This window comes from Oncorhynchus masou, unplaced genomic scaffold (assembly GCF_036934945.1).
Source record: "Oncorhynchus masou masou isolate Uvic2021 unplaced genomic scaffold, UVic_Omas_1.1 unplaced_scaffold_991, whole genome shotgun sequence".
Classification (NCBI taxonomy): Eukaryota; Metazoa; Chordata; class Actinopteri; order Salmoniformes; family Salmonidae; genus Oncorhynchus; species Oncorhynchus masou.
The window spans coordinates 1-131,440 of record NW_027016429.1 but is presented as its reverse complement, the minus strand read 5'-3'; the positions used below and the strand labels follow the sequence as shown (position 1 = coordinate 131,440).

Here is a 131,440-nt window from a genome sequence, read left to right as displayed (position 1 = left end):
TTAGATTACTGACCCTAAGCCTGTCTGCTGTTCTGTACCTTACGGACCGTGCCTTAGATTACTGACCCTAAGCCTGTCTGCTGTTCTGATCCTTACAGACCATGCCTTAGATTACTGACCCTAAGCCTGTCTGCTGTTCTGTACCTTACAGACCGTGCCTTAGATTACTGACCCTAAGCCTGTCTGCTGTTCTGTTCCTTACAGACCGTGCCTTAGATTACTGACCCTAAGCCTGTCTGCTGTTCTGATCCTTACAGACCGTGCCTTAGATTACTGACCTAAGCCTGTCTGCTGTTCTGTACCTTACAGACCGTGCCTTAGATTACTGACCCTAAGCCTGTCTGCTGTTCTGTTCCTTACAGACCGTGCCTTAGATTACTGACCCTAAGCCTGTCTGCTGTTCTGTTCCTTACAGACCGTGCCTTAGATTACTGACCCTAAGCCTGTCTGCTGTTCTGTACCTTACAGACCGTGCCTTAGATTACTGACCCTAAGCCTGTCTGCTGTTCTGTTCCTTACAGACCGTGCCTTAGATTACTGACCCTAAGCCTGTCTGCTGTTCTGTTCCTTACAGACCGTGCCTTAGATTACTGACCCTAAGCCTGTCTGCTGTTCTGTACCTTACAGACCGTGCCTTAGATTACTGACCCTAAGCCTGTCTGCTGTTCTGTTCCTTACAGACCGTGCCTTAGATTACTGACCCTAAGCCTGTCTGCTGTTCTGTTCCTTACAGACCGTGCCTTAGATTACTGACCCTAAGCCTGTCTGCTGTTCTGTACCTTACAGACCGTGCCTTAGATTACTGACCCTAAGCCTGTCTGCTGTTCTGTTCCTTACAGACCGTGCCTTAGATTACTGACCCTAAGCCTGTCTGCTGTTCTGTTCAGACTTACAGACCGTGCCTTAGATTACTGACCCTAAGCCTGTCTGCTGTTCTGTACCCATGCCTTACAGACCGTGCCTTAGATTACTGACCCTAAGCCTGTCTGCTGTTCTGTACCTTACGGACCGTGCCTTAGATTACTGACCCTAAGCCTGCCTGCTGTTCTGTTCCTTACAGACCGTGCCTTAGATTACTGACCCTAAGCCTGTCTGCTGTTCTGTTCCTTACAGACCATGCCTTAGATTACTGACCCTAAGCCTGTCTGCTGTTCTGTTCCTTACAGACCGTGCCTTAGATTACTGACCCTAAGCCTGTCTGCTGTTCTGTACCTTACGGACCGTGCCTTAGATTACTGACCCCTGCCTGACCTGACCCTAAGCCTGTCTGCTGTTCTGTACCTTACAGACCGTGCCTTAGATTACTGACCCCTGCCTGACCTGACCCTAAGCCTGTCTGCTGTTCTGATCCTTACAGACCGTGCCTTAGATTACTGACCCTAAGCCTGTCTGCTGTTCTGTATCCTTACAGACCGTGCCTTAGATTACTGACCCTGAGCCTGTCTGCTGTTCTGTTCCTTACAGACCGTGCCTTAGATTACTGACCCCTGCCTGACCTGACCCTAAGCCTGTCTGCTGTTCTGTACCTTACAGACCGTGCCTTAGATTACTGACCCTGAGCCTGTCTGCTGTTCTGTTCCTTACAGACCGTGCCTTAGATTACTGACCCTGAGCCTGTCTGCTGTTCTGTTCCTTACAGACCGTGCCTTAGATTACTGACCCTAAGCCTGTCTGCTGTTCTGTTCCTTACAGACCGTGCCTTAGATTACTGACCCCTGTCTGACCCTAAGCCTGTCTGCTGTTCTGATCCTTACAGACCGTGCCTTAGATTACTGACCCTAAGCCTGTCTGCTGTTCTGTTCCTTACAGACCGTGCCTTAGATTACTGACCCTAAGCCTGTCTGCTGTTCTGTACCTTACAGACCATGCCTTAGATTACTGACCCTAAGCCTGTCTGCTGTTCTGTTCCTTACAGACCATGCCTTAGATTACTGACCCCTGCCTGACTGCTGTTCTGATCCTTACAGACCTGTCTGATTACTGACCCTAAGCCTGACCGTGCCTTAGATTACAGACCCCTGCCTGATTACTGACCCTAAGCCTGTCTGCTGTTCTGATCCTTACAGACCGTGCCTTAGATTACCTGACCCTAAGCCTGTCTGCTGTTCTGTACCTTACAGACCGTGCCTTAGATTACTGACCCTAAGCCTGTCTGCTGTTCTGTTCCTTACAGACCGTGCCTTAGATTACTGACCCTAAGCCTGTCTGCTGTTCTGATCCTTACAGACCGTGCCTTAGATTACTGACCCTAAGCCTGTCTGCTGTTCTGTTCCTTACAGACCGTGCCTTAGATTACCCCTGACCCCCTAAGCCTGTCTGCTGTTCTGTACCTTACGGACCGTGCCTTAGATTACTGACCCTAAGCCTGTCTGCTGTTCTGATCCTTACAGACCGTGCCTTAGATTACTGACCCTAAGCCTGTCTGCTGTTCTGTACCTTACGGACCGTGCCTTAGATTACTGACCCTAAGCCTGTCTGCTGTTCTGTTCCTTACAGACCGTGCCTTAGATTACTGACCCCCTGTCTGCTGTTCTGACCCTTAAGACCTGTTAGATTACTGACCCTGTTCTGTTCCTTAGCCTGTCTGCTGTTCTGTTCTGCTGTTCTTACAGACCGTGCCTTAGATTACTGACCCTGAGCCTGTCTGCTGTTCTGATCCTTACAGACCGTGCCTTAGATTACTGACCCTAAGCCTGTCTGCTGTTCTGTACCTTACAGACCATGCCTTAGATTACTGACCCTGAGCCTGTCTGCTGTTCTGTTCCTTACAGACCGTGCCTTAGATTACTGACCCTAAGCCTGTCTGCTGTTCTGATCCTTACAGACCATGCCTTAGATTACTGACCCTAAGCCTGTCTGCTGTTCTGTTCCTTACAGACCGTGCCTTAGATTACTGACCCTAAGCCTGTCTGCTGTTCTGTACCTTACGGACTCTACATAACATCTGGATTCACTGTTCTCAGACATGTCCAGTACACATGATATACACCGAGTGTACAAAACATTAGGAACACCTGCTCTTTCCGTGACTTAGACTGACCAGGTGAAATATATGATCTCTAATTGATGTCACTTGTGTCAGTTCCTTGCAAAAGTCTTCATCCCCTTGGCATTTTTCCTATTTTGTTGCATTACAACCTGTAATTTAAATTGATTTTTATTTGGATTTCATGTAATAGACTTACACAAAATAGTCCAAATTGGTGAAAAAAATTACTTGTTTCATAAAATTCGAAGAAAAAAAATGAAAAGTGGTGCTATGCCTATGTATTCACCCCTTCGCCCCTGAAGAAGATCTGGTGCAACCAATTACCTTCAGAAGTCACATCATTAATTAAATCAAGTCCACCTGTGTGCAATCTAAGTGTCACATGATCTGTCACATGCTCTCAGTATATATACACCTGTTCTGAAAAGCCCCAGAGTCTGCAACACCACTAAGCAAGTGGCACTATGAAGTCCAAGGAGCTCTCCAAACAGGTCAGGGACAAAGTTGTGGAGAAGTACAGATCAGGGTTGGGTTATAAAAATATTAGAAACTTTGAACATCCCACGGAGCACCATTAAATCCATTATTAAAAAATGTAAAGAATATGGCACCACAACAAACCTTCCAAGAGAGGGCCGCCCACCAAAACTCACAGACCAGACAAGGAGGGCATTAACCAGAGAGGCAACAAAGAGACCAAAGACAACCCTGAAGGAGCTGCAAAGCTCCACAGTGGAGATTGGAGAGTCTGTCCATAGGACCACTTTAAGCCGTACACTCCACAGAGCTGGGCTTTAAGGAAGGAAAAATGGCCATTAAAACAGAAGTAAAAGGCATGTGGGAGACTCCCCAAACATACGGAAGAAGGTACTCTGGTCAGACGAGACTCAAATTGAGCGTTTTGGCCATCAAGGAAAACGCTATGTCTGGCGCAAACCCAACACCTCTCATCCCTCAGAGAATCCCATCCAACCCACCCAAAAAATATATTTTCATTCCAGGTTGTAAGGCAGCAAAATTGTAAAAATGCCAAGGGGGTGAATACTTTCACTAACCAATGTTAGTGCTGGCTGAGTTAGTGCTGGCTGAGTTAGTGCTGGCTGAGTTAGTACTGTCTGAGTTAGTGCTGTCTGAGTTAATGCTGTCTGAGGTAATGCTGTCCGAGTTAATGCTGTCTGAGTTAATGCTGTCCGAGTTAGTGCTGTCTGAGTTAATGCTGTCTGAGTTAGTGCTGTCTGAGTTAGTGCTGTCTGAGTTAGTGCTGTCCGAGTTAATGCTGTCTGAGTTAGTGCTGTCTGAGTTAGTGCTGGCTGAGTTAGTGCTGGCTGAGTTAGTGCTGCTGTCTGAGTTAGTGCTGGCTGAGTTAGTGCTGTCTGAGTTACTGCTGTCTGAGTTAGTGCTGGCTGAGTTAGTGCTGGCTGAGTTAATGCTGGCTGAGTTAGTGCTGGCTGAGTTAGTGCTGTCTGAGTTAATGCTGTCTGAGTTAATGCTGTCTGAGTTAGTGCTGTCTGAGTTAGTGCTGGCTGAGTTAGTGCTGTCTGAGTTAGTGCTGTCTGAGTTAATGCTGGCTGAGTTAGTGCTGTCTGAGTTAGTGCTGTCCGTTAGTGCTGTCCGAGTGCTGTCCGAGTTAGTGCTGTCCGAGTTAGTGCTGTCCGAGTTAGTGCTGTCCGAGTTAGTGCTGTCTGAGTTAGTGCTGTCCGAGTTAGTGCTGTCCGAGTTAATGCTGTCCGAGTTAGTGCTGTCCGAGTTAGTGCTGTCCGAGTTAGTGCTGTCCGAGTTAGTGCTGTCCGAGTTAGTGCTGTCCGAGTTAGTGCTGTCCGAGTTAGTGCTGTCCGAGTTAGTGCTGTCCGAGTTAGTGCTGTCCGAGTTAGTGCTGTCCGAGTTAGTGCTGTCCGAGTTAGTGCTGTCCGAGTTAATGCTGTCTGAGTTAGTGCTGTCTGAGTTAGTGCTGTCTGAGTTAGTGCTGTCTGAGTTAATGCTGTCTGAGTTAATGCTGTCTGAGTTAGTGCTGTCTGAGTTAGTGCTGTCCGAGTTAATGCTGTCTGAGTTAGTGCTGTCTGAGTTAGTGCTGTCCGAGTTAGTGCTGTCTGAGTTAGTGCTGTCTGAGTTAATGCTGGCTGAGTTAGTGCTGGCTGAGTTAGTGCTGTCTGAGTTAGTGCTGGCTGAGTTAGTGCTGGCTGACTTCTGTCTGTGCTGTATAACCTATTTGAGCCAATGCAAACAGAACACTATTCATATTCACGACCATGCAGACGTTGAGTTGTGCAGAAATTCATCTGAGTTTGTGCAATGCCCCAAGTTTTTAACATTGGATGTTTGCTTTCTTCCCTACATTTCTCTATTTGCTCATGCTTTAAGAATGTACGAGTGACAGTTATGTGTCTGAGTTAGCCTATGTGTTTGTGTTTGCTCTGTGTGCAGTCAGACATTTAGTGTGAAGCTATGTGCTGTCCCACCTACGGTCCCTTGATTTAATGACATTTAGTGTGAAAGCTATGTGTGTCCCACATTTCACAATCCCTTGATTTAATGACATTTAGTGTGAAGCTATGTGTGTCCCACCACAATCCCTTGATTTAATGACATTTAGTGTGAAGCTATGTGTGTCCCACCACAATCCCTTGATTTAATGACATTTAGTGTGAAGCTATGTGTGTCCCACCACGGTCCCTTGATTTAATGACATTTAGTGTGAAGCTATGTGTGTCCCACCACAATCCATTGATTTAATTACATTTAGTGTGAAGCTATGTGTGTCCCACCACAATCCATTGATTTAATGACATTTAGTGTGAAGCTATGTGTGTCCCACCACGGTCCCTTGATTTAGTGACATTTAGTGTGAAGCTATGTGTGTCCCACCACGGTCCCTTGATTTAATGACATTTAGTGTGAAGCTATGTGTGTCCCACCACAATCCCTTGATTTAATGACATTTAGTGTGAAGCTATGTGTGTCCCACCACGGTCCCTTGATTTAATGACATTTAGTGTGAAGCTATGTGTGTCCCACCACGGTCCCTTGATTTAATGACATTTAGTGTGAAGCTATGTGTGTACCACCGCGGTCCCTTGATTTAATGACATTTAGTGTGAAGCTATGTGTGTCCCACCACGGTCCCTTGATTTAGTGACATTTAGTGTGAAGCTATGTGTGTCCCACCACGGTCCCTTGATTTAATGACATTTAGTGTGAAGCTATGTGTGTCCCACCACAATCCCTTGATTTCATTACATTTAGAGTGAAGCTATGTGTGTCCCACCACAATCCCTTGATTTAATGACATTTAGTATGAAGCTATGTGTGTCCCACCACGGTCCCTTGATTTAATGACATTTAGTGTGAAGCTATGTGTGTCCCACCACAATCCCTTGATTTAATTACATTTAGTATGAAGCTATGTGTGTCCCACCACGGTCCCTTGATTTAATGACATTTAGTGTGAAGCTATGTGTGTCCCAACACGGTCCCTTGATTTAATGACATTTAGTGTGAAGCTATGTGTGTCCCACCACAATCCCTCCATTTAATAACAATTCCTCCACTGCTCCTTCTTTCCCAGCCATCTCTGTCACCATGGCAACCAACCGAAAGGAGTAAGCTGACGCATTTGTCTTGTGGGGCCTGACCCTGTTCTTGTTTTCACATACAGCTGCCTGCCCTTCTCCCCAACAACACCCTCCTTCCCTCACCCCAACATTCCCTCTACCCCTCCCTCTCTCCTCCCAAAGACTCCTCTCTCTTCCCTCTGCTTTCCCTCTCTCCTTCCAAATATTGCATTAACACGTTACTGCCTTTGAATGGGGCTCTCCCTAAACCAAACCGGGCTAACCTATAGTCTATGTGTGGGCTGGGCACCTCCCTCTCTCCTCTACCCTCTTCTCTCCTGTCTTCTCTGCTTTTCTCATCTCCTCTCATCTCCTCAAAAACTCCCCCCTACACTGCAATTAACACAGCACACCTCTGAATGGGGCTCTTCCCTAAAAGTGTGTAGTCTCCCCATAAACAAATGGTTTGCTCTGTCACCCTGATCAGGCTTTAGTCTGGGCTCCCTCACTCTGATCAGGCTTTAGTCACGAGCTGACAAGGTAAAAATCTGTCACTGCCCCCTGAACAAGGCAGTTAACCCACTGTTCCTATGTCATTGCAAATAAGAACTTGTTCCTAACTGACTTGCCTAGTTAAACAAAGGTTCAATCAAATGTTGTCATCCTCTGATCAGGCTTTAGTCTGAGATCTCTCACCCTGATCAGGCTTTAGTCTGAGATCTCACACCCTGATCAGGCTTTAGTCTGGGATCTCTCACTCTGATCAGGCTTTAGTCTGGGATCTCTCACTCTGATCAGGCTTAAGTCTGAGATCTCCAGCTGATCAGGCTTTAGTCTGAGATCTCTCACCCTGATCAGGCTTTAGTCTGAGATCTCACACCCTGATCAATGCTTTAGTCTGGGATCCCACTGATCAGGCTTTAGTCTGGGATCTCTCACTCTATCAGAACTTTAGTCTGGGATCTTAACCCTGATCAGGCTTTAGTCTGAGACAATCAGGCTTTAGTCTGAGAAAGATCAGGCTTTGTCTGGGATCTCTCACTCTGATCCGGCTTTAGTCTGGGATCTCTCACTCTGATCAGGCTTTAGTCTGAGATCTCTCACCCTGATCAGGCTTTAGTCTGAGATCTCTCTCCCTGATCAGGCTTTATTCTGAGATCTCTCACTCCCTGATCAGGCTTTAGTCTGAGATCTCTCACTCTGATCAGGCTTTAGTCTGAGATCTCACACTCTGATCAGGCTTTATTCTGAGATCTCTCTCTCCCTGATCAGGCTTTAGTCTGGGATCTCTCACTCTGATCAGGCTTTAGTCTGAGATCTCTCTCTCTCTGATCAGGCTTAAGTCTGAGATCTCTCACTCTGATCAGGCTTTAGTCCCAAAACAAGAAAGTTGGGACTCTAGAAAGAGGCCCGAGTTATCGAGTTGAAATTCTGAGTTGGATGACCGTTCAAAACTATTTTTCAGAGTCGGAGCTCTTTTGTTTCCTATGTTCCCAGTTGTCTTGAAAGCACTGATGTCAGAAGTCTGAGATTTCCGAGTTCCAAGTTCCCGGTTCCGAGTTCCCGGTTCCGAGTTCCCGGTTCCGAGTTCCCGGTTCCGAGTTCCCAGTTCCCAGTTCCCAGTTCCCAGTTCCCAGTTCCGAGTTCCCAGTTCCGAGTTCCCAGTTCCGAGTTCCCAGTTCCGAGTTCCCAGTTCCAAGTTCCCAGTTCCCGGTTCCGAGTTCCCAGTTCCGTTCCAAGTTCCCAGTTCCGTTCCAAGTTCCCAGTTCCCAGTTCCGAGTTCCGAGTTCCGAGTTCCAGTTCCCAGTTCCAAGTTCCCAGTTCCCGGTTCCGAGTTCCCGGTTCCGAGTTCCCAGTTCCCAGTTCCAAGTTCCCAGTTCCCAGTTCCAAGTTCCCAGTTCCAAGTTCCCAGTTGTTTTGAATGCGGCAAAATCCCAATCATTACTGATTGTCATAACTAGCCACCATGCATGAATCTGCAGGTAGCTAAAGCTAACCAACTAGGTTCATCTATCAATGCAAACGGATTCTCTTACCCGTATACATGGATGAACGCTTCTCCTCTCTGTCACGGTTGCCGTGGTTGCAATTTGTGTTTCTCTTTTCGACTCCCTCTGCAATCAAACAGCCAGAATTTTCTCTATTTCCTTAGCTATCATATTGTGCTACCACCGGGCATTCCATTGATTCCATTGATTGGGCATTCCACTGGGCATTCCACTGGGCATTCCACTGTTGATCGGCATTTATACCCCATCACTGTCATCAGAATACCAACTGGAGCATTCCCTATATAGTCCACTACTATAGGCCCTATTCCCTATATAGTCCACTACTATAGGCCCTATTCCCTATATAGTCCACTACTATAGGCCCTATTCCCTATATAGTCCACTACTATAGGCCCTATTCCCTATATAGTCCACTACTATAGGCCCTATTCCCTATATAGTGCACTACTAGACCAGGGCCCTATTCCCTATATAGTCCACTACTATAGACCAGGGCCCTATTCCCTATATAGTGCACTACTATATAGGGCCCTATTCCCTATATAGTGCCTACTATTCCCTATATAGTGTCCCAGAGCCCTATTCCCTATATAGTGCACTATTCCCTATATAGTGCACTACTTTAGACCAGAGCCCTATACCTAATACAGTGCCTACTATTCCCTATATAGTGCACTACTTTAGACCAGAGCCCTATTAATACAGTGCCTATATAGTCCACTATTCTATAGTGCACTACTTTAGACCAGAGCCCTATTCCCTATATAGTGCACTACTTTAGACCAGAGCCCTATTCCCTATATTTAGACGAGCCCTATTCCCTATATAGTGCACTTATAGACAGAGCTATTCCCTATATAGTGCACTACTTTAGACCAGAGCCCTATTCCCTATGTAGTGCACTACTATAGATCAGAGCCCTATTCCCTATATAGTGCACTACTTTAGACCAGAGCCCTATTCCCTATATAGTGCACTACTTTAGACCAGAGCCCTATTCCCTATATAGTGCACTACTATAGACCAGAGCCCTATTCCCTATATAGTGCACTACTTTAGACCAGAGCCCTATTCCCTATACAGTGCACTACTATAGACCAGAGCCCTATTCCCTATATAGTGCCCTACTACCAGAGCCCTATTCCCTTATAGTGCACTACTATAGATCAGAGCCCTATTCCCTATATAGTGCACTACTTTAGACCAGAGCCCTATTCCCTATATAGTGCACTACTATAGACCAGAGCCCTATTCCCTATATAGTGCACTACTTTAGACCAGAGCCCTATTCCCTATATAGTGCACTACTTTAGACCAGAGCCCTATTCCCTATATAGTGCACTACTTTAGACCAGAGCCCTATTCCCTATATAGTGCACTACTTTAGACCAGAGCCCTATTCCCTATATAGTGCACTACTTTAGACCAGAGCCCTATTCCCTATATAGTGCACTACTTTAGACCAGAGCCCTATTCCCTATATAGTGCACTACTTTAGACCAGAGCCCTATTCCCTATATAGTACACTACTTTAGACGAGAGCCCTATTCCCTATATAGTGCACTACTTTAGACCAGAGCCCTATTCCCTATATAGTGCACTACTTTAGACCAGAGCCCTATCAGGTGACATACTGGGAGGCAGCCACTGTGGAGAGATACACTTCATATAATTGCAGTCTGAAAAGATCTAGGTCACAGTGAAATATATCTTCCTCTGTGTTTCATTGCAAGTGACACTTGGTTCTCTGGAGAGCTGAAGAATGTATCTGAATGATCAGGAATCATTGGAGTGAATGACTCAGCTGTCGTCCTTGGTTAGATTCACAGGGAGCCAGACAATGTGACAGACTGGGATAGGATGGGATGGGGCTGGGTTTGGGGGCCTGAGGAGAGGTGTATGTGTTTCAAGTCTCACGTTTTATTAATGCAGGATATGCATGGTTTTAAATCGTCCAATGACATGCTCAGGTGCCTTCTGGACAATGCAACAGCAGCAAGAGATAAGAAAATGTAAGAATACCAACAAAGTAAATGACAGTAGAATGGAAGAAACATGTTAGTATCAGTATAATACCGGAAGGCAGCATTTCTAGAACAGTATTTACATGTGTTTTGGTGATGGGGGGGATGGGGGGCGTGTATAAACAGAGCTGTATATAATAAGAGTCTGGAAGCAGCAGTTGTGATGTGTGTGTGTGTGTGTGTGTGTGTGTGTGTGTGTGTGTGTGTGTGTGTGTGTGTGTGTGTGTGTGTGTGTGTGTGTGTGTGTGTGCGTGCGTGCGTGCGTGGTGGTGTGGTGTGTCGAATCAGAGCAGGTGGTCAGTCCATTTCAAGTGTTCCGCAGTCTGATGGCTTGTAGATAGAAACGGTCTCTGAGCCGGTTGGGATCAGACCTCATGCTCTGATACCATCTGCCCGATGGTAAGGGAGTGAACAGCTCTTGGCTGGGGTGTGTGGGGTCCTTGATGATGCTGCATGCCTTCCTCAGGGAACCATTTCGAGCAGATGTCCTGGATGGGTGAGATCACGGTCCCGGTGATGTACTGGGCAGTCCACACCACCCGGTGTAACCGGGTGTAACAGGAAGCTCTCGATGGTGCAGGGGTGGTATTTGGAGATCAACCTGGGCGGCATGACGATTTCCTTTCCCTCCAATACGATGTAAAGAAACAAGTGGTAGTGTTGTTGGTCCATGTAAAGTCCTCGGTGATGTGGACGGTGTGAACTTAAAACTACTGTAGTCCTGCTGATATGGATGTTCCCTCCTCTGCTTCCTGAAGTCGACTCCTTTGTCTATTGTGTGTGTGTGTGTGTGTGTGTGTGTGTGTGTGTGGTGTGCGTGCGTGTGTGTGCGTGTGATGTGACAGAGTGGGATGGGTTTGGTCTGTCTGTCTGTCTGTCTGTCTGTCTGACTGCTGACCTGAGCATGCATCCCTGACTCACTGTTGTTTATATAACAGTAAACCATTCAGGTCTGGTTAGCATCGGGGGTGGCAGTATGTTTGTTACTATGGTGATGACGGTGTTGGCTGTCTATGGTGATGAAGGTTATGGCTGTCTATAGTGATGACGGTCATGGCTGTCTATAGTGATGACGGTGGTGGCTGTCTATAGTGATGAAGGTTATGGCTGTCTATAGTGATGACGGTGGTGGCTGTCTATAGTGATGACGGTGGTGGCTGTCTATAGTGATGACGGTGGTGGCTGTCTATAGTGATGACGGTGGTGGCTGTCTATAGTGATGACGGTGGTGGCTGTCTATAGTGATGACGGTGGTGGCTGTCTATAGTGATGACAGTGGTGGCTGTCTATAGTGATGACGGTGTGGCTGTCTATAGTGATGACGGTGGTGGCTGTCTATAGTGATGACGGTGTTATGGCTGTCTATAGTGATGACGGTGGTGGCTGTCTATAGTGATGACGGTGTTGGCTGTCTATAGTGATGACGGTGGTGGCTGTCTATGGTGATGACGGTGTTGGCTGTCTATAGTGATGACGGTCATGGTGATGATGGTGTTGGCTGTCTATAGTGATGACGGTGTGGCTGTCTATGGTGATGACGGTGGTGGCTGTCTATAGTGATGACGGTGTTGGCTGTCTATAGTGATGACGGTGTTGGCTGTCTATGGTGTTGGCTGTCTAACGGTGTTGGCTGTCTATAGTGATGACGGTGTTGGCTGTCTATGGTGATGACGGTGTTGGCTGTCTATAGTGATGACGGTGTTGGCTGTCTATGGTGATGACGGTGTTGGCTGTCTATAGTGATGACGGTGTTGGCTGTTAATGACGGTGTTGGCTGTCTATAGTGATGACGGTGTTGGCTGTTTATGGTGATGATGGTGTTGGCTGTCTATAATGATGATGGTGTTGGCTGTCTATAGTGATGACGGTGTTGACTGTCTATGGTGATGACGGTGGTGGCTGTCTATAGTGATGACGGTGGTGGCTGTCTATAGTGATGACGGTGTTGGCTGTCTATAGTGATGACGGTGTTGGCTGTCTATGGTGATGACGTGTTATCTAAGGGATGACGGTGTTGGCTGTCTAAGGTGATGACGGTGTTGGCTGTCTATAGTGATGACGGAGTTGGCTGTCTATGGTGATGACGGTGTTGGCTGTCTATGGTGATAACAGGGTGTTGACTGTCTATGGTGATGATGGTGATGGGTTGTCTATGGTGATGGTGGTGCTGGCTGTTTATGGTGATGATGGTGTTGGCTGTCTATGGTGATGATGGTGTTGGCTGTCTATGGTGATGACGGTGTTGGCTGTCTATGGTGATGATGGTGTTGGCTGTCTATAGTAATGATGGTGTTGGCTGTTTATGGTGATGACGGTGTTGGCTGTCTATAGTGATGACGGTGTTGGCTGTCTATGGTGATGATGGTGTTGGCTGTCTATAGTGATGATGTTGACTGTTTATGGTGATGATGGTGTTGGCTGTCTATAGTGATGACGGAGTTGGCTGTCTATAGTGATGATGGTGTTGGCTGTCTATGGTGATGATGGTGTTGGCTGTCTATAGTGATGACGGTGTTGCTGTCTATAGTGATGACGGTGTTGGCTGTCTATGGTGATGACGGTGTCTATAGTAATGACGGTGTTGGCTGTCTATGGTGATGACGGTGTTGGCTGTCTATGGTGATGACGTTGTTGGCTGTCTATGGTGATAACATGGTGTTGACTGTCTATGGTGATGATGGTGTTGGCTGTCTATGGTGATGATGGTGTTGGCTGTTTATGGTGATGACGGTCATGGCTGTCTATGGTGATGATGGTGTTGGCTGTCTATAGTGATGACGGTGTTGGCTGTCTATAGTGATGACGGTGTTGGCTGTCTATGGTAATGACGGTGTTGCTGTCTATAGTGATGATGTTGGCTGTCTATAGTGATGACTGTCATGGCTGTCTATGGTGATGACGTTGTTGGCTGTCTATGGTGATAACATGGTGTTGGCTGTCCATGGTGATGACGGTGTTGGCTGTTTATGGTGATGATGGTGTTGGGTTGTCTATGGTGATGATGGTGTTGGGTTGTCTATGGTGATGATGGTGTCTATGTCTATGGTGATGATGGTGTTGGCTGTCTATAGTGATGACGGTGGTGGCTGTCTATAGTGATGACGGTGGTGGCTGTCTATAGTGATGACGGTGGTGGCTGTCTATAGTGATGACGGTGGTGGCTGTCTATAGTGATGACGGTCATGGCTGTCTATAGTGATGTGGCTGTCTATAGTGATGACGGTGGTGGCTGTCTATAGTGATGACGGTGTTGGCTGTCTATAGTGATGACGGTCATGGCTGTCTATAGTGATGACGGTGGTGGCTGTCTATAGTGATGACGGTCATGGCTGTCTATAGTGATGACGGTGGTGGCTGTCTATAGTGATGACGGTGGTGGCTGTCTATAGTGATGACGGTGTTGGCTGTCTATAGTGATGACGGTCATGGCTGTCTATAGTGATGATGGTGTTGGCTGTCTAAGATGATGACGGTGTTGGCTGTCTAAGGTGATGACGGTGTTGGCTGTCTATGGTGATGACGTTGTTGGCTGTCTATAGTGATGACGGTGTTGGCTGTCTATGGTGATGACGGTGTTGGCTGTCTATAGTGATGACGGTGTTGGCTGTCTATGGTGATGACGGTGTTGGCTGTCTATAGTGATGACGGTGTTGGCTGTCTATGGTAATGACGGTGTTGCCTGTCTATAGTGATGACGGTGTTGGCTGTTTATGGTGATGATGGTGTTGGCTGTCTATAATGATGATGGTGTTGGCTGTCTATAGTGATGACGGTGTTGACTGTCTATGGTGATACGGTGGTGGCTGTCTATAGTGATGACGGTGGTGGCTGTCTATAGTGATGACGGTGTTGGCTGTCTATAGTGATGACGGTGTTGGCTGTCTATGGTGATGACGGTGTTGGCTGTCTAAGGGGATGACGGTGTTGGCTGTCTATAGTGATGACGGAGTTGGCTGTCTATGGTGATGACGGTGTTGGCTGTCTATGGTGATAACAGGGTGTTGACTGTCTATGGTGATGATGGTGTTGGCTGTCTATAGTGATGACGGTGTTGGCTGTCTATAGTGATGACGGTCATGGCTGTCTATGGTGATGATGGTGTTGGCTGTCGATGGTGATGGTGGTGTTGGCTGTTTATGGTGATGATGGTGATGGGTTGTCTATGGTGATGGTGGTGCTGGCTGTTTATGGTGATGATGGTGTTGGCTGTCTATGGTGATGACGGTGTTGGCTGTCTATGGTGATGACGGTGTTGGCTGTCTATGGTGATGATGGTGTTGGCTGTCTATAGTAATGATGGTGTTGGCTGTTTATGGTGATGACGGTGTTGACTGTTTATGGTGATGACGGTGTTGACTGTTTATGGTGATGATGGTGTTGGCTGTCTATAGTGATGACGGAGTTGGCTGTCTATAGTGATGATGGTGTTGGCTGTCTATGGTGATGATGGTGTTGGCTGTCTATAGTGATGACGGTGTTGCTGTCTATAGTGATGACGGTGTTGGCTGTCTATGGTGATGACGGTGTTGGCTGTCTATAGTAATGACGGTGTTGGCTGTCTATGGTGATGACGGTGTTGGCTGTCTATGGTGATGACGTTGTTGGCTGTCTATGGTGATAACATGGTGTTGACTGTCTATGGTGATGATGGTGTTGGCTGTCTATGGTGATGATGGTGTTGGCTGTTTATGGTGATGACGGTCATGGCTGTCTATGGTGATGAGGGTGTTGGCTGTCTATAGTGATGACGGTGTTGGCTGTCTATAGTGATGACGGTGTTGGCTGTCTATGGTAATGACGGTGTTGCCTGTCTATAGTGATGACGGTGTTGGCTGTCTATAGTGATGACTGTCATGGCTGTCTATGGTGATGACGTTGTTGGCTGTCTATGGTGATAACATGGTGTTGGCTGTCCATGGTGATGACGGTGTTGGCTGTCTATGGTGATGGTGGTGTTGGCTGTTTATGGTGATGATGGTGTTGGGTTGTCTATGGTGATGATGGTGTTGGGTTGTCTATGGTGATGATGGTGTCGGGTTGTCTATGGTGATGATGGTGTTGGCTGTCTATAGTGATGACGGTGGTGGCTGTCTATAGTGATGACGGTGGTGGCTGTCTATAGTGATGACGGTGGTGGCTGTCTATAGTGATGACGGTGGTGGCTGTCTATAGTGATGACGGTCATGGCTGTCTATAGTGATGACGGTGGTGGCTGTCTATAGTGATGACGGTGGTGGCTGTCTATAGTGATGACGGTGTTGGCTGTCTATAGTGATGACGGTCATGGCTGTCTATAGTGATGATGGTGTTGGCTGTCTATGGTGATGACGGTGTTGCTGTCTATAGTGATGATGGTGTTGGCTGTCTATAGTGATGACGGTGTTGCTGTCTATAGTGATGATGGTGTTGGCTGTCTATAGTGATGACGGTCATGGCTGTCTATGGTGATGACGGTCATGGCTGTCTATAGTGATGACGGTGTCGGCTGTCTATAGTGATGACGGTGTTGGCTGTCTATGGTGATGACGGTGTTGGCTGTCTATAGTGATGACGGTGTTGGCTGTCTATAGTGATGACGGTGTTGGCTGTCTATAGTGATGACGGTGTTGGCTGTCTATAGTGATGACGGTCATGGCTGTCTATGGTGATGACGGTGTTGGCTGTCTATAGTGATGACGGTGTTGGCTGTCTATGGTGATGACGGTGTTGGCTGTCTAAGGTGATGACGGTGTTGGCTGTCTAAGGTGATGACGGTGTTGGCTGTCTAAGGTGATGACGGTGTTGGCTGTCTAAGGTGATGACGGTGTTGGCTGTCTATGGTGATGACGGTGTTGGCTGTCTAAGGTGATGACGGTGTTGGCTGTCTAAGGTGATGACGGTGTTGGCTGTCTAAGGTGATGACGGTGTTGGCTGTCTAAGGTGATAACGGTGTTGGCTGTCTATAGTGATGACGGAGTTGGCTGTCTATGGTGATGACGGTGTTGGCTGTCTATGGTGATAACAGGGTGTTGACTGTCGATGGTGATGATGGTGTTGGCTGTCTATAGTGATGACGGTGTTGGCTGTCTATGGTGATGACAGTGTTGGCTGTCTATAGTTATGACGGTCATGGCTGTCTATGGTGATGATGGTGTTGGCTGTCTATGGTGATGGTGGTGTTGGCTGTTTATGGTGATGATGGTGATGGGTTGTCTATGGTGATGGTGGTGCTGGCTGTTTATGGTGATGATGGTGTTGGCTGTCTATAGTAATGATGGTGTTGGCTGTTTATGGTGATGACGGTGTTGGCTGTCTATGGTGATGATGGTGTTGGCTGTCTATAGTGATGACGGAGTTGGTTGTCTATAGTGATGACGGTGTTGGCTGTCTATGGTGATGATGGTGTTGGCTGTCTATAGTGATGACGGTGTTGCTGTCTATAGTGATGACGGTGTTGGCTGTCTATGGTTATGACGGTGTTGGCTGTCTATGGTGATGACGTTGTTGGCTGTCTATGGTGATAACATGGTGTTGACTGTCTATGGTGATGATGGTGTTGGCTGTCTATGGTGATGACGGTGTTGGCTGTCTATGGTGATGACGGTCATGGCTGTCTATGGTGATGATGGTGTTGGCTGTCTATAGTGATGATGGTGTTGGCTGTTTATGGTGATGACGGTCATGGCTGTCTATGGTGATGATGGTGTTGGCTGTCTATGGTGATGATGGTGTTTGCTGTCTATAGTGATGACGGTGTTGGCTGTCTATAGTGATGATGGTGTTGGCTGTCTATGGTAATGACGGTGTTGCCTGTCTATAGTGATGACGGTGTTGGCTGTCTATAGTGATGACGGTCATGGCTGTCTATGGTGATGACGGTGTTGGCTGTATATAGTGATGACGGTGTTGGCTGTCTATGGTGATGATGGTGTTGGCTGTCTATAGTGATGACGGTGTTGGCTGTCTATAGTGATGACGGTGTTGGCTGTCTATAGTGATGACTCATGGCTGTCTATGGTGATGACGGTGTTGGCTGTCTATGGTGATGACGGTGTTGGCTGTCTATGGTGATATGTTGATGTTTATGGTGATGATGGTGTTGGGTTGTCTATGGTGATGATGGTGTTGGGTTGTCTATGGTGATGACGGTGTTGGGTTGTCTATGGTGATGATGGTGTTGGCTGTCTATAGTGATGACGGTGTTGGCTGTCTATAGTGATGACGGTGTTGGCTGTCTATAGTGATGCCGGTGTTGGCTGTCTATGGTGATGACGGTGTTGGCTGTCTATGGTGATGATGGTGTTGGCTGTTTATGGTGATGATGGTGTTGGCTGTTTATGGTGATGACGGTGTTGGCTGTCTATGGTGATGATGGTGTTGGCTGTCTATGGTGATGATGGTGTTGGCTGTCTATGGTGATGATGGTGTTGGCTGTTTATGGTGATGATGGTGTTGGCTGTTTATGGTGATGACGGTGTTGGCTGTCTATGGTGATGACGGTGTTGGCTGTCTATGGTGATGATGGTGTTGGCTGTCTATAGTGATGATGGTGTTGGCTGTTTATGGTGATGATGGTGTTGGCTGTTTATGGTGATGACGGTGTTGGCTGTCTATAGTAATGATGGTCTTGCGTTATACCAATTAACACGTTGATGTACAGTATAGTGTAAATGAGAATACCATGAGTCCTGTCGTTCATGGAATGGTACAACACAGTCATTTAATTGTATGACACGCGTTCTATTCAGATGACTGAAACACTGTCTGCAGCCTTCTGTCCTTCTGGTGATGGTGAGTCACATAGTGAGTAATCCACAAAAGCTGTTTTTTTTATCAATCTATGAACCCGTATGAATAATGAAGGCCTAGTTTTCTCACATCTAAACCTATTGATTTCTCACTTCTAAACCTATTGATTTCTCATATCTCACGTCTAAACCTATTGATTTCTCATATCTCATGTCTAAACCTATTGATTTCTCAAATCTCACGTCTAATCTTATTGATTTCTCATATCTCACGTCTAAACCTATTGATTTCTCATATCTCATGTCTAAACCTATTGATTTCTCACGTCTAAACCTATTGATTTCTCAAATCTCACGTCTAATCTAATTGATTTCTCTTATCTCACGTCTAAACCTATTGATTTCTCAAATCTCACGTCTAATCTAATTGATTTCTCTTATCTCATGTCTAAACCTATTGATTTCTCATATCTCATGTCTAAACCTATTGATTTCTCAAATCTCACGTCTAATCTAATTGATTTCTCTTATCTCACGTCTAAACCTATTGATTTCTCATATCTCACATCTAATCTTATTGATTTCTCATATCTCACGTCTAAACCTATTGATTTCTCAAATCTCACGTCTAATCTTATAGATTTCTCATATCTCACATCTAAACCTATTGATTTCTCACGTCTAAACCTATTGATTTCTCAAATCTCACGTCTAATCTAATTGATTTCTCAAATCTCACGTCTAATCTTATTGATTTCTCATATCTCACGTCTAAACCTATTGATATCTCATATCTCACGTCTAATCTTATTGATTTCTCATATCTCACGTCTAAACCTATTGATTTCTCAAATCTCACGTCTAATCTTATAGATTTCTCATATCTCACATCTAAACCTATTGATTTCTCAATCTAAACCTATTGATTTCTCAAATCTCACGTCTAATCTAATTGATTTCTCAAATCTCACGTCTAATCTTATTGATTTCTCATATCTCACGTCTAAACCTATTGATTTCTCATATCTCACGTCTAATCTTATTGATTTCTCATATCTAAAACCTTTTGATTTCTCATCTAATCTTATTGATTTCTCATATCTCACGTCTAAACCTATTGATTTCTCAAATCTCAAGTCTAATCTAATTGATTTCTATTATCTCACTTCTAATCTAATTGATTTCTCTTATCTCACGTCTAATCTTATTGATTTCTCATATCACACGTCTAAACCTATTGATTTCTCATATCTAAACCTATTGATTTCTCATATCTAAACATATTGATTTCTCATATCTAAACCAATTGATTTCTCATATCTAAACCTATTGATTTCTCATATCTAAACCTATTGATTTCTCACATCTATCTGGTAGAATGTAGATATTTCACCCACTGTGGGACGGTTTCCCAGACACAGAATAAGACTGGTTCTGGATTAAAAGACTATTTCATCTGAGACCTGTTTTAAATCTAGGTCTAATATGTGTCCAGGAAACCAGCCCTTCATTATCACATTAAATACCTTGTATTTAGACTCATTTATGCGCTTCCTTCCTATGCTACTGATAAATTAAGATCACATGGGGCTCTACTGCCTCTGCTGTTCATTTAGTATAAGTACAGTTATGTCTGATATTTTAGGTTTATTTGAACATATATAGAAACAAACATCAAATGTGATGTCATACAATACATAAAACACAGATATTTAGATATAATCTGCCTAAATATGTGGACAGGACATGAGGAAATTGACCCTTAGTGATTCCCTCTTAGGGCCACCCTAGGACCTCTGGGGGCATTATACCTGCTGAGGTTTTACTGGGTTTTGAGGTGCCTGAGATATATAAGAGCGGACCAGATCGGAATATGTGTCCCAAATGGCCCCTATTCCATATATAGTGCACACGTTTTTACCGGAGACCATATAGGGAATAGGTTCCCATTTGGGACACTTTTCCCAGACCAGACAGACACTCTAGCCAAGCCATTGACCACTACCTCAAACTGGTCTGTTCATCAGTGAAGCAACTCCACTGCAGCGAACCCCACAGTTATGGCTACAGGTTAAACTGCCTCACCTAAAGCCCATTTGGTGGGAAGCTGCTATAGACCACCAAGTGCTAACAGTCCGCATCTGGATAATATGTATGAAATGTTTGATCATGTATGTGATATTAACAGAGAGATTCTGCGTAAAATACAGAGGTAGCCATTACTCCAATCGGTCCTACTGAAAAACGAATTGTCCCGATGTATATATTATCGAATAGATATTTGAAAAACACCTTGAGGATTGATTATAAACAACGTTTGCCATGTTTCTGTCGATATTATGGAGCTAATTTGGAATATTTTTAGCCGTTTTCGTGACTGCAATTTCCGGGCGATTTCTCAGCCAAACGTGAAGAATAAACGGAGCTATTTCTCCAACAAAAATAATATTTTTGGAAAAAAGGAACATTTGCTATCTAACTGGGAGTCTCGTGAGTGAAAACATCCGAAGCTCATCAAAGGTAAAAGATTTAATTTGATTGCTTTTCTGATTTCTGTGACCAAGTTACCTGCTGCAAGCTTGACAAAATGCTATGCTAGGCTATCGATAAACTTACACAAATGCTTGTCTAGCTTTGGCTGTAAAGCATATTTTGAAAATCTGAGATGACAGGGTGATTAACAAAACGCTAAGCTGTGTCTCAATATATTTCATTTGTGATTTTCATGAATAGGAATATTTTCTAGGGATATTTATGTCCATTGCGCTATGCTAATTAGTGTCAGGCGATGATTACGCTTCCGCATGTGGGATGGGGAGTCACGAGAGATGTTACAGGTTGTCGGTCAACCTACCTGTCACGCCTTGGTCTTAGTATTTTGTGTTTTAGTTTATTAGTTAGTCAGACCAGGGTGTGACATGGGTTTATTATGTATTGTATTTTCGTATCGGGGTTTGTAGTATTTGGGATTGTAGTTGAGTAGGGGTGTGTGTTAAATAGGTTTGGCTGCCTGAGGCGGTTCTCAATCAGAGTCAGGTGATTCTCGTTGTCTCTGATTGGGAACCGTATTTAGGTAGCCTGGTTTTCGCTTTGTATTTCGTGGGTGATTGTTCCTGTCTCTGTGTTAGTTTCACCAGAGCTGTCAGTCTGTAATAGGTTTCACGTTCCGTTTGTTGTTTTGTAGTTACCCTAGTTATTCGTTTGTTTTGTTTCACTAATAAACATGAGTAACCTACACGCTGCATTTCGGTCCGACTTTCTTGCGACAAACGAAGAACGCCGTTACAGAATCACCAACCAAACACGGACCGAGCAGCGTGTCAACAGGCAGGAGCAGCCCAAAGAGGAGCCGCGTATTAAGGATTTCTGGACATGGGAGGAAATCCTTGACGGAAGAGGACCCTGGGCTAAACCAGGGGAGTGTAGCCGCCCAAAGGTGCAGCAGGCGATGAGGAAACAGGAGCTACACGAGAGGCAACAGAAGCAGCTTCAGTGGGAGAGGCTACACCATTTGGAGAATTGGACATGGGAGGAGTAATTGGACGGAAAAGGACCCTGGGCTCAGCCTGGTGAATATCGCCGCCCCAAGGAGGAATTAGAAGTGGCTAAAGCGGAGAGGCGCCGGTATGAGGAGGCAGCACGGCAACGTGGATGGAAGCCCGAAAAGCAGCCCCAAAAATCTTTTGGGGGGGGCTATCAGGGGAGTATGGCTGCGTCAGGTAGAAGACCTGCGCAATCTCCCTGTGCTTACCGGGGTCTAGAGAGACCGGGCAGGCACCGTGTTATGCAGTGGTGCACACGGTGTCCCCAGTGCGGGTGCATAGCCCGGTGCGGTATATTTCAGCTCCGCGTATCGGCGGGAGCTAGATTGAGCGTCGAGCCAAATGCCATGAAGCCGGCTCTACGCATCCGGTCCCCAGTGCGCCTGCGCGGTCCGGTCTATCCAGTACCACCTCCACACCCCAGCCCTCCAGTAGCAGCTCCCGCACTAGGCTTCCTGTGTGTGTCCTCGGCCAAATACCACCAGTGCCAGCACCACGCATCAGGCCTTCAGTGCGCCTCGCCTGTTCAGCGCAGCCAGCCATTTCTCCCTCTCCTGCGCTGTCGGAATCTCCCGCCTGTTCAGCGGTTCTAGAGCCTTCCTCCTCTACAGCGCTGCCGGAGCCTCCTGCCTGTTCGGAGCAGCCTGAGCTGCTAGTCTGCATGGAGCAGCCAGAGCTGCCAGCCTGCATAGAGCAGCTAGAGCTGCCAGTCTGCATGGGGCAGCCAGAGCTGTCAGTCTGCTTAGAGCAGTTAGAGCTGTCAGTCTGCATGGAGCAGCTAGAGCTGCCAGTCTACATGGAGCAGCCAGTGTTGCCAGTCTGCATGGAGTTGCCAGTCTGCATGGAGTTGCCAGTCTGCATGGAGCTGCCAGTCTGCAAGGAGCTGCCAGTCTGCATGGAGCAGCTAGAGCTGCCAGTCTGCAAGGAGCTGCCAGTCTGCATGGAGCAGCCAGAGCTGCCAGTCTGCATGGAGCAGCTAGAACTGCCAGTCTGCAAGGAGCTGCCAGTCTGCAAGGAGCTGCCAGTCTGCAAGGAGCTGCCAGTCTGCAAGGAGCCGCCAGAGCCGTCAATCTGCATGGAGCAGCCAGAGCCGCCAGTCAGCATGGAGCAGCCAGAGCTGCCAGTCAGCATGGAGCAGCCAGAGCCGCCAGTCAGCATGGAGCAGCCAGAGCCGTCAGTCAGCATGAAGCAGCCAAATCTGCCAGTCAGCCAGACTCTTCCAGATCTGCCAGACAGCCAGACTCTTCCAGATCCGCCAGACAGCCAGACTCTTCCAGATCTGCCAGTCGGCCAGACTCTTCCAGATCTGCCAGACAACCAGACTCTTCCAGATCTGCCAGTCAACCAGACTCTTCCAGATCTGCCAGTCAACCAGACTCTTCCAGATCTGCCAGTCAGCCAGACTCTTCAAGATCTGCCAGTCAGCCAGACTCTTCCAGATCTGCCAGTCAACCAGACTCTTCCAGATCTGCCAGTCAACCAGACTCTTCCAGATCTGCCAGTCAACCAGACTCTTCCAGATCCGCCAGTCAGCCAGGATCCGCCAGTCGGCCAGGATCTGCTAGTCAGCCAGGATCCGCCAGTCAGCCAGGATCCGCCAGTCAGCCAGGATCTGCCGGATTCAACTGCCTGGCTGGGCTTCATCTCTGTACTGGGCTTCTTCTCAGTACTGGGCTTCTTCTCAGTACTGGGCTTCTTCTCAGTCCCGAGCTGCCCCTCAGTCCCGAGCTGCCCCTCAGTCCCGAGCTGCCTCAGTCCCAAGCTGCCCCTCAGTCACGAGCTGCTCCTCTGTTATGTAGAGTTCTGGGTGAGGACTATTAGGCCATTGTCGGCGGTGAGGGTGGATTATCCCAGGACGCGAAAGGGAGGAACAATGACATTTATGAAGTGGGGTCCACATCCGGAGCCGGAACCGCCACCATGGACAGACGCCCACCCGGACCCTCCCTATGGTTTTGAGGTGCGTTCGGGAGTCCGCACCTTAGGGGGAGGTTCTGTCACGCCTTGGTCTTAGTATTTTGTGTTTTAGTTTATTAGTTTGTCAGACCAGGGTGTGACATGGGTTTATTATGTATTGTATTTTCGTATCGGGGTTTGTAGTATTTGGGATTGTAGTTGAGTAGGGGTGTGTGTTAAATAGGTTTGGCTGACTGAGGCGGTTCTCAATCAGAGTCAGGTGATTCTCGTTGTCTCTGATTGGGAACCGTATTTAAATAACCTGGTTTTCGCTTTGTATTTCGTGGGTGATTGTTCCTGTCTCTGTGTTAGTTTCACCAGTCAGGCTGTAATAGGTTTCACGTTCCGTTTGTTGTTTTGTATTTATTAGTTATTCATGTATAGTTCGTTTGTTTTGTTTCACTAATAAACATGAGTAACCTACACGCTGCATTTCGGTCCGACTTTCTTGCGACAAACTGAAGAACGCCGTTACACTACCAGGGTATGTTGAAGAACAAATATTTACTGGTCTGTTATGTGTAATGACATGGTAAAAAGTGAGTGTGGAAGAGGTGAAGAATCATTGTTGTCTATCAACAATGACAAGCCACCTGGGTCTGACAACTTGAATAGAAAGTTACTGAGGAGAGCAAAGATGGAGGCTCAGTGGCTTCAACACAATGGTGGGGGAGAGCCCAGATGGAGGCTCGCAGGCTTCAACATAATGGTGGGGGAGAGCCAAGATGGAGGCTCGGTGGCTTCAACACAATGGTGGGGGAGAGCCAAGATGGAGGCTCGGTGGCTTCAACAATGGTTGGGGAGTGCCAAGATGGAGGCTCGTTGTCTTCAATACAGTGGTGGGGAGAGCCAAGATGGAGGCTCGGTGTCTTCAACACAATGGTGGGGGAGAACCAAGATGGAGGCTCAGTGTCTTCAATACAGTGGTGGGGAGAGCCAAGATGGATGCTCGGTGGCTTCAACACAATGGTGGGGAGAGCCAAGATGGATGCTCGGTGTCTTCAACACAATGGTGGGGGAGAGTCAAGATGGATGCTCGGTGGCTTCAACAATGGTGGGGGAGTGCCAAGATGGATGCTCGGTGGCTTCAACACAATGGTGGGTGAGAGCCAAGATGGAGGCTCGGTGGCTTCAACACAATAGTGGGGGAGAGCCAAGATGGATGCTCGGTGGCTTCAACACATTGGGGGGAGAGCCAAGATGGAGGCTCGGTGGCTTCAACACAATGGTGGGGGAGCCAAGATGGAGGCTCGGTGGCTTCAACACAATGGTGGGTGAGAGCCAAGATGGAGGCTCGGTGGCTTCAACACAATAGTGGGGGAGAGCCAAGATGGATGCTCGGTGGCTTCAACACATTGGGGGGAGAGCCAAGATGGAGGCTCGGTGGCTTCAACACAATGGTGGGGGAGAGCCAAGATGGAGGCTCGGTGGCTTCAACACAATAGTGGGGGAGAGCCAAGATGGAGGCTCGGTGGCTTCAACACAATAGTGGGGGAGAGCCAAGATGGAGGCTCGGTGGCTTCAACACAATAGTGGGGGAGAGCCAAGATGGAGGCTCGGTGGCTTCAACACATTGGGGGGGGAGCCAAGATGGAGTCTCGGTGGCTTCAACACAATAGTGGGGGAGAGCCAAGATGGAGGCTCGGTGGCTTCAACACAATGGTGGGGGAGCCAAGATGGAGGCTCGGTGGCTTCAACACAATGGTGGGGGAGAGCCAAGATGGAGGCTCGGTGGCTTCACAGTCATCTAGTGGATATATAAATTGGTGGCAAAAAAAAAATCTACATTCTTGTGTATTTTCTAAATTAACACCTAATTTATATGAATGTTTCCAAAATGGCAGGTAGACTACACCTCAATAGCTGCAGAATTTATTCTCAACTACAACTAAATGATCCAACTTTACATCCCCTAAGGGAACATTTCGACAATCACCGTATGGTTAGTGAGAAAGTCCCTATTGGAACTGTACGGTCCCTTACTAGACGTCCGAAAACATTTTAGAAATTCGGGGACGGCGTCGGGCCGAGCGGTAGGGCCAGACCTACCGGGAAGTCATCAAATGAACTTTGTCGGACATTCGGTTTTCGTTTAATAAAATAAACAAATTTTAGCCCATTTTTGCGCTATGCCGGAATATCCCACAAGAGGGCATAAGCAATCATATTGCTATTGGACAAAACATCCCGAATCACGACGTGCCATATCTCGAAAACTGAAAATATTTCGAAGCCGAAACTTGGTGAGCGTAGGTTTGGCATTATGGGAAGATGGCCCCGAACAAGATGGCGTCTAGGCCTCAACGGTTTTTGAGTTATGGCCATATTTCTGGGATTAAAGGTCCAAAATGAAAATAGAGAAAAGATTTTTTTCACTTCACGTCAAAGTCAAGGAGGCCTCCGGTGTCAATAAAAAAAAATCGTCCATTTATCTATCGTCATTTACGAGAAATCGTACGGTGACCAGATCGTGATGTTCAGATATAGGTGTTTTTTTTTTTTTTTCAACGGTTACAGATCCAGTTGCAGGGTGTTCATACGAGTATTTTTAAAATGTGCTGCGGAGCTCTGCGACATTTCTGTGATTTTCTATGATTATCTGAAATAACACACACTCACTAAACCCTCCGTAAATAACTCAGTTCTTAACGTAAATACTTAAAACTCAGGATTCTGTAAAGGCATACCCCAATGAGGATATGACTTTATTTATAGCTTCCTGTGCCAACCGGAAGTGCCATAATTGGTGTCTCAGGGGCTGTTTGGAAGGGTTAAAAAAATCAGATCTGTCCAAAACTTCATATGTGTGATTAGACAACACCCATGAACTGTAAATCAGTCATTTTTCCCAACAGATGTCAAAGAAAAGCTCTCACACACACACACAGCAAGGATGGAGTGACAAAGCGTGGTGTTTAAAGACACAGAGAGCAGGCAATGGCATAAACATAATCCCAAGGCCGTGCCGAGTCCAACGAGGTGCCCCGCTTGACCGTAGCTCGCTCGGTCTGAGCGCAGCGACCATGAGAAAAATAGGCCCACAATGAAGCCTGCACCACAATGTTATTTGATTTTGGGTGACAGCGGCGGAACCGTTAGGTTTAGAAGGACAATTCAAACACAGGACTGTTCCTAAGGTCCTCCCGATCTGTGCAAGCCTAACCTTGACTGTGTGGCATTAACCTTTCACAGTTAAAAGAAGGTGTTTACAAAAAAACAGTGTGCATTGACTTCTCTCCCCATAGGAATACATTGCCTGCTCCCCTAAATACAACCTGGGGTCTTTATGGGTTATGAATGCTGTATGAACCTGTCTTCTATGACATTCCATCAGACCACTATGAGGTCTACCTGTGTCGATTCTAAGCTTCCTGGAGCAACCGGAAGTGGTTAAATTGACCCAAAAGGTATTTGGATGTACATCACCTCGAAAGGTGCCGAGGCCTCTGCATTATTCAACCCTGTGTAGATCAGTCAATTCTCAACTTAAAGACTTAAAACTCAGGATTCCCTAGGTTTCTATGTCAGTCAAGACATGTGTGTATTTATAGCTTCCTGTGCCAACCGGAAGCGCCATAATTGGTGACTCAGGGGCTGTTTGGAAGGGTTAAAAAAAAATCAGATCTGTCCAAAACTTCATATGTGTGATTAGACAACCCCATGAACTGTAAATCAGTCATTTTTCCCATAAAAATTCAAAGGAAAAATAAATCACACAGATACACAACATGGATTGAGGGACGTATCATTGGGGTGCGTAGAGACTGACAGTGCCTCCAATAGTTAGCTTTGAATGATATCAAATTGACTGATGGATGGTGACTTGCAGGTGACTCTTGTCCATTAGCAATATGTTTAAGCGGTGAGGTACCATCACCAAAAGCGACATTCTGAAATCAACCCTAACGAACGATGGAGAGGTACCAGTATCACTGCCCAGACATCCCTATGTCATCGGGCCAGTCAATTTGGCATTCCTGCATGATTTTTATGGCATGACAAATTGGTGATGGTGACTGCCCAGTTAACCATATGGCAAATGCACAGTGACTTTGAAAGAGTGAGAAAAATCACCAAATGGACATTCTGGAATCAACCCTAACGAGTGATGGAGAGGTACCAGAATCACTGCCAAGCCATCCCGAGTTCATCGGGCCAGTCAATTTGGCATTCCTGCACAAATTTTCAGTGACTTTGCAAAAGTAAGGAACATTTGCAATATGTTTTAACAGTGAGGTACCATCACCAAAAGCGACATTCTGAAATCAACCCAAACGAGCCATGGAGAGGTACCAGTATCACTGCCCAGCCATCCCGAGGTCATCGGGCCAGTCAATTTGGCATTCCTGCGTGATTTTTATAGCATGACAAATTGGTAATGGTGACTGCCCAGTTAACCATATGGCAAATGCACAGTGACTTTGAAAGAGTGAGAAAAATCACCAAATGGACATTCTGGAATCAACCCTAACGAGTGATGGAGAGGTACCAGAATCACTGCCCAGCCATCCCGACTTCATCGGGCCAGTCAATTTGGCATTCCTGCACAAATTTTCAGTGACTTTGCAAAAGTAAGGAACATTTGCAATATGTTTAAGCGGTGAGGTACCATCACCAAAAGCGACATTCTGAAATCAACCCAAACGAGCGATGGAGAGGTACCAAAATCACTGCCCAGCCATCCCTATGTCATCGGGCCAGTCAATTTGGCATTCCTGCATGATTTTTATGGCATGACAAATTGGTGATGGTGACTGCCCAGTTAACCATATGGCAAATGCACAGTGACTTTGCAAAAGTGAGAAAACATGACCAAATGGACATTCTGAAATCAACACAAACAATGGCATCACCATAGTGTCCAGACTATGCCGAGTCCAACGAGGTGCCCCGCTTGACCGTAGCTCGCTCGGTCTGAGCGCGGCGACCATGAGAAAAATAGGCCCAATATGAAGCCTTCACCAGTACGTCATTTGATTTTGGGTGACAGCGGCGGAACCGTTAGGTTTAGAAAGACAATTCAACCACAGGAATGTTCCTAAGGTCCTCCTGATCTGTCCAAGCCTATCCTTGACCGTGTGACATTAACCCTTCACAGTCAAAAGAAGGTGTTTACATAAAAACAGTGTTCATTGACTTCTCTCCCCATAGGAATATATTGGCTGCTCCACTAAATACAACCTGGAGTCTATATGGGTTATGAATGTTGTATGAACCTGTCTTTGGTACCAGTCCATCAGACCACTATAAGGTCTACCTGTGTCGATTCTAAGCTTCCTGGACCAACCGGAAGTGGTTCAAATCGCCCTAAAAGTGTATACCCATAACCTGCCTGCAGTTTGATAGACATAGTGCATTCAACCCTGTGTAAATCAGTCAGTTTTAATGGTAAAGACTTAAAACTCAGGATTCTCTAATGGAATACCCCAATGAGGATGTATGTTGAGTTACAGCTTCCTGTGCCAACCGGAAGTGCCATAATTGGTGTCTCATGGGCTGTTTGGAGGGGTTAAAAATATCAGATCTTTCCAAAACTTCATATATATGATTAGGCAACCCCCATGAACTGTAAATCAGTCATTTTTCCCATAAAAATTCAAAGGAAAACTAAATCACACAGATACACAACATGGATGGAGGGACGTATCATTGGGGTGCGTAGAGACTGACAGTGCCTCCAATAGTTAGCTTTGAATGATATCAAATTGACTGATGGACGGTGACTTGCAGGTGACTCTTGTCCATTAGCAATATGTTTAAGCGGTGAGGTACCATCACCAAAAGCGACATTCTGAAATCAACCCTAACGAACGATGGAGAGGTACCAGTATCACTGCCCAGCCATCCCGAGGTCATCGGGCCAGTCAATTTGGCATTCCTGCATGATTTTTATAGCATGACAAATTGGTAATGGTGACTGCCCAGTTAACCATATGGCAAATGCACAGTGACTTTGAAAGAGTGAGAAAAATCACCAAATGGACATTCTGGAATCAACCCTAACGAGCGATGGAGAGGTACCATAATCACTGCCCAGACATCCCGAGGTCATCGGGCCAGTCAATTTGGCATTCCTGCACAAATTTTCAGTGACTTTGCAAAAGTAAGGAACATTTGCAATATGTTTTAACAGTGAGGTACCATCACCAAAAGCGACATTCTGAAATCAACCCAAACGAGCGATGGAGAGGTACCAGTATCACTGCACAGCCATCCCTATGGCATCGGGCCAGTCAATTTGGCATTCCTGCATGATTTTTATAGCATGACAAATTGGTAATGGTGACTGCCCAGTTAACCATATGGCAAATGCACAGTGACTTTGCAAAAGTGAGACAACATTTGCAATATGTTTTAACAGTGAGGTACCATCACCAAAAGCGACATTCTGAAATCAGCCCAAACGAGCGATGGAGAGGTACCAGTATCACTGCCCAGCCATCCCGAGGTCATCGGGCCAGTCAATTTGGCATTCCTGCAAGAATTTTTAGTGACTTTGCAAAAGTAAGGAACATTTGCAATATGTTTAGCGGTGAGGTACCATCACCAAAAGCGACATTCTGAAATCAACCCAAACGAGCGATGGAGAGGTACCAAAATCACTGCCCAGCCATCCCTATGTCATCGGGCCAGTCAATTTGGCATTCCTGCATGATTTTTATGGCATGACAAATTGGTGATGGTGACTGCCCAGTTAACCATATGGCAAATGCACAGTGACTTTTCAAAAGTGAGAAAACATGACCAAATGGACATTCTGAAATCAACACAAACAATGGCATCACCATAGTGTCCAGACTATGCCGAGTCCAACGAGGTGCCCCGCTTGACCGTAGCTCGCTCGGTCTGAGCGCGGCGACCATGAGAAAAATAGGCCCAATATGAAGCCTTCACCAGTACGTCATTTGATTTTGGGTGACAGCGGCGGAACCGTTAGGTTTAGAAAGACAATTCAACCACAGGAATGTTCCTAAGGTCCTCCTGATCTGTCCAAGCCTATCCTTGACCGTGTGACATTAACCCTTCACAGTCAAAAGAAGGTGTTTACATAAAAACAGTGTTCATTGACTTCTCTCCCCATAGGAATATATTGGCTGCTCCACTAAATACAACCTGGAGTCTATATGGGTTATGAATGTTGTATGAACCTGTCTTTGGTACCAGTCCATCAGACCACTATAAGGTCTACCTGTGTCGATTCTAAGCTTCCTGGACCAACCGGAAGTGGTTCAAATCGCCCTAAAAGTGTATACCCATAACCTGCCTGCAGTTTGATAGACATAGTGCATTCAACCCTGTGTAAATCAGTCAGTTTTAATGGTAAAGACTTAAAACTCAGGATTCTCTAATGGAATACCCCAATGAGGATGTATGTTGAGTTACAGCTTCCTGTGCCAACCGGAAGTGCCATAATTGGTCTCTCATGGGCTGTTTGGAGGGTTAAAAAAATCAGATCTTTCCAAAACTTCATATATATGATTAGGCAACCCCCATGAACTGTAAATCAGTCATTTTTCCCATAAAAATTCAAAGGAAAACTAAATCACACAGATACACAACATGGATGGAGGGACGTATCATTGGGGTGCGTAGAGACTGACAGTGCCTCCAATAGTTAGCTTTGAATGATATCAAATTGACTGATGGACGGTGACTTGCAGGTGACTCTTGTCCATTAGCAATATGTTTAAGCGGTGAGGTACCATCACCAAAAGCGACATTCTGAAATCAAGCCAAACGAGCGATGGAGAGGTTCCAGAATCACTGCCCAGCCATCCCGAGTTCATCGGGCCAGTCAATTTGGCATTCCTGCATGATTTTTATGGCATGACAAATTGGTGATGGTGAATGCCCAGTTAACCATATGGCAAATGCACAGTGACTTTGCAAAAGTGAGAAAACATAAACAAATGGACATGATGAAATCAACACCACGAGTGATTGAAAGGAACAACAATCACTGCCCGGCCATCCCGAGTTCATCAGGCCAGTCAATTTTGCATTTCTGAAGGATTTTTGAGCATGTCAAATTTCTTATGACATTTGGCCCCCACAAAACATATGCCTTATGCACAAGCAAAAAAAAAAAAAAAAACATTATGATAATAAAATATGACTAAAGTATGTTGATACAGTTCTTATACTTGTGTAACTGACACAAAATTCGAAATTTTTTTCGAAAAACGGTCCAGAAAGCACTTTTTTAGGGGTGTGTGAAGTTTTTTATGAAATTTAATAATTTTTGACTTTTGACTTCTGACTTCCTATGAAATCATATTGCAGATGGACAAAACACATGCAATAATGCGCAAGTAAAAATAAAAAAAAAAATTATGATAATAAAATATGACTAAAGTATGTTGATACAGTTCTTAAACGTGTGTAACTGACACAAAATTCGAAAAATTTCGAAAAACGGTCCAGAAAGCACTTTTTTAGGGGTGTGTGAAGTTTTTATGAAAGTTAATAATTTTTTACTTTTGACTTCTGACTTCCTATGAAATCATATTGCAGATGGAGAAAACACATGCAATATGCGCAAGTAAAAAAATTAAAAAAATTATGATAATAAAATTGGACAAAAGTATTTTCATACAGTTCTTATACATGTGTAATTGTCAAAAAAGCGAAAGATTTTCGAAAACGGTCCAGAAAGCACTTTTTTAAGGGGTGATACGTTTTTTCAAAAAAAAATTCATTTTTTCAAAATTTGGCTTTTGGATGTTGACTTGGAGTCCAATATCAATATGAAAAACCATGGTGGAGTGCAATCGCCACCTGTTGGATTTTTGAAGTGTTACAACTGGCAATACCCATATGGCAATAGAAGTAAACTTTGCATGAATCAACGCCGCTTTGGGTGGTATTGGCCAATGTGTACATGGTTTGTCCTATGCCAATAATTTGCCATTCATTTTTGTCCACTACGGGGTGAATTCCCTTACATGAAAAATGCCACATTATCATTGACATGAAATCATTCAAAATACCTCAAAATAATACATGGTATTAAAAACAAGATGAAATGAGCTGAAACGAGACATTTACAGTTGAGCAGCTGTGCTGCGTTCACGTGCTAGTCGGAACTTGGAAACTCAGAAATGTTTGACTTGCTAACTGCCTGAACTATAACCAGTTAGCAAGTTGTAAATGTCAGAGTTTCCTAGTTCCGACTTGTACATGAACTTGGCATTGGGTGCTGGCCCATGTCAGGAATGATTGAGCTGGATCCTGGGTAAAGTCTTAAACTATAGATGTTGTAATTGTCCGGTTTATTTTCATTGTTCTGTTTTGTTTACATATTGGTCATTTATTTATATAAATATATATTTTTTATATATTTATTTAACCAGGTGGCAAGTTGAGAACAAGATCTCATTTACAACTGCGACCTGGCCAAGATAAAGCACAGCAGTTTGACACTCAAATCAAATCAAATGTATTTATAAAGCCCTTCTTACATCAGCTGATATCTCAAAGTGCTGAACAGAAACCCAGCCTAAAACCCCAAACAGCAAGCAATGCAGGTGTAGAAGCACGGTGGCTAGGAAAAACTCCCTAGAAAGGCCAAAACCTAAGAAGAAACCTAGAGAGGAACCAGGCTATGTGGGGTGGCCAGTCCTCTTCTGGCTGTGCCGGGTGGAGATTATAACAGAACATGGACAAGATGTTAAGTACATTTGATTTGATTTTGATTTGATTAGAGTGTCTAGTTTGAGAAACAGACGCCTCAAAATATTTAACTGGCTGTACCCGTTAAACTCCAGTCTACAGTGTCAACAGTGAAGAGGCTCCGGGATGCTGGCCTCCTAGGCAGAACCTCAGACCTCCTTATTATTTGAGGTTGTGCACCATCTGTTGATCACAAAGAGACACCCCCCCCTTGAGATGGCCCTGCCGATGCATGAAAAAACCCAGATATAAATATTATCCTTGTCCATGACTCCTAGAAACACACAGCGCATTCAGAAAGTATTCAGACCCGTTGACTTGTTCCACATTTTGTTTCGTTACAACCTAATTCTTTAATGGATTAAATCATTTTTTTCCCTCATCAATCTACACACAAAACCCCATAATGAAAAAGCAATAACAGGTTTGTAGATTTGCAAATGACACATTTTTACATCTGAAATATCACATTTACATCAGCATTCAGACCCTTTACCCCGTACTTTGTTGAAGCACCTTTGGCACCGATTACAGCCTCAAGTCTTCTTGGGAATGACGCTGAAAGCTTGGCACACCTGTAATTTGGGGAGTTTCTACCATTCTTCTCTGCAGATCCTCTCAAGCTCTGTCAGGTTGGATGGGGAGCATTGCTGCACAGATATTTTCAGGTCTCTCCAGAGATTTTAGATCGGGTTCAAGTCTGGGCTCTGGCTGGGCCACTCAAGGACATTCAGAGACTTGTCCTGAAGCCAATTCTGCGTTGTCTTGGCTGTGTGCTTGGGGTCGTTGTCCTGTTGGAAGGTGAACCTTTACCCCAGGCTGTGGTCCTGAACGCTCCGGAGCAGGTTTTAATCAAGGATCTCTTTGTACATTGCTCAATTCATATTTCTCTCGATCCTGACTAGTCTCCAAGTAGCTGCCTCTGAAAAACATCCCCCACAGCATAATGCTGCCACCACCATGCTTCACCGTAGGGATGGTGCCAGGATTCCTCCAGACATGACGATTGGCATTCATGCCAAAAAGTTAAATATTTTCATCAGTCCAGAGAATGTTGTTTCTTATGGTCTGAGAGTCCTTTAGGTGGCTTTGGAAGTGGCTTCTGCTGGCCACTCTATCATAAAGGCCTAATTGGTGGAGTGCTGCAGAGATGGTTGCCCTTCTGGAAGGTTCTCCCATCTCCACAGAATACCTCTCTGGAGCTCTGTCAGAGTGACCATCTGGTTCTTGGTCACCTCCCTGACCAAGGCCCTTCTCCCCAAATTGCTCAGTTTGTCCGGGCAGCCAGCTCTTGAAAGAGTCTTGGTGGTTCCAAACCTCTTCCATTTAAGAATGATGGAAGCCACTGTTTTCTTGGGGACCTTCAATGATGCAGAAACGTTTCGGTACCCTTCCCTAGATCTGTGCCTCGACACAATCCTGTCTCGGAGCTCTGTGGACAATTCTTTCGATCTCATGGCTTGGTTTTTACTCTGACATGAACTGTCAACTGTGGGACCTTATGTAGACAGATGTGTGCCTTTCCAAATCATGTCCAAACAATTTAATTTTCCACAGGTCGACTCCAATCAAGATGTAGAAACATCTCAAGGATTATCAATGGAAACAGGATGCACCTGAGCTCAATTTCAAGTCTCACAGCAAAGCATCTGAATACTTTGGTAAATAAGGTATTTCTGTATTTATTTCATACATTTGTAAATATTCTAAAAACCTGTTTTGCTTTGTCATTATTGTGTATTGTGTGTAGATTGATGAGGGGGAAAAAAATTGCGTAACAAAATGTGGAAAAGGGTCTGAATACTTTCCAAATAAACTGTAGGATATTACAGTTCTTCTAATCCCGCTGATAGGATAGAATTGAACGGAGCTCGTCCAGTTTATTCTCCAGCGATTGTACGTTCGCCCATAGAACGGAGGGTTAGAGCAGATTTATTTACGACACAGATTCATGATGCATCTCTTACACCTCTCTTCCTTTTCGGAGTCTTGAGGATTAGTGCTTCATCCGGGGTGAGCAGTATGTCCTGCTCCGCTGACTCGTTGAAGAAGAAATCCACCTGGAGTGATCGCTGTTCTGATGTTCAGAAGCTCTTTTTCGATCATAGGAAATGACAGTGTGAACATTTAAATCAGGTACAGAAAAAAACAGAGAAAATAACAGACTTGGTCAGAATCCCGTAAAACGGCAGGTATTCATTGCAAAGCCAATCCCAGCGGTTCTACTGTTAAATCCTTCACGGACCAAAAGAAAGCTCACATAGTTGACAGATCATTTAGTTGGTATAGTAGTCACAATAGTTTATTTTGGTCATACAATCTATAATAAATTCCCAAATAGAGAACCATACTCGATAACAGTGCTCATTATATTCAGGTTTATATTTGATAGTAATTTTATAGATATTGTATAATAATATATCTTTAATATATAATCATGTCCATATTTGGTTGTCACATGACCTGGCAATCTGCTAAGATAAAGAGAAGACATAGATAGCAGTAGGCATTCCATGGCCCCACCCAGAGCCCCAGTAACCCCAGAGGCCCCGCCCAGAGACCCCAGTAACCCCAGAGGCCCCGCCCAGAGGCCCCGCCCGGAGGCCACGCCCGGAGGCCACAGCAACCCCAGAGGCCCCGCCCAGAGGCCCCAGTAGCTCCAGAGGCCCCAGTAGCTCCAGAGGCCCCAGAGGCCCCAGTAATCCCAGAGGCCCCGAGGCCCCAGTAATCCCAGAGGCCCCAGTAGCTCCAGAGGCCCCACCCAGAGGCCCCAGTAACCCCAGAGGCCCCGCCCAGAGGCCCCAGTAATCCCAGAGGCCCCAGTAGCTCCAGAGGCCCCACCCAGAGGCCCCAGTAATCCCAGAGGCCCCAGTAATCCCAGAGGCCCCAGTAGCTCCAGAGGCCCCACCCAGAGGCCCCAGTAACCCCAGAGGCCCCGCCCAGAGGCCCCAGTAACCCCAGAGGCCCCAGTAGCTCCAGAGGCCCCACCCAGAGGCCCCAGTAATCCCAGAGGCCCCAGTAACCCCAGAGTCCCCGCCCAGAGGCCCCAGTAACCCCAGAGGCCCCGCCCAGAGGCCCCAGTAGCTCCAGAGGCCCCATGAAACAGAAGTGTTCAACATAGCTCACTGACACACATTTCTACAGTGCTGAAAGTATTTTTCCCTCATTAATCTACACACAAAACCCAGTAATGATAAAGTGAAAACAAGTTTACAAAGTGAAAAATGGAGTGCGGCGCACAATTGGCCCAGCGTCGTCTGGGTTTGGCCGGGGTAGGCCGTCATTGTAAATAAGAATTTGTTCTTAACTGACTTGCCTAGTAAAATAAAGGTTAAATAAAATATACAAATTAATTAAATGTAATGAAAGAGGTGGCCGTCATTGTAAATAAGTGGGATTATAATACATACTAGACAAGTCAGAACACATTCTTATTTACAATGAAGGCTTACAGGGGAACACTGGGTTAACTGCCTTGTTCAGGGGAACACTGGGTTAACTGCCTTGTTCAGGGGAAAACTGGGTTAACTGCCTTGTTCAGGGGAACACTGGGTTAACTGTATTGTTCAGGGAACACTGGGTTAACTGTATTGTTCAGGGAACACTGGGTTAACTGCCTTGTACAGGTGAACACTGGGTTAACTGCCTTGTTCAGGTGAACACTGGGTTAACTGCCTTGTTCAGGGGAACACTGGGTTAACTGCCTTGTTCAGGGGAACACTGGGTTAACTGCCTTGTTCAGGGGAACACTGGGTTAACTGCCTTGTTCAGGGGAACACTGGGTTAACTGCCTTGTTCAGGAGAACACTGGGTTAACTGCCTTGTTCAGGTGAACACTGGGTTAACTGCCTTGTTCAGGGGAACACTGGGTTAACTGCCTTGTTCAGGAGAACACTGGGTTAACTGCCTTGTTCAGGTGAACACTGGGTTAACTGCCTTGTTCAGGGGAACACTGGGTTAACTGTATTGTTCAGGGGAACACTGGGTTAACTGCCTTGTTCAGGGGCAGAACAACACATTTTTACCTTTTCAGCTCGGAGATTTGATCCAGCAACCTTCCAGTTACTGGCCCAACACTGGTCTAACCACTAGGCTACCTGCCACCACAAATTGACTGAGAACAGATTCTCATTTACAGGAGAGAACATCCCTGACCCTCTCCACACTCGGAAAGGGTTAGTCATGGATTAGTTGATTGATCCTCCCTCCCTCCATAAATCACACACACCTCTCCTCCTCTCTCCTCCCTCCTGTAGGCTGCAGATGGTGCTAGCTGAAGGCAGGTGATGAGAAAGAGACATGGTGCTAGCTGAAGACAGGTGATGAGACAGAGACATGATGCTAGCTGAAGGCAGGTGTAATGAGACAGAGACATGATGCTAGCTGAAGGCAGGTGATGAGACAGAGACATGATGCTAGCTGAAGGCAGGTGTAATGAGACAGAGACATGATGCTAGCTGAAGGCAGGTGTGATGAGACAGAGACATGGTGATGCTGGCTGCAGACAGGTGTTACGGATCCCTTTTTGGCCCGACAGTCTAGGGGGATGGTAATGAGACCCGTAACATAACTCATGCAAATTATAATAGTGACAAAGCAAAAATGTGAACGAAATAACCAGGACAACTGAAATCTACCGTCAAACTCAAGGTTTATTTGAAAACACACGATAATGGGGGGAGCAGGAAAAGGGGCTGAGCTGGACCCAAGGAAAGAAACAATAAGTATTCAAAATAAAACTAAGCTAGACTAGCCTACTTTAACAACAGCTAACTAACTAACCAAAAATACAGTGGATGGTCCGCCCAGTTCTAACTAGTGTATTTAACAAAGTTCACCTACGGGTAGTGTATGCCCATGGGCGACTTGTCTTGGTTTCCCCTTTTCCCACCAGCAAACAAACACAAACACCATAACCAAAACAATACTCACAGGTGATGACAAAGTGCTATGGAGGTGCTCAAACAAAAGAGAGGTTAATACACAACGAGCGAGTGAACCACAGAGACCTACAGACATGGCATTTACAGAGAGATTGAGCTTAAGAGCAACCAACTGACAGGCTTTTTAAACCAAGGGAAAGGAACTGTGATAGGGTAGGAAAACAGGAGGAGGTGTGTCTTCAGATTGATGATTGATTGGGGAGTGATGATTTTCACCTGAGAGGGGAGAAGGAGAGCAAACACACACACACAGGATACACACACAGGATACTGGTATCCGTAACACAGGTGTTGAGACAGAAGTGATGCTGCTAGCTGAAGGCAGGTGTAATGAGACAGAGACATGATGCTGCTAGCTGAAGGCAGGTGTAATGAGACAGAGACATGATGCTGCTAGCTGAAGACAGGTGTAATGAGACAGAGACATGATGCTGCTGGCTGAAGACAGGTAATGAGACAGAGACATGATGCTGCTGGCTGAAGACAGGTAACGAGACAGAGACATGATGCTACTGGCTGAAGGCAGGTGATAAGGAATAAGTGATGCTGCTAGCTGAAGTTAGGTGTGATGAGACAGAGACATGATGCTGCTGGCTGCAGACAGGTGATGAGACAGAAGTGATGCTGGCTGAGGTCCGGTGCTATGTGTTTCTGTGGAGACGTGATGCTGCTGACACACAGCCATGCTGCTGACACACAGCCATGCTGCTGACACACAGCCATGCTGCTGGTGGAGTGACTCACAGGGTGGAGGACAGAGGGAGGACCGCAAGTCATTTCAGAGTTGAAGAAGCTCCTCGGAAGAGAGGAGCGAAAGAGCCGAGCCGAGGCTGCCGGCTACATCCAAGCTGCCATGATAGTCACACCTCTGTGAAGGATAGCATCATCACAGTGAGTAGCTATATCATTTCCACCGTCTACATCCAAGTTGCCATGATAGTCACACCTCTGTGCAGGATAGCATCATCACAGTGAGTCGCTATATCATTTCTATATACCTCCCTCCTCCCTCCCTCGCTCCATCCTCATCCTCCTCAGACGGACGGACATCACCCCAGGGTTGCTGTGGCAACGGAAGGTCTGGATGTGTAGGACACTTTACAGGGAAACGCTGCTGCTGAATGTGTCATCATTTTCTCTCATCTCTTTCTTCTCCATCACTCTCCCTCCTCTCCCTCTCTTCTCTCTCTCTCTCCATCGCTCTCTATCTCTCTCTCTCTCTCTCCACTCCCTCTCTTCTCTCTCTTGACTCTCCCTCTCATCTCTCTCTTCTCCATCGTCCTCTTATCTCTCTCTTCTCCATCGCTCTCTCTCTATCTCCACCCCCTCTCTTCTCTCTCTCGACTCTCCCTCTCATCTCTCTCTTCTCCATCGCTCTCTATCTCTCTCTCTCCTCTCCCTCTCTTCTCTCTTCTCTCCCTCTCTTCTCTCTCCTCTCCCTCTCTTCTCTCTTCTCTCCCTCTCTTCTCTCTCTCTCCTCTCCCTATCTTCTCTCTCTCTCCATCCCTTCTGTCTTTTCCTTTCTCTGTGTGTGTGGACGGTTCATCAGGGGAATGAATCATAAGGTTGGGTCAGTAATATTGTCATAGAGATCCTACTCCATTCCTTCCCATGCTCCCTCTCTTTCCCTCCTTCCCTGTGTATTTCATTACATTACATTACATTACATAATATTACATTACATAATATTACATTACATTACATTACATAATATTACAGTACATTACATTACATAACATTACATAATATTACATTACATTACATTACATAATATTACATTACATAACATTACATAACATTACATTACATTACATTACATAATATTACATTACATAACATTACATAATATTACATTACATAACATTACATAATATTACATTACATAATATTCCATTCCATTCCATTCCATTACATTACATTACATAATATTACATTACATAACATTACATAACATTACATTACATAACATTACATAATATTACATTACATAACATTACATTACATAACATTACATAATATTACATTACATAACATAATATTACATTACATAATGTTATATTACATTACATAACATTACATTACATTACATTACATTACATAATATAACATTACATAACATTACATTACATTACATAATATTACATTACATAATATTACATTACATAATATTACATTACATAACATAATATTACATTACATAATATTACATTACATAATATTACATTACATTACATTACATAATATTACATTACATAATATTACATTACATTACATTACATAATATTACATTACATAATATTACATTACATTACATAATATTACATTACATTACATAACATTACATTACATAATATTACATTACATTACATTACATAATATTACATTACATAATATTACATTACATTACATAATATTACATTACATTACATAATATTACATTACATTACATAATATTACATTACATAATATTACATTCCATTCCATTACATAATATTACATTACATTACATAATATTACATTACATAATATTACATTACATAATATTACATTACATTACATTACATAATATTACATTACATAACATTACATTACATAATATTACATTACATTACATTACATAATATTACATTACATAATATTACATTACATAACATAATATTACATTACATAATATTACATTACATTACATTACATAATATTACATTACATAACATTACATTACATAATATTACATTACATAATATTACATTACATAACATTACATTACATTACATAATATTACATTACATTACATTACATTACATTACATAATATTACATTACATAATATTACATTACATTACATAATATTACATTACATAATATTACATTACATTACATAATATTACATTACATTACATTACATTATATTACATTACATAATATTACATTACATTACATAATATTACATTACATTACATTACATAATATTACATTACATAATATTACATTCCATTCCATTACATAATATTATATTACATTACATAATATTACATTACATTACATTACATTACATTACATAATATTACATTACATTACATTACATTACATAATATTACATTACATAATATTACATTACATTCCATTACATAATATTACATTACATAACATAATATTACATTACATAACATTACATTACATTACATAATATTACATTACATTACATTACATAATATTACATTACATTACATTACATAATATTACATTACATTACATAATATTACATTACATTACATAATATTACATTACATTACATTACATTACATAATATTACATTACATTACATAACATTACATAATATTACATTACATTACATAATATTACATAACATTACATTACATTACATAATATTACATTACATTACATAACATTACATAATATTACATTACATTACATAATATTACATTACATTACATTACATAATATTACATTACATTACATTACATAACATTACATAATATTACATTACATTACATAATATTACATTACATTACATTACATTACATAATATTATATTACATTCCATTCCATTACATAATATTACATTACATTACATAATATTACATTACATTACATAATATTACATTCCATTACATTACATAATATTACATTACATTACATTACATAATATTACATTACATTACATTACATAACATTACATTACATAATATTACATTACATTACATAATATTACATTACATTACATAATATTACATTACATTACATTACATTACATTACATAATATTACATTACATAACATTACATTACATTACATAACATTACATTACATTACATAACATTACATAATATTACATTACATTACATAATATTACATTACATTACATTACATTACATAATATTACATTACATTACATAATATTACATTACATTACATAATATTACATTACATTACATTACATTACATTACATAATATTACATTACATTACATAATATTACATTACATTTTAGGGCTTTATTGGAATTGGCATGGGAAACACATGTTAACATTGATCTTTATTGGCATGGGAAACATATGTTAACATTGATCTATATTGGCATGGGAAACATATGTTAACATTGATCTTTATTGGTATGGGAAACATATGTTAACATTGATCTATATTGGCATGGGAAACATATGTTAACCTTGCTCTTTACTGGTATGGGAGACATATGTTAACATTGGTAAGGGACGACATGCAGGGGTCAGTAAACCAGAGGTGGGCAACGGTAAGGACGACAGGCAGGGGTCAGTAAACCAGAGGTGGGCAACGGTAAGGGACGACAGGCAGGGGTCAGTACACCAGAGGTGTGCAACGGTAAGGGACGACAGGCAGGGGTCAGTACACCAGAGGTAGGCAACGGTAAGGGACGACAGGCAGGGGTCAGTAAACCAGAGGTGGGCAACGGTAAGGGACGACAGGCAGCGGTTAGTAAACCAGAGGTGGACAACGGTAAGGGACGACAGGCAGGGGTCAGTAAACCAGAGGTGAGCAACGGTACCGGTCGGCAGGCAGGGGTCAGTAAACCAGAGGTGGGGCAACGGTAAGGGACGACAGGCAGGGGTCAGGAAACAAGAGGTGGGGCAACGGTAACGGACGACAGGCAGGGGTCAGTAAACCAGAGGTGGGGCAACGGTAAGGGACGACAGGCAGGGGTCAGTACACCAGAGGTGGGCAATGGTAAGGGACGACAGGCAGGGGTCAGTACACCAGAGGTGGGCAATGGTAAGGGACAACAGGCAGGGGTCAGTAAACCAAAGGAGGGGCAACGGTAAGGGATGACAGGCAGGGGTCAGTACACCAGAGGTAGGCAACGGTAAGGACGACAGACAGGGGTCAGTACACCAAAGGTGGGGCAACGGTAAGGGACGGCAGGCAGGGGTCAGTAAACCAAAGGTGGGGCAACGGTAAGGGACGACAGGCAGGGGTCAGGAAACCAGAGGTGGGCAATGGTAAGGGACGACAGGCAGGGGTCAGTAAACCAAAGGTGGGGCAACGGTAAGGGATGACAGGCAGGGGTCAGTACACCAGAGGTAGGCAACGGTAAGGGACGACAGGCAGGGGTCAGTACACCAAAGGTGGGGCAACGGTAAGGGACGACAGCCAGGGGTCAGTAAACCAAAGGTGGGGCAACGGTAAGGGACGACAGGCAGGGGTCAGTACACCAGAGGTGGGGCAACAGTAAGGGACGACAGGCAGGGGTCAGTACACCAGAGGTAGGCAACGGTAAGGGACGACAGGCAGGGGTCAGTAAACCAGAGGTGGGCAACGGTAAGGGACGACAGGCAGGGGTCAGTAAACCAGAGGTGGGCAACGGCAAGGGACGACAGGCAGGGGTCAACAAACCAGAGGTGGGCAACGGTAAGGGACGACAGGCAGGGATCAGTAAACCAGAGGTGGGCAACGGTAAGGGACGACAGGCAGGGGTCAGTAAACCAGAGGTGGGCAACGGTAAGGGACGACAGGCAGGGGTCAGTAAACCAGAGGTGGGCAACGGTAAGTGACGACAGGCAGGGGTCAGTAAACCAGAAGTGGGGCAACGGTAAGGGATGACAGGCAGGGGTCAGGAAACCAGAGGTGGGGCAACGGTAAGGGACGACAGGCAGGGGTCAGTAAACCAGAGCTGGGCAACGGTAAGGGACGACAGGCAGGGGTCAGGAAACCAGAGGTGGGGCAAAGGTAAAGGACGACAGGCATGGGTCAGGAAACCAGAGGTGGGGCAACGGTAAGTGACGACAGGCAGGGGTCAGTAAACCAGAGCTGGGCAACGGTAAGGCACGACAGGCATGGGTCAGGAAACCAGAGGTGGGGCAACGGTAAGGACGACAGGCATGGGTCAGGAAACCAGAGGTGTATCAGGGCTGGTCAGGCTAACAGTATGTAACTACTGCAGAATGTATCAGGGCTGGTCAGGCTAACAGTATGTAACTACTGCAGAATGTATCAGGGCTGGTCAGGCTAACAGTATGTGACTACTGCAGAATGTATCAGGGCTGGTCAGGCTAACAGTATGTAACTACTGCAGAATGTATCAGGGCTGGTCAGGCTAACAGTATGTAACTACTGCAGAATGAATCAGGGCTGGCCAGGCTAACAGTATGTGACTACTGCAGAATGTATCAGGGCTGGTCAGGCTAACAGTATGTGACTACTGCAGAATGTATCAGGGCTGGTCAGGCTAACAGTATGTGACTACTGCAGAATGAATCAGGGCTGGTCAGGCTAACAGTATGTGACTACTGCAGAATGAATCAGGGCTGGTCAGGCTAACAGTATGTAACTACTGCAGAATGTATCAGGGCTGGTCAGGCTAACAGTATGTGACTACTGCAGTGTCTCAGGGCTGGTCAGGCTAAACAGTATGTAACTACTGCAGTGTCTCAGGGCTGGTCAGGCTAACAGTATGTGACTACTGCAGAATGTATCAGGGCTGGTCAGGCTAACAGTATGTGACTACTGCAGAATGTATCAGGGCTGGTCAGGCTAACAGTATGTGACTACTGCAGAATGTATCAGGGCTGGTCAGGCTAACAGTATGTAACTACTGCAGAATGTATCAGGGCTGGTCAGGCTAACAGTATGTAACGACTGCAGAATGTATCAGGGCTGGTCAGGCTAACAGTATGTGACTACTGCAGAATGTATCAGGGCTGGTCAGGCTAACAGTATGTGACTACTGCAGAATGTATCAGGGCTGGTCAGGCTAACAGTATGTGACTACTGCAGAATGTATCAGGGCTGGTCAGGCTAACAGTATGTAACTACTGCAGAATGTATCAGGGCTGGCCAGGCTAACAGTATGTAACTACTGCAGAATGAATCAGGGCTGGTCAGGCTAACAGTATGTAACTACTGCAGAATGTATCAGGGCTGGTCAGGCTAACAGTATGTAACTACTGCAGTGTATCAGGGCTGGTCAGGCTAACAGTATGTGACTAATGCAGAATGTATCAGGGCTGGTCAGGCTAACAGTATGTAACTACTGCAGAATGTATCAGGGCTGGTCAGGCTAACAGTATGTAACTACTGCAGAATGAATCAGGGCTGGTCAGGCTAACAGTATGTAACTACTGCAGAATGTATCAGGGCTGGTCAGGCTAACAGTATGTAACTACTGCAGAATGTATCAGGGCTGGTCAGGCTAACAGTATGTAACTACTGCAGAATGTATCAGGGCTGGTCAGGCTAACAGTATGTGACTACTGCAGAATGAATCAGGGCTGGTCAGGCTAACAGTATGTAACTACTGCAGAATGTATCAGGGCTGGCCAGGCTAACAGTATGTGACTACTGCAGAATGTATCAGGGCTGGTCAGGCTAACAGTATGTGACTAATGCAGTGTCTCAGGGCTGGTCAGGCTAACAGTATGTAACTACTGCAGAATGTATCAGGGCTGGTCAGGCTAACAGTATGTAACTACTGCAGAATGAATCAGGGCTGGTCAGGTTAACAGTTTGTGACTACTGCAGAATGTATCAGGGCTGGTCAGGCTAACAGTATGTAACTACTGCAGAATGTATCAGGGCTGGTCAGGCTAACAGTATGTGACTACTGCAGAATGTATCAGGGCTGGTCAGGCTAACAGTATGTAACTACTGCAGTGTATCAGGGCTGGTCAGGCTAACAGTATGTGACTACTGCAGTGTCTCAGGGCTGGTCAGGCTAACAGTATGTAACTACTGCAGAATGTATCAGGGCTGGTCAGGCTAACAGTATGTGACTACTGCAGTGTATCAGGGCTGGTCAGGCTAACAGTATGTAACTACTGCAGTGTATCAGGGCTGGCCAGGCTAACAGTATGTGACTACTGCAGAATGTATCAGGGCTGGTCAGGCTAACAGTATGTGACTACTGCAGTGTCTCAGGGCTGGTCAGGCTAACAGTATGTAACGACTGCAGAATGAATCAGGGCTGGTCAGGCTAACAGTATGTAACTACTGCAGGATGTATCAGGGCTGGTCAGGCTAACAGTATGTGACTACTGCAGAATGTATCAGGGCTGGTCAGGCTAACAGTATGTGACTACTGCAGAATGTATCAGGGCTGGTCAGGCTAACAGTATGTAACTACTGCAGAATGAATCAGGGCTGGCCAGGCTAACAGTATGTAACTACTGCAGAATGTATCAGGGCTGGTCAGGCTAACAGTATGTGACTACTGCAGAATGTATCAGGGCTGGTCAGGCTAACAGTATGTAACTACTGCAGAATGTATCAGGGCTGGTCAGGCTAACAGTATGTAACTACTGCAGAATGTATCAGGGCTGGCCAGGCTAACAGTACATTCTGTGATTGCAGGAATATACTATGCTGGTTTACTCTGCTGTTTTCTCTCTCTCTCTCTCTCTCTCTCTCTTCTCTCTCTCTCTCTGTGTTATCATATCTACCACTGTGTTACCATATCTACCACTGTGTTATCGCATCTACCACTGTGCTATCGCATCTACCACTGTGTCATCATATCTACCACTGTGTCATCATATCTACCACTGTGTTATCGCATCTACCACTGTGTCATCCTATCTACCACTGTGTCATCGTATCTACCACTGTGTCATCGTATCTACCACTGTGTTATCGTATCTACCACTGTGTTATTGTATCTACCACTGTGTTATCACATCTGCCACTGTGTTATCACACCTGCCACTGTGTTATCGTATCTACCACTGTGTTATTGTATCTACCACTGTGTTATTGTATCTACCACTGTGTTATTGTATCTACCACTGTGTTATCACATCTACCACTGTGTTATCACATCTGCCACTGTGTTATCACACCTGCCACTGTGTCACCCCTGCCCGCCTAACCCCTCCACCCTCACGATGAGGGCCTCACCTCACCCTGCCTAACCACTCCACCCTCATGATGAGGGCCTCACCCCTGCCCGCCTAACCCCTCCACCCTCATGATGAGGCCCTCACCTCACTTCACCCCTCACCGCCTAACCCCTCCACCCTCATGATGAGGCCCTCACCTCACTTCACCCCTCACCGCCTAACCCCTCCACCCTCATGATGAGGAGCTCACCTCACCCCTCCCCGCCTAACCCCTCAAACCCTCATGATGAGGGGCCTCACCCCCTCCCAGTCTAACCCCTCCACCCTCATGATGAGGGCCTCACCCCTACCCGCCTAACCCCTCCACCCTCATGATGAGGGCCTCACCCCTACCCGGGAGAGAGAGGAAGAGTGATAGGGAGAAGGAGAGAGAGAGAGAGAGGGGGAGGGAGAGAGAGAGGGAGGGGGAGAGAGAGAGAGGGAAAAGGGAGAGGGAGAAGGAGAGAGAGAGAGGGGGAGGGAGAGAGAGAGGGAGGGAGGGAGGGAGAGAGAGAGTGGGAGAGAGAGAGAGAGAGAGACGGAGAGAGAGAGAGAGAGGGAGAGTCTGGTGACTCTACGTCACCAGACAGTTAATCTGTCTCAGCACAGTAATGCCTTCCAGATGTGCTGCTGTAGACATCACACACACACACACACACACACACACACACACACACACACACACACACACACACACACACACACACACACACACACACACACACACACACACACACACACACACACACACACACACACACACACACACACACACACACACACACACACACACACACACAAAAAAAATAAACAGAGGGAGTGAAAGAAAGCTACCCTTGTGAATAAAAACAAGTTATTATGAAACAAGTCATTGTGAGGCTTAGGGTTGTTGAATCTACCAGTAGAGATTCCTCCCATCCTCCTCACGTCGACTGTTACCATTCATGCAGCTAAAGGAGAGTTTCCCCTCCATCACAGAGTAAACAACATCACTGTGTAAACGGCAGGGTAGCCTAATGGTTAGAGTGTTGGGCTCGTAACCGGAAGGTTGCAAGTTCAAATCCCTGAGCTAACAAGGTACAAATCTGTCGTTCTGCCCCTGAACAGGCAGTTAACCCACTGTTCCCAGGCTGTCATTGAAAATAAGAATGTGTTCTTAACTGACTTGCCTAGTTAAATAAAGGTAAAATATTCTGGCAAGCTATTGGTTGAGGCCTACTTCAATATGTTATACATTATTATCAATATGGTGTGTGTAGAGAGAGAAAGAGATGTTATACATTATTATCAATAAAATCAAATCAAATCAAATTTATTTGTCACATACACATGGTTAGCAGATGTTAATGTGAGTGTAGCGAAATGCTTGTGCTTCTAGTTCCGACAATGCAGTAATAACCAACAAGTAATCTAACTAACAATTCCTAAACTACTGTCTTATACACAGTGTAAGGGGATAAAGAATATGTACATAAGGATATATGAATGAGTGATGGTACAGAGCAGCATAGGCAAGATACAGTAGATGGTATCGAGTACAGTATATACATATGAGATGAGTATGTAAACAAAGTGGCATAGTTAAAGTGGCTAGTGATACATGTATTACATAAGGATGCAGTCGATGATATAGAGTACAGTATATACGTATGCATATGAGATGAATAATGTAGGGTAAGTAACATTATATAAGGTAGCATTGTTTAAAGTGGCTAGTGATATATTTACATCATTTCCCATCAATTCCCATTATTAAAGTGGCTGGAGTTGAGTCAGTGTCAGTGTGTTGGCAGCAGCCACTCAATGTTAGTGGTGGCTGTTTAACAGTCTGATGGCCTTGAGATAGAAGCTGTTTTTCAGTCTCTCGGTCCCAGCTTTGATGCACCTGTACTGACCTCGCCTTCTGGATGATAGCGGGGTGAACAGGCAGTGGCTCGGGTGGTTGATGTCCTTGATGATCTTTATGGCCTTCCTGTAACATCGGGTGGTGTAGGTGTCCTGGAGGGCAGGTAGTTTGCCCCCGGTGATGCGTTGTGCAGACCTCGGTTGTGGGCGGAGCAGTTGCCGTACCAATATGCAGTTCAGTCACCAATATGCTGTGTGTGTGTGTAATAATGAACAACCACAGTAAAGTAGGTTTGAGAGCTTCGAGTTCACTGTTCACTATCACTGTCCAAGCACAGTGGGGAACAGGGCACAGATCCTCAAACAGTTCAACAGCTGTATAATCGAGAGCATCCTGATTGGTTGCGTTACCGCCTGTTACGGCAACAGCTCGGCCTCCGACCGCGAGGCGCTACAGAGGGTGGTGTGTACGGCCCAGTACATCACTGGGTCCAAGGCACTACAGAGGGTAGTGAGTACGGCCCAGTACATCACTGGGTCCAAGGCACTACAGAGGGTGGTGTGTACAGCTCAGTACATCACTGGGTCCAAGGCACTACAGAGGGTAGTGAGTACGGCCCAGTACATCACTGGGTCCAAGGCACTACAGAGGGTAGTGAGTACGGCCCAGTACATCACTGGGTCCAAGGCACTACAGAGGGTGGTGTGTACGGCCCAGTACATCACTGGGTCCAAGGCACTACAGAGGGTAGTGAGTACGGCCCAGTACATCACTGGGTCCAAGGCACTACAGAGGGTGGTGTGTACGGCCCAGTACATCACTGGGTCCAAGGCACTACAGAGGGTAGTGAGTACGGCCCAGTACATCACTGGGTCCAAGGCACTACAGAGGGTAGTGAGTACGGCCCAGTACATCACTGGGTCCAAGGCACTACAGAGGGTAGTGAGTACGGCCCAGTACATCACTGGGTCCAAGGCGCTACAGAGGGTAGTGAGTACAGCTCAGTACATCACTGGGTCCAAGGCGCTACAGAGGGTAGTGAGTACTGCCCAGTACATCACTGGGTCCAAGGCGCTACAGAGGGTAGTGAGTACGGCCCAGTACATCACTGGGTCCACAGAGGGTAGTGAGTCTACATCACTGGGTCCAAGGCGCTGAGGGTACGGCCCAGTACATCACTGGGTCCAAGGCGCTACAGAGGGTAGTGAGTACGGCCCAGTACATCACTGGGTCCAAGGCGCTACAGAGGGTAGTGAGTACTGCCCAGTACATCACTGGGTCCAAGGCGCTACAGAGGGTAGTGAGTACGGCCCAGTACATCACTGGGTCCAAGGCGCTACAGAGGGTAGTGAGTACGGCCCAGTACATCACTGGGTCCAAGGCGCTACAGAGGGTAGTGAGTACGGCCCAGTACATCACTGGGTCCAAGGCGCTACAGAGGGTGGTGAGTACGGCCCAGTACATCACTGGGTCCAAGGCGCTACAGAGGGTGGTGAGTACGGCCCAGTACATCACTGGGTCCAAGGCGCTACAGAGGGTAGTGTGTACGGCCCAGTACATCACTGGGTCCAAGGCGCTACAGAGGGTAGTGAGTACGGCCCAGTACATCACTGGGTCCAAGGCGCTACAGAGGGTAGTGAGTACGGCCCAGTACATCACTGGGTCCAAGGCGCTACAGAGGGTAGTGAGTACTGCCCAGTACATCACTGGGTCCAAGGCGCTACAGAGGGTAGTGAGTACTGCCCAGTACATCACTGGGTCCAAGGCGCTACAGAGGGTAGTGAGTACTGCCCAGTACATCACTGGGTCCAAGGCGCTACAGAGGGGTAGTGAGTACTGCCCAGTACATCACTGGGTCCAAGGCGCCAAGAGCGCTACAGAGGGTAGTGAGTACTGCCCAGTACATCACTGGGTCCAAGGCGCTACAGAGGGTAGTGAGTACGGCCCAGTACATCACTGGGTCCAAGGCGCTACAGAGGGTAGTGAGTACGGCCCAGTACATCACTGGGTCCAAGGCGCTACAGAGGGTAGTGAGTACGGCCCAGTACATCACTGGGTCCAAGGCGCTACAGAGGGTAGTGAGTACGGCCCAGTACATCACTGGGTCCAAGGCGCTACAGAGGGTAGTGAGTACGGCCCAGTACATCACTGGGTCCAAGGCGCTACAGAGGGTAGTGAGTACGGCCCAGTACATCACTGGGTCCAAGGCGCTACAGAGGGTAGTGAGTACGGCCCAGTACATCACTGGGTCCAAGGCGCTACAGAGGGTAGTGAGTACGGCCCAGTACATCACTGGGTCCAAGGCGCTACAGAGGGTAGTGAGTACGGCCCAGTACATCACTGGGTCCAAGGCGCTACAGAGGGTAGTGAGTACATCACTGGGTCCCAGAGGGTACATCACTGGGTCCAAGGCGCTACAGAGGGTAGTGAGTACGGCCCAGTACATCACTGGGTCCAAGGCGCTAGAGGGGACAGCAGAGGGCGCTACAGAGGGTAGTGAGTACGGCCCAGTACATCACTGGGTCCAAGGCGCTACAGAGGGTAGTGAGTACGGCCCAGTACATCACTGGGTCCAAGGCGCTACAGAGGGTAGAGGGGACAGCTCAGTACATCACTGGGTCCAAGGCGCTACAGAGGGTAGTGTGTACGGCCCAGTACATCACTGGGTCCAAGGCGCTACAGAGGGTAGTGAGTACTGCCCAGTACATCACTGGGTCCAAGGCGCTACAGAGGGTAGAGTACGGCCCAGTACATCACTGGGTCCAAGGCGCTACAGAGGGTAGTGAGTACGGCCCAGTACATCACTGGGTCCAAGGCGCCACAGAGGGTAGTGAGTACTGCCCAGTACATCACTGGGTCCAAGGCGCTACAGAGGGTAGTGAGTACGGCCCAGTACATCACTGGGTCCAAGGCGCTACAGAGGGTAGTGAGTACGGCCCAGTACATCACTGGGTCCAAGGCGCTACAGAGGGTAGTGAGTACTGCCCAGTACATCACTGGGTCCAAGGCGCTACAGAGGGGTGAGTACGGCCCAGTACATCACTGGGTCCAAGGCGCTACAGAGGGTAGTGAGTACGGCCCAGTACATCACTGGGTCCAAGGCGCTACAGGTGAGTACCCCAGTACATCACTGGGTCCAAGGCGCTACAGAGGGTAGTGAGTACGGCCCAGCATCACTGGGTCCAAGGCGCTACAGAGGGTGCTGAGTACGGCCCAGTACATCACTGGGTCCAAGGCGCTACAGAGGGTAGTGAGTTCTGCCCAGTACATCACTGGGTCCAAGGCGCTACAGAGGGTGTGAGTACGGCCCAGTACATCACTGGGTCCAAGGCGCTACAGAGGGTGGTGAGTACGGCCCAGTACATCACTGGGTCCAAGGCGCTACAGAGGGTAGTGAGTACGGCCCAGTACATCACTGGGTCCAAGGCGCTACAGAGGGTGGTGAGTACGGCCCAGTACATCACTGGGTCCAAGGCGCTGAGGGTAGTGAGTACCCCCAGTACATCACTGGGTCCAAGGCGCTACAGAGGGTAGTGAGTACGGCCCAGTACATCACTGGGTCCAAGGCGCTACAGAGGGTAGTGAGTACCCCCAGTACATCACTGGGTCCAAGGCGCTACAGAGGGTAGTGAGTACTTCCCAGTACATCACTGGGTCCAAGGCGCTACAGAGGGTAGTGAGTACGGCCCAGTACATCACTGGGTCCAAGGCGCTACAGAGGGTAGTGAGTACGGCCCAGTACATCACTGGGTCCAAGGCGCTACAGAGGGTAGTGAGTACTGCCCAGTACATCACTGGGTCCAAGCTTTCTGCCATCCAGGACCTCTAACTTCAGTCACCACGATCAAAGACTGTTCTCTCTGCTACCGCAAGGAAGGTGGTGCCGGACCGCCAAGTCTGGGACCAAAAGGCTCCTTACAGCTTCTACCCCCAAGCTATTAGACTGCTGAACAGCTTCTACCCCCAAGCCATTAGACTGCTGAACAGCTTCTACCCCCAAGCTATTAGACTGCTGAACAGCTTTAGACTGCTGAACCCCCAAGCTATTAGACTGCTGAACAGCTTCTACCCCCAAGCCATTAGACTGCTGAACAGCTTCTACCCCCAAGCCATTAGACTGCTGAACAGCTTCTACCCCCAAGCCATTAGACTGCTGAACAGCTTCTACCCCCAAGCTATTAGACTGCTGAACAGCTTCTACCCCCAAGCCATTAGACTGCTGAACAGCTTCTACCCCCAAGCCATTAGACTGCTGAACAGCTTCTACCCCCAAGCCATTAGACTGCTGAACAGCTTCTACCCCAAGCCATTAGACTGCTGAACAGCTTCTACCCCCAAGCCATTAGACTGCTGAACAGCTTCTACCCCAAGCCACTAGACTGCTGAACAGCTTCTACCCCCAAGCTATTAGACTGCTGAACAGCTTCTACCCCCAAGCTATTAGACTGCTGAACAGCTTCTACCCCAAGCTATTAGACTGCTGAACAGCTTCTACCCCAAGCTATTAGACTGCTGAACAGCTTCTACCCCAAGCTATTAGACTGCTGAACAGCTTCTACCCCCAAGCCATTAGACTGCTGAACAGCTTCTACCCCCAAGCCATTAGACTGCTGAACAGCTTCTACCCCCAAGCCATCAGACTGCTGAACAGCTTCTACCCCCAAGCCATCAGACTGCTGAACAGCTTCTACCCCCAAGCCATTAGACTGCTGAACAGCTTCTACCCCCAAGCCATTAGACTGCTGAACAGCTTCTACCCCCAAGCCATTAGACTGCTGAACAGCTTTACCCCCAAGACCCCCAAGCCATTAGACTGCTGAACAGCTTCTACCCCAAGCCATTAGACTGCTGAACAGCTTCTACCCCCAAGCCATTAGACTGCTGAACAGCTTCTACCCCCAAGCCATTAGACTGCTGAACAGCTTCTACCCCCAAGCCATAGACTGCTGACAGCTTGACCCCCAAGCCATCAGACTGCTGAACAGCTTCCCCCAAGCCATTAGACTGCTGAACAGCTTCTACCCCCACCATTAGACTGCTGAACAGCTTCTACCCCCAAGCCATTAGACTGCTGAACAGCTTCTACCCCCAAGCCATTAGACTGCTGAACAGCTGTATACCCCCAAACCATTAGACTGCTGAACAGCTTCCCCCCAAGCCATCAGACTGCTGAACAATTAATCACATTTGAGATTGATGAACAGCCATCAATTGACTATAAACTTTTGCAACTCCTGTTTATAACATATATTGACTCTGTAACTCCTTCCTACATGTACATATTACCTCAACTAACCTGTACCCCCTGTATATTGACTCTGTACCGGTACCCCCTGTATATAGCCTCCACATTGACTCTGTACCGTAACACCCTGTATATAGCCTCCACATTGACTCTGTACCGGTACCCCCTGTATATAGCCTCCACATTGACTCTGTACCGGTACCCCCTGTATATAGCCTCCACATTGACTCTGTACCGGTACCAACTGTATATAGCCTCCACATTGACTCTGTACCGGTACCCCCTGTATATAGCCTCCACATTGACTCTGTACCGGTACCCCTGTATATAGCCTCCACATTGACTCTGTACCAGTACCCCTGTATATAGCCTCCACATTGACTCTGTACCGGTACCCCCTGTATATAGCCTCCACATTGACTCTGTACCGGTACCCCCTGTATATAGCCTCCACATTGACTCTGTACCGGTACCCCGTGTATATAGCCTCCACATTGACTCTGTACCGGTACCCCCTGTATATAGCCTCCACATTGACTCTGTACCAGTACCCCCTGTATATAGCCTCCACATTGACTCTGTACCGGTACCCCCTGTATATAGCCTCCACATTGACTCTGTACCAGTACCCCCTGTATGTAAACCTCCACATTGACTCTGTACCGGTACCCCCTGTATGTAAACCTCCACATTGACTCTGTACCGGTACCCCCTGTATATAGCCTCCACATTGACTCTGTACCGGTACCCCCTGTATATAGCCTCCACATTGACTCTGTACCGTAACACCCTGTATATAGCCTCCACATTGACTCTGTACTGGTACCCCCTGTATATAGCCTCCACATTGACTCTGTACCGGTACCCCCTGTATATAGCCTCCACATTGACTCTGTACCGGTACCCCCTGTATATAGCCTCCACATTGACTCTGTACCGGTACCCCCTGTATATAGCCTCCACATTGACTCTGTACCTTAACACCCTGTATATAGCCTCAGACTGCTCTGCTGTGTTCAAACTGTGCTCTGCTGTGTTCTAAATGCTCTGCTGTGTTCTAAATGCTCTGCTGTGTTCTAACTGCTCTGCTGTGTTCTAAATGCTCTGCTGTGTTCTAAATGCTCTGCTGTGTTCTAAATGCTCTGCTGTGTTCTAACTGCTCTGCTGTGTTCTATCTCCCTCTGCTGTGTTCTAACTGTTCTGCTGTGTTCTAACTGTTCTGCTGTGTTCAAACTGTGTTCTGCTGTGTTCTAACTGTGTTCTGCTGTGTTCTAACTGCCCCGCTGTGTTCTAACTGTGGTCTGCTGTGTTATAAACCGCTCTGCTGTGTTCTATCTGTGTCTACTGTGTTCTGCTGTGTTCTAACTGCTCTGCTGTGTTCTAACTGTGTTCTAACTGCTCTGCTGTGTTCTAACTGCTCTGCTGTGTTCTAACTGTGTTCTAACTGCTCTGCTGTGTTCTATCTGCGCTGCTGTGTTCTAACTGCTCTGCTGTGTTCTAACTGTGTTCTAACTGCTCTGCTGTGTTCTAACTGCTCTGCTGTGTTCTAACTGCTCTGCTGTGTTCTAACTGCTCTGCTGTGTTCTAACTGTGTTCTAACTGTGTTCTATCTGCGCTGCTGTGTTCTAACTGCTCTGCTGTGTTCTAACTGCTCTGCTGTGTTCTAACTGTGGTGTGCTGTGTTCTAACTGTTCTGCTGTGTTCTAACTGCTCTGCTGTGTTCTAACTGCTCTGCTGTGTTCTAACTGCTCTGCTGTGTTCTAACTGCTCTGCTGTGTTCTAACTGCTCTGCTGTGTTCTAACTGCTCTGCTGTGTTCTAACTGTTCTGCTGTGTTCTAACTGCTCTGCTGTATTCTAACTGCTCTGCTGTGTTCTAACTGTGGTGTGCTGTGTTCTAACTGTTCTGCTGTGTTCTAACTGCACTGCTGTGTTCTAACTGCTCTGCTGTGTTCTAACTGCTCTGCTGTGTTCTAACTGTGTTCTAACTGCTCTGCTGTGTTCTAACTGTGTTCTAACTGCTCTGCTGTGTTCTATCTGCGCTGCTGTGTTCTAACTGCTCTGCTGTGTTCTAACTGTGTTCTAACTGCTCTGCTGTGTTCTATCTTGTGTTCTAACTGCTGCTGTGTTCTAACTGCTCTGCTGTGTTCTAACTGCTCTGCTGTGTTCTAACTGTGTTCTAACTGTGTTCTATCTGCGCTGCTGTGTTCAAACTGCTCTGCTGTGTTCTAACTGCCCTTCTGTATTCTAACTGCTCTGCTGTGTTCTAACTGTGGTGTGCTGTGTTCTAACTGTTCTGCTGTGTTCTATCTGCTCTGCTTGTGTTCTAACTGTGGTCTGCTGTGTTCTAACTGCTCTGCTGTGTTCTAACTGCTCTGTGTTCTAACTGTGCTGCTGTGTTCTAACTGTGGTCTGCTGTGTTCTAACTGCTCTGCTGTGTTCTAACTGCTCTGCTTGTGTTCTAACTGTGGTCTGCTGTGTTCTAATTGCTCTGCTGTGTTCTAACTGCTCTGCTTGTGTTCTAACTGTGGTCTGCTGTGTTCTAACTGTGGTCTGCTGTTGTCTAACTGTGTCTGCTGTGTTCTAACTGTGGTCTGCTGTGTTCTAACTGTGTTCTGCTGTGTTCTAACAGTGTTCTGCTGTGTTCTGGCTGTGGTCTGCTGTGTTCCATCTGCTCTGCTGTGTTCTAATTGTGGTCAGCTGTGTTCTAACTGTTCTGCTGTGTTCTATCTGCTCTGTGTTCTACCTTTGGTCTGAAGGACACACAGCAGAGGGTTTGTAGTATACACACTAATGTTTGCACCACACACACACACACTCACACACTCACACACACACACACACACACACACACACACACACACACACACACACACACACACACACACACACACACACACACACACACACACACACACACACACACACACACACACACACACACACACACACAGACAAGGCAGTCACATTACAATCATACCCACATTGGCATTCACAGGAACTCACATTGTCACAGGGCAGCAGGACACTCATAGAACTCATTGCCTCTGAGAAATAATAAATATTCACACACACAGAATTTGTTGGTGGAATTCTGCATGCAGTCTCAATTTGGTGTTGGTCCAATTGAGTGAATTATTGGTTGGTGAGCAGACCTCAGACCTCACAACCATGAAGGGCAATGGGTTCTATAACTGATTCAAGTATTTTTTTGCCAGATCCTAATTGGTATGTTGATTTTGAAGTTCCTTTTGATGGCATAGAAGGCCCTTCTTGCCTCGTCTCTCATATCGTTCACAGACTCTTTTTTTTAACACCATTATTTTTGTCCTACTGAGATTTACTGTCAGGACCCAGGTCTGACAGGTTCCAGGTCTGACAGAATCTGTGCAGAAGATCTAGGTGCTACTGTAGGCCCTCCTTGGTTGGGGACAGAAGCACCAGATCATCAGCAAACAGTAGACATTTGACTTCAGATTCTAGTAGAGTGAGACCAGGTGCTGCAGACTGTTCTAGTGCCCTCGCCAATTCATTAATATATATGTTGAAGAGGGTGGGGCTTAAGCTGCATCCCTGTCTCACCCCACGGCCCTGTGGGAAGAAATGTGGTTTTTGCCTATTTTAACCGCACACTTGTTGTTTGTGTACATGGTGTTTATAATGTTGTATGTTTTACCCCCAACACCACTTTCCATCAATTTGTATAGCAGACCCTCATGCCAAATTGAGTCAAGCTTTTTTATCAATAAACAAAGCATGAAGACTTTGCCTTTGTTTTGGTTTGTTTGTCAATTAGGGTGTGCAGGGTGAATACGTGGTCTATCGTACGGTCATTTGGCAAAGAATCCATTTCACATTTGCTCAGTACATTGTTTTCACTGAGGAAATGAACTAGTCTGCTGTTAATGTCAATGCAGAGGACTGTTGATGCATATCCCAGTTACTGGGGTCACATTTGTCTCCACTTTTGTGGATTGGGGTGATCAGTCCTTGGTTCCAAATATTGGGGAAGATGCCAGAGCTAAGGATGATGTTAAAGAGTTTTAGTACAGCTAATTGGAATTTGTTGTCTGTATATTTGATCATTTCATTGAGGATACCATCAACACCACAGGCCTTTTTGGGTTGAGGGTTTTTATTTAGTCCTGTAGTTCATCCATTGTAATTGGAGAATCCAGTGAGTTCTGGTAGTCTTTAATAGTTGATTCTAAGATTTGTATTTGATCATATTTTTTCTGTTTGTTCTTTGTTATAGAGCCCCAAAAATTGGAGAATTGTTTGATCATCTCCGCTTTGGATACATCTCCAATATTCCCAGAAGTGGTTAGTCTATGGATTGGATAGATAACTCTTCGTGTTGTTGTTTGTTTAGTGTTTTCTGTCCCCAATTTTCCCAGAACTGTGGTGCTGGTCATTTATGAACATCTCTTGGCCATGTTCTGATTCATGAATTAGGTTTCATTTTGAGCTGATTTCTGATTGCGTGCTGTTTCTGTACTTTGAGATATCAGCTTTTTCCGTAGTGTATTTCTGTATTGTTTTAGTGATTCACCATAGTGAAGGAGTAGACTCAGGTTCTCTGGGTCTGAGCTGGATGGGTTTCTCAATTTCTGTCTTAGGTTTTTGCATTCTTCATCAAACCATTTGTCATTGTTTTTAATTTTCTCAGGCTGTCCGCTTGCCATTTTTAGATTTGAGTAGCTGAGTGTCAGGACTCCCACCGAAGGTGGCTCCTCTTCCTGTTCGGGTTGTGCTCGGCGGTTATCGTCACCGGTCTACTAGCTGCCACCGATCCCTTTTCCATTTTCTGTTGGTTTTGTCTTATTGGTTACACCTGTCTCTTGTTTAGGTTTTAGTTGGGCTATTTAAGCCGGTAAAGCTCGTCTGCTCTTTGTGCTTATTTTTCCTCTGTGTATGTTTGTGCTATTGCGTTTCCCTTTGTTTTGCCTCCGGACTGATTGGGTCCTGGTTTTGGGCCGGTCTTGTACAGTATGTACGCTCGGTATTGGCGTGACCATCTTTCTCTGTGCCGGAATAAAACATTGTTCTGTACCTTCTGCTTCCTGCGCCGCACCCACTATGCCTCAAGTGCGTTACACTGAGAGATCAAATGTATTGTTTCTACTGCCAGGTTTATACCTTCACTATTAAAGTGACACATGGTTGATCTCCCCCCCTAGCATGGAGAAGCTGTCATCGTTAAAGTAGGGGCATTATCTTGGGGGGATATAGGTAGAACACAGGAGGACATTTTTCTCTGTTGAGATAATTTCCTTATTAATATCTAGCCAGATGTAAAATGTTCCTGTTTTGACTAATTTAATAGAGTGGGTTTGGTCTGCTCTACACCAAATTAGCATACCCCCTGAGTCTCTTCCCTGCTTCACACCTGGTAGTTTGGGTGGATGGATGTCACGTCCTGACCATAGGTCCTTTTTATGTCTCTGTTTTAGTTTGGTCAGGGCGTGAGTTGGGGTGGGCATTCTATGTTTTTGTTCTATGTTTTGTATTTCTGCTTTTGGCCGGGTATGGTTCCCAATCAGAGGCAGCTGTCAATCATTGTCTCTGATTGAGAACCATACTTAGGTAGCCTGTGTTCCCACTATGATTTGTGGGTGGTTGTTTTCTGTCTGACAGAACTGTTTCGTTTCTTCCATTCGCTTTGATATTTTGTTTCGTGTGTTCAGTCGGGGGAGCTGACAGGGGAGCTGACAGGGGAGCTGACAGGGGAGCTGACAGGGGAGCTGACAGGGAGCTGACAGGGGAGCTGACAGGGGAGCTATCGGGGGAGCTGACCGGGGAGCTATCAGGGGAGCTGACAGGAGAACTATCGGGGGAGCTATCGGGGGAGCTGACAGGGGAGCTATCGGGGGAGCTATCGGGGGAGCTATCAGGGGAGCTGACAGGGGAGCTATCAGGGGAGCTATCAGGGGAGCTGACAGGAGAACTATCGGGGGAGCTATCGGGGGAGCTGACAGGGGAGCTATCGGGGGAGCTATCGGGGGAGCTATCAGGGGAGCTGAGAGGGGAGCTATCAGGGGAGCTGACAGGGGAGCTGACAGGGGAGCTATCAGGGGAGCTGACAGGGGAGCAATTGCCATACCAGCAGTGATGCAACCAGTCAGGATGCTCTCAATGTTGCAGCTGTAGAACCTTTTGAGGATCTCAGGACCCATACAAATCTTTTTAGTTTCCTGAGGGGGAATAGGCTTTGTTGTGCCCTCTTCATGACTGTCTTGGTGTGTTTGGACCATTCTTGTTTGTTGTTGATGTGGACACCAAGGAACTTGAAGCTCTCAACCTGCTCCACTACAGCCCTGTCGATGAGAGGGCGTGACAGCGTGATCGGTCCTCCTTTTCCTCTAGTCCACAATCGGCTCCTTAGTCTTTGTTACGTTGAGGGTAGGTTGTTTTTTCCGGCACCACACGGCCAGGTCTCTGACATCCTCCCTATAGGCTGTCTCGTCGTTGTCTGCGATCAGGCCTACCACTGTTGTGTCGTCTGCAAACTTAATGATGGTGTTGGAGTCGTGCCTGGCCATGCAGTCATGGGTGAACAGGGAGTACAGGAGGGGACTGAGCATGCACCCCTGTGGAGCTCCAGTGTTGAGGATCAGCGTGGCAGATGTGTTGCTACCTACCCTCACCACCTGGGGGCAGCCCGTCAGGAAGTCCACGATCCAGGTGCAGAGGGAGGTGCTTAGTCCCAGGATCCTTAGCTTAGTGATGAGCTTTGAGGGCACTATGGTGTTGAACGCTGAGCTGTAGTCAATGAACATCATTCTCACATAGGTGCTCCTTTTGTCCAGGTGTGAACGGGCAGTGTGGAGTGCAATAGAGATCGCATCATCTGTGGATCTGTTTGGGCGGTATGTAAATTGGTGCGGGTCTAGTGTTTCTGGGATAATGGTGTTGATGTGAGCCATTACCAGCCTTTCAAAGCACTTCATGGCTACAGACGTGAGTGCTATGGGTCAGTAGTCATTTAGTCAGGTTAACTTAGTGTCCTTGGGCACAAGGACTATGCTGTTCTGCTTGAAACATGTCGGTATTACAGACTCAATCAGGGACATGTTGAAAATGTCTGTGAAGACACCTGCCAGTTGGTCAGCACATGCCCGGAGCACACGTCCTGGTAATCCGTCTGGCCCGCAGCATTATGAATGTAGTCATTTTGTCAGGTTAACTTAGTTTCCTTGGGCACAGGGACTATGCTGTCCTGTTTAAAGGTCTTACTCACATCGGCTGTGGAGAGCGTGATCACACAGTCGTCCGGAACAGCTGATGCTCTCTTTGCATGCCTCAGTGTTGCTTGCCTCGAGCATAGAAGTGATTTAGCTCGTCTGTTAGGCTCGTGTCACTGGGCTGTTCTCAGCTGTGCTTCCCTTTGTAGTCTGTAATAGTTTGCAGGTCCCTGCCACATCTGACGAGCGTCGGAGCGGTGTAGTATGATTCAATCTTAGCCCTGTATTGACACTTTGCATCTTTGATGGTCCGTTGCAGGGCATAGCAGGATTTCTTTTAAGCTTCTTGTAAACTTCCGGATTAGAGTCCCGCACCTTGAAAGCGGCAGCTCTACCATTTAGCTCAGTGCGAATGTTTCCTGTAATCCATGGCTTCTGGTTGGGGTATGTATTTAAAATCATTGGGGGACGACGTCCTCGATGCACTTATTGATCAAGCCAGTGACTGATGTGGTTTATTCCTCAATGCCATGTTGTGTTGGTGGGTTCTGTGTGGTCTGTCCCATTGTTGTGTTGGGGTTCGGGTCTGGGGTGGGGTGGGCTGTTTTACTAGCTTCTCTGTAACAGCTCAGCTTTCTCACCCCCTCATTCAGTGCCATGTGTGCCTCTTTAAGTTCTCTCCTCTCAGTAGAGCAACCAGTTCTCTTCTCTCAGTAGAGCTGCCAGTTCTCTCCTCTCATTCTGTAGAGCAGCCATGTCTCTCCTCTCAGTCTGTAGAGCAGCCAGTTCTCTCCTCTCAGTAGAGCAGCCAGCTCTCTCCTCTCAATCTGTAGAGCAGCCATGTCTCTCTCTCAGTAGAGCAGCCAGCTCTCTCCTCTCATTCTGTAGAGCAGCCATGTCTCTCCTCTCAGTCTGTAGAGCAGCCAGTTCTCCCCTCTCAGTAGAGCAGCCAGCTCTCATTCTGTAGAGCAGCCAGTTCTCCCCTCTCAGTCTGTAGAGCAGCCAGTTCTCTCCTCTCAGTAGAGCAGCCAGCTCTCCCCTCTCAGTCTGTAGAGCAGCCAGTTCTCTCCTCTCAGTAGAGCAGCCAGCTCTCTCCTCTCAATCTGTAGAGCAGCCAGTTCTGTCCTCTCAGTCTGTAGATATAAAATAGCACTGTCTGGTTAATATGGTCTGGTTAATATAGCACTGTGCCAGGGGATGGTCTGGTTAATATAGCACTGTGCCAGGGGATGGTCTGGTTAATATAGCACTGTGCCAGGGGATGGTCTGGTTAATATAGCACTGCACTGTACCATGCCAGGGGATGGTCTGGTTAATATAGCACTGTGCCAGGGGATGGTCTGATTAATATAGCACTGTGCCAGGGGATGGTCTGGTTAATATAGCACTGTGCCATGCCAGGGGATGGTCTGGTTAATATAGCACTGTGCCAGGGGATGGTCTGGTTAATATAGCACTGTGCCATGCCAGGGGATGGTCTGGTTAATATAGCACTGTGCCATGCCAGGGGATGGTCTGGTTAATATAGCACTTTGCCAGGGGATGGTCTGGTTAATATAGCACTGCACCATGCCAGGGGATGGTCTGGTTAATATAGCACTGTGCCAGGGGATGGTCTGGTTAATATAGCACTGTACCAGGGGATGATCTGGTTAATATAGCACTGTGCCAGGGGATGGTCTGGTTAATATAGCACTGTGCCAGGGGATGGTCTGGTTAATATAGCACTGTGCCAGGGGATGGTCTGGTTAATATAGCACTGTGCCAGGGGATGGTCTGGTTAATATAGCACTGTACAAGGGGATGGTCTGGTTAATATAGCACTGTACCAGGGGATGGTCTGGTTAATATAGCACTGTACCAGGGGATGGTCTGGTTAATATAGCACTGTGCCAGGGTATGGTCTGGTTAATATAGCACTCTGCCAGGGGATGGTCTGGTTAACATAGCACTGTGCCACAGTAGCCCAAGCTCTCAGTGTCTCTCTCTCTCCTTCCCTCTCTCTCTCTGCCCTGTCTCTCTCTCTCTCTCTGCCCTTTCTCTCTCTCTCTCTCACCTGCTCTCTCTCTCCTTCCCCCTCTCTCTCTGCCCTTTCTCTCTCTCTCTCTCTCACCTGCTCTCTCTCTCCTTCCCCCTCTCTCTCTGCCCTTTCTCTCTCTCTCTCTCTCACCTGCTCTCTCTCTCCTTCCCCCTCTCTCTCTGCCCTTTCTCTCTCTCTCTCTCTCTCTCACCTGCTCTCTCTCTCTGCCCTTTCTCTCTCTCTCTCTCTCTCTCTCTCTCTCTCTCCTTCCCTCTCTCTCTCTGCCCTTTCTCTCTCTCTCTCTCTCTCTCTCTCACCTGCTCTCTCTCTCTCTCTCTCTCTCTCTCTCTCTCTCTCTCTCCTTCTCTCTCTCTCTCTCTCTCTCTCCTTCCCCCTCTCTCTCTGCCCTTTCTCTCTCTCTCTCACCTGCTCTCTCTCTCTCCTTCCCCCTCTCTCTCGGTCTTGGTTCTCAGGTGTTGGCTGTCACTCTGAACTGATAAATGGTCCTCCGGTATCCCCACTTCCTGCATGTCTGTCTCCCTGCTGTGGATCCCAGGTATCCTCTCTTCTGTCCCTGCACAGAGCCAGAGACTATAGCAGCCAAGCCTTCAGACGTCAGGCTGAAAAATGTCAATCTCTCCATTACTCAGCTGGTTTTGCTGCTGCACTACATACATGACCAGGGAGGGAGGGAGGGAGGGAGAATGCGAGCGCCAGGCAGCAGGATCAGTACAGGCACATGGCCAGTTAATGAGAAAGCTCTCACTTTGACTGGATAACAGCAACTACAGGACCCATACAGGACCAGCTTGGCTCTCTGTCCCTCCACCTGGACACAGACCCAGACGCAGGCAGGCAGCCAACCTCTCTCCCCCTGCTAGGCTGTCACTGACCTCTCTCTCCTTACAGGATGGCTGAGGCTGAACTTCACAAGGAGAGGCTCCAAGCCCTCGCGGTAAGTCCCAAAACTAATTCCTCTAAATCTCTCTCTCTGTCTACCTCTGTTTCTCTCTCTCTCTCTGTCTACCTCTGTTTCTCTCTCTCTCTCTGTCTACCTCTGTTTCTCTCTCTCTCTCTGTGTCTACCTCTGTTTCTCTCTCTCTCTCTGTCTACCTCTGTTTCTCTCTCTCTCTCTGTGTCTACCTCTGTTTCTCTCTCTCTCTCTCTCTCTCTCTCTCTCTCAATTCAATTGGCATGAGAAACATATTATCATTCACTAAAGCAAATGAAATAGACAAGACATAAACCATGTAAAATCTTTCTCTTTCTCTCTGCTGATGTGGTTCGTATGTTAATCTCATGTATCTTTGTGTTGTTGAGGGAGGAAAATGTGTGGTGGAAAGTTGGTGGAAAATTGGTGGATAGTGAATGGCTGTTGGTTTTTATAGCTACCTCTACAGCTACGACTGTTATGTTCAGTTTGTTGACCGGTTCACAGTTTAGCGGTCATTAAGAGGGATGAAAAGCGTCAGTAGCTCTCTGCTCTGAGGTGGAGTTGGAGTGCAGAGAAACAGTTGTACGAGAGACTCTGAGATGGACAAAACACACACACACACACAGAGAGAAACAGGGAGGAGCAGCAAGCGACAGATGGAAATACTATTCTGGCCGTGTTGTTACGTCTCTGTCATTCCGATATATATACTTGACTCCGACAAACACTGTACAGCCCAAGATACTTTGACATGGAGCGCAGTGCTAAGAGGGTTGTTTATTATAAAGGAAACCTTACTCCCATTCAACATTTTACATGTAATGTCTGTTAGCACATCTCTAAGCCTTTTCAATAGGGTCACACCTGGGTTGAAGTACTACTTTAAATACTTTAAAGACTTTGAGATTTTGTCCAACCTGCCTGCAGTGGGGTGGGGTTTGCAGTTTCTATGGGTCCAACAAGCTCAATCAAGTAGAGATACAATATTAGAATTGATTTCAAATCGTATTTGAACCCAGGTTTGAAGTGAATGTCAAATGACTGAGAAGAGGAGGGTTTCTGTGAAAGTATAGAGTCTTTAATGGTAATCATGCTACAGGGATTGTCTCAAATGGCACACTATTACCTATAAAGAGTCAAGCCGTTTCTCATCTGGCTCTAAGGGTTAGCTCCCCTGGCATAGATAGAGAGATAGGTAACTTCCAGCGCCACAGGTAACTTCCACAAAGCTGTGAACCATCTGAGAGACAAGGCAAGAAGGGCATTCTACGCCATCAAAAGGAACATAACATTCAACATACCAATTAGGATCTGGCTAAAAATACTTGAATCAGTCATAGAGCCCATTGCCCTTTATGGTTGTGAGGTCTGGGGTCCGCTCACAAACCAAGACTTCACAAAATGGGACAAACACCAAATTGAGACTGCATGCAGAATTCTGCAAAAATATCCTCAGTGTACAACTTAAAACACCAAATAATGCATGTAGAGCAGAATTAGGCCGATACCCACTAATGATCAAAATCCAGAAAATAACCGTTAAATTCTACAACCCCCTAAAAGGAAGCGATTCCCAAACCTTCCATAACAAAGCCTACAGAGAGATGAACCTGGAGAAGAGTCCCCTAAGCAAGCTGGTCCTGGGGCTCTGTTCACAAACACAAACACACCCCACAGAGCCCCAGGACAGCAGCACAATTAGACCCAACCAAATCATGAGAAAACAAAAAGATAATTACTTGACACATTGGAAAGAATTAACAAAAAAACAGAGCAAACTAGAATGCTATTTGGCCCTACACAGAGAGTACACAGTGGCAGAATACCTGACCACTCTGACTGACTCAAACTTAAGGAAAGCTTAAACTCGCATATCTACTGGGTGAAATTCCACAGTGTGCCATCACAGCAGCAAGATTTGTGACCTGTTGCCACAAGAAAAGGGCAACCAGTGATGAACAAACACCATTGTAAATACAACCCATATTTATGCTTATTTATTTTATCTTGTGTCCTTTAACCATCTGTACATTGTTAAAACACTGTATATATATATAATATGACATTTGGATTGTCTTTATTGTTTTGAAACTTCTGTATGTGTAATGTCTACTGTTAATTTATATTGTTTATTTCACTTTATATATTCACTTTATATATTATCTACCTCACTTGCTTTGGCAATGTTAACACATGATTTCCATGCCAATAAAGCCCCTTGAATTTAATAGAAATAGATAGATAGATAGATAGATAGATAGATAGATGGATGGATAGATAGATAGATAGATAGATAGAGTCAAGATGTTTCTCATCTGGTCTGGCTCTAAGGGTTAGCTCCCCTTGCATAGACAGAGAGAGAATGTGTGCCAAATGGCACCCTATTCCCTATATAGTGCACTACTTTTCACCCCACACCTCCTCCTTCATGCTTCACCGCGGGAACCACACATGCGGAGATCATCCATTCACCTATTCTACATCTCACAAAAACACAGTGGTTGGAACCAAAAATGTCACATTTGGACTCATCAGACCAAATGACAGATGTCCATCGGTCTAATGTCCATTGCGCATGTTTGTTGGCCCAAGCAAGTCTCTGCTTCTTATTGGTGTCCTTTAGTAGTGGTTTCTTTTCAACAATTCTACCATGAAGGCCTGATTCACGCGGTCTCCTCTGAACAGTTCGTGTTGAGATGTGTCTGTTACTTGAACTCTGAAGCATTTATTTGGGCTGCAATCTGAGGTGCAGTTAAACTCTAATGAACTTATCCTCTGCAGCAGAGGTAACTCTGGGTCTTCCTTTCCTGTGATGGTCCTCACGAGAGTGCTTGATGGTTTTTGTGACTGCTCTTGAAGAAACTTTTCAACGTTCTTTTGAAGAAAGAAAGTTCTTGAAATGTTCCTGATTGATTGACCTTCATGTTTTAAAGTAATGATGGACTGTCATTTCTCTTTGCTTATTTGAGTTGTTCTTGCCATACAATGGCAATACCACTTTACCAAATAGGGCTATATATATTTAACTAGTAAGTTAAGAACAAATTCTTACTTTCAATGACGGCCTAGGAACAATGGGTTAGCTGCCTTATTCAGGGGCAGAACGACAGATTTTGACCTTATCAGCTCAGGGATTCAATCTTGCAACCTTCCGGTTACTAGTCCAACGCTAAAACCACTAGGCTACCTGCTGGCTATCTTCTGTTTACCACCCTTACTGTACCTTGTCACAACACAATTGATTTGCTCAAAAGCATTAAGCAGGTAAGAAATGCCACAAATGAACTTTTAACAAGGCACACCTGTTACTTGAAATGCATTCCAGGTGACTACCTCAAGAAGCTGATTTGAGAGTTTGCCAAGAGTGTGCAAAGCTTTCATCAAGGCAAAGGGTGGCTACTTTGAAGAATCTCAACTATAAAATATGTTTTGATTTAACACATTCTTTCTGGATACTACATGATTCCATATGTGTTATTTCATAGTTTTGATGTCGTCACTATTATTCTGCAATGTAGAAAATAGTACAAATAAAGAAAAGCCCTGGAATAGGTAGATGTGTCCAAACGTTTGACTGGTACTGTAGATAAAGATATCCCCTGATATTGACCCTTTACCCCTAGCTAACAGGCGAGCCATAAATATAAAATATAAAAAATGATCTTGATCTAAATTGTGGATTTAAAAGAAAACATGAATCATCAGCAGCAATGGCACCTTTGTTTTTACATTTAATTTCAACCGCTTAATATTATTGTTGTGTCTGACTGTAATAGCGATCATTTCGATGGCCAAAATAAATAGATATGCCGATAGTGGACAACCTTGTTCTATTCCTCTTGACAGTTTAATACTTTTTGAGATGTAGGCATTATTTATTATTTTATAACTCGGGTTACTCTACACATTTTAACCCATTGTATAAGAGATTCTCCAAAAATGAAATATTCCAGGCACTGAAGTGTAATGGGTCTACAGTACTTAGATAGATTGGATCTTTAAACTTACCACCTTGGTCCTGTTTCAGTAATAGTGAAATCAGACCTTCTTGCTGATTACCTGATAGTCCACCATTTTTATAGGATGAAACATGCTAATAACGCGGTCCTCTGGGTAAACCCAGGGAGTTATTTGAGAACTTGAGAGAATTTTTTATAATAATAATAATAATGTTATATAATAATAATAATTAAGCACAATGCTTCAGGAAACAGTGCTTCAAATAGTGGAAGAGTAAGTCAGCTAGCAAGGAATAGTTGTCATTTTATAACAGGTGACGATAAGCAGAAATAAGGGAGCACCATCTCTCATAGTAATCGATGTCGATGCGAGTTTCTCTTCCAAGCAATCCCCTTGTTCACAGCCAAAGCAAGCTAGCTAGCTACTAATAGTGCAACCGCCAAGTAACAGCACAGATGAAAAATGATCAGGCCTGCTGTACATCTTACTGTAGAAATGATTGTTGAAAACATGTCTAGGTTGGAACGGTTGCTGTTGAAATACAAATCCTTTTTTATTCTGAACTGGAATAAATTGATTGAAGCAAAATACTTTTTGAGGCAAACACTCTGGGTTGTTCATCTGCAGCAGGAAGCAGTCTCCTGCCTGACTGAGAAAGCAGTAGATGTTCTGATCCAGTTTGGCACCACATACCCACGTGAGTCAGGGTTCTCAACTCTGGCATATGTAAAAAACATGTACAGAAACAGACTCCATGCTGAGCATGACCTCAGGGTTGCACTGGTTAAAACGGAGCCCAGAATAGACCTGCTCATTCCAGTTCAGAATGAAAATCATTTATTGTCTTTTAACAGCAACAGTTCCAACCTAGACAGGTATGTCAGAGTGATTTTAATGGAGGAAAATGAACACGAATAGCAATTTATTGAGTATTTCTTTAATTGTAAATGTATTGTTATTTGTTTCTCTCTATATTTCATTTGTTTTAGGCATAAAGGGTAATGAAATGTACCAATATTTACATATAGTTGCATGTTTTCATAAGCTTGGGTCCCCGGAAAACACAGAATTTATCATTTGGGTCCCAGGCTGAAAAAGTTTAAGAAACACTGTTCTAGACGATTCTGTGCATCCAACTTTGTGGCAACAGTTTGGCCATTTCCTGTTTCAGCATGACAAAGCCCCTATGCACAAAGTGAGGTCCATACAGAAATGGTTTATCCATACAGAAATGGCCTTCACAGAGCCCTGACTTCAACTCCACCGAACACCTTTAGGATGAATTGGAACCCCACCTGAGAGCCAGGCCTAATCGCCCAACATCAGTGGCCGACGTCACTACTGCTCTTCTGGCTGAATGGAAGCAAATCCCAGGAGCAATGTTTTAACACTGTAACATCTAGTGGAAAGAATTCCCAGAGGAATGGAGTCTGTTATAGCAGCAAAGGAAGGACCAACTCGAGATGAATGCCCATGATTTTAGAATGAGGTTTTGGACGAGCAGATGTCCACATACTTTTGATAATGTTGTGTATGAACTCGTGCACAGATGCCTCAGGCCAAAAGGTTGCTGGATCAAATCCCCTAGCTGACAAGGTAAACATTTGTTGTTCTGCCCCTTGAGCAAGGCAGTTAACCCACTGTTCACTGGGGCACCAAAGACGTGGATCTCGATTAAGGCAGCCCCCCCCCCCCCCCGCACCTCTCTGATTCAGATGGGTTGGGTTAAATATTTAGGGGATGGTCTGGTTAATATAGCATATAAATATATATAAATAAATATATATAAATATATAAATATAAATATAAATTTCCCTTTTCCCACTTTCCCCTTTTCCCCTTTCCCCCCTTTCCCTTTCCCCCTTTCCCTTTTCCCCCTTCCCCTTTCCCCTTTCCCCCCTTTTCCCTTTTCCCCCTTTCCCCTTTTCCCCTTTTCCCCTTTCCTTTCCCCCCTTTTCCCCCTTTTCCCCCTTTCCCCTTTCCCCCTTTCCCATTTTCCCCCTTTCCCCTTTCCCCCTTTCCCCTTTTCCCCCCTTTTCCCCCTTTCCCCTTTTCCCCCTTTTCCCCTTTTCCCCCTTTTCCCCTTTCCCTTTTCCCACTTTCCCTTTTCCCCTTTCCCCCCATTTTCCCTTTCCCCCTTTTTCCCCTTTTCCCCCTTCCTCCTTTCCCCTTTTCCCCCTTTTCCCTTTTTCCCCTTTTCCCCTTTTCCCCTTTTCCCCCTTTTCCCCTTTCCCCCTTTCCCCTTTTCCCCCTTTTCCCTTTCCCCCTTTTCCCCTTTTTCCTTTCCCCCTTTCCTCCCCCTTTCCCCCCTTTCCCCTTTTCCCCCTTTCCCCTTTCCCCTTTTCCCCCTTTCCCCTTTCCCCTTTTCCCTTTTTCCCCTTTCCCATTTCCCCCTTTTCCCCTTTCCCCTCCTTTCCCCCTTTCCCCTTCTCCCCCTTTCACCTTTTCCCCCTTTCCCCATTTCCCCCTTTTCCGTTTCCCCCTTTTCCGTTCCCCCCTTTCCGTTTCCCCCTTTCCGTTTCCCCCTTTCCCTTTTCCCCCTTTTTCCCCTTTTCCCCCTTTTTCTCCTTTCCCTTTTCCCCCTTTCCCTTTTCCCCCTTTCCCCTTTTTCCCTTTTTCCCTTTCCCCTTTTCCCCTTTTCCCCCTTTCCCCCTTTTCCCCCTTTTCCCTTTCCCCCTTTCCTTTCCCCTTTTCCCTTTCCCTTTCCCTTTCCCCTTTCCCTTTTCCTTTCCCCCTTTTCCCTTTCCCTTTTCCCCCTTTTCCCCTTTCCCCTCCTTTCCCCCTTTCCCTTCCCCCTTTCCCTTTTCCCCCTTTCCCCATTTCCCCCTTTCCCCCCTTTTCCCCATTTTCCCTTTCCCCTTCTCCCCCCTTTCCCTTTCCCCCCTTTCCCCCTTTCCCCATTTCCCCCATTTCCCCCTTTCCCCTTTCCCCCCCTTTTCCCTTTTTTCCCCTTTCCCATTTCCCCCCTTTCCCCTTTCCCCCTTTCCCCCTTTCCCTTTCCCTTTCCCCTTTTCCCTTTCCCCCTTTCCCCTTTCCCCTTCCCCTTTCCCCTTTCCCCTTTTCCCCCCCCTTTCCCCCTTTCCCTTTTCCCCTTTTCCCTTTTCCCCTTTCCCTTTCCCTTTTCCTTTTTTCCCCTTTCCCATTTCCCCCTTTTCCCCTTTCCCTCCCCTTTCCCTTTTCCCCTTTCCCCATTTCCCTTTCCCCCTTTTCCCCCTTTCCCCATTTTCCCCCCTTTCCCCTTTTCCCCTTTCCCCTTTCCCCTTTTTCCCCCCTTTCCCCCTTTTTCCCCCTTTCCCCCTTTTCCCTTTCCCTTTCCCCTTTTCCCCCTTTCCCCCTTTTCCATTTTCCCTTTCCCTTTCCCCCCCTTTTTCCCTTTTCCCTTTTCCCCCTTTTCCTTTTCCCTTTCCCTTTTCCCCTTTTCCCCTTTCCCCTTTTCCCCTTTCCCCCTTTCCCCTTTCCCCCTTTCCCCTCCCCATTTCCCCCTTTCCCCTTTCCCCATTTCCCCCTTTCCCCTTTTCCCCTTTTTCCCCTTTTCCCCCTTTCCCCTTTTCCCCCTCCTTTCCCCTTTCCCCCTTTCCCCTTTCCCCCTTTTCCCCTTTCCCTTTCCCCCTTTCCCTTTTTCCCTTTCCCCCCTTTTCCCCTTTCCCCTTTCCCTTTTCCCCTTTCCCCTTTTCCCCTTTCCCTTTTCCCCTTTCTCTTTTCCCCTTTTCCCCCTTTTCCCCCCCCCCCCCTTTCCCCCTTTCCCTTTCCCCCTTTTCCCCCTTTCCCCTTTTCCCTTTCCCCTTTCCCCCTTTCCCTTTTCCCTTTTCCCCCTTTCCCCCTTTTCCCTTTCCCCCTTTCCCTTTTCCCTTTCCCTTTTCCCTTTTCCCCCTTTCCTTTTCCCTTTCCCTTTCCCTTTCCCCTTTTCCCTTTTCCCCCTTTCCCCTTTTCCCCCTTTCCCCTTTCCCCCTTTCCCCCTTTCCCCTTTTCCCCTTTCCCCTTTCCCCCTTTTCCCCCTTTCCCTTTTCCCTTTCCCCTTTTCCCTTTTTCCCTTTCCCTTTTTTCCCTTTCTCTTTCCCCCTTTCCCCCTTTTCCCCCTTTCCCCTTTCCCTTTTCCCCTTTCTCTTTGCCCATATCCTCAAGTTGTTTGTTATAGAAGTGCGAAGGTGATATTCAGATCATCTTGGTTCTTTCTCATTTCATCTAAAATAACCAGCCTTTGATTTATGGAGATCAGATCACTTACTTTGGAAGCATTGTTGAAGTCATTGTTGGTGGAGTTATTTAAATTAATGTCACTGGATGAGTTCCTAAATCTTTTGGCAGAGACCAAGTGTCTTGCCGGGTTTTTATGGCCAGCCTGAGTTAAGGCATCCCCGCAATCCATGTTGCTGTTGGAATAGTAGTGTTGGTCAATAGAAGATTCCAGATCCCTGTCATGGGATGGATCCACCATCTCCAGTTTGGGTAAGCTCACAGTTGTTTACATTTCTGGAATGTTTTGCTCACCTCACTGCAAAGGTATTGGTAAACGTTCATTAGTAGGGTGTTGTGGGGACGAGGTGTCCCAGTAGGCTACACTTAGCTATGTGTGTGGAAAACATTTCATCACAGGTAAAACATTTAATTTCTTTAGTACAGTCCATTTGTAACTACACTAACTACTTGTAGCTGTTTGTTTGTGTTGTGGTCTTGCGTAGCTTAGGTAGCTGGCTATCTCTCACTTACTCAAGTGGCTGCTGGTATCGTCATGAAAAGGGGCAGAGTGAATTTACGTATGCACCTTTGGTTTGTTGTTTTCTTCTAAAGGCTTAAAGGTCGGAAGCTAGCGCCCCATCTTGACAACTTCCGATGAAATTACAGAGCGTGAAATTCAAAATACAAAAATAGTAATATTAAACATTCATGAAAATACAAGTGTCATAGATCATTTAAAAGCTTAACTTCTTTTTAATCCAGCCGCTTTGTCAGATTTCAAAAAGGCTGTATGGCGAATGCATACCTATGCGATTATCTGAGGACAGCACCCAGCATACAAAAGCATTAAAAACATTTTCCAAACCAGCAGAGGCGTCACAAAAGTCATAATTAGCTATAAAATAATTCAATTACCTTTGAAGATCTTCCTCTGTTTGGAATCCGAACGGTCCCAGCAACACAACAAATGGTTGGTTTGTTCGATAAAGTCCTTCTTTAGATCCCCAAAAAAGTCAGTTTAGTTGGCGCGATTAATTCAGTAATCCACCCGTTCCAGTCGTTCAACATGCAGATAAAGCAAACCCAAAAGATACCAATAAACTTCATCCAAACAAGTCAAACAACGTTTCTAATCAATCCTCAGGTACCCTAATATGTAAATAAATAATACAATTTAAGGCGGAGAAGAGTATGTTCATTACCGAAGATAAATAACGAAGTGTCTGCCCTCATCCACGCACGCCACAAGACTACAGTCAAAATGAGAGCCAACTTGAAAAACTACAAATTCTAGTCCATTTTTCAAAAAACAAGCCTGAAACCCTTTTTAAAGACTATTGACATCTAGTGGAAGCCCTAGGAACTGCAATCTGGGAGGATTTTTTTTGAAAATCCCATAGACAAGTGTTAACCTCAACAACAACAAAAATCCAGGTGGATTCTCCTCTGGTTTTGGGCTGCCATATCAGTTATGTTATACTCACAGACATTATTGTAATAGTTTTAGAAACTTCAGAGTGATTTTTTTATCCAATACTACCAATTATATGCATATCCTAGCTTCTGGGCCTGAATAACAGGCCGTTTACTTTGGGCACGTCAGCCATCCGAACATCCGAATACTTCCCCCTAGCCTTGAGGTTCTTGATATTTCAGAGATCTTACCTTCTGTTTTTTGGGATGCTAAGTCAGAGAAGGCTGGTGGGAGGAGCTATAATAGGATTCATTGTAATGGATGGAATGGAATAAATGGATCGGTATCGGTATAGCCTAGTGGTTAGAGCGTTGGACTAGTAAGCGAAAGGTTGAAAGTTCAAATCCCCGAGCTGACAGGGTACAAATCTGTCGTTCTGCCCCTGAACAGGCAGTTAGTCCACTGTTCCTAGACTGTCATTGAAAATAAGAATTTGTTCTTAACTGACTTGCCTAGTAAAGTAAAATTAAAATATGGAAACCACATGTTTGACTAGCTAGCTGGCTAACGTTTCCTAGCTATGGAACCTTAACGTAAAGAGTTACCAAAATTTAATTTTCTGACTCATAGAATTCCCTCCAGATTGTCCTGATGTCCAAAATACTTCAAATCAAAATGTTGTGATATTGAACTTTGAAGTTATACGTATTTGAAAATATCTACATTATTATATTATTACATTAGTCAATCCACAAAAATATATGTATTTCCTGTGAACAAGTCATTTACATTTTCTATGCCTTTAGTATTCCATGTGGGTCAACGTATCAGTGAATTGTGACAATCTATCCAAGGATCGTTCCATAGGGTTGTGTTTGTAGGGAGCGATATTGGTTTCATTTACCTCCATATTGTAGTTAACTATATAGTTGTTCATGTTCTCAGCTGTATCCTTTCAAAATAGATATTCTGGGGATGAGTATGTGCATCTTTAATATGTTCCCGTTGTTCCTCTTTAGTGGTTTAACTAGATGTTGCAAGTCCCTGGGTGGTGAGTTGATACAATTCCAGATCTGGACGGGAAGTCAAAATGTATGCCCCCCCCCCACACACACACACACACACACACACACACACACACACACACACACACACACACACACACACACACACACACACACACACACACACACACACACACACACAAACACACACACACACACTGCTCCCCCTTTTCCCCTTAACAGAGAGATGTCCCGCTGTACCCCACTCCAGCTGATATAACAGCAGACTGGGACCAGCTGGAAGGTCTTGGCGTTAGGATCCAACCAGCTGATATAACAGCAGACTGGGACCAGCTGGAAGGTCTTGGCGTTAGGATCCAACCAGCTGATATAACAGCAGACTGGGACCAGCTGGAAGGTCTTAGCATTAGGATCCAACCAGCTGATATAACAGCAGACTGGGACCAGCTGGAAGGTCTTAGCGTTAGGATCCAACCAGCTGATATAACAGCAGACTGGGACCAGCAGGAAGATCTTAGCGTTAGGATCCAACCAGCTGATATAACAGACTGGGACCAGCTGGAAGATCTTAGCGTGAGGATCCAACCAGCTGATAAAACAGACTGGGACCAGCTGGAAGATCTTAGCGTGAGGAACCAACCAGCTGATAAAACAGCAGACTGGGACCAGCTGGAAGGTCTTAGCGTTTGGATCCAACCAGCTGATATAACAGCAGACTGGGACCAGCTGGAAGGTCTTAGCGTGAGGAACCAACCAGCTGATATAACAGCAGACTGGGACCTGCTGGAAGGTCTTAGCGTGAGGAACCAACCAGCTGATATAACAGCAGACTGGGACCAGCTGGAAGGTCTTAGCATTAGGATCCAACATGCTGATATAACAGCAGACTGGGACCAGCTGGAAGGTCTTGGCGTTAGGATCCAACCAGCTGATATAACAGCAGACTGGTTCAAGCAGGAAGGTCTTAGCATTAGGATCCAACCAGCTGATATAACAGCAGACTGGGACCAGCTAGAAGGTCTTAGCGTTAGGATCCAACCAGCTGATATAACAGCAGACTGGGACCAGCAGGAAGATCTTAGCGTTAGGATCCAACCAGCTGATATAACAGACTGGGACCAGCTGGAAGGTCTTAGCGTGAGGAACCAACCAGCTGATATAACAGCAGACTGGGACCAGCTGGAAGGTCTTAGCATTAGGAACCAACCAGCTGATAAAACAGCAGACTGGGACCAGCTGGAAGGTCTTAGCGTCAGGAACCAACCAGCTGATATAACAGCAGACTGGGACCTGCTGGAAGGTCTTAGCGTTAGCAACCAACAAGCTGATATAACAGACTGGGACCAGCTAGAATGTCTTAGCGTTAGGAACCAGGATATAACCAGACTGGGACCAGCTGATATCCAACCAGCTGAGACTGGGACCAGCTGGAAGGTCTTAGCGTTAGGAACCAACCAGCTGATATATCAGACTGGGACCATCTGGAAGGTCTTAGCATTAGGAACCAACCAGCAGATATAACAGCAGACTGGGACCAGCTGGAAGGTCTTAGCGTTATGAACCAACCAGCTGATATAACAGACTGGGACCAGCTGGAAGGTCTTAGCGTTAGGAACCAATCAGCTAATATAACAGCAGACTGGAACCAGCATGAAGGTCTTAGCGTTAGGATCCAACAAGCTGATATAACAGACTGGGACCAGCTGGAAGGTCTTAGCTGATATAAACAGCAGACTGGGACCAGCTGGAAGGTCTTAGCGTTAGCAACCAACCAGCTGATATAACAGACTGGGACCAGCTGGAAGGTCTTAGCGTTTGTTAACCTGCCAGCTGATATATTATAACAGACTGGGACCAGCTGGAAGGTCTTAGCATTAGGATCAGACTGGGAACCAGCTGATATAACAGCAGACTGGGACCAGCTGGAAGGTCTTAGCGTTAGAACCAACCAGCTGATATAACAGACTGGGACCAGCTGGAAGGTCTTAGCATTAGGAACCAACCAGCTGATATAACAGCAGACCAGCTGGAATTTCTTAGGGTTACCAGCTGATATATTAGCAGACTGGGACCTGCTGGAAGCATTAGGAACCAACAAGCTGATATAACAGACTGGGACCATCTGGAAGGTCTTAGCATTAGGAACCAACCAGCTGATATAACAGCAGACTGGGACCAGCTGGAAGGTCGTAGCGTTACGAACCAACCAGATGATATAACAGACTGGGACCAGCTGAAAGGTCTTAGCGTTAGGAACCAATCAGCTGATATAACAGCAGACTGGGACCAGCTGGAAGGTCTTAGCGTTACTATTCAACCAGCTGATATAACAGATTGGGACCAGAAGGTCTTAGGGATCCAGCTGGAACCAGCTGGAAGGTCTTAGCATTAGGAACCAACCAGCTTATATAACAGGATGGAACCAGCCTTAGCTGATATAACAGACTGGGACCATCTGGAAGGTCTTAGCATTAGGAACCAACCAGCTGATATAACAGACTGGGACCAGCTGGAAGGTCTTAGCGTTTGTTAACCTGCCAGCTGATATATTAGCAGACTGGGACCAGCTGGAAGGTCTTAGCATTAGGATCCAACCAGCTGATATAACAGCAGACTGGGACCAGCTGGAAGGTCTTAGCGTTAGGAACCTGCCAGCTGATATATTAGCAGACTGGGACCAGCTGGAAGGTCTTAGCATTAGGATCCAACCAGCTGATATAACAGCGGACTGGGACCAGCTGGAAGGTCTTAGCGTTGTTAACCTGCCAGCTGATATATTAGCAGACTGGGACCAGCTGGATATAATCAACCAGCTGATATAACAGCAGACTGGGACCAGCTGGAAGGTCTTAGCGTTACGAACCTGCCAGCTGATATAATAGACTGGGACCAGCTGGAAGTCTTAGCGTTAGGATCCAACCAGCTGATATAATAGACTGTGACCAGCTGGAAGGTCTTAGCATTAGGAACCAATCAGCTGATATAACAGCAGACTGGAACCAGCTGGAAGGTCTTAGCGCTGATATAATAGGGGATCCAAGGATCAGCTGATATAATAGACTGGGACCAGCTGGAAGGTCTTAGCATTAGGAACCAACCAGCTGATAATACAGCAGACTGGAACCAGCTGGAAGGTCTTAGCATTAGGATCCAACCAGCTGATATAACAGACTGGGACCAGCTGGAAGGTCTTAGCGTTTGTTAACCTGCCAGCTGATATATTAGCAGACTGGGACCAGCTGGAAGGTCTTAGCATTAGGAACCAACCAGCTGATATAACAGCGGACTGGGACCAGCTGGAAGGTCTTAGCGTTAGGATCCCACCAGCTGATATATTAGCAGACTGGGACCAGCTGGAAGGTATTAGCGTTACGAACCAACCAGCTGATATAACAGACTGGGACCAGCTGGAGGGACTGCTTTTAGCATTACAGACCTCTCCGAGTCCGTGTGGGAGTTGCAGCGATGGGACAAGACTGTAACTACCAATTGGTGGAATTGGGGAATCAGAAAAAAACTCAGAAAGAGTGGGTTGGCTTGAATTAAATCAGTTACAGACACATTCAACTCAGTGTTTTAACACTATAAATCAGTTACAGACACATTCAACTCAGTGTTTTAACACTGTAAATCAGTTACAGACACATTCAACTCAGTGTTTTAACACTGTAAATCAGTTACAGACACATTCAACTCAGTGTTTTAACACTTTAAATCAGTTACAGACACATTTTAAGGCCCCTTTGAAATAGTCATGTGGACTATTAGCTGCTAATGCTAACGTTCTCCACATAGGTGAATGTTTGAGATGCCGACAATAGTCATGTGACTAGGGCAGGTATCGATTGCTCACACAGAATATGTGTGTGTGTGTGTGTGTGGCTCTCAGGTCCACACCAACTATCAGTTACATTTAACCACATGCTTGAGTGGGTCAAGATGTCAGTCCTAGTCTATCCTAGTCTATTCCAGTCTCCTACTCTATCCTAGTCTCCTAGTCTATCCTAGTCTCCTAGCCTATTCTAGTCTCCTAGTCCTTGTCTATCCTAGTCCCCTAGTCCTCGTCTATCCTAGTCTCCGAGTCCTAGTCTATCCTAGTCCCCTAGTCCTAGTCTATCCTAGTCCCCTAGTCCTGGTCTGCCCTGGTCCTGGTCTATCCTGGTCCCCTAGTCCTGGTCTGTCCTGGTCCCCGGTCCTGGTCTGTCCTGGTCCCCCAGTCCTGGTCTGTCCTGGTCCCTGGTCTGGTCTATCCTGTCCTGTCTGTCCTGGTCCCCTGGTCCTGGTCTGTCCTGGTCTCCTGGTCCTGGTCTGGTCCCTGGTCCTGGTCTGTCCTGGTCCCCCAGTCCTGGTCCTGGTCTGTCCTGGTCCCCTGGTCCTGGTCTATCCTGGTCCTAGTCCTGTCCTGGTCTATCCTGGTCCTGTCCTGGTCCCTGGTCCTGGTCTGTCCTGGTCCCCTGGTCCTGGTCTAGTCTGTCCTGGTCCTGGTCTGTCCTGGTCTCCTGGTCCTGGTTTCCTGGTCCTGGTCCCTGGTCTGTCCTGGTCTGTCCTGGTCTGTCCTGGTCTGTCTGTCCTGGTCCCTGGTCCTGGTCTGTCCTGGTCCTGGTCTGTCCTGGTCCCCGGTCCTGGTCTGTCCTGGTCCCTGGTCTGGTCTGTCCTGGTCTGTCCTGGTCCTGGTTTCCTGGTCCCCTGGTCCCTGGTCCTGGTCTGGTCCCTAGTCCTGGTCCTGGTCTGGTCTGTCCTGGTCCCTGGTCCTGGTCTGTCCTGGTCCTGGTCTGTCCTGGTCCCTGGTCCTGGTCTGGTCCTGGTCCTGGTCCCCCTGGTCCTAGTCTGTCCTGGTCCCCCTGGTCTGTCCTGTCCTGGTCCCTGGTCCTGGTCCTGTCCTGGTCTCCTGGTCCTGGTCTGTCCTGGTCCTGGTCTGGTCTGTCCCCTGGTCCCTGGTCTGTCCTGGTCCTGTCCTGGTCTGGTCTGTCCTGGTCCTGGTCCTGGTCCTGGTCTGTCCTGTCCTGGTCCCTGGTCCTGGTCTGTCCTGGTCTGTCCTGTCTCCCTGTCCTGGTCTGTCCTGGTCCCCTGGTCCTGGTCTGTCCTGGTCCTGGTCTGTCCTGGTCCCCTGGTCCTGGTCTGTCCTGGTCCCTGGTCCTGGTCTATCCTGGTCCCCTGGTCCTGGTCCCTGGTCTGTCCTGTCTGGTCTGGTCCCTGGTCCCTGGTCCTGGTCTGTCCTGGTCCTGGTCTGTCCTGGTCCTGGTCTGTCCTGGTCCCTGGTCCTGGTCTATCCTGGTCCCTGGTCCTGGTCTGTCCTGGTCTGTCCTGTCCTGGTCTGTCCTGGTCCCTCTGGTCTGTCCTGTCCCTGGTCTCTGTCCTGGTCCCCTGTCCTGGTCCTGTCTATCCTGGTCCTGGTCTCCTGGTCCCTAGTCCTGGTCCCTGGTCCCTGTCCTGTCCCTGTCTATCCTGGTCCCCTGGTCCTAGTCTATCCCTGGTCCCTGTCCTGGTCCCCTGGTCCTGTCCTGGTCCCCTGGTCCCCTGGTCCCAGTCTATCCTGGTCTCTGGTCCTGGTCTCCTGGTCCTGGTCTCCTGGTCTGTCCTGGTCTCCTGGTCCTAGTCTATCCTAGTCCCTAGTCCTAGTCTATCCTAGTCTCCTAGTCCTAGTCTATCCTAGTCCCCTAGTCCTAGTCTATCCTAGTCCCCTAGTCCTAGTCTATCCTAGTCCTAGTCTATCCTAGTCTCCTAGTCTATCCTAGTCCCCTAGTCCTAGTCTATCCAAGTCTCCTAATCCTAGTCTATCCTAGTCCCCTAGTCCTAGTCTATCCTAGTCCCCTAGTCCTTGTCTATCCTAGTCCTAGTCTATCCTTGTCTCCTAGTCTATCCTAGTCCCCTAGTCCTAGTCTATCCAAGTCTCCTAATCCTAGTCTATCCTAGTCTCCTAGTCCTGGTCCACCTGGTCCACTGTCCATTAGGGTTAGGGTTACTATATACTAGATACTCTGGGAAGGCTCAACTTCCTCCAGCTAAATCTTGACAATGCCAAGGTAATTATTGTTGGAGCCAAAGCACAGAGAGAGAATCTGCACATTTGAATCCACAGGCAATAAAGACCCAACACCAGGTCAAAAAACCTAGTTGTGATTTTAGATTCTGAACACCATTTCGAGACAAACATTTTTACTCAGACTCATCCATGAATTTATTCCAAGCAGGCTTGACTACTGTAATGCTCTCCTGTCTGGTCTACCCAAGAAAGCCATGTGTCAAGAGCAAAACATACAGAATGCCGAAATACAGACATGCTTTTAAGTTATGTACCCAGTATGTTCCTCTGGTCCTCTGGCACTGGCCTTATAACTATCCCAAAGCCTCAGACCAAGAGGCATAGAGAGGCAGCCTTTAGTTATTATGCCCTCAGCCTCTGGAATAGAATGCCAGAGAACCTGAGGGGGACCAAGAGACATGGAGAGGCAGCCTTTAGTTATTATGCCTCCAGCCTCTGGAATAGAATGCCAGAGAACCTGAGGGGGACCAAGAGGCATAGAGAGGCAGCCTTTAGTTATTATGCCCCCAGCCTCTGGAATAGAATGCCAGAGAACCTGAGGGGGACCAAGAGACATGGAGAGGCAGCCTTTAGTTATTATGCCCTCAGCCTCTGGAATAGAATGCCAGAGAACCTGAGGGGGACCAAGAGACATGGAGAGACAGCCTTTAGTTATTATGCCCGCAGCCTCTGGAATAGAATGCCAGAGAACCTGAGGGGGACCAAGAGACATGGAGAGGCAGCCTTTAGTTATTATGCCCGCAGCCTCTGGAATAGAATGCCAGAGAACCTGAGGGGGACCAAGAGGCATGGAGAGGCAGTCTTTAGTTATTATGCCCTCAGCCTTTAGTTATTTTCAATGTTTTCATTCATTTTTTCCTGTGAAGCACATTGTGTTGCATTCCATGTCTTAAATGTGCTGTATAAATACAGTTTGGTTAGATTTGACTACTGGAGACCAGTCACTCTGTAATGCCTTGAGAGGTGAATAGGGCCAGGAGTGTTTCCAGATCATATTTTTTATTTTTTTATTTTTTCACTTTTATTTAACCAGGTAGGCTACTTGAGAACAAGTTCTCATTTACAACTGTGACCTGGCCAAGATAAAGCATAGCATTGTGAACAGACAACACAGAGTTACACATGGGGTAAACAATAAACAAGTCAATAAGACAGTAGAAAAAAAAGAGAGTCTATATGCATTGTGTTGAAAAGGCATGAGGAGGTAGGCAAATAATTACAATTTTGCAGATTAACACTGGAGTGATAAATGATCAGATGTCACCAGAAGAAATTCCCAGCTAGTACATCAAGTAAACAGATGAGGTTGTTTCAAAACCATACATCTACCAACAAGCTTTCCTTGTTGTTGTCCCAATCGTCTGAATGAATGGGCCAAAGAGCAGCGTACTTAGAGTTCCACATGTTTAATAAATATGAAACTCACCCAAAACAAAACGAAGAAAACGAACCGTGATGTTTTGCGCTGCTCACAGGCAGCTACACAAAAACAAGATCCCACAAACAACAGGTGGGAAAAAAGGCTGCCTAAATATGATCTCCAATCAGAGACAACGATAGACCCAGGTAAGCCTCTGATTGGGAACCATACCAGGCCAACAAAGAAATAGAAAACATAGATTGCCCACCCTAGTCACACCTTGACCTAACCAAATAGAGAATTAAAATGATTCCTAAGGTCAGGGCGTGACAGTTGTGACATTATATATTTCCCATCTTTGCTCTAAGATCTTTGAGGTAGTGAAAATTCAAAAATTTTCACAGGTGCAAGGGAGGGTAGAAAGTTACAGGAGGGGGAGGGTAGGGTGGGTAGGGTTAGGGTAGGGTTAGGGTAGGGTAGGGTGGGGTAGGGTTAGGGTTAGGGTGAGGGTGGGGTAGGGTTAGGGGGGTAGGGTGGGGTTAGGGGTAGGGTATGTTAGGTAGGGTGGGGTTAGGGTAGGGTAGGGGGTGGGGTTAGGGTTAGGGGGTAGGGTGGGGTGTAGGGTTAGGGGGGTTAGGGGGGTAGGGTGGGGTTAGGGGTAGGGTAGGGGGTGGGGTTAGGGTAGGGTAGTGGGGTAGGGTTAGGGTTAGGGTTAGGGTTAGGGGTATGGGGTATGGTATGATGTTATGGTATGGTTAGGGTAGGGTTGGGTTAGTGTAGGGTTAGAGATAGGGTAGGGTTAAACTTGAGGAAGAGTTAGGGGTGGGCTTAGGGGTAGGGTAGGGGTAGGGTTAGGGTTAGTGGTAGGGTTAGGGGTAGGGTTAGGGGTAGGGTAGGGTAGGATTAGGCGTAGGGTTAAGGCTAGGTTAGGGTTAGGGGTAGGGTAGGGTTAGGTTCGGGTAGGGGTAGGGTAGGGTTAGGGTAGGGGTAGGGGTAGGGTTAGGGTTAGGGTAGGGTAGGGTAGGGTAGGGTGAGGTGAGGGTTAGGGTGGGGGTAGGTTATGTTAGGTTAGGGTTAGGGTTAGGGGTAGGGGTAGGTTAGGGTTAGCCCACCTGACCAGAGTTCCAACATGTTCTACGGCCACACCCCTCAAACTAAACTATGTGTGAGTAGAGAAGGCCAAGAGTGACAGCTGCTGCTAAAATTAGCCCCTGTCCCGTAACGCTTGTCCCATAGCCATACCGCGTGTATCTCCTACCCCAGTCCACAACACTAACAGGGGCTCTGTTGAAGAAGGAATGGGGATGGAGGGGGTAGGAGGGGCTATGACAGATTGGGGTAGGAGGGGGTGAAGAGGGGGTAGGAGGGGTCCGAAGAGGGGGCCTGAAGGGGGAGAGGAAGGGGTCTGAAGAGAGGGTCTGGAGAGGGGGCTCTGAAGGGGGGTAGGAGGAGGTCTGAAGAAGGGGTCTGAATGGGGTAGTGGAGAGAGGTCTGAAGAGGTCCGAAGAAAGGTTTGGAGAGGATTCTGAAGAGGGTGTTCTGAGGAGGGGAACGGATCAGAAGAGGGGGAGGACAGGGTTTTGAAGTCATTAGTGTCAACATGACCGTGTCAGCGTGCATTGCGCCCAGCCCGCCACAGGAGTCGCTAGAGCGACGGGACAAGAACAACCCTTCCCTATGCCAGACAACGCTGGGCCAATTGTGCGCCGCCCCATGGGTCTCCCGGTCGTGGCCAGCTGTGACTGAGCCTGGACTCGGACCAGGTTCTCTAGACCACTGAGCCACTTGGGAGGCATTTATTTACGTATTCTAAATTCCATTCCTTTACTTTGTATTTTTGTGTATTGTGTCTATTGTTCTGAAATTGTTAGATATTATTTGTTAGATATTACTGAACTGTTGGAACTAGAAACACCAGCATTTCGCTACACCAACACTAACATCTGCTAAACACGTGTATGTTACCAATAAGATTTGATTTGATTTGAGAGGAGCGAGGCCTGACTGCATGGCTGCCCTGGTCTCAACACACACACACATCCTCCCTCCTCCCCCTCAGGCCAGTTAATTAGAGGTATAGAGGGAAAGGAGCTCTCTGCTGATTGGACCATGTGATAAAGCCGCAGAGTACAGCTGGCCGATCATCCAGCCTGTAACAGCTCTAGAGACTTCCACAGCACTGCAATGCAAACCTGGGTTCACATACTATTGGACATCATTGGTAATACTTTACATTAGCTTCATTGAGGTTGTATGTTGCAATGGAACCAATAGGAATCTTCCAAAACGTGTGAGCCCCGCCCACCTGGCACTTCAGGCAGGCTAAAGTACATGCTGAAACTATTTGAAATAGTGTTTGAACCCAGTTTTGCTTCTGACTGAGGTTTAGAGCTGAGCACTAAAACACAGGGTACTGAAGCGCCAACTCCAACCGACTTAACCCAAACCAATTCAATAATACCTGCTCCTTCTCATGACTCAGATAGCAGCAGTATAGTCATACAGGAAACCGCTCTCTGCCTCTGGGTTTATATGGTAATTACATGATGGACTTTTACATGATTAACTTCTTATGGCTGGGATCCAGTATTGAGTAGCTTGGATGAAATAGGTTCCCAGAGTAAACTGCCTGCTCCTCAGTCCCAGTTGCTAATAGACATAAGAATTCTCCGGTTGGAACGTTATTGAAGATTTATGATAAAAACATCCTAAAGATTGATTCTATACTCACTTTCTACGAACTGTAATATAACTTTTTTTACTTTTTCGTCCGACGTTCGGCTGGACCTGCACGCGCGTTTGGATTTGTGTACTAAACGCCCTAACAAAAGAAGCTATTTGGACATAAATTATGAACTTTATTGAACAAATCAAACATTTATTGTGGAACTTGGATTCTTTGGAGTGCATTCTGATGAAGATCATCAAAGGTAACGGAATATTTATGTTATTTCTGATTTATGTTGAGTCCAACATGGCGGATATATTTATTTGTTTTTTGAGTGCCGTTCTCAGATTATTGCACTTGTATTTTCATCAACATTTATGATGAGTATTTCTGTAAATTGATGTGTACTTGTATGTTTGAGGAATTTTAATTATGAGATTTCTGTTGTTTTGAATTTGGTGCCCTGCACTTTCACTGGCTGTTGTCATATCGGTCCCGTTAACGGGATTTCAGCCCTAAGAAGTTTAACTAATGCATCCAATTGGTGACTGGCCAATATGAAAAAAATACAAAAGTATACAATGGAATAAATACTGTGGTATTACTATATTTACAGTATTGTGTTGTTTTTTTAATTCAATAACTGTAGTACCTAACATCCGACTTGGACAACATTGTGTCTAACAATGAGTTATACATGAGGAGGGAATCCAGAGAAATGGTCAACAGTCACCCAAGGACCCCCCACACCCCAAGGATCCCCCACACTCCAGAAACCCCCCACACCCCAAGGATCCCCCACACCCCAACGATCCCCCACACTCCAGAAACCCCCCCACACCCCAAGGATCCCACACACCACCCAGACCCCACAGACTACCCGGACCCCCCACACCCCCCAGACACCCCACACTCCCAGGACCCCCCACACCCCCGGACCCCCACACTCCCCAGACCCCCACACCCCCAGACCCAACAGACCCCCCACACACCCCCGGACCCACACACCCCCCACACCCCCCAGACCCCCCACACTCCACATACCACACCACCACGCATTCTTAGTGAATTTGGTGATGTTTCCCCCCCATAGTTCAGAGAAATTAGTCGTTGAAGTTGTTAGGTTATTGTCCCATTCAACATCCTGGTACTAGTAGGTTCTGACATGTTTTACTGTTGCCTTTTGTAGGACCGCAGGTAAAAAATAAAATGTAAAAAATTATGGGGGGGGGCGAACTCAGTCGGGGTCTCTACTTACGGTTCAGCGTTAGCATAGTAGAAAACACAAGGTGCTATTTAGAAATGTGGTTCTACATCAGCAGTTTTCCTCTTGTTGTGTCAGACGCTGATAGACACTCAATTAGCCATGTCATCTAAAATGTTTTAGATTGGTGAGATGGCCAGCTATCTAAACCTGTAGTAATCACGGTCCAATTACTAGGGGCCCCCCATTGATTTTATTTATCACTCTCAGTCAGATATTATATTTAGAAAACTGCATTTCTCTCCACCCTGTGGCAACATGTGTAGAATTGCATGAGTTCCTCATGAGTTCAGATATTTTGTAGCCCCTACCCCCATCAGAGTGGCCCTCCCTGGGCTAGATCATGTGATCATGTGTCCCAGGGCAGCAGGGCAGAGTGGTGTGGTTAGCAGACATTGATGAGAAGTAGTGTAGTGGACCCTCTGGGGCAGCAGCTAAATGCAATGAGTTAATTAGAGTGAGAGATCAGGGCTGTGATCTGTGTTGAGACCAAGAAAAAGAGGTCCTTTGTAAAGAGGTCTGTTGTAAAAAGGTTATGTTGTAAAGAGGTTATGTTGTAAAGAGGTCTGTTGTAAAGAGGTCTGTTGTAAAGAGGTATGTTGTAAAGAGGTCTGTTGTAAAGAGGTCTGTTGTAAAGAGGTCTGTTGTAAAGAAGTCTGTTGTAAAGAGGTCTGTTGTAAAGAGGTTATGTTGTAAAGAGGTCTGTTGTAAAGAGGTCTTTTGTAAAGAGGTATGTTGTAAAGAGGTCTGTTGTAAAGAGGTCTGTTGTAAAGAGGTCTGTTGTAAAGAGGTCTGTTGTAAAGAGGTCTGTTGTAAAGAGGTATGTTGTAAAGAGGTTATGTTGTAAAGAGGTCTGTTGTAAAGAGGTCTGTTGTAAAGATGTCTGTTGTAAAGAGGTCTGTTGTAAAGGGGTCCGTAAAGAGGTCTGTTGTAAAGAGGTATGTTGTAAAGAGGTCTGTTGTAAAGAGGTCTGTTGTAAAGAAGTCTGTTGTAAAGAAGTCTGTTGTAAAGAAGTCTGTTGTAAAGAGGTCTGTTGTAAAGAGGTCTGTTGTAAAGAGGTCTGTTGTAAAGAGGTCTGTTGTAAAGAGGTCTGTTGTAAAGAGGTCTGTTGTAAAGAGGTCTGTTGTAAAGAGGTTATGTTGTAAAGAGGTCTGTTGTAAAGAAGTCTGTTGTAAAGAAGTCTGCGTTGTAAAGCGGTTCTGTTGTAAAGAGGTCTGTTGTAAAGAGGTCTGTTGTAAAGAGGTATGTTGTTAAGAGGTCTGTTGTAAAGAGGTCTGTTGTAAAGAGGTCTGTAAAGAGGTCTGTTGTAAAGAGGTCTGTTGTAAAGAGGTATGTTGTAAAGAGGTATGTTGTAAAGAGGTCTGTTGTAAAGAGGTCTGTTGTAAAGAGGTTATGTTGTAAAGCGGTCTGTTGTAAAGAGGTCTGTTGTAAAGAAGTCTGTTGTAAAGAGGTTATGTTGTAAAGCGGTCTGTTGTAAAGAGGTCTGTTGTAAAGAGGTCTGTTGTAAAGAGGTTATGTTGTTAAGAGGTCTGTTGTAAAGAGGTCTGTTGTAAAGAGGTCTGTAAAGAGGTCTGTTGTAAAGAAGTCTGTTGTAAAGAGGTCTGTTGTAAAGAGGTCTGTTGTAAAGAGGTCTGTTGTAAAGAGGTTATGTTGTTAAGAGGTCTGTTGTAAAGAGGTCTGTTGTAAAGAGGTCTGTTGTAAAGAGGTCTGTTGTAAAGAAGTCTGTTGTAAAGAGGTCTGTTGTAAAGAGGTCTGTTGTAAAGAGGTTATGTTGTTAAGAGGTCTGTTGTAAAGAGGTCTGTTGTAAAGAGGTCTGTAAAGAGGTCTGTTGTAAAGAAGTCTGTTGTAAAGAGGTCTGTTGTAAAGAGGTCTGTTGTAAAGAGGTCTGTTGTAAAGAGGTTATGTTGTTAAGAGGTCTGTTGTAAAGAGGTCTGTTGTAAAGAGGTCTGTTGTAAAGAGGTCTGTTGTAAAGAAGTCTGTTGTAAAGAGGTCTGTTGTAAGAGGTCTGTTGTAAAGAGGTCTGTTGTAAAGAGGTCTGTTGTAAAGAGGTCTGTTGTAAAGAGGTCTGTAAAGAGGTCTGTTGTAAAGAAGTCTGTTGTAAAGAAGTCTGTTGTAAAGAGGTCTGTTGTAAAGAGGTCTGTTGTAAAGAGGTTATGTTGTTAAGAGGTCTGTTGTAAAGAGGTCTGTTGTAAAGAGATTATGTTGTAAAGAGGTCTGTTGTAAAGAGGTATGTTGTAAAGAGGTCTGTTGTAAAGAGATTATGTTGTAAAGAGGTCTGTTGTAAAGAGATTATGTTGTTAAGAGGTCTGTTGTAAAGAGGTCCGTAAAGAGGTCTGTTGTAAAGAGGTCTGTTGTAAAGAGGTCTGTTGTAAAGAGATTATGTTGTTAAGAGGTCTGTTGTAAAGAGGTTATGTTGTAAAGAGGTCTGTTGTAAAGAGGTCTGTTGTAAAGAGGTCTGTTGTAAAGAGGTCTGTTGTAAAGAGATTATGTTGTAAAGAGGTCTGTTGTAAAGAGGTCTGTTGTAAAGATGTCTGTTGTAAAGAGGTCTGTTGTAAAGGGGTCCGTAAAGAGGTCTGTTGTAAAGAGGTCTGTTGTAAAGAGGTCTGTTGTAAAGAAGTCTGTTGTAAAGAAGTCTGTTGTAAAGAAGTCTGTTGTAAAGAAGTCTGTTGTAAAGAGGTCTGTTGTAAAGAGGTCTGTTGTAAAGAGGTCTGTTGTAAAGAGGTCTGTTGTAAAGAGGTCTGTTGTAAAGAGGTCTGTTGTAAAGAGGTCTGTTGTAAAGAAGTCTGTTGTAAAGAAGTCTGCGTTGTAAAGCGGTTCTGTTGTAAAGAGGTCTGTTGTAAAGAGGTCTGTTGTAAAGAGGTTATGTTGTTAAGAGGTCTGTTGTAAAGAGGTCTGTTGTAAAGAGGTCCGTAAAGAGGTCTGTTGTAAAGAGGTCTGTTGTAAAGAGGTCTGTTGTAAAGAGGTCTGTTGTAAAGAGGTCTGTTGTAAAGAGGTATGTTGTAAAGAGGTCTGTTGTAAAGAGGTCTGTTGTAAAGAGGTCTGTTGTAAAGAGGTCTGTTGTAAAGAGGTCTGTTGTAAAGCGGTCTGTTGTAAAGAGGTCTGTTGTAAAGGGGTCTGTTGTAAAGAGGTCTGTTGTAAAGAGGTCTGTTGTAAAGAGGTTATGTTGTAAAGAGGTCTGTTGTAAAGAGGTCTGTTGTAAAGAGGTCTGTTGTAAAGAGGTATGTTGTAAAGAAGTCTGTTGTAAAGAGGTCTGTTGTAAAGAGGTCTGTTGTAAAGAGGTCTGTTGTAAAGAGGTCTGTTGTAAAGGGGTCTGTTGTAAAGAGGTCTGTTGTAAAGAGGTCTGTTGTAAAGAAGTCTGTTGTAAAGAGGTCTGTTGTAAAGAGGTCTGTTGTAAAGAGGTCTGTTGTAAAGAAGTCTGTTGTAAAGAGGTCTGTTGTAAGAGGTCTGTTGTAAAGAGGTCTGTTGTAAAGAGGTTATGTTGTTAAGAGGTCTGTTGTAAAGAGGTCTGTTGTAAAGAGGTCTGTTGTAAAGAAGTCTGTTGTAAAGAAGTCTGTTGTAAAGAGGTCTGTTGTAAAGAGGTCTGTTGTAAAGAGGTTATGTTGTTAAGAGGTCTGTTGTAAAGAGGTTATGTTGTAAAGAGATCTGTTGTTAAGAGGTCTGTTGTAAAGAGGTCCGTAAAGAGGTCTGTTGTAAAGAGGTCTGTTGTAAAGAGGTCTGTTGTAAAGAGATTATGTTGTAAAGAGGTCTGTTGTAAAGAGGTCTGTTGTAAAGAGATTATGTTGTTAAGAGGTCTGTTGTAAAGAGGTTATGTTGTAAAGAGGTCTGTTGTAAATAGGTCTGTTGTAAAGAGGTTATGTTGTAAAGAGATCTGTTGTTAAGAGGTCCGTAAAGAGGTCTGTTGTAAAGAGGTCTGTTGTAAAGAGGTCTGTTGTAAAGAGGTCTGTTGTAAAGAGATTATGTTGTAAAGAGGTCTGTTGTAAAGAGGTCTGTTGTAAAGATGTCTGTTGTAAAGAGGTCTGTTGTAAAGGGGTCCGTAAAGAGGTCTGTTGTAAAGAGGTATGTTGTAAAGAGGTCTGTTGTAAAGAGGTCTGTTGTAAAGAAGTCTGTTGTAAAGAAGTCTGTTGTAAAGAAGTCTGTTGTAAAGAAGTCTGTTGTAAAGAGGTCTGTTGTAAAGAGGTCTGTTGTAAAGAGGTCTGTTGTAAAGAGGTCTGTTGTAAAGAGGTCTGTTGTAAAGAGGTCTGTTGTAAAGAAGTCTGTTGTAAAGAAGTCTGCGTTGTAAAGCGGTTCTGTTGTAAAGAGGTCTGTTGTAAAGAGGTCTGTTGTAAAGAGGTTATGTTGTTAAGAGGTCTGTTGTAAAGAGGTCTGTTGTAAAGAGGTCCGTAAAGAGGTATGTTGTAAAGAGGTCTGTTGTAAAGAGGTCTGTTGTAAAGAGGTTATGTTATAAAGCGGTCTGTTGTAAAGAGGTCTGTTGTAAAGAGGTCTGTTGTAAAGAGGTCTGTTGTAAAGAAGTCTGTTGTAAAGAGGTTATGTTGTAAAGCGGTCTGTTGTAAAGAGGTCTGTTGTAAAGAGGTCTGTTGTAAAGAGGTTATGTTGTTAAGAGGTCTGTTGTAAAGAGGTCTGTTGTAAAGAGGTCTGTTGTAAAGAGGTATGTTGTAAAGAAGTCTGTTGTAAAGAGGTCTGTTGTAAAGAGGTCTGTTGTAAAGAGGTTATGTTGTTAAGAGGTCTGTTGTAAAGAGGTCTGTTGTAAAGAGGTCTGTAAAGAGGTCTGTTGTAAAGAGGTCTGTTGTAAAGAGGTCTGTTGTAAAGAGGTCTGTTGTAAAGAGGTTATGTTGTTAAGAGGTCTGTTGTAAAGAGGTCTGTTGTAAAGAGGTCTGTTGTAAAGAGGTCTGTTGTAAAGAAGTCTGTTGTAAAGAGGTCTGTTGTAAGAGGTCTGTTGTAAAGAGGTCTGTTGTAAAGAGGTTATGTTGTTAAGAGGTCTGTTGTAAAGAGGTCTGTTGTAAAGAGGTCTGTAAAGAGGTCTGTTGTAAAGAAGTCTGTTGTAAAGAAGTCTGTTGTAAAGAGGTCTGTTGTAAAGAGGTCTGTTGTAAAGAGGTTATGTTGTTAAGAGGTCTGTTGTAAAGAGGTTATGTTGTAAAGAGATCTGTTGTTAAGAGGTCTGTTGTAAAGAGGTCCGTAAAGAGGTCTGTTGTAAAGAGGTCTGTTGTAAAGAGGTCTGTTGTAAAGAGGTCTGTTGTAAAGAGGTCTGTTGTAAAGAGATTATGTTGTAAAGAGGTCTGTTGTAAAGAGGTCTGTTGTAAAGACATTATGTTGTAAAGAGGTCTGTTGTAAAGAGGTCTGTTGTAAAGAGGTCTGTTGTAAAGAGGTCTGTTGTAAAGAGGTCCTGTTGTAAAGAGGTCCTGTTGTAAAGAAGTCTGCGTTGTAAAGAGGTCCGTAAAGAGGTCCGTAAAGAGGTCCGTAAAGAGGTCCGTAAAGAGGTCCGTAAAGAGGTCCGTAAAGAGGTCCGTAAAGAGGTCCGTAAAGAGGTCTGTAAAGAGGTCCGTAAAGAGGTCCGTAAAGAGGTCTGTAAAGAGGTCCGTAAAGAGGTCCGTAAAGAGGTCTGTAAAGAGGTCTGTAAAGAGGTCCGTGTGGTTAACACTATTTGGTTAGTACTGTGTGGTTAATACTGTGGGGAGTTGTTAGTCAGGACATTGAACTGTGGGGAGGGGTTAGTCAGGACATTGAACTGTGGGGGAGGGGTTATTGAACTGTGGGGGAGGGGTTAGTCAGGACATTGAACTGTGGGGGAGGGGTTAGTCAGGACATTGAACTGTGGGGGAGGGGTTAGTCAGGACATTGAACTGTGGGGGAGGGGTTAGTCAGGACATTGAACTGTGGGGGTCAGGGGACATTGAGTCAGGACATTGAACTGTGGGGGAGGGGTTAGTCAGGACATTGAACTGTGGGGAGGGGTTAGTCAGGACATTGAACTGTGGGGAGGGGTTAGTCAGGACATTGAACTGGGGGGGGGGGTTAGTCAGGACATTGAACTGGGGGGAGGGGTTAGTCAGGACAGGAAACTGTGGGGGAGGGGTTAGTCAGGACATTGAACTGGGGGGTTGTTAGTCAGGACAGGAAACTGTGGGGGAGGGGTTAGTCAGGACATTGAACTGTGGGGAGGGGTTAGTCAGGACATTGAACTGTGGGGAGGGGTTAGTCAGGACATTGAACTGTGGGGAGGGGTTAGTCAGGACATTGAACTGTGGGGAGGGGTTAGTCAGGACATTGAACTGTGGGGAGTTGTTAGTCAGGACATAGAACTGTGGGGAGGGGTTAGTCAGGACATTGAACTGTGGGGGAGGGGTTAGTCAGGACATTGAGATGTGGGGAGGGGTTAGTCAGGACATTGAGCTGTGGGGGAGGGGTTAGTCAGGACATTGAACTGTGGGGGAGGGGTTAGTCAGGACATTGAACTGTGGGGGAGGGGTTAGTCAGGACATTGAACAGGGTTAGTCAGGACATTGAACTGTGGGGAGGGGTTAGTCAGGACATTGAACTGTGGGGAAGGGTTGAACTGTGGGGGAGGGGTTAGTCAGGACATTGAACTGTGGGGGAGGGGTTAGTCAGGACATTGAACTGGGGGGAGGGGTTAGTCAGGACATTGAACTGTGGGGGAGGGGTTAGTCAGGACATTGAACTGTGGGGAGGGGTTAGTTGAACTGTGGGGAGGACATTGAACTGTGGGGGAGGGGTTAGTCAGGACATTGAACTGTGGGGGAGGGGTTAGTCAGGACATTGAACTGTGGGGAGGGGTTAGTCAGGACATTGAACTGTGGGGAGGGGTTAGTCAGGACATTGAACTGTGGGGAGGGGTTAGTCAGGACATTGAACTGTGGGGGAGGGGTTAGTCAGGACATTGAACTGTGGGGAGGGGTTAGGGACATTGAACTTAGTCAGGACATTGAACTGTGGGGAGGGGTTAGTCAGGACATTGAACTGTGGGGGAGGGGTTAGTCAGGACATTGAACTGTGGGGAGGGTTAGTCAGGACATTGAACTGTGGGGGAGGGGTTAGTCAGGACATTGAACTGTGGGGAGGGGTTAGTCAGGACATTGAACTGTGGGGAAGGGTTAGTCAGGACATTGAACTGTGGGGAGTTGTTAGTCAGGACATTGAACTGTGGGGAGGGGTTAGTCAGGACATTGAACTGTGGGGGAGGGGTTAGTCAGGACATTGAGATGTGGGGGAGGGGTTAGTCAGGACATTGAACTGGGGGGGTTAGTCAGGACAGGAAACTGTGGGGGAGGGGTTAGTCAGGACATTGAACTGTGGGGGAGGGGTTAGTCAGGACATTGAACTGTGGGGAGGGGGTTAGTCAGGACATTGAACTGTGGGGGAGGGGTTAGTCAGGACATTGAACTGTGGGGAGGGGTTAGTCAGGACATTGAACTGTGGGGAAGGGTTAGTCAGGACATTGAACTGTGGGGAGTTGTTAGTCAGGACATTGAACTGTGGGGAGGGGTTAGTCAGGACATTGAACTGTGGGGGAGGGGTTAGTCAGGACATTGAGATGTGGGGGAGGGGTTAGTCAGGACATTGAGCTGTGGGGGAGGGGTTAGTCAGGACATTGAACTGTGGGGGAGGGGTTAGTCAGGACATTGAACTGTGGGGGAGGGGTTAGTCAGGACATTGAACTGTGGGGAGGGGTGGGGAGGGGTTAGTCAGGACATTGAACTGTGGGGAGGGGTTAGTCAGGACATTGAACTGTGGGGGAGGGGTTAGTCAGGACATTGAACTGTGGGGGAGGGGTTAGTCAGGACATTGAACTGTGGGGAGGGGGGTTAGTCAGGACATTGAACTGTGGGGGAGGGGTTAGTCAGGACAGGAAACTGTGGGGGAGGGGTTAGTCAGGACATTGAACTGTGGGGAGGGGTTAGTCAGGAACTGTGGGGAGGGGTTAGTCAGGACATTGAACTGTGGGGGAGGTTTAGTCAGGACATTGAACTGTGGGGAGGGGTTAGTCAGGACATTGAACTGTGGGGAGAGGGGTTAGTCAGGACATTGAACTGTTGGGAGTTGTTAGTCAGGACATTGAACTGTGGGGAGGGGTTAGTCAGGACATTGAACTGTGGGGGAGGGGTTAGTCAGGACATTGAACTGTGGGGAGGGGTTAGTCAGGACATTGAACTGTGGGGGAGGGGTTAGTCAGGACATTGAACTGTGGGGGAGGGGTTAGTCAGGACATTGAGGGGTTAGTCAGGACATTGAACTGTGGGGGAGGGGTTAGTCAGGACATTGAACTGTGGGGGAGGGGTTAGTCAGGACATTGAACTGTGGGGGAGGGGTTAGTCAGGACATTGAACTGTGGGGGAGGGGTTAGTCAGGGCATTGAACTGTGGGGGAGGGGTTAGTCAGGACATTGAATTGGGGGGGGGTTAGTCAGGACAGGAAACTGTGGGGGAGGGGTTAGTCAGGACATTGAACTGTGGGGGGGGGACATTGAACTGTGGGGAGGGGTTAGTCAGGACAGGAAACTGTGGGGGAGGGGTTAGTCAGGACATTGAACTGTGGGGGAGGGGTTAGTCAGGACATTGAACTGTGGGGGAGGGGTTAGTCAGGACATTGAACTGTGGGGGAGGGGTTAGTCAGGACATTGAACTGTGGGGGAGGGGTTAGTCAGGACATTGAACTGTGGGGAGGGGTTAGTCAGGACATTGAACTGTGGGGAAGGGTTAGTCAGGACATTGAACTGTGGGGAGTTGTTAGTCAGGACATTGAACTGTGGGGAGGGGTTAGTCAGGACATTGAACTGTGGGGGAGGGGTTAGTCAGGACATTGAGATGTGGGGGAGGGGTTAGTCAGGACATTGAACTGTGGGGGGGGTTAGTCAGGACATTGAACTGTGGGGGAGGGGTTAGTCAGGACATTGAACTGTGGGGGAGGGGTTAGTCAGGACATTGAACTGTGGGGAGGGGTTAGTCAGGACATTGAACTGTGGGGGAGGGGACATTGAACTGTGGGGAGGGGTTAGTCAGGACATTGAACTGTGGGGGAGGGGTTAGTCAGGACATTGAACTGTGGGGAGGGTTAGTCAGGACATTGAACTGTGGGGGTTAGTCAGGACATTGAACTGTAGTCAGGACATTGAACTGTGGGGAGGGGTTAGTCAGGACATTGAACTGTGGGGGAGGGGTTAGTCAGGACATTGAGATGTGGGGGAGGGTTAGTCAGGACATTGAACTGTGGGGGAGGGGACATTGAACTGTGGGGGAGTCAGGACATTGAACTGTGGGGGAGGGGTTAGTTAGTCAGGACATTGAACTGTGGGGGAGGGGTTAGTCAGGACATTGAACTGTGGGGGAGGGGTTAGTCAGGACATTGAACTGGGGGGAGGGTTAGTCAGGACATTGAACTGTGGGGAGGGGTTAGTCAGGACATTGAACTGTGGGGGAGGGGTTAGTCAGGACAGGAAACTGTGGGGGAGGGGTTAGTCAGGACATTGAACTGTGGGGAGGGGTTAGTCAGGACATTGAACTGTGGGGAGGGGTTAGTCAGGACATTGAACTGTGGGGGAGGGGTTAGTCAGGACATTGAACTGTGGGGAGGGGTTAGTCAGGACATTGAACTGTGGGGAGGGGTTAGTCAGGACATTGAACTGTGGGGAGTTGTTAGTCAGGACATTGAACTGTGGGGAGGGGTTAGTCAGGACATTAAACTGTGGGGGAGGGGTTAGTCAGGACATTGAGATGTGGGGGAGGGGTTAGTCAGGACATTGAACTGTGGGGGAGGGGTTAGTCAGGACATTGAACTGTGGGGGAGGGGTTAGTCAGGACATTGAACTGTGGGAGAGGGGTTAGTCAGGACATTGAACTGTGTGGGAGGGGTTAGTCAGGACATTGAACTGTGGGGAGGGGTTAGTCAGGACATTGAACTGTGGGGGAGGGGTTAGTCAGGACATTGAACTGTGGGGAGGGGTTAGTCAGGACATTGAACTGTGGGGGAGTGGTTAGTCAGGACATTGAACTGTGGGGGAGGGGTTAGTCAGGACATTGAACTGTGGGGGAGGGGTCAGGACATTGAACTGTGGGGGAGGGGTTAGTCAGGACATTGAACTGTGGGGGAGGGGTTAGTCAGGACATTGAACTGGGGGGGGGTTAGTCAGGACAGGAAACTGTGGGGGAGGGGTTAGTCAGGACATTGAACTGTGGGGGGGGGGGTTTAGTCAGGACAGGAAACTGTGGGGGAGGGGTTAGTCAGGACATTGAACTGTGGGGGAGGGGTTAGTCAGGACATTGAACTGTGGGGGGGGTTAGTCAGGACATTGAACTGTGGGGAGGGGTTAGTCAGGACATTGAACTGTGGGGAGGGGTTAGTCAGGACATTGAACTGTGGTGGAGGGGTTAGTCAGGACATTGAACTGTGGGGAGGGGTTAGTCAGGACATTGAACTGTGGGGGAGGGGTTAGTCAGGACATTGAACTGTGGGGGAGGGGTTAGTCAGGACATTGAACTGTGGGGGAGGGGTTAGTCAGGACATTGAACTGTGGGGGAGGGGTTAGTCAGGACATTGAACTGTGGGGAGGGTTAGTCAGGACATTGAACGGTGGGGGAGGGGTAAGTCAGGACATTGAACTGTGGGGGAGGGGTTAGTCAGGACATTGAACTGTGGGGAGGGGTTAGTCAGGACATTGAACTGTGGGGGAGGGGGGGGAGGGGTTAGTCAGGACATTGAACTGTGGGGGAGGGGTTAGTCAGGACATTGAACTGGGGGGAGGGGTTAGTCAGGACATTGAACTGTGGGGAGGGGTTAGTCAGGACATTGAACTGTGGGGGAGGGGTTAGTCAGGACAGGAAACTGTGGGGGAGGGGTTAGTCAGGACATTGAACTGTGGGGAGGGGTTAGTCAGGACATTGAACTGTGGGGAGGGGTTAGTCAGGACATTGAACTGTGGGGGAGGGGTTAGTCAGGACATTGAACTGTGGGGAGGGGTTAGTCAGGACATTGAACTGTGGGGAGGGGTTAGTCAGGACATTGAACTGTGGGGAGTTGTTAGTCAGGACATTGAACTGTGGGGAGGGGTTAGTCAGGACATTAAACTGTGGGGGAGGGGTTAGTCAGGACATTGAGATGTGGGGGAGGGGTTAGTCAGGACATTGAACTGTGGGGGAGGGGTAAGTCAGGACATTGAACTGTGGGGGAGGGGATAGTCAGGACATTGAACTGTGGGAGAGGGGAACTTAGTCAGGACATTGAACTGTGGGGGGAGGGGTTAGTCAGGACATTGAACTGTGGGGGAGGGGTTAGTCAGGACATTGAACTGTGGGGAGGGGTTAGTCAGGACATTGAACTGTGGGGGAGGGGTTAGTCAGGACATTGAACTGTGGGAAGGGGTTAGTCAGGACATTGAACTGTGGGGGAGTGGTTAGTCAGGACATTGAACTGTGGGGGAGGGGTTAGTCAGGACATTGAACTGTGGGGGAGGGGGTTAGTCAGGACATTGAACTGTGGGGGAGGGGTTAGTCAGGACATTGAACTGTGGGGGAGGGGTTAGTCAGGACATTGAATTGGGGGGGGGTTAGTCAGGACAGGAAACTGTGGGGAGGGGTTAGTCAGGACATTGAACTGTGGGGGGGTTTAGTCAGGACATTGAAACTGTGGGGGAGGGGTTAGTCAGGACATTGAACTGTGGGGGAGGGGTTAGTCAGGACATTGAACTGTGGGGGAGGAGGGGTTAGTCAGGACATTGAACTGTGGGGGAGGGGTTAGTCAGGACATTGAACTGTGGGGGGGGGTTAGGGGTTAGTCAGGACATTGAACTGTGGGGAAGTGGTTAGTCAGGACATTGAACTGTGGGGGAGGGGTTAGTCAGGACATTGAACTGTGGGGGAGGGGTTAGTCAGGACATTGAACTGTGGGGAGGGGTTAGTCAGGACATTGAACTGTGGGAGAGGGGTTAGTCAGGACATTGAACTGTGGGGAACTGTGGGGGAGGGGTTAGTCAGGACATTGAACTGTGGGGAGGGGTTAGTCAGGACATTGAACTGTGGTGAGGGGTTAGTCAGGACATTGAACTGTGGGGAGTTGTTAGTCAGGACATTGAACTGTGGGGAGGGGTTAGTCAGGACATTGAATTGTGGGGGAGGGGTTAGTCAGGACATTGAGATGTGGGGGGGGGGTTAGTCAGGACATTGAGCTGTGGGGGAGGGGTTAGTCAGGACATTGAACTGTGGGGGAGGGGTTAGTCAGGACATTGAACTGTGGGGGAGGGGTTAGTCAGGACATTGAACTGTGGGGAGTTGTTAGTCAGGACATTGAACTGTGGGGAGGGGTTAGTCAGGACATTGAACTGTGGGGGAGGGGTTAGTCAGGACATTGAGATGTGGGGGAGGGGTTAGTCAGGACATTGAGCTGTGGGGGAGGGGTTAGTCAGGACATTGAACTGTGGGGGAGGGGTTAGTCAGGACATTGAACTGGGGTGGGGGGGTTAGTTAGGACAGGAAACTGTGGGGGAGGGGTTAGTCAGGACATTGAACTGTGGGGGAGGGGTTAGTCAGGACATTGAACTGGGGTGGGTGGGGTTAGTCAGGACAGGAAACTGTGGGGGAGGGGTTCGGCGGGACAGTAAGTATAATTCAACACTTTGAATCACTAACCAGAGAGCAAGGGGAGTTTGGAAGGTCCACAGGGCTGCTGGAGTCCACAGAAACACACACACACGCACACACACACACACACACACGCACACACACTGCACTACACACACACACACACAATTAGAGTCCAGGCAGCTCTACACATCTACACACACGGAAGATGTTGAGGGCTGTCTGTACTAGCTACGTCACTTCATCATCAAAATCTGTGTGTGTGTGTGTGTGTGTGTGTGTGTGTGTGTGTGTGTGTGTGTGTGTGTGTGGTGTGTGTGTGTGTGTGTGTGGTGTGTTTGTGTGTGTGTGTGTGTGTGGTGCAGTGTGTGGTTAAGAGACCTCAATATGGTACCTTCCAGAGGAGAGTTGTCTATGAGCTGTCTAGGAGCTGTCTAGGAGCTGTCCAGGAGTTGTCTAAGAGTTGTGTAGGAGCTGTTTAGGAGTTGTCTAGGAGCTGTCCAGGAGTTGTCTAGGAGTTGTCTAGGAGCTGTCTAGGAGTTGTCTAGGAGTTGTCTAGGAGCTGTCTAGGAGTTGTCTAGGAGTTGTCTAGGAGTTGTCTCGGAGCTGTCTCGGAGCTGTCTAGGAGTTGTGTAGGAGCTGTCTAGGAGTTGTCTCGGAGCTGTGTAGGAGCTGTCTAGGAGCTGTCTAGGAGTTGTCTAGGAGTTGTCTCGGAGCTGTCTCGGAGCTGTCTAGGAGTTGTGTAGGAGCTGTCTAGGAGTTGTCTAGGAGCTGTCTAGGAGCTGTCTAGGAGCTGTCTAGGAGCTGTCTAGGAGTCTGTGTCTAGGCTGTCTAGGAGCTGTCTAGGAGCTGTCTATGGCTGTCTATGCTGTCTAGGAGCTGTCTAGGAGCTGTCTAGTTGTGTCTAGGAGCTGTCTTGTCTAGGAGCTGTCTAGGAGCTGTCTAGGAGCTGTCTAGGAGTTGTCTAGGAGCTGTCTAGGAGTTGTCTAGGAGTTGTCTAGGAGTTGTCTCGGAGCTGTCTCGGAGCTGTCTCGGAGCTGTCTCGGAGCTGTCTAGGAGTTGTCTAGGAGTTGTCTCGGAGCTGTCTCGGAGCTGTCTAGGAGTTGTGTAGGAGCTGTCTAGGAGTTGTCTCGGAGCTGTGTAGGAGCTGTCTAGGAGCTGTCTAGGAGCTGTCTAGGAGCTGTCTAGGAGTTGTCTCGGAGCTGTCTCGGAGCTGTCTAGGAGTTGTGTAGGAGCTGTCTAGGAGTTGTCTAGGAGCTGTCTAGGAGCTGTCTAGGAGCTGTCTAGGAGCTGTCTAGGAGTTGTCTCGGAGCTGTCTGGGATCTGTCTAAGAGCTGTCTAGGAGCTGTCTAGGAGCTGTCTAGGAGCTGTCTAGGAGCTGTCTAGGAGTTGTCTAGGAGTTGTCTCGGAGCTGTCTCGGAGCTGTCTCGGAGCTGTCTAGGAGTTGTGTAGGAGCTGTCTAGGAGTTGTCTAGGAGCTGTCTAGGAGCTGTCTAGGAGCTGTCTAGGAGTTGTCTCGGAGCTGTCTGGGATCTGTCTAAGAGCTGTCTAGGAGCTGTCTAGGAGCTGTCTAGGAGCTGTCTAGGAGCTGTCTAGGAGTTGTCTAGGAGTTGTCTCGGAGCTGTCTAGGAGTTGTCTAGGAGTTGTCTCGGAGCTGTCTGGGATCTGTCTAAGAGCTGTCCTTCAACTCTCTCTCACACACACACAAGCATACACACACCATCTCTCCATATATTATAAGGAACATCTGACAATCAGGCGGTGGGCTGAACACATGTCCATTCACAATCGCTACAATACATAAGCTAAACAGACATTTAGTTCTGACAACTGGAATCACATGGAATCCTCTAATGCTGAGAAATGCACACACACACACACACACACACACACACACACACACACACACACACACACACACACACACACACACACACACACACACACACCATCTACAACACACACACACACACACACTCCATGACCACCCTCTACAATACACACACACACACCCTCTACAACACACACACACCCTCTACAACACACACACACACACTCCACGACCACCCTCTATAATACACACACACACACCCTCTACAACACACACACACACCCCTCTACAACACGCACACACACACACCCTCTACAACACACACACACACTCCACGACCACCCTCTATAATACACACACACACCCTCTACAACACGCACACACACACACACACATCCTCTACAACACGTACACACACACCCTCTACAACACACACACACACCCTCTACAACACACACACACACACACACACACACACACACACACACCCTCTACAACACACACACATCCTCTACAACACACACACATCCTCTACAACACACACACACCCTCTACAACACACACACACACTCCACGACCACCCTCTATAATACACACACACACATCCTCTACAACACACACACACTCCACGACCACCCTCTATAATACACACACACACACCCTCTACAACACACACACACACTCCACAACCACCCTCTATAATACACACACACACAACCACCCTCTATAATACACACACACACATCCTCTACAACACACACACACTCCACGACCACCCTCTATAATACACACACACACACACTCTACACACACACACACACACACCACACACACCCACATACACACACACACACACACACACACACACACACACACACACACACACACACACACACACACTTCGTTGAACGCTATATACCATGTGCATCCTGTACATATGACTAGTAAAAGTTGAAACTTTAACTTTTGACCACAGCCCTGTGGTGACTGGAAGTCAGAACACTACATAGGGATTTAACCAGGATCTTTTGGTCATCAAGTGTTGTGTTGTTTTACAGGAGAAAAGGAAAAGACAGTCAGAAATAGAGGTCAAAAGGAGACAGCTGGACGATCTGGTGCTGCAGCTTCAACATCTCAAGGTAAACTCAGTGACTATGTTTTTGACATCTGTTTTCAAGCCATTGATTTTTCAGCTCAAACTGTAACTAGACCAAGAACATTCATTGCAACTCCGGTGTTTAAGATTATTTTCCTGCTGAAAGGTGAATTTGTCTCCCAGTGTCTGTTGGAAATGTTGTTTATTTTATCCTAAGAAACTCCCTAATCCTTGCCGATGACAAGCATACCCATACCCATAACATGATGTAGCATTTTTACTTTCATGCCTTATTGCAAACAGGATGCATGTTTTGGAAAATATTTATTCTGTTCCTTCTTTCATTTTATCAGTATTCTCCATTTTCCATATCAGCCATTCAACGCTGTAACTGTTTTAAAATGACTATTGAGCGGTTTCCTTCCTCTCCGGCAACTGAGTTAGGAAGGACACCTGTATCTTTGTAGTGACTGGGTGTATTGATAGACCATCCAAAGCCTAAATAATAACTTCACCATGCTTGAAGAGATAATCAATGTCATAATTTTATGACATTACCAATAGGTGCCCTTCTTAACGAGGCATTGGTCTTTGTGGTTGAATTTCTGATTGAAATTCACTGATTGACTGAGGGATCTTATAGATAATTGTATGTGTGGGGTACAGAAATTAAGTAGTCGTTAAAAGGATCATGTTAAACACTATTATTTCACAGTGGGTGAGTCCATGCTACTTATTATGTGACTTGTTAAGCAAATTTAGGCTTGCCATAACGAAAGGGTTGAATACCAATTGACTACAGATATTTTTAATTAATTTGTAAAAATGTCTAACAACATAATTCCACTTTGACATTATGGGGTATTATTTTATTTAACTAGGCAAGTCAGTTAAGAACACATTCTTATTTACAATGATGGCCTAGGAACAGTGGGATAACTGCCTTGTTCAGGGGCAGAACAACAGATTTTCACCTTGGGGATTCAATCTTGCAACCTTTCAGATACTAGTCCACTGCTCTAACCACTAGGCTACCTGCTGCCCCACTAGGATACCTGCTGCCCCACTAGGATACCTGCTGCCCCACTAGGATACCTGCCCCATTATGGGGTATTGTGTGTAGGCCAGTGACAAAACATCTCAAAGTATTCTGTAACAAAACAAAATGTGGAAAAAGGCAGGAGGTGTGAATAGCTTCCGAAGGCCCTGTATGGCATTTGACCAGAACACAGATTTCCCACAGATAGAGGCAGGCAGAACCCAGATTTCCCACAGATAGAGGGCCAGTCAGAACACAGATTTCCCACAGATAGAGAGGCAGTCAGAATACAGATTTCCCACAGATAGAGGCAGTCAGACCACAGATTTCCCACAGATAGAGGCAGTCAGACCACAGATTTCACACAGATAGAGGCAGTCAGAACACAGATTTCCCACAGATAGAGGGGCAGTCAGAACACTGATATCCTACAGATGGAGGCAGTCAGAAGACAGATTTCCCACAGATAGAAGGCCAGTCAGAACACAGAACACAGATTTCCCACAGATAGAGGGGCAGTCAGAAAACACATTTCCCACAGATAGAGAGGCAGTCAGACCACAGATTTCCCACAGATAGAGGGGCAGTCAGAACACAGATTTCCCACAGATAGAGGGGCAGTCAGAACACAGATTTCCCACAGATAGAGGGGCAGTCAGAACACAGATTTCCCACAGATAGAGAGGCAGTCAGACCACAGATTTCCCACAGATAGAGGCAGTCAGAACACCGATAACCTACAGATGGAGGCAGTCAGACCACAGATTTCCCACAGATAGAGGGGCAGTCAGAACACCGATATCCTACAGATGGAGGCAGTCAGAAGACAGATTTCCCACAGATAGAAGGCCAGTCAGAACACAGAACACAGATTTCCCACAGATAGAGGGGCAGTCAGAAAACACATTTCCCACAGATAGAGAGGCAGTCAGACCACAGATTTCCCACAGATAGAGGGGCAGTCAGAACACAGATTTCCCACAGATAGAGAGGCAGTCAGACCACAGATTTCCCACAGATAGAGAGGCAGTCAGACCACAGATTTCCCACAGATAGAGGGGCAGTCAGAACACAGATTTCCCACAGATAGAGAGGCAGTCAGACCACAGATTTCCCACAGATAGAGGGGCAGTCAGAACACAGATTTCCCACAGATAGAGGGGCAGTCAGAACACAGATTTCCCACAGATAGAGGTGCAGTCAGAACACAGATTTCCCACAGATAGAGAGGCAGTCAGACCACAGATTTCCCACAGATAGAGGCAGTCAGAACACCGATAACCTACAGATGGAGGCAGTCAGACCACAGTCATTTCCCACAGATAGAAGGCCAGTCAGAACACAGAACACAGATTTCCCACAGTTAGAGGGGCAGTCAGAAAACACATTTCCCACAGATAGAGAGGCAGTCAGACCACAGATTTCCCACAGATAGAGGGGCAGTCAGAACACAGATTTCCCACAGATAGAGAGGCAGTCAGACCACAGATTTCCCACAGATAGAGGGGCAGTCAGAACACAGATTTCCCACAGATAGAGAGGCAGTCAGACCACAGATTTCCCACAGATAGAGGCAGTCAGAACACCGATAACCTACAGATGGAGGCAGTCTGACCACAAATTTCCCACAGATAGAGGGGCAGTCAGACCACAGATTTCCCACAGATAGAGGGGCAGTCAGACCACAGATTTCCCACAGATAGAGAGGCAGTCAGACCACAGATTTCCCACAGATAGAGGGCCAGTCAGACCACAGATTTCCCACAGATAGAGGGCCAGTCAGACCACAGATTTCCCACAGATAGAGAGGCAATCAGAACCCAGATTTCCCACAGATAAAGAGGCAGTCAGAACACAGATTTCCCACAGATAGAGAGGCAGTCAGACCACAGATTTCCCACAGATAGAGAGGCAGTCAGACCACAGATTTCCCACAGATAAAGAGGCAGTCAGAACACAGATTTCCCACAGATAGAGACGCAGTCAGACCACAGATTTCCCACAGATTTCGCACAGATAGAGAGGCAATCAGAACCCAGATTTCCCACAGATAAAGAGGCAGTCAGAACACAAATTTCCCACAGATAGAGAGGCAGTCAGACCACAGATTTCCCACAGATAGAGGGGCAGTCAGACCACAGATTTCCCACAGATAGAGAGGCAGTCAGACCACAGATTTCCCACAGATAGAGGGCCAGTCAGACCACAGATTTCCCACAGATAGAGGGCCAGTCAGACCACAGATTTCCCACATATAGAGGGCCAGTCAGACCACAGATTTCCCACAGATAGAGAGGCAGTCAGACCACAGATTTCCCACATATAGAGGGCCAGTCAGACCACAGATTTCGCACAGATAGAGGGCCAGTCAGACCACAGATTTCCCACAGATAGAGAGGGAGTCAGAACCCAGATTTCCCACAGATAAAGAGGCAATCAGAACACAGATTTCCCACAGATAGAGAGGCAGTCAGAACCCAGATTTCCCACAGATAGAGAGGCAGTCAGACCACAGATTTCCCACAGATAGAGAGGCAGTCAACCCACAGATTTCCCACAGATAGAGGCAGCCAGAACCCAGATTTCCCACAGATAGAGGCAGTCAGAACCCAGATTTCCCACAGATAGAGGGCCAGTCAGACCCCAGATTTCCCACAGATATAGGGCCTGTCAGAACCCAGATTTCCCACAGATAGAGGCAGTCAGAACACAGAGGAGTTTCTCTCATTCCAGTCCTTTTAACACTTCACACATTTTGAGCTGACTGTGAATGAGACCCAAATGGTTCCCTATTTACTAGTGTCTGAGGGCCCTGGTCAACAATAGTGCACTATAGAGAATAGGTTGCCATTCTTGTCTGAGCTTGTTTTATCAGATGCCCAGCGGTTGGTTGCTGTGCAGGAGATCATAAATTACCCTTTTGCAAAAGTGCCCAACATTTAATGGCAATTACTTCTCACATAATCAAATTCAGCTGCACTCGAAGAGAGTCTTTGTTCAATCTGTTCTCCAGAGAAAATGTTTGTCTGTTAAAAAAAACCTCTGAGATGTAGCCAGTGTGACAAACCCTCGACTATAACAACATCAGCTCTGTGGGCGAGACAGAATAAACACAGAGAGAGAGATTTACACAAAGAAGAGTTTCTCCGGGGATAAACCAGCCTGCTTAGCTCCTCTCAACCTCGCTCTTATTTGGACTTCAATGAGTTGACGTAATTCATTAAATTAAGTAAGTGAGTTGAGGTCTGGAGGTCTTAAAACAGTCTCTCAACTCCCCTCCCCATTCTCCCCTTCTCTCCTCTCTCCCAAGTCTCTCAACTCCCCATTCTCCCCTTCCCCTCTCTCCCAAGTCTCTCAACTCCCCTCCCCATTCTCCCCTTCTCTCCTCTCTCCCAAGTCTCTCAACTCCCCTCCCCATTCTCCCCTTCTCTCCTCTCTCCCAAGTCTCTCAACTCCCCTCCCCATTCTCCCCTTCTCTCCTCTCTCCCAAGTCTATCAACCCCCTCCCCATTCCCCCTTCTCTCCTCTCTCCCAACTCTCTCAACTCCCCTCCCCATTCTCCCCTTCTCTCCTCTCTCCCAAGTCTCTCAACTCCCCTCCCCATTCTCCCCTTCTCTCCTCTCTCCCAAGTCTATCAACCCCCCTCCCCATTCTCCCCTTCTCTCCTCTCTCCCAAGTCTCTCAATTCCCCTCCCCATTCTCCCCTTCCCACCTCTCTCCCAAGTCTCTCAACTCCCCTCCCCATTCTCCTCTTCTCTCCTCGAGACTGCTGGAGACTAGAGAATGCTTTATAACACAGTTTGGTTGGATGGATCCTCTGAATGATTCTCCTCACCTGTCTCTTGTGTCCAGTCTTAAACCATGAGAAATCTTTATGTTATTATTATTATGTTATATGCTTTTAAGATATTCTCCCTCTTGTCTCTCACCTTCAGTCTAAAGCCATGAGAGAGCGCTGGCTCCTACAAGGCACGACCCCTGGAACGAACGACGAAGACGATGGACGAAGACAACAGCTGGAGGAAGACGAGGAGCAGGGGAAGAGACTGGAGGACACTATTCACAGGTACACACAAAGGAGCGAACTGACTGGGGGACACTATTCACAGGTACACACATACACAGGAACTGACAGGGGGACACTATTCACAGGTACACACATACACAGGAACTGACAGGGGGACACTATTCACAGGTACACACATACACAGGAACTGACAGGGGGACACTATTCACAGGTACACACATACACAGGAACTGAACACTATTCACAAGGGGGAACTGACAGGGGGACACTATTCACAGGTACACTATTCACAGGTACACACATACACAGGAACTGACAGGGGGACACTATTCACAGGTACACACGTACACAGGAACTGACAGGGGGACACTATTCACAGGTACACACATACACAGGAACTGACTGTTGCTGGACACTATTGACAGTTGCACTCATACATGCAGTGTTGATTTCGTTCTGTTTTTGGAGAAGTTTAGAACAAATGTAATATTCTGTAGTCCTCTATTATAGCTGTCATGTAGATTTATCTGAACACAGAAACATCCGTTCTGATCCTGAGAACTGTGCAGTGTTTCCAGCACAGCCAGAAGAGGGCTGGCCACCCCTCAGAGCCTGGTTCCTCTCTAGGTTTCTTCTTAGGTTCCTGCCTTGCTAGGGAGTTTCTACACCTGCATTGCTTGCTGTTTGGGGTTTTAGGCTGGGTTCCTGTACAGCACTTTGTGATATAAGCTGATGTAAGAAGGGCTATATAAATACATTTGATTTGATTTGAATCTTCAAGGACCTGATGGTCTCTCTCTCTCTTCCTCTCTCGTGCTCTCTCATTGTATGTGTGTGTGTGTGTGTGTGTGGTGTGTGGTCTCTGTTGGTCTGTTCAGCTCATCAGTCAGTTTTTTCTTCCAACTTCAAAACAAATGGATATCTGAGGTCAGTTTCTTTCTTACCAGCGATCAGAGCCCTTTCATAAACCCACGTCAGGGTCGTGTTCACTGGGAATGAAACGGTAGCAAACAGGCTTGTTTTCTTATTCCGTTGCATTACAATGTCCTACTGTGATCCAGCAGTATGAGAGGAGATAGCCTCTAGCCTGGGAAGACAGATACGGACAATGGGAAGACAGATCTGGGACCAGGACAATGGGAAGACAGATCTGGGAACCAGGAATATGGGAAGAAAGAACTGGGACCTGGACAATGGGAAGAAAGATCTGGGACCAGGACAATGGGAAAACAGATCTGGGACCTGGACAATGGGAAGACAGATCTGTGACCAGGAATATGGGAAGACAGATCTGGGACCAGGACAATGGGAAGACAGATCTGGGACCAGGACAATGGGAAGACAGATCTGGGACCAGGAATATGGGAAGACAGATCTGGGACCTGGACAATGGGAAGACAGATCTGGGACCAGGACAATGGGAAGACAGATCTGGGACCTGGACAATGGGAAGACAGATCTGGGACCAGGACAATGGGAAGACAGATCTGGGACCAGGAATATGGGAAGACAGATCTGGGACCAATGGGAAGACAGATCTGGGACCTGGACAATGGGAAGAAAGATCTGGGACCTGGACAATGGGAAGACAGATCTGGGACCTGGAAATGGGAAGACAGATCTGGGACCAGCAATATGGGAAGACAGATCTGGGACCTGGACAATGGGAAGACAGATCTGGGACCTGGACAATGGGAAGACAGATCTGGGACCAGCAATCTGGGAAGACAGATCTGGGACCTGGACAATGGGAAGACAGATCTGGGAACCAGGAATATGGGAAGATAGATCTGGGACCAGGACAATGGGAAGACAGATCTGGGACCTGGACAATGGGAAGACAGATCTGGGACCAGGGATATGGGAAGAAAGATCTGGGACCAAGACAATGGGAAGACAGATCTGGGACCTGGACAATGGGAAGACAGATCTGGGACCAGGAATATGGGAAGAAATGATCTGGGACCTGGACAATGGGAAGAAAGATCTGGGACCAGGACATGGGAAAACAGATCTGGGACCTGGACAATGGGAAGAAAGATCTGGGACCAGGAATATGGGAAGACAGATCTGGGACCAGGACAATGGGAAGACAGATCTGGGACCATTGTCAATGGGAAGACAGATCTGGGAACCAGGAATATGGGAAGACAGATCTGGGACCTGGACAATGGGAAGACAGATCTGGGACCTGGACAATGGGAAGACAGATCTAGGACCTGGACAATGGGAAGACAGATCTGGGACCAGGACAATGGGAAGACAGATCTGGGACCAGGACAATGGGAAGACAGATCTGGGACTTGGACAATGGGAAGAAAGATCTGGTACCAGGACAATGGGAAGACAGATCTGGGACCAGGACAATGGGAAGACAGATTTGGGACCTGGACAATGGGAAGACAGATCTGGGACCAGGACAATGGGAAGACAGATCTGGGATCTGGACAATGGGAAGACAGATCCGGGACCAGGAAAATGGGAGAATTAGGGAAGGTAGAGATCTGGGACCTGGAAGGTAGAGATGTGAGGAGGGAGAGATGTGGGGGACAATGGGAAGACAGATGTGGAAGATCTGGGACCTGGACAATGGGAGGTGTGGATTGGGAGAGATCTGTGGAAATGGGAAGACAGATGTGGGAAGGTAGAGATGTGGAAGAGAGAGATGTGTGGAAGGGAGAGATGTGGGACCTGGAAGGGAGAAATGTGGGGAAGGGAGAGATCTGAGGAAGGGAGACAGATGTGGACCAGGAAGGGAGAGATGTGAGGAAGGGAGAGATGTGGGACCTGGACAATGGGAGACAGATGTGAGGAAGGGAGAGATGTGACCTGGACAATGGGAAGACAGATGTGGGACCTGGACAATGGGAAGACAGATCTAGGACCTGGACAATGGGAAGAGATCTGGGACCAGGACAATAGGAAGACAGATCTGGGACCAGGACAATGGGAAGACACCTGGGATTAACAATGGGATAGGGATACTGGAGTGATGGACAGTAGATATGAATAGGGGTAAGGGGACAATGGGAAGACAGATATGAATAGGGGTAATGGGGACAGATGGATACTGGAGTGATGGATGTAGATATGTATAGTGGTAAGGGGACAGGGATACTGGAGTGATGGACATAGATATGAATAGGGAAGATAAGGGGACAGGGATACTGGAGTGATGGACATAGATATGAATAGGGGTAAAGGGACATGGATACTGGAGTGATGGAGGAAGATATGAATAGGGGTAAGGGGACATGGATACTGGAGTGATGGAGAGATGGAAAGGGAGAGATGGAGGAAGATATGAATGTGAGGAAGGGACATGGATACTGGAGTGATGGACCAGTAGATATGAATAGGGGTAGGGGACATGGATACTGGAGTGATGGACGTAGATATGAATAGGGGTAAGGGGACATGGATACTGGAGTGATGGTAGATATGAATAGGGGTAAGGGGACATGGATACTGGAGTGATGGATGTAGATATGTATAGTGGTAAGGGGACAGGGATACTGGAGTGATGGACATAGATATGAATAGGGGTAAAGGGACATGGATACTGGAGTGATGGACGTAGATATGAATAGGGGTAAGGGGACATGGATACTGGAGTGATGGACGTAGATATGAATAGGGGTAAGGGGACATGGATACTGGAGTGATGGACGTAGATATGAATAGGGGTAAGGGGACATGGATACTGGAGTGATGGAGGTAGATATGTGTAGGGGTAAGGGGACAGGGATACAGATATGAATAGGGGTAAGGGGACATGGATACTGGAGTGATGGACGTAGATATGAATAGGGGTAAGGGGACAGGGATACTGGAGTGATGGAGGTAGATATGAATAGGGGTAAGGGGACAGGGAGGTAGATATGTATAGGGGTAAGGGGACAGGGAGATAGATATGTATAGGGGTAAGGGGACAGGGATACTGGAGTGATGGATAGATATGAACAGGGGTAAGGGGACAGGGATACTGGAGTGATGGAGGTAGATATGTATAGGGGTAAGGGGACAGGGATACTGGATGTATGGAGGTAATATGACAGGGAAGATATGTATAGGGATACTGGGGATGGAGGTAGATATGTATAGGGGTAAGGGGACAGGGATACTGGAGTGATGGAGGTAGATATGTATAGGGGTAAGGGGACAGGGATACTGGAGTGATGGAGGTAGATATGTATAGGGGTAAGGGGACATGGATACTGGAGTGATGGAGGTAGATATGTATAGGGGTAAGGGGACAGGGAGGTAGATATGTATAGGGGTAAGGGGACAGGGATACTGGAGTGATGGAGGTAGATATGTGTAGGGGTAAGGGGACAGGGAGGTAGATATGTATAGGGGTAAGGGGACAGGGAGGTAGATATGTATAGGGGTAAGGGGACAGGGATACTGGAGTGATGGACATAGATATGTATAGTGGTAAGGGGACAGGGATACTGGAGTGATGGAGGTAGATATGTGTAGTGGTAAGGGGACATGGATACTGGAGTGATGGAGGTAGATATGTGTAGGGGTAAGGGGACATGGATACTGGAGTGATGGAGGTAGATATGTATAGGGGTAAGGGGACAGGGACACTGGAGTGATGGACATAGATATGTATAGGGGTAAGGGGACAGGGAGGTAGATATGTATAGGGGTAAGGGGACAGGGAGGTAGATATGTATAGGGGTAAGGGGACAGGGATACTGGAGTGATGGACATAGATATGTATAGGGTGAAGGGGACAGCGAGGTAGATGTGTGTAGGGGTAAGGGGACAGGGAGGTAGATATGTGTAGGGGGAAGGGGACAGGGATACTGGAGTGATGGAGGTAGATATGTGTAGGGGTAAGGAGACAGGGATACTGGAGTGATGGAGGTAGATATGTATAGAGGTAAGGTGACTAAGCAACAGGATATATGATAAACAGAGTAATAGCAGCGTATGATAAATGTGTGTTTGTAGAGTCAATTTAAATGTTATGTCTGTGTGAGCAAATTGTGGCTGTGTGGGTGTGTGTGTCTGTGTGTGTGTCTGTGTGTGTGTCTGTGTGTGTGTCTGTGTGTGTCTGTGTGTGTGTCTGTGTGTGTGTCTGTGTGTGTCTGTGTGTGTACACACTTTCCCAAAAGAAAGATAGGATCTGACTACAATACATTTTAATAGAAAGTCACCAAAAATAGACAAGGTCCTGCTACCATTGAAAGGAAAATACCTGACTATTTGTGAAAATGGCTGACTATTTGTGGAAAAAATCCCCCGAATTAACTCTTTGGTCAGGTTCCAGGTTACCTATTTACTTATGGCCTTCCCGACACCTAACGACTTGTTTTTAACATTTTATGAGCAAAAAATATTCCACTTTTGAACGGCAAGCCAGACTAAATTAAACCGGCCTATTTCTATAATGAATTCGGAGGGCAGAAATGATTAAATATTAAAGCATTAGACCTCTCACTCAAGGCTTCAGTCATACAAACGTTATACTTAAATCCCAACTGGTTCTCTAGCAGATCAGTAAGAATGTCTCACCCCATGTTCAAGAATGGCCTTTTTATTCAGATTACAACCTCTCCTTTTATTCAGATTACAACCTCTCCTTTTATTCAGATTACAACCTCTCACTGTATTCAGATTACAACCTCTCCTTTTATTCAGATTACAACCTCTCACTTTATTCAGATTACAACCTCTCCTTTTATTCAGATTACAACTTCTCCCTTTATTCAGATTACAATCTCTCACTTTATTCAGATTACAACCTCTCACTGTATTCAGATTACAACATCTCACTGTATTCAGATTACAACCTCTCCTGTATTATTCCCTTTATTCTGATTACAACCTCTCCCTTTATTCAGATTACAACCTCTCACTTATTCAGATTACAACCTCTCCCTTTATTCTGATTACAACCTCTCCCTGTATTCAGATTACAACCTCTCCTTTTATTCAGATTACAACCTACTGTATTCAGATTACAACCTCTCACTGTATTCAGATTACAACCTCTCCATTTATTCAGATCACAACCTCTCACTTTTTTCAGATTACAACCTCTCCTTTTATTCAGATTACAACCTCTCACTGTATTCAGATTACAACCTCTCACTGTATTCAGATTACAACCTCTCCATTTATTCAGATCACAACCTCTCACTTTTTCAGATTACAACCTCTCACCTTATTCAGATTACAACCTCTCACTGTATTCAGATTACAACCTCTCACTGTATTCAGATTACAACCTCTCACTGTATTCAGATTACAAACTCTCCTTTTATTCAGATTACAACCTCTCCTTTTATTCAGATTACAACCTCTCACTGTATTCAGATTACAACCTCTCCCTTTATTCTGATTACAACCTCTCCCTTTATTCAGATTACAACCTCTCCTTTTATTCAGATTACAACCTCTCACTATATTCAGATTACAACCTCTCCTTTTATTCAGATTACAACCTCTCACTATATTCAGATTACAACCTCTCACAATATTCAGATTACAACCTCTCACTACATTCAGATTACAACCAAATCAAATCAAATTTTATTTGTCACATACACATGGTTAGCAGATGTTAATGCGAGTGTAGCAAAATGCTTGTGCTTCCAGTTCCGACAATGCAGTAATAACCAACAAGTAATCTAACTAACAATTCCAAAACTAATATCTTATACACAGTGTAAGGGGATAAAGAATATGTACATAAAGATATGAATTAGTGATGGTGCAGAGCACCATTATATTAGGTAGCATTGTTTAAAGTGGCTAGTGATATATTTTACATCCTTTCCCATCAATTCCCATTATTGAAGTGGCTGGAGTTGAGTCAGTGTGTTGGCAGCAGCCACTCAATGTTAGTGGTTGCTGTTTAACAGTCTGATGGCCTTGAGATAGAAGCTGTTTTTCAGTCTCTCGGCCCCTGTTTTGATGCACCTGTACTGACCTCGCCTTCTGGATGATAGCGGGGTGAACAGGCAGTGGCTCGGGTGGGTGTTGTCCTTGATGATCTTTATGGCCTTCCTGTAACATCGGGTGGTGTAGGTGTCCTGGAGGGCATGTAGTTTGCCCCCGGTGATGCGTTATGCAGACCTCACTACCCTCTGGAGAGCCTTACGGTTGTGGGCGGAGCAGTTGCCGTACCAGGCGGTGATACAGCCCGCCAGTATGCTCTCGATTGTGCATCTGTAGAAGTTTGTGAGTGTTTTTGGTGACAAGCCGAATTTCTTCAGCCTCCTGAGGTTGAAGAGGCGCTGCTGCGCCTTCTTCACGATGCTGTCTGTGTGAGTGGACCAATTCAGTTTGTCTGTAATGTGTATGCCGAGGAACTTAAAACTTACTACCCTCTCCACTACTGTTCCATCGATGTGGATAGGGGGGTGTTCCCTCTGCTGTTTCCTGAAGTGAACCTCTCACTGTATTCAGATTACAACCTCTCCCTTTATTCAGATTACAACCTCTCACTATATTCAGATTACAACCTCTCACTATATTTAGATTACAACCTCTCACTATATTCAGATTACAACCTCTCACTATATTCAGATTACAACCTCTCACTATATTCAGATTACAACCTCTCACTGTATTCAGATTACAACCTCTCACTGTATTCAGATTACAACCTCTCACTGTATTCAGATTACAACCTCTCACTGTATTCAGATTACAACCTCTCACTATATTCAGATTACAACCTCTCACTATATTCAGATTACAACCTCTCACTATATTCAGATTACAACCTCTCCCTTTAGTCAGATTACAACCTCTATCTTTAGTCAGATTACAACCTCTATCTTTAGTCAGATTACAACCTCTCCCTTTAGTCAGATTACAACATCTCCCTTTAGTCAGATTACAACCTCTCACTATATTCAGATTACAAACTCTCACTATATTCAGATTACAACCTCTCCCTTTAGTCAGATTACAACCTCTATCTTTAGTCAGATTACAACCTCTATCTTTAGTCAGATTACAACCTCTCCCTTTAGTCAGATTACAACCTCTCCCTTTAGTCAGATTACAACCTCTCACTATATTCAGATTACAAACTCTCACTATATTCAGATTACAACCTCTCACTATATTCAGATTACAACCTCTCCCTTTAGTCAGATTACAACCTCTATCTTTAGTCAGATTACAACCTCTATCTTTAGTCAGATTACAACCTCTCCCTTTAGTCAGATTACAACCTCTCCCTTTATTCAGATTACAACCTCTCACTGTATTCAGATTACAACCTCTCACTGTATTCAGATTACAACCTCTCCTTTTATTCAGATTACAACCTCTCCTTTTATTCAGATTACAACCTCTCCCTTTATTCAGATTACAACCTCTCACTGTATTCAGATTACAACCTCTCACTGTATTCCGATTACAACCTTTCACTACATTCAGATTACAACCTCTCCCTTTATGCAGATTGCAACCTCTCACTTTCGGTTATTTGAAAATGAAATAATCTCAAAAATATTGCTATATTTAAAAGAACCCATTGAAAGCTGGTTGCAATTTCAATTTAACCCACCCGAAAAGACAGAACAAATAATACAACACATTTTATGATAAAACTCAAATATACGAATTGCAACAAAAAAACATTATTTTAGAAGAAGACAAAACGGTAATGTCTTTGTAAATGATATCATAAACAGGACTGGTGGAGTTATTTATATGGGAACTACAATATAGTGCATTCAGAAAGTATTCAGACCCCTGGTCTTTAATCACCGTTTTGTTACATTTTGTTACATTACAGCCTTATTCTAAAATTGATTCAATTAATGTTTTCCTCATTAATCTACGCAATACCCCATAATGACATCACAATACCCCATAGTGTCAAAGCGAAAACAGGCTTTTAGACATTTTAGTAAACGTATAAAAAGTAAAAAACTGAAATACCTAATTTACGTATTCAGACACTTTGCTATGAGACTCTAAATTGAGCTCAGGTGAATCATGTTTCCATTGATCGTCCTTGAGATGTTTCTAGAACTTGATTGGAGTCCACCTGTGGTAAATTCAATTGATTGGACATGATTTGGAAAGGCACACACCTGTCTATATAAGGTCCCACAGTTGACAGTGCAAGTCAGAGCAAAAACCAAGCCATGAGGTCGAAGGAATTGTCCGTAGAGCTCCGAGACAGGATTGTGTTGAGGCACAGATCTGGGGAAGGGTACCAACACATTTCTGCAGCATTGAAGGTCCCCAAGAACACAGTGGCCTCCGTCATTCTTCAATGGAAGAAGGTTGGAACCACCAAGACTCTTCCTAGAGCTGGCAGCCTGGCCAAAATGAGCCAATGGGGGAAAAGGGAGTAAATAAGGAAAGTGACCAAGAACCTAATGTTCACTTTGAAAGAGCTCCAGAGTTCATCTGTGGAGATGGGAGAACCTTCCAGAAGGACAACCATCTCTGCAGGACTCCACCAATCAGGTCTTTATGGTAGTGGCCAGACAGAAGCCACTCCTCAATAAAAGTCACAGCACGCTTGGAGTTTGCCTCAAGGCACAAAAAGGACTCTCGAACCACGATGACCAAGATTCTCTGGTCTGATGAAACCAATTTTGTTCTAGCTATATCCTCTGTGTTCCAGATGTATCATCTGTGTTCTAGATGTATCCTCTGTGTTCTAGATGTATCCTCTGTGTTCAAGCTGTATCCTTAGTGTTTTAACTAAATCCTCTGTGTTCTAGCTATACCCTCTCAGTGTTCCAGCTGTATCCTTACTGTTCTAACTAAGTCCTCTCAGTGTTCTAGCTATATCCGCTCAGTGTACCAGCTGTACCCTCAGTGTTCTAGCTGTATCCTCATTGTTCAGGCTGTATCCTCAGTGTTCTAGCTATATCCTCAGTGTTCTAGCTGTATCCTCGGTGTTCCAGTTGTATCCACTGTGTTCCAGCTGTATCCACTGTGTTCCAGCTGTATCCTCAGTGTTCTAGCTGTATCATCAGTGTTCTAGCTGTATCATCAGTGGTCCAGCTATATCCTCAGTGTTCTAGCTATATCCCAGTGATGTAGCTGTACACTCAGTGTTCTAGCTGTATCCTCGGTGTTCTAGCTGTATCCTCAGTGTTCTAGCTGTATCCTCAGTGTTCTAGCTGTATCCTCAGTGTTCTAGCAAAAATCCTCTCAGTGTTCTAGCTATATCCTCTCAGTGTTCCAGCTGTATCCTCAGTATTCTAGATGTATCCTCAGTGTTCTAGATGTATCCGCATCGTTCTAGCTGTATCATCAGTGTTCTAGCTGTATCGTCAGTGTTCTAGCTGTATCATCAGTGGTCTAGCTATATCCTCAGTGTTCTAGCTATATCCCATTGATGTAGCTGTACACTCAGTGTTTTAGCTGTATCCTCTCAGTGTTCTAGATATATCCTCTCAGTATTCTATATATATCCTCTCAGTGTTCTAGCTATATCCTCTCAGTGTTCTAGCTATATCCTTTTAGTGTTCTAGCTATATACTCTCAGTGTTCTAGCTATATCCTCTCAGTGTTCGAGCTGTATCATCTCATTGTTCTAGCTATCCTCTCAGTGTTCTAGCTAAAAAGGAGTGTTCCAAGTGTACCGTCTCGAATGTTCTAGCTGTATCTTCAGTGTTCTAGCTGTATCTTCAGTGTTCTAAAATGTATCCTGTGTTCTACTGTATCCTCAGTGTTCTAGCTGGTATCCACTCAGTGTTGAGCATATCCTAATCAGTGTTCCAGCTGTACCCTCGGTGTTCCAGCTGTATCCCCGGTGTTCTAGCTGTATCATCAGTGTTCTAGCTGTATCCTCAGTGTTCTAGCTACAAACTCATTGTTATAGCTTTACTCTCGCTTTTCTTGCTACGTTCTCAGTGTTCTAGCTATATCCTCTCAGTGTTCTAGCTATATCCTCTCAGTGTTGCAGCTATATCCTCAGTGTTGCAGCTGTATCTCCAGTGTTCTAGCTATATCCACGGTGTTCTAGCTATATCCCCAGTGTTCTCGCTGTGTCCTCAGTGTTCACGCTGTATCCTCAGTGTTCTAGCTGTATCCTCAGTGTTCTAGCTGTATCCTCAGTGTTCTAGCTGTATCCTCAGTGTTCTAGCTGTATCCTCAGTGTTCTAGCTGTATCCTCAGTGTTCTAGCTGTATCCTCAGTGTTCTAGCTGTATCCTCAGTGTTCTAGCTATATCCTCTGTGTTCTAGCTATATCCTCTCAGTGTTCTAGCTATATTCTCTCAGTGTTCTAGCTGTATCATCTCAGTGTTCTAGCTATCCTCCCAATGTTCTAGCTACAAACTCAGTGTTCAGATTACAACCTCTATCTTTAGTCAGATTACAACCTCAGTGTTGCAGCTATATCCTCAGTGTTGCAGCTTACAACTCTCAGTATTCAGCTATATCCCCAGTGTTCTTGCTGTATCCTCAGTGTTCTAGCTGTATCCTCAGTGTTCCAGCTATATCCCTAGTGTTCTCGCTTTATCCTCAGTGTTCAAGCTGTATCCTCAGTGTTCTAGCTGTGTCCTCAGTGTTCTAGCTGTATCCTCAATGTTCAAGCTGTATCCTCAGTGTTCTCGCTGTATCCCCAGTGTTCTCGCTATATCCCCAGTGTTCTTGCTATATCCTCTGTGTTCTAGCTGTATCCTCAGTGTTCCAGCTATATCCTCTCAGTGTTCCAGCTGTATCTCCAGTGTTCTAGCTGTATCCCCAGTGTTCTCGCTGTATCCCCAGTGTTCTTGCTGTATCCTCAGTGTTCAAGCTGTATCCTCAGTGTTCTAGCTGTATCCTCAGTGTTCTAGCTGTATCCTCGGTGTTCCAGCTGTATCCCCAGTGCATTCAAAAGTATATCCCCAGTGTTCTAGCTTATATCCCCAGTGTTCTAGCTTATCCTCAGTGTTCTATTAATCAGCTGTATCCTCAGTGTTCTAGCTGTATCCTCAGTGTTCTAGCTATATCCTCTCAGTGTTGCAGCTATATCCTCAGTGTTGCAGCTGTGTCTCCAGTGTTCTAGCTATATCCCCAGTGTTCTCGCTGTATCCTCAGTGTTCGAGCTGTATCCTCAGATTTCTAGCTGTATCCTCAGTGTTCAAGCTGTATCCTCAGTTTCTCGCTGTATCCCCAGTGTTCTAGAACTTGATTGGATCCCCTGTGTTCTAATCCTCAGTGTTTGGACTGATTTCCTCAGTGTTCTAGCTATATCCTCTTGACAGTGTTCTAGCTATATCCAAGCTCAGTGTTCTAGCTCCGAGATTCTCTTGAGGCAGTGTCTAGCTGTATCATCTCAGTGTTCTAGCTATCCTCCCAGTGTTCTAGCTACAAACTCAGTGTTCGAGCTTGGAACCACCAAGACTCTTCCTACATTCTCAGTGTTGCAGCTATATCCTCAGTGTTGCAGCTGTAAGAACCAGTGTTCCAGCTATATCCCCAGTGTTCTTGCTGTATCCTCAGTGTTCAAGCTGTATCCTCAGTGTTCTAGCTGTATCCTAGTGTTCCAGCTATATCCCTAGTGTTCTCGCTTTATCCTCAGTGTTCAAGCTGTATCCTCAGTGTTCTAGCTGTGTCCTCAGTGTTCTAGCTGTATCCTCAATGTTCAAGCTGTATCCTCAGTGTTCCAGATGTATCCCCAGTGTTCTCGCTATATCCCCAGTGTTCTTGCTATATCCTCTGTGTTCTAGCTGTATCCTCAGTGTTCCAGCTATATCCTCTCAGTGTTCTAGCTGTATCCTTAGTGTTTTAGCTGTATCCCCAGTGTTCTCGCTATATCCTCCAGTGTTCCAGCTGTATCCTCAGTGTTCAACTAAATCCTCAGTGTTCTAGCTGTATCCTCAGTGTTCTAGCTGTATCCTCAGTGTTCCAGCTGTATCCTCATTGTGTTCAAGCTATATCCCCAGTGTTCTAGCTATATCCCCAGTGTTCTAGCTGTATCCTCAGTGTTCTAGCTGTATCCTCAGTGTTCTTGCTATATCCTCTGTGTTCTAGCTGTATCCTCAGTGTTCCAGCTATATCCTCTCAGTGTTCCAGCTGTATCCCCAGTGTTCTCGCTGTATCCCCAGTGTTCTCGCTGTATCCTCAGTGTTCAAGCTGTATCCTCAGTGTTCTAGCTGTATCCTCAGTGTTCTAGCTGTATCCTCGGTGTTCCAGCTGTATCCCCGGTGTTCAAGCTATATCCACAGTGTTCTAGCTGTATCCCCAGTGTTCTCGCTATATCCCCAGTGTTCTTTCTATATCCTCTGTGTTCTAGCTGTATCCTCAGTGTTCCAGCTATATCCTCTCAGTGTTCCAGCTGTATCTCCAGTGTTCTAGCTGTATCCCCAGTGTTCTCGCTATATCCCCAGTGTTCAAGCTGTATCCTCAGTGTACCAGCTGTATCCTCAGTGTTCTAGCTGTATCCTCAGTGTTCTAGCTGTATCCTCGGTGTTCCAGCTGTATCCCCGGTGTTCAAGCTATATCCCCAGTGTTCTAGCTATATCCCCAGTGTTCTAGCTGTATCCTCAGTGTTCTAGCTGTATCCTCAGTGTTCTAGCTGTATCCTCAGTGTTCGAGCTGTATCCTCAGTGTTCAAGCTTTACTCTCGCTTTTCTCGCTACGTTCTCAGTGTTCTAGCTATATCCTCTTAGTGTTCTAGTTATATCCTCTCAGTGTTGCAGCTATATCCTCAGTGTTGCAGCTGTGTCTCCAGTGTTCTAGCTATATCCCCAGTGTTTGAGCTGTATCCTCAGTGTTCGAGCTGTATCCCCAGTGAACTATCTATATCCCCAGTGTTCTAGCTGTATCCTCAGTGTTCCAGCTATATCCTCTCAGTGTTCTAGCTATATCCTCTCAGTGTTCTAGCTGTATCATCTCAGTGTTCTAGCTATCCTCTCAGTGTTCTAGCTACAAACTCAGTGTTCTAGCTTACTCTCGCTTTTCTCGCTACGTTCTCAGTGTTCAAGCTATATCTTCTCAGTGTTCTAGCTATATCGTCAGTGTTGCAGCTGTATCTCCAGTGTTCTAGCTATGTCCCCAGTGTTCGAGCTGCATCCTCAGTGTTCTAGCTGTATCCTCAGTGTTCTAGCTGTATCCTCAGTTTTCTAGCCATATCCTCTGTGTTCTAGCTATATCCTCTCAGTGTTCTTGCTATATCCTCTCAGTGTTCTAGCTATATCCCCAGTGTTCTAGCTGTATCCTCAGTGTTCTAGCTATATCCTCTCAGTGTTCTAGCTGTATCCTCAGTGTTCCAGCTGTACCCTCAGTGTTCTAGCTGTATCCTCGGTGTTCTAGCTGTATCCTCAGTGTTCTATCTATATCCTCAGTGATCTCGCTATATCCTCAGTGATATAGCTGTATCCTCAGTGTTCTAAATTCAAATCAAATCAAATTTTATTTGTCACATACACATGGTTAGCAGATGTTAATGCAAGTGTAGTGAAATGCTTGTGCTTCCAATTCCGACAATGCAGTAATAACCAACGAAGTAATCTAACGAACTAACTAATCTAACTAACAATTCCAAAACGAATTTCTTATACACAGTGTAAGGGGATAAAGAATATGTACATAAAGATATGAATGAGTGATGTTGCAGAGCAGCATAGGCAAGATACAGTAGATGGTATCGAGTACAGTAGATACATATGAGATGAGTATGTAAACAAAGTGGCATAGTTAAAGTGGCTAGTGATACATGTATTACATAAGGATGCAGTAGATGATAGAGTACAGTATATACGTATACATATGAGATGAATAATGTAGGGTATGTAAACATTATATTAGATAGCATTGTTTAAAGTGGCTAGTGATATATTTTACATCCTTTCCCATCAATTCCCATTATTGAAGTGGCTGGAGTTGAGTCAGGGTGTTGGCAGCAGCCACTCAATGTTAGTGGCGGCTGTTTAACAGTCTGATGGCCTTGAGATAGAAGCTGTTTTTCAGTTTCTCGGTCCCAGCTTTGATGCACCTGTACTGACCTCGCCTTCTGGATGATAGCGGGGTGAACAGGCAGTGGCTCGTGTGGGTGTTGTCCGTGATGATCTTTGTGGCCTTCCTGTTACATCGGGTGGTGTAGGTGTCCTGGAGGGCAGGTAGTTTGCCCCCGGTGATACGTTGTGCAGACCTCACTACCCTCTGGAGAGCCTTACAGTTGTGGGCGGAGCAGTTGCCGTACCAGGCGGTGATACAGCCCGCCAGGTTGCTCTCGATTGTGCATCTGTAGAAGTTTGTGAGTGCTTTTGGTGACAAGCCGAATTTCTTCAGTCTCTTGAGGTTGAAGAGGCGCTGCTTTCTGTGTGTGAGTGGACCAATTCAGTTTGTCTGTGATGTGTATGCAGAGGAACTTAAAACTTACTACCCTCTACACTATTGTTCCATCGATGTGGATAGGGGGGTGTTCCCTCTGCTGTTTCCTGAAGTCCACAATCATCTCCTTAGTTTTGTTGACGTTGAGTGTGAGGTTATTGTCCTGACACCACACTCCGAGGGCCCTCACCTCCTCCCTGTAGGCCGTCTCGTTGTTGTTGGTAAACCATCCTACCACTGTTGTGTAGTCCGCAAACTTGATGATTGAGTTGGAGGCGTGCATGGCCGCGCAGTCGTGGGTGAACAGGGAGTACAGGAGAGGGCTCAGAACGCACCCTTGTGGGGCCCCAGTGTTGAGGATCAGCGGGGTGGAGATGTTGTTGCCTACCCTCACCACCTGGGGGGCGGCCCGTCAGGAAGTCCAGTACCCAGTTGCACAGGGCGGGGTCGAGACCCAGGGTCTCGAGCTTGATGACGAGCTTGGAGGGTACTATCGTGTTAAATGCCGAGCTGTAGTCGATCAACAGCATTCTCACATAGGTATTCCTCTTGTCCAGATGTGTTAGGGCAGTGTGCAGTGTGGTTGAGATTGCGTCGTCTGTGGACCGATTTGGGCGGTAAGCAAATTGGAGTGGGTCTAGGGTGTCAGGTAGGGTGGAGGTGATATGGTCCTTGACTAGTCTCTCAAAGCACTTCATGATGACGGAAGTGAGTGCTACGGGGCGGTAGTCGTTTAGCTCAGTTACCTTAGCTTTCTTGGGAACAGGAACAATGAGGGTACAGCTGTATCCTCAGTGTTCTAGCTATATCCTCAGTGTTCTAGCTGTATCCTCGGTGTTCCAGCTGTATCCTCGGTGTTCCAGCTGTATCCTCGGTGTTCTAGATGTATCCTCAGTGTACTAGATGTATCATCAGTGCTTGCTGTATCATCAGTGTTCTTGCTCTATCATCAGTGTTCAAGCTGTATCATCAGTGCTCTAGCTGTATCATCAGTGGTCTAGCTGTATCATCAGTGGTCTAGCTATATCCCAGTGATGTAGCTGTACACTCAATGTTTTAGCTGTATCCTCTCAGTGTTCTAGATATATCCTCAGTGTTCTTGTGTTCTTGCTTTTCTCGCTACGTTCTCAGTGTTCTAGTTATATCCTCAGTGTTGCAGCTGTATTTCCAATGTTCTAGCTATATCCCCAGTGTTCTCGCTGTATCCTCAGTGTTCTAGCTGTATCCTCAGTGTTCTAGCTGTATCCTCAGTGTTCTAGCTGTATCCTCAGTGTTCTCGCTATATCTTCTCAGTGTTCTAGCTATATCCTCTCAGTGTTCTAGTTATATCCTCTCAGTGTTCTAGCTATATCCTCTCAGTGTTCTAGTTATATCCTCTGTGTTCTAGCTATATCCTCTCAGTGTTCTAGTTATATCCTCTCAGTGTTCTCGCTATATCCTCTCAGTGTTCTAGCTATATCCTCTCAGTGTTCTAGTTATATCCTCTCAGTGTTCTAGTTATATCCTCTCAGTGTTCTAGCTATATCCTCTCAGTGTTGCAGCTGTATCCTCAGTGTTGCAGCTGTATTTCCAGTGTTCTAGCTATATCCCCAGTGTTCTCGCTGTATCCTCTCAGTGTTCTAGCTATATCCTCTCAGTGTTGTAGCGATATCTTCTCAGTGTTCTAGCTATATCCTCTCAGTGTTCTCGCTATATCCTCTCAGTGTTCTAGCTATATTCTCTCAGTGTTCTCGCTGTATCATCTCAGTGTTCTAGCGATACTCTCGCTTTTCTAGCTACGTTCTCAGCGTTCTAGCTATAATCTCAGTGTTCTAGTTAAACTCTCAATTTTCTAGCAGTACACTAAGTGTTCTGGCTGTATACTCAGTGTTCTTGCTTTATCCTCTGTGTTCTCGCTCTATCCTCTCAGTGTTCTAGCTCTATCCTCTCAGTGTTTCCGCTGTATCCTCTGTGTTCTAGCTGTACCCTCGGTGTTCTAGCTGTATCCTCTGTGTTCCAGCTATATCCCCAGTGTTCTAGCTGTATCCTCAGTGTTCAAGCTACAAACTCAGTGTTCTAGCTATACTTTCGCTTTTCTCGCTACGTTCTCAGTGTTCTAGCTATATCCTCTCAGTGTTGCAGCTGTATCCTCAGTGTTGCAGCTGTATTTACAGTGTTCTAGCTATATCCCCAGTGTTCTCGCTGTATCCTCTCAGTGTTCTAGCTGTATCATCTCAGTGTCCTAGCGATACTCTCGCTTTTCTAGCTACGTTCTCAGCGTTCTAGCTTAATCCTCTCTGTGTTCTAGCTATAATCTCAGTGTTCTAGTTAAACTCTCAATTTTCTAGCAGTACACTAAGTGTTCTGGCTGTATACTCAGTATTCTTGCTATATCCTCTGTGTTCTCGACTCTATCCTCTCAGTGTTCTAGCTGTATCCCCTCAGTGTTCTAGCTATATACTCTGTGTTCTAGCTGTATCCTCTCAGTGTTCTAGATATATCCTCAGTGTTCTAGCTATATCCTCTCAGTGTTCTAGCTGTATCATCTCAGTGTTCTAGCTATCCTCTCAGTGTTCTAGCTACAAACTCAGTGTTCTCGCTTTTCTCGCTACGTTCTCAGTGTTCTAGCTATATCCTCAGTGTTGCAGCTGTATTTCCAATGTTCTAGCTATATCCCCAGTGTTCTCGCTGTATCCTCAGTGTTCTCGCTGTATCCTCAGTGTTCTAGCTGTATCCTCAGTGTTCTAGCTATATCCTCTCAGTGTTCTCGCTATATCTTCTCAGTGTTCTAGCTATATCCTCTCAGTGTTCTCGCTATATCTTCTCAGTGTTCTAGCTAAATCCTCTGTGTTCTCGCTGTATCCTCTCAGTTTTCTAGCTGTATCATCTCAGTGTTCTAGCGATACTCTCGCTTTTCTAGCTACGTTCTCAGCGTTCTAGCTTAATCCTCTCTGTGTTCTAGCTATAATCTCAGTGTTCTAGTTAAACTCTCAATTTTCTAGCAGTACACTAAGTGTTCTGGCTGTATACTCAGTGTTCTTGCTATATCCTCTGTGTTCTTGCTCTATCCTCTCAGTGTTCTAGCTATATACTCTGTGTTCTAGCTGTATACGCTCTGTGTTCTAGCTCTATCCTCTCAGTGTTCTAGCTCTATCCTCTCAGTGTTCCCGCTGTATCCTCTCAGTGTTCTAGCTGTACCCTCGGTGTTCTAGCTGTATCCTCTGTGTTCCAGCTATATCCCCAGTGTTCTAGCTGTATCCTCAGTGTTCAAGCTGTATCCTCAGTGTTCTACCTACAAACTCAGTGTTCTAGCTATACTTTCGCTTTTCTCGCTACGTTCTCAGTGTTCTAGCTATATCCTCTCAGTGTTGCAGCTGTATCCTCAGTGTTGCAGCTGTATTTCCAGTGTTCTAGCTATATCCCCAGTGTTCTCGCTGTAAACTCTCAATTTTCTAGCAGTACACTAAGTGTTCTGGCTGTATACTCAGTGTTCTTGCTATATCCTCTGTGTTCTCGCTCTATCCTCTCAGTGTTCTAGCTGTATCCCCTTAGTGTTCTAGCTATTTACTCTGTGTTCTAGCTGTATACGCTCTGTGTTCTAGCTCTATCCTCTCAGTGTTCTCGCTGTATCCTCACACTGTTCCAGTTAAAGACGCACTAAACGTAACGTTACGTAATCAACACTGCTAGCTAGCCAGCTAGCCCCCGAATAGCAGCACTGTAGAAACTATTACACTCGACGGAACGACTTGATTAGTGTAGTGTCAACAACGTAGCCACTGCCAGCTAGCCTACTCCAGCAGTACTGCATCATTTCAATCATTTTAGTCAATAAGATTCTTGCTACGTAAGCTTAACGTTCTGAACATTCGATAAGTGTAGTCCACTTGTCATTCCAATCTCCTTTGCATTAGCGTAGCCTCTTCTGTAGCCTGTTAACTATGTGTCTATCTATCCCTGTTCTCTCCTCTCTGCACAGACCATACAAACGCTCCACACCGCGTGGCCGCGGCCACCCTAGTGGTCCCAGCGCGCACGACCCACGTGGAGTTCCAGGTCTCCGGTAGCCTCTGGAACTGCCGATCTGCGGCCAACAAGGCAGAGCTCATCTCAGCCTATGCCTCCCTCCAGTCCCTCGACTTCTTGGCACTGACGGAAACATGGATCACCACAGACAACACTGCTACTCCTACTGCTCTCTCTTCGTCCGCCCACGTGTTCTCGCACACCCCGAGAGCTTCTGGTCAGCGGGGTGGTGGCACCGGGATCCTCATCTCTCCCAAGTGGTCATTCTCTCTTTCTCCCCTTACCCATCTGTCTATCGCCTCCTTTGAATTCCATGCTGTCACAGTTACCAGCCCTTTCAAGCTTAACATCCTTATCATTTATCGCCCTCCAGGTTCCCTCGGAGAGTTCATCAATGAGCTTGATGCCTTGATAAGCTCCTTTCCTGAGGACGGCTCACCTCTCACAGTCCTGGGCGACTTTAACCTCCCCACGTCTACCTTTGACTCATTCCTCTCTGCCTCCTTCTTTCCACTCCTCTCCTCTTTTGACCTCACCCTCTCACCTTCCCCCTACTCACAAGGCAGGCAATACGCTCGACCTCATCTTTACTAGATGCTGTTCTTCCACTAACCTCATTGCAACTCCCCTCCAAGTCTCCGACCACTACCTTGTATCCTTTTCCCTCTCGCTCTCATCCAACACTTCCCACACTGCCCCTACTCGGATGGTATCGCGCCGTCCCAACCTTCGCTCTCTCTCCCCCGCTACTCTCTCCTCTTCCATCCTATCATCTCTTCCCTCTGCTCATACCTTCTCCAACCTATCTCCTGATTCTGCCTCCTCAACCCTCCTCTCTTCCCTTTCTGCATCCTTTGACTCTCTATGTCCCCTATCCTCCAGGCCGGCTCGGTCCTCCCCTCCCGCTCCGTGGCTCGGCTTGACTCACTGCGAGCTCACAGAACAGTGCTCCGGGCAGCCGAGTGGAAATGGAGGAAAACTCGCCTCCCTGCGGACCTGGCATCCTTTCACTCCCTCCTCTCTACATTTTCCTCCTCTGTCTCTGCTGCTAAAGCCACTTTCTTCCACTCTAAATTCCAAGCATCTGCCTCTAACCCTAGGAAGCTCTTTGCCACCTTCTCCTCCCTCCTGAATCCTCCTCCCCTCCCCCCCTCCTCCCTCTCTGCAGATGACTTCGTCAACCATTTTGAAAAGAAGGTCGACGACATCCGATCCTCGTTTGCTAAGTCAAACGTCACCGCTGGTTCTGCTCACACTGCCCTACCCTGTGCTCTGACCTCTTTCTCCCCTCTCTCTCCAGATGAAATCTCGCTTCTTGTGACGGCCGGCCGCCCAACAACCTGCCCGCTTGACCCTATCCCCTCCTCTCTTCTCCAGACCATTTCCGGAGACCTTCTCCCTTACCTCACCTCGCTCATCAACTCATCCCTGACCGCTGGCTCGTCCCTTCCGTCTTCAAGAGAGCGAGAGTTGCACCCCTTCTGAAAAAACCTACACTCGATCCCTCCGATGTCAACAACTACAGACCAGTATCCCTTCTTTCTTTTCTCTCCAAAACTCTTGAACGTGCCGTCCTTGGCCAGCTCTCCCGCTATCTCTCTCAGAATGACCTTCTTGATCCAAATCAGTCAGGTTTCAAGACTAGTCATTCAACTGAGACTGCTCTTCTCTGTATCACGGAGGCGCTCCGCACTGCTAAAGCTAACTCTCTCTCCTCTGCTCTCATCCTTCTAGACCTATCGGCTGCCTTCGACACTGTGAACCATCAGATCCTCCTCTCCACCCTCTCCGAGTTGGGCATCTCCGGCGCGGCCCACGCTTGGATTGCGTCCTACCTGACAGGTCGCTCCTACCAGGTGGCGTGGCGAGAATCTGTCTCCTCGCCACGCGCTCTCACCACTGGTGTCCCCCAGGGCTCTGTTCTAGGCCCTCTCCTATTCTCGCTATACACCAAGTCACTTGGCTCTGTCATAACCTCACATGGTCTCTCCTATCATTGCTATGCAGACGACACACAATTAATCTTCTCCTTTCCCCCTTCTGATGACCAGGTGGCGAATCGCATCTCTGCATGTCTGGCAGACATATCAGTGTGGATGACGGATCACCACCTCAAGCTGAACCTCGGCAAGACAGAGCTGCTCTTCCTCCCGGGGAAGGACTGCCCGTTCCATGATCTCGCCATCACGGTTGACAACTCCATTGTTTCCTCCTCCCAGAGCGCTAAGAACCTTGGCGTGATCCTGGACAACACCCTGTCGTTCTCAACTAACATCAAGGCGGTGGCCCGTTCCTGTAGGTTCATGCTCTACAACATCCGCAGAGTACGCCCCTGCCTCACACAGGAAGCGGCGCAGGTCCTAATCCAGGCACTTGTCATCTCCCGTCTGGATTACTGCAACTCGCTGTTGGCTGGGCTCCCTGCCTGTGCCATCAAACCCCTACAACTCATCCAGAACGCCGCAGCCCGTCTGGTGTTCAACCTTCCCAAGTTCTCTCACGTCACCCCGCTCCTCCGCTCTCTCCACTGGCTTCCAGTTGAAGCTCGCATCCGCTACAAGACCATGGTGCTTGCCTACGGAGCTGTGAGGGGAACGGCACCGCAGTACCTCCAGGCTCTGATCAGGCCCTACACCCAAACAAGGGCACTGCGTTCATCCACCTCTGGCCTGCTCGCCTCCCTACCACTGAGGAAGTACAGTTCCCGCTCAGCCCAGTCAAAACTGTTCGCTGCTCTGGCCCCCCAATGGTGGAACAAACTCCCTCACGACGCCAGGACAGCGGAGTCAATCACCACCTTCCGGAGACACCTGAAACCCCACCTCTTCAAGGAATACCTAGGATAGGATAAGTAATCCTTCTCACCCCCCCTCCCCCTTAATGATTTAGATGCACTATTGTAAAGTGGCTGTTCCACTGGATGTCAGAAGGTGAATTCACCAATTTGTAAGTCGCTCTGGATAAGAGCGTCTGCTAAATGACTTAAATGTAAATGTAAATGTAAATACACAAAGTGACACTGCTGATTGAGGTGGTTTCCCTCTGCAGACCTTTCTAATCAGTCTTCTCACGGGAGGATTTGTGTCCCTCTCTCCATCTGACTGGTTTGTGGCATGACTAGTCATTGGTGTGCTTCTGAATAGCAGTAGTTACCAGTTGCATCACTAGAGAGCAGCATATCCTGTTAGTCTCTGATGGCTGGTGAATATGAGATGGGGATATTGTTATACAGTGGTTTTACATACATTTTCTGTTTCTGTCTCTGTCACTGTCTCTGTCTCCGTCACTGTCTCTGTCTCTGTCACTGTCTCTGTCTCTGTCTCTGTCTCTGTCAATGTTTCTCTTTCTGTCTCTGTCTCTGTCTCTGTCACTGTCTCTGTCAATGTTTCTGTCTCTGTCTCTGTCTCTGTTTCTGTCTCTGTCTCTGTCTCTGTATCTCTTTCTGTCAATGTCTCTGTCAATGTCTCTGTCAATGTCTCTGTCTCTGTCAATGTTTCTCTTTCTGTCAATGTCTCTGTCAATGTCTCTGTCTCTGTCAATGTTTCTCTTTCTGTCACTGTCTCTGTCACTGTCTCTGTCAATGTTTCTGTCTCTGTCTCTGTCTCTGTCAATGTTTCTGTCTCTGTCAATGTTTCTCTTTCTGTCACTGTCTCTGTCACTGTCTCTGTCAATGTTTCTGTCTCTGTTTCTGTCTCCGTCTCTGTCAATGTTTCTCTTTCTGTCAATGTCTCTGTCTCTGTCTCTGTCAATGTTTCTCTTTCTGTCAATGTCTCTGTCAATGTTTCTGTCTCTGTCTCTGTCAATGTTTCTCTTTCTGTCAATGTCTCCTTCAATGCCTCTGTCTCTGTCAATGTTTCTCTTTCTGTCAATGTTTCTCTTTCTGTCAATGTTTCTCTTTCTGTCAATGTTTCTCTTTCTGTCAATGTCTCTGTCTCTGTCAATGTCTCTGTCAATGTCTCTGTCAATGTCTCTGTCAATGTTTCTCTTTCTGTCAATGTTTCTCTTTCTGTCAATGTTTCTCTTTCTGTCAATATTTCTCTTTCTGTCAATGTCTTTGTCTCTGTCTCTGTCTCTGTCAATGTCAATGTCTCTGTCAATGTCTCTGTCAATGTCTCTGTCAATGTTTCTCTTTCTCTCAATGTTTCTCTTTCTGTCAATGTTTCTCTTTCTGTCAATGTTTCTCTTTCTGTCAATGTTTCTCTTTCTGTCAATGTCTTTGTCTCTGTCTCTGTCAATGTCAATGTCTCTGTCAATGTCTCTGTCAATGTTTCTCTTTCTGTCAATGTTTCTCTTTCTGTCAATGTTTCTCTTTCTGTCAATGTTTCTCTTTCTGTCAATGTCTTTGTCTCTGTCTCTGTCAATGTCTCTGTCAATGTCAATGTCTCTGTCAATGTCTCTGTCAATGTTTCTCTTTCTGTCACTGTCTTTCTGTTTCTCTTTCTGTCACTGTCTTTCTGTTTCTCTTTCTGTCACTGTCTTTCTGTTTCTCTTTCACTTTTTACCATCATTCACAAATTTACTGCAGACACATTCCGTGTTGAGCTAAGAAGCATAAAGAACGGAAGCATCTATGGTAAAGCATTTCCTCTTGGACTGGATGTGAATAGGGACAGGGCTGAAGCAGATGAGGCTGGGTGACACCCTGGACCAGAGAGAATGACATCCATGGTGGAGCTGGACTAACACCCTGGACCGGAGGTTATGACAAGCATCCATGGTGGAAATGGACTAACACCCTGGACCAGAGAGAATGACATCCATGGTGGAGCTGAACTAACACCCTGGACCGGAGGTTATGAAAAGCATCCATGGTGGAGCTGAACTAACACCCTGGACCAGAGATAATGACAAGCATCCATGGTGGAGCTGAACTAACACCCTGGACCAGAGAGAATGACATCCATGGTGGAGCTGAACTAACACCCTGGACCAGAGATAATGAAACACCCTGGAACATCCATGGTGGAGCTGAACTAACACCCTGGACCAGAGATAATGACAAGCATCGAATGACATCCATGGTGGAGCTGAACTAACACCCTGGAACAGAGATAATGACATCCATGGTGGAGCTGAACTAACACCCTGGAACAGAGATAATGACATCCATGGTGGAGCTGAACTAACACCATGGAACAGAGATAATGACATCCATGGTGGAGCTGAACTAACACCCTGGAACAGA

The 131,440-nt window shown here is 46.3% G+C and overlaps 1 long non-coding RNA gene across 1 annotated transcript; it reads left to right on the top strand.

Moving 5' to 3' along the window:
* Window positions 1–39,191: 39,191 nt before the first annotated feature.
* Window positions 39,192–106,963, top strand: LOC135538622 (uncharacterized). The gene is made up of 4 exons (XR_010455459.1): window positions 39,192–39,304; window positions 64,480–64,525; window positions 101,884–101,964; window positions 106,896–106,963. It is a non-coding gene; the product is annotated as an uncharacterized LOC135538622 (long non-coding RNA).
* The last annotated feature ends 24,477 nt before the right edge of the window (window positions 106,964–131,440 follow it).